General features: G+C 42.0%; 2 protein-coding genes across 2 annotated transcripts; one reads left to right on the top strand and one right to left on the bottom strand.

Annotated features, from left to right (window-relative positions):
• Window positions 1-5885: 5885 nt before the first annotated feature.
• CCDC83 (coiled-coil domain containing 83) lies at window positions 5886-22217 on the top strand. Its single transcript, XM_005143801.2, has 10 exons — window positions 5886-5971; window positions 7969-8053; window positions 10516-10684; window positions 11258-11425; window positions 14392-14483; window positions 15572-15640; window positions 16577-16698; window positions 17701-17774; window positions 19755-19939; window positions 22019-22217. Exons 1-10 carry the CDS (start codon window positions 5886-5888, stop codon window positions 22202-22204), a joined length of 1236 nt encoding a protein of 411 aa, XP_005143858.2. The 3' UTR covers window positions 22205-22217.
• Window positions 22218-28963: 6746 nt separating this feature from the next.
• PICALM (phosphatidylinositol binding clathrin assembly protein) lies at window positions 28964-103447 on the bottom strand. Its single transcript, XM_034073209.1, is given in 21 exon segments — window positions 28964-30425; window positions 38517-38621; window positions 40495-40554; window positions 42463-42486; window positions 44464-44563; window positions 45722-45752; window positions 45842-45973; window positions 46778-46885; window positions 56806-56906; window positions 59095-59231; window positions 59564-59611; window positions 59613-59688; window positions 60870-60955; window positions 61667-61708; window positions 62892-62998; window positions 64292-64403; window positions 64900-64993; window positions 67706-67808; window positions 69339-69414; window positions 71985-72127; window positions 103141-103447. Coding segments are annotated over 21 exon segments (1830 nt in total). The 5' UTR covers window positions 103271-103447; the 3' UTR covers window positions 28964-30410.
• Between the last annotated feature and the right edge of the window lie 18449 nt (window positions 103448-121896).

Below are 121896 nucleotides of genomic sequence, written 5' to 3'. Positions count from 1 at the left end.
CTGCAGCCTCACAACTGTGAAATACAGGGGAATTATTTCCCATTATGCATGTTCTTCTCATGGCACTTGCTTTATATTTTGATGCTAGTTTGGGGCAGCTGGAGGATTTCGGTCCCCACTATGCCTGCCCTCATCTCACATGCAGCCTGGTTTTAAATTACATCCCCTTTTGTCCCCATTCAATCCCTGAATCCTAAATCATAGAATCATAGAATAGTTAGGGTTGGAAAGGACCTTAAGATCATGCAGTTCCAACCCCCCTGCCCTGGGCAGGGACACCTTGCACTAAAACATATCACCCAAGGCTCTGTCCAACCTTGAACACTGCCCCAACTTGGGCAACTCATTCCAGTGCCTCTCTACCCTCACAGTAGAGAACTTCTTCCTTATATCTAACCTAAATCATCAGTACGGGCTTCCTGCTAACCATAAATTCTTTTGTTTCCCCTCATATTCAAACTTGGACATGGTGAAGCAAATTGCTGCTTTTTAGAGAAAAATTAGTAGACATGGTGTTGGTATAAAGGTTAGGTAAATTACGTGTCTTTCCAATTTCATGTAGTTCATATGTGGCCCTTCCTGATGACAAAATCATGACTGGATAACGTTTTTTGCAGTAAACTTCTGGCTTAACAAGCCTTTAATAAGGCTTCCACTCAGTTTACAAGGATCAAAGTGAAACAGAGACCTTGTGAAAGATTAAAACTTGGTTTCTCCCCACAATAATCTTCATTCAAGTGTCTCTCATCCACAGATCCTGTTTATTCATCCTAATGCAGCATGCTAAGCTGTATCTGTTCAAACCCACACCACTGTTCAGTGCAGAACAAGAAACACTGTTTGGTATATTAATTAGAAGTGAGAGCCTTTTTGGCATTCTTGGTCCATGGCATGGAACATATTTTTCTGTTATGTTAAATATCTTTTTTCTTCCCTCCCTCCCCCCCAAGCAGTCTCAAAGAAGAAGGAAGACAGGGGTAAACCAGCCTTTTTAACCAGACACACTGTTTTAGCTGGTATGCTTGGCCCCTGCCGGATGGAAATGGAACTGATGCTCTGTTTTGCTCAAACCCTTTAAATAAGAACTTCAGACCCAAGCATAGAGAAAACCAAGCTGTTGCTGCTAAGAAGCTCCAGACGACAAAAGTCTCCAGCACTGGGGCAAGTGACAGCTGTAAAACTGTGTACAGGATGTGTGCAGTGTCTGTTAGAATATGTGTTCTCTCCTATAATACTCAGTTCAGTGATTTGCTCTTGAGATGGATTCAGATGAAATCTGTGGGATTATGTATGTGAGGGCTGTCCCATGTCAGACCGAATGCCAGTTCATTGCTTGAGTGTTTGCAGCAAAGAAGAGACTGAAAATGCTGGAAAGATGTGCATGGTGAGGATTCAGACTGATTCATCACTTACTTCAAAGAGTCTGCAACCAGTTCACAGCCTGTCCCCATGGTTTCTCTGCACTAGTGTATTAAATCTGGAGAATCTAACTTGGATGCCACTGATTCAGCCTGGGGAAGAGAAGGCTCCAGGGAAGCCTTAGAACAGCCTTCAAATACATAAAGGGAGCTTACAAGTAAGCAGTGGAGAGCCTGTAGGGGTAGGACAAGGGAGATGTCTTTAAACTGACAGAGAGGAGATTGGGATGAGCTCTTAGGCAGAAGTTCTTCCCTGTGAGGGTGCTGAGGCCCTGGCAGTATTCAAGGCCAGGCTGGACAGGGCTTGGAGCAACCTGCTCTGGTGGAATGTGTCACTGCCCATGGCAGGGATTGGAACTGAATGAGTTTTAAGGTGCCTTCTAATCCAAACCATTCTATGATTCTATGATTCTATTGCAGTAGTGATATTTTCCTGCCTGGTGGCTTTGACCACATCACCTCTTGCTTTAGGTCCTTTATTTGTCTTCTAGGCCACAGGCTCTTTCCTTCCCCTGTTAACCCTTCTGCACTGTTAGGTTAAGTGATAAAAGGCTCTTTTCCATACACACAAAGGAAGGCTGAGGAACAACTGTGTGTGGAGAAGCCTGAGCATCACCCTGCCTGTCTGCTCCCAAGCCCATCATAGAAGCTCTCAGCCCCCTAAAGGTTCACCCTCACATACACAAACGACCACAGATGCACAAGGGCATGTCAGGAAGCCCAAATACCCTCTTTGAAGGCACCACCATTCCCAGGATTGTCCCAGGGGATCTTCAGCAGCTTACAGTTCCACAGGGGTGGGATGCAAGGGAAGAGGATTTTAAGATTACACAAGAACTGCGATGGGATGCGCAGGGGAGTAGCTAACAGTGAGGAAACAGGAGGGATACATCTGGGACATGTGGCCATACACACGCCCTTGGCACTGCTCTGTGTGCAGAAGGAGGCCCATGACACTCTGCCAGGGATGGAGCATTCACTACCTCCCTGGGCAACCCATTCCAGTGCCTCAGCACCCTCACAGTAAAGAATTTCTTCCTTATATCCAGTCTAAACCTCTGCTGTTTAAGTTTCAACCCATTACCCCTTGTCCTGTCACTACAGTCCCTAATGAACAGTCCCTCCCCAGCATCTCTGTAGGCCCCTTCAGATACTGGAAGGCTGCTATGAGGTCTCCACGCAGAGGTCCTTTCCAATCCTAACTGTTCTATGATTCTATGACCCGCACCACAGCACTGTCCCCTGGGCTGGCCGCGCTGTCCCCGCTGAGCCGCGCTCCTTACGCGGGCCTTTCCCCGCACCGCCCGCCAGAGGGCGCTGCTGCACCGCGGAACGCGCCTATGGGCGGGGCGAGGCTCCCCGTTGCCTTGGCGACCGGCGGCAGCTTGCGCCGCTGCGAGCGGAGTGCGGCGGGGCCTGACCGATTGCGGGCCGGGCACCGGTAGCGGCCGGGCCTCGGGGGCACCGGGGACAGGGACAGCGGGTGGGTGCCGTGGGGTACGGTGGGGCCCGGGGACCCGGGGCAGAGTGGCCTCGGAGGGACCGGGAGTAGGGACTGCGTGTCGTGCAGTGCAGACGGGGGGTGTGGTGACAACTTAGGCCTTGGGGTGCTGAGGGCCGTGAGGGAGATTTGGATGTGACTGGTGGTAGGGTGAGGGGAGACACTCCAGAGCTTGGCTGTGTAGGGGATTGTTTGGACGAGGGTGCTCAAAGCGGTAGGGGACAGCACAGGGCTGCGGCTTAGGTACGGGGTGACAGCGACAATGGGGTCTGGTGGCTGCAGGCAGGGAGGCTCTGGCCACTGTGAAGGGGTTGGCCACTGGTGATGAAGGGGGCAGTGGGGAATGCAAGGGTCGTGCAGAAAGGATTGCGTAGGAAGGGACTGAGAGCAGAGGGAACCATTGGCCTCCTTTGAAGACCAGGAAGGGGTTATGGTGTGGCTGCAGGGTGCTGAGGTAGTCACTGATGGGCACTGAGGTAATTACTGATGGGCACTGAGGGAGTGGAGGCCACTTGAGTGGCAGCTGCTTGAGATACAAGGGAGTAATGTGAGTGTATCTGGGATCTCCTTGCTGCTTCTAAGGATGTCCTGGCAGTGCAGTTATCAGTTGTGAAGGGCTGGTAGTGATAATGGGGATCTGTCATAACCTATTTGGGAGAAGAAATAGATATTGTGCTCTGCAAATGGTTTAAATCTTCAGACAATTCTCGGTCCTCCAAAAAACATTCCCTTCTCCCATATGTATTTTTGTTGTCTTGCAAAATCTGGCAAATCCGTTATTAGGGTATGGTTTTGTTGCCTTGTACAGCTTGGAGGCTTTCTTTTTGCTCCCTGTACAGGAAGAATCTAATAAATACATCACTGGAGCTCATCTGGGGCTGGAATGCCAAGAAAAACCCAAAACCTTTCCAAAGTACTGCTGCTCAGAATGATTCAGTTCGTGCCCAGCTTTGGGGAGGAGAATTGATTATCCATTTAGTGTAAGGGACAGAAACAATCATTATTAGTAACAACAATAATTCTTCAGAGATTGTTATACTGATCTTACATTTCTGAGGAAAATCAGTAAAGTAAATGCTCAAGGGAATCCATACCAGTCCAGTTAATTCTGTGCTGAAGAATGACAGATATTATACTTAAAGAATGCATCCTGCACTTGTGCATTTGGGCTAGGAATTTTAAGGGGATTTATGAAAGCCAAGAACCAAGCTTCCTTTACCAAACAGCCTGCACCAAACTTCTGAGGTTTTCTTCTTAATTTACTTGGCCCCCTTTTAACATCTCAATCTTACAACAGTTGTGTGTTTAGGATGTTTAAAAGTTCCATGAAAAATATCAAATTGGTATCTGCAAAGGTTGTGTATAGATATTAAGGACCTAATGTGGCTTCAGGCTCAAGTGGATGCTCAGGTACATTGCTCTTGGATTGGTAAATGTCAGGTTTACTAAGTCACTTGGTGATGGTATTGAAGTTCCACAGTAGAAACATTTTACTAATGTGTAGCAACTATCAAAACTTTGACCTGGGACATTTCAGAAGTTCAAGCTATTGCTGGTGGGAGTCAGAAGTTTCCTGATTTCTGCAAATGGAATTAGCTGTATCAGTGACATAAATAATCAGGGGGTACAAAGACAGTGATTAATAACTCTAGGCAATTATTCCTGAGTGTGAACTTCTCTTCAGCAGCAGAACAGGTAAAATCTGCACAAGCAGGTTTCCAGCAGAGTGGGAGTAAAATTCTTCTGGATAAACATCACGAGAAAGATATTCCAAGGTGTGAGGATATTAGCTCCAAAGTATGTTTACCCTTTCTTTCACTTCCCTTGCAGAGCTGCCTTACAGTGAGCATTCCTCTTACACACCTTTCTGTGCCACACAGGTTATTGCCCTCAGCACCCTCACTTGTTTCAGCAGCAGGCATCAACTGCTTATCTAGGGTAGGAAGTTATTTTGGATATAGAAAGCTGACCTTGCCTTGCTTCAGGCCAGCCTATGGGTTAGAGTGCATCTGTCAATAGTCACTTCAACTTCATTCCCTTGATTTTACATCGATTTGGCAAGCTTGTTATGTGGCTTTCCATGGATTTTTTCCTGTTTCCTTGGGCTCATTTTAATAGGAAAAGTATCCAGCCTGCTGTGTTTAGTCACAGTTATTACTCTAGTTACTATTCTATTAGTTATCAATTTTAGCTATTAGAGTGATAACTGTTAGAAATCAGAATTTGAAGGCAGAAAAGCAGTTTAATATGAAAACAGGTTACGTAAAATGTTTATATTCATTCAGTAATAAAAACTCCCATGTTACATGAACTAATCTGATTCTGGCATTTGATCATGTGACCACTAAAAGTGAGTAATCTTCATAAATGCCCTTTTCTTGTGACTTTTATTTTATATAATATATGCTACCAGTTCCATTACAGAACTGTTCATTGTCAGTTGAATCCTGAGGTTGGCAGTTGTGACAACATGCCCAGGGAATACTGCTGACATGCACAGCCCTTCAGAGAGAGGTTTTGTTCCAGCTCTGACAATGAAAACTGAGTTGCAGTGAAAGGCAAATATTCATAGTGCTAGGAGAACAGAAGGAGAGGGAAAGAGATGCATATTAACAAGGGGACTCGATAAAAGAAGCCTAATAAAGAAACAGAGACAAAGGACTGGAAAAGGAACAACTGCTTGTTTGATTTGCAAGAATGTAAAACCTTGTAACTAGTGACAGAGGCCACTGTTCTCCAACTCAGGACAATACTTCAGGATGTCATAAAACCAAGGGCCTGAGTGCTGTCCTGGGCAGGATTATTGCTGTCAAAAAGCCCCTCTCTTGTTTTGCTTATTTCAGAACAGGAACTTGTCACAGGTGACAAAGTCTGGTGAACATATGACATTTTAGAAATCATTAATTTCTCTTTATTTATCTTATCTCCCTTTTAGGTCTAACTTCTAACACAAGTGTACCAAAAGCATGGAAGAAAAGCAGAAAGAGGAGAAACCAGAAGAGCAACTTACAGACCTTGAATCAGCTGTCCCAGAATCCTTACTAGAATTTCAGTAAGGATTAAGATATTTATTTTTTTAAGATATTTAACTTCTCATTGATATAGAATATGTGGATGGATAAAGCAGATAACAAAGACAACTTTTCCAGTTCAGAGCCTGAGCTGATTGACTATATTTTTCTTTCTTTCTTCCTCTCTCTTCTCTTTCCCTCTTGCTCTCTGTCTTCACCTCTATAATCTGTAACTTCTCTGTAACAATTGAAGAAACAGCATAATCATAGCATCATAGAGTGGCTTGGTGTGGAGGGGACCTTAAAGCTCATCCAGCTCCGACTCCCTGCCATGGGCAGGGGCACCTTCCACTAGAGCAGGTTGCTCCAAGCGCTGTCCAACATTGCCTTGAACACTGCCAGGGATCATACAAGTGAATATCTGTCACATTCTGCTTTAGGAATTATCAAGTGTGTAGTATTTATTTAACTTCCATTCCTGCTTTTTCTTCTGTATATTGGAGCATGAGTTCTGTAGTGAGTTTGTTATTTTGCAATTCCAATACAGGTTACTGTTTCAGGATTGGTTAGGAACAACAGTCCCATGAATTACTTTCCTTAGTAACATCCTATAGGTGACTGACAAAATTGTTGTGGTAGTGGGGTGTTGCTTCTGGATGCTTCAATCATCTAGATGGAACCTACTACACAGAGTTGAGAAAAACAGTATCATCAATCTAACTGGTTTGTAGCTTTCACCTGGGAAATACCACAGAACCTAACCTAAAGAGGAAAAAGGTTATAGTTTTTCCTATACTATAGGAAAAGTTCCAATATGTAGCAGAGAAAATAGCAAATTCTACTAATATAATTTTTCTTACATTAACCAAGTGATGGATACAGACTGCCACTTCATGGAAAATATTAAAGTAGCAGAAATGAAGACCATAGCAGTATTCCAACTACAGAAATGGTTTAAAATGGCAGGTCATTTAGGAGGTAACACTGTGTGGCCAAGCTATCACCTCTGCCTAGTGAGTGATAGATTTTTGCTGTAGCCATATCCCCATATCTCTGCTCTATTCTCTCTAACTAATATCCTTGTACTTATTAGAAAACCCGAAGGATACTGTGGAACATATTGGCACCAGAGGACGCAAACCTAGTAATCTTCAATGACTGAGTGATTCAAACTTAGCCAGGAAAAAATGATCTTCCTTTAAAACAACTTAATACAATGGGGGGGGGGAAACAAAGCCCAAAACAAAACCTCAAGGAACAACAGCTGTTGAAACATTAAAAGACACTGTGAAAATTGTAATATTTGCTCTATTGTGTTATTTGGTGAATAAATTCTGGGATCAGAGGGAAAGATTATAGAGAATTTTGCAAATAGACACCATCTGCAACCCAGTGTTCCTCATTCTAGAAGACAGAACACAGAAAAAAAAGCTTATTTTACAGCTGTGGCAAAGAGGATGACAAGTTGTTTATGACCATTGTGAAAGCAGCAAGATAGTTCTCTGACAAAAATGTATACACATACTCAGAGGATACTACTCAGGCTGCAGTCCCTATTCCTTTAGTGCTTCTTAAAGGCTGACAAGTTATTAGTGTACAAATGCAGGTTATGAAGTTCAACAAGCCACATTTCCAGAAGAATTGAATCCTATTGAATTCTCTGGTTTGGGATTCTGCTGAGCTGTGTCTGACTGAGTTGCCTCTGTAGCACAGAAGCAAATACTTCTAGAGCACAGACCATCTTGTCCTGAAAGAGATCTGTAGGATAGGTCAGCTAAACTGCACCCAGAGAGAAGAAACCAGCTTAATCCTCTCTAGTGGTTACAAAGGAACAGAATAATCAGGGTTTCTGTTTCTCACGAAGGTCTAGATGTATATGGGAAATATTTTCTTTATGTGTAGTAAGCAGAGAGTGGTGTCTACCCAGATGAGTTGCAATATGATACATAAACATTTCAGTTGTATTTACATCTAATCTAGTTTAAATAACATTCCTCTCCTGTTTTTATAAGAATGTCTCCTTACTCTTTCTCTGCAGAATTGAGGCAAAAGAAGAAGCAATTGATAAAGTTTTGCTTGTTGTGAAACAACTGGAAGAAAAGAACAAAGAATATTATGAAAGAGTAAGTGGCTGTGCATCCTTCTCCCAATGCATTTTATATGTGATATTTTAACTCACAGATTTAATTTTATTCTTTTAAGCCTAATACTATAATGACTAAAATTATCCCTCGCAGTGAAATTCTTACAGTCAATGAAACTAGACTTAGGAAATGTTGAAAGTTAAAGTGTTATCTGAATTAAATGTGACATAAAGTGTAAATGTCCTAAATATACAAAAAAGGAGCTGCAGGAGTAGAGCATTGCAGAATAGGGCACAGCAGTAAGGTAAAGTGAGTTCAGTGAAGGTGTTCTCCAATCTCAATATAGATCAGATACAAGGAAGAAGTTCTTCCATGTGAGGGTGGTGAGGTGCTTGCACAGGGTGTCCAGAGAAGCTGTGGCTGCTGCATCCCTGGCAGTGTTCAAGGCCAGGTTGGAAGGGGCTTGGAGCAACCTGCTCTAGTGGAAGGTGTCCCTGCCTGTGGCAGGGGATTGGAACTGGATGAGCTTTAAGGTCCTTCCCAACCCAAACTGTTCTGTGATTCTATGATTCTATCAATTTATGTGAGGTCCTCAGTAACTACTTAAATATTTAATCTTACTCTGCAGCAAACACAGGTCAGCAACCCCCTTTCAGTAGGCAACTGTGCTGCAGTATCTTCAGATGTTCATTTTTAAACAATACTGCAGTATTTCAGCATACAAAGAATAAACAGTATTAGCTTCATTTCTGTCAGTAGTATCAGCAGATCTAACTAAGTATCGAGATTTGCTGACCTTTGATTCACTTGTAAGGTCATGGAATTGCACATGTTTCTATGAGAGCTTACTGATTCTTGCAAACTTAGTTACAGTGAAAACTGAGAAAAAGAGAATAAGTATCATGCAGTTGTAGAGGTGCAGTTTTTGGCACTGCTTGGTGAAGACTCACTTTACTGTGGATTAAGATTTGGTTTGGGTCCATTTCAGAACAAGGTTATTGGTGGCACCTGAGCGACATTTTTAAGAACTGTATACATGAACTGTATATAAGGAACAATAATATGACATCTGATGACTGAGACAGTGAACTTTGAAAGTGGATATATACAGTTACCTAATGAAATAAATTCAAATAGCTCAAAAATCCTTAAATTGGATTATGTGACTGAACACTGATGCCGGCTGCACCACTTCCTATAGCAGGAAAAATGTCTCTTTATCCTTCCCATACTGATAGTTGCCCTGTATCTATTCAGATATCCATCTGTTTAGCTTTCCTTGGTGTTACTTTCTGTCTTGAAGCATGGATGGTGTTTCATTTGTGGCCTTAACTATCAGTGGAAGTATCATTTGGCTCTTTTCTTTGCAGACATCTGAAGTCTCTTATGGTTCTTCCCCCAGTTTGCTGCTAGTTCATGGTCTCATAAGGACTCCTTCATATTTTAGGTTGTGTAGGGTACCTCAGGGCATACTTGAAGTACTATTTGCTTAATTTACCTATGTTTTGAAGTTCTTTGAGCTCCATTCTTTATTTCCTTAGTGTTACTGTGTGGTTTAGAGTTAATCTGTCTAGAAGTGGTGAATGCTTGAGACTTTGTACTGAACAGTCACTGTTACAGTTATGGTATACTTTCAGAGCAAACATATTTGAAATTACCACGTAACTTGAGTGTCACTTGAGAGGCCCATGCTAAGGGGTTATAATCACACCTATGGAATCAGTCAGTATAATTAATTTCAGCTCTTTACAAGACTCTACTAAGGGTATATGAAAGTGACCTGATTGATGACATTTCTACATGAAGTTGGTACATTCTCATCAAGAATGAATGTGAAGTAAATAACTCCTACAAATAAATACTGTTATTAAACTGACCCACAGGAGTCCTACAAGGGCACCAGAAAGAATCTGTGAGTACTGATGTTCTGTACCAAGTCCAGCAGTTGTCTCTCATTTCCTTGTAATAGTCTTGAAGTTACTGAGGAAAGTTCTGAGACTTGCACACTCTTGCTTCTGCTCCATCCTTTTTGAATGTAGGATCATAGAATACTTAGGATTGGAAAGGATCATCCAGTTGAGATCATCCAGTTCCAACCTCCCTGCCATGGACAGGGACAACTTGCACTAGACCATGTAATCCAAGACTCCATCCAACCTGGCCTTGAACACTGACAGGGACAGAGCATTTACCACTTCTCTGGGCAACCCATTCCAGTGCCTTACCACCCTCACAGTAAAGAACTTCTTTCTTATATCTAACCTAAACTTCCCCTGTTTAAGTTTGAACCCATCACCCCTTGTTCTATTGCTACATTCCCTTAATAAAGAATCTCTCCAGCATCCTTGTAGGACCAAGATGAAGAGATGTTTAGCTGAGTGGTTTTGCAGTGCATCCTGGCATTGGGTCAGATTTTACTTTTCTTCACTACTTACGCTTGTCACTTTGAAAACCAATTTGAAACTGGTTTTATACATGCTTTTTCTTCTGCTCTTTGATAGTGTGAGCTGCTGAAGAAGGAACTGCAGGCACGCGTCAGGCGCTTACTGGAGCAGGTAGAGGAAGAGCAGAAAGAACGAGATAAGAAGGAGGTTGTAACTAGGGATGATGTGGAGAAGTCACTGATAGCAACATGGCAGTATGTTCAGGACAAAGAACAACTTCTGGAAGGTGTGCTGTGAGTTGTGGAAGTTGCAGCTGACACCCTTGGGATTCAGTACTTCTTTTTGTATTTTAAATCAAGATTCAACTTCCTTGTTGAACCATAAAGCTTCTTGCCCCAAAATCAAGCTCTCTCAATGTGGTATGAGACTGTAGAGGGTTTATAAGTAAATCTGTTCCTTCCAAGTGATGTAGACCACTGTGCAAGTGCAGTGGCAAGTCATGAAAACCCAATGGCTCCAATGGAAGATTATGATGGCAGCAAAAATTATCAGTTTTGATCATTTAGAGTCCTGGCTACCATCCCTATCATTCTCTGAGGGACATGCATGTGCATTTGGTTACATTTCAGTGAGAACTGTTGGCTCTCCTTGGCAGAAGAAGATCAAGCTGTTTTCAGCAATGATGGTGGCCCTTGACACTGCATGAGGCCATCATGTATTGTGGGGTAGAAGAAGCATTCTTCTTTCTCCAGTCCCACAGGAAGTGCCTTTATTAAAGATTTTGATGAAGTAAGAATTATGAACTATCAGTTCAAGAAGTTGCTAATGAACCTGCCTTCTGTTATTCTGATTTTCATAGATCTGCACTCCCAAATTGAAGAAACCAACCAAAAAATCTCAGTAAAGCAGAGTGAGAAAGATGATTGCTTGGAGTACAAAAATGTAGGAAGTAAAATAGAAGCTGAGAAGATTACGAGTCTGGAAAAAGCCATTCAAGAAGTCAAAGATGTTTTTCACAGAGCTACAGGTCAGTTTACAGCTGTAAACATTTTTGGTCAGTTACCAGCTGCAAAGATTTGCTTTACAGCTGGTGTAAAGCAAATCTTGGAGGCTTTTTACATATTACTTGCCCAAGTTAATTAAATTATATATGTAATTTGAGGCCGTATTCTGATAATTTCTGTGAAGTTTTCCAAGACAGTGTACCTGAGTAAATGTATAATTGTATAAAATGGAAAGCATTTCCCTTCCCCTTTCCGTTCCCCTTTCCTTTTCCCTTTCATTTCCCTTGTCCTTTCCGTTTTCCTTTCCCATTTCCTTTCTCCTTTCCTTTCCCTTCCCTTCCTTTTTTCTTTTTTCCTTTCCCCTTTCTTTTCCTTTTTCTTTCTCATTTCCTTTCTTCTTTCTTTTCTCCTTTCTTCTTTACCCTTTCTCCTTCCCCCTTTCTCCTTTCCTTTTCTCCATTCCCTTCCCTTTCTATTTCTTCCCTCTTCTCTCTTTTTTTCTCTTTTTTATCTATTTCTCTCTTTCTTTCTTCCTCTCCCTCTTTCTCTGTGAAGGTCCCTTTATTAAAGAAGCAAAGTCACAGGAATTATGAACACTTCAAGAAACCAATCAGTTTGTTTCCTGACAACTTCCATGTCAAATACAGGCAGCCCATTTTTAAAAACTGTTCCTGTGGAGGACAGCAGGTTTCTAAATATAAGTTACATCTATTGAGGTCACCTACACATAGGACTCCCTCAGCAGTCATGCTTGAAAATGTTGACTCTGCTGCTGTTGCTTCTTATCATGCTCCAAGAACTTCACATGTGGAAAACTCTTTTGATGGAAAAGTTCTATGAGCTCATTCTTGGAAGTTTTTTCAGCTGAGCATGGTTGAAATGCAGAAGTAGAGGGAGCTGTCGTGCCAGTGGTCTGACCTTTGTATAGTCCCATGCATGAGGCCTGCAGAAGTGCCACTACAGACATGTACAGATACTGGGAACTGTTTCAATACTGACACAACAGTGGAATGAACTCGAGACCTTATGTATTCTGCTGTTGAGTGCTTCATAAAGGTTTCTTTACTACTGCACTATTTTAAAACCTTTTAAATATTTTTGCTGTTACATAACCCATGCTTCCAACATGACAAGGATGTCTTGGTTTTTCTCCTTTATGGCCCTCTCAGTATGCATAGCCACGGCCAAGCAGCTGGTAGTAACAGGCAGTGACACTGCTCTAAGGGTCTCTGTATATTCTGTGCCAACCATTACCAGCCATCAAGTACTGTGGATAAGAGCCAGATATCTTTTTGTCTTTTGAAACCTATTTCATCCCAGTTAAGACCTGCACTGAGCTTTCTACATCATCAGGTTGCTTGTCAGATATCCATGTCTGTATTCAGGAGAAGTTGATATTTTTCATTATGTGTTTTCCATGCTCTGAATCAATCTAAACCTTTGCTATACAGCTGCTTAGCTATGAAATGAAAAAGAGAATGGGCTTTTATGTAGCATGCCAGAATGAGCCAATAGGAACATTCTGTCTGACCTCTTGCATGTCACAGGGTTCAGTTTGTGGTCGAATGGTAGTGTATTTACAGAAAGACTGTTACAGAGGTATATATAGCAGTTGCCTAGTTAACATACTACAGAATGATGCTGCCAGTACTGGATGTTAGCAGTCTATTTTACTCTGCTTTCTAAAATCTAACATACAAAGTGGCTGGGGAGTAGTCTTCCAGCCTATCAAAAAGAAAACAAACCCAAACCCAAAGAGAAATAAATCTAACAAGCTGACATAGTGATGCAGCAGCAAACAGGGCTTGTTCACTCCCTGAATGTATAACAGGCTTATGGAATAAAATAAGCATAAGTGAAGACGTTTCTATCTCTGTAGGGCTTGATGTTGGCACAGTTCATGTGGTCTGGTGATGACAGTTTAAACAAAATAGCTGGAGGGGAGAATAAACAAAAGAGTGCCCTACACTTAAGTGAGGTGTGGGGAGAACAGTGTTGCTGGGAGAGTTAGGGCAAATAGCCTCCTCAGAAACAGTAAGCATATGTGAAGAGCTCCTCCTTTTCTGCATTCTGCCAGCACAGTTCAGGTTGTTTAGCTGTGTAAAAGAATGAATTAATAATAGTCTGTAAGTACTTCCATTTCATTCAAGTCTAGATAGGTTGATTAAGGCAGGGCAGCTTTTACTGTGTAAAATTAAGAACTAATGCACAACTAATGCACCTTTCATATTTGACAGCCTTTGACTCCACAGTGGGTCCATGACCATTTACAGCCAAGCCTGCAATAGGCTGTCTGCAACACAAGTGCAGAGCTAGGCTGAATTTCAAGCCTCTGAAACAAGTATGAAGTGTTTTCCTGGAAAGAACTACTACAAACTCATTCACTCCTTCAAAAGGAGAAAACCCAAGCAGCAGGGGGCTGCTTTGCATAGCACAACAACAACTGAAGGGAAGGATGCAATAATTAAATAGCAAGTGACTAGAGCTGGAAGCTAAACAAATTCAGCTTGGAGAAGATAAGGCTGCGTGGAGACCTCACTGCAGCCTTCCAGTATCTGAAGGGGGCTACAAGGGTGCTGGAGAGGGACTCTTCATCAGGGACTGTAGCAATAGGACAAGTGGTGATGGGTTCAAACTTAAAACAGGGGAAGTTCAGGTTAGATATAAGGCAGAACTTCTTTACTGTGAGGGTGATGAGGTGCTGGAATGGGTTGCCCGAAGAAGCTGTGGCAGCCTCATCCCTGGCAGTGTTCAAGACCAGGTTGGACAGAACCTTGGGCGACATGGTCTAGGATGAGGCATCCCTGCCCATGGCAGGGGGTTGGAACTGGATGATCTTAAGGTCCTTTGCAACCCAAACCATTCTATGATTCCATGTGATGTTAGCTGATAAATTCCAGTTTATCTATTAAATGTCAATTATCTAGTTCTTAGGAGAAATGGATGTAAAATAATGATTTCTGATTTCCTTCTTTTGTTTGTTTTGAAGAATATTACAGAAATTCTTTGAAAGCAATGAAAGAAGAAAATACCAGACTGGTTTTGAAGCACATGGAATTAGTTAAGGAACAGGCCCTTGAGGTATTCCTTCTGCCTTTTTACAAGTGCTAACTGTATCATAGTTAGGATTCATGTAATCTGCATTAATAATTATTTTCACTCGAATTAAGACTTGGAACTTTTCTAATAAATATACGTTTTCTTACCAGACATGACATTGGTTATTGTTATATACACATGTACTTTTGGTTTTACATCAGACTAACAATGAATAGATGTGAGGGCATTTTCTAAGCAAGGTAGAGGAAACTGGGGCACCATGCACTGACTTCACTTGTTCAAGAGCAGGTCACTTTTGCTGTGACTTCAAACAACAACACACTAAGAGATTGTCTGCATTGAAATATACATCAATTTGAAAAGTACTTTTAAACTTACTTACTTTAAACCATCTAAAATGCCAAAATAGTGCAGTCTGCAGTAAAATTTAGATTTATTGGTACATATATGTGTGTCTGTATATATATGTTGGGTCATGTCTGCCAGCTGATTTGCAAAGTATTTATGGTGAGGTCTTACACTCACAAAATGCAGAGTGTACTTCAATATAAATCATTGCTTGAGAACATTCGGTATTTAAATTCCCTGACTTCAGTGCTGGTATATTCGATCATGTGAGAATATAATCCAAAGGACTGTTCATGGTGATCTACAGGTGATTTCCTCCCCTCAGTTGCTCCTTTCCACTGACTGAGATCAGTAACTGCAGGCTTGGTTCACGAGCATGGACCTCTGCATGTTTTAAGTCACTTGTCATGGATCAGTTCTTATTAATTTGTGATCTTGCCTGGGTTTTTTAATAGCTAAAGCTTTGATTTCCTGAAAATGGGAACATAGAATTTGTTAGGTAAAAAGGGAATGTCCTGTTTTAATAAGGGAAATGAAAATCTTGTTAAATTACTCAACGCATAAACTGCACTAGTCAGGGTGATGGAGAAGAAACATGTGGCCCTGGGGACTAAATCCCCTTGTGATCCCTCAGGAGATACTACAGGCTGTTGTGTAGATGTTTCTTAGCTCTTTCCTGCTAAAGAGCAGAAGGCTCTGTATAGTCTGCAGCACTGTCAAAGTCCTGCTTACAGATGAGATCTCAAATTGTGTTTCCTCAGAATGCTGTGAGATACTTAGACAAAGACAGCTGCAGAGAAATTGAAGAGAATGACTGGCTAAAAGAAGAGGTAAGAGCATCACTTGTGTACAGTTGATCACGGTAGTTCAGTTTTGAAGCACCATAGCCTACAGTCATAACTGGTTCCAGTGATGAGCCTCTAAAGGCTTCCAAAGGAAAAGGAGAGCAATTTTCCTGTAATTACTCTGCAGTTCTGAGCAGCAAACAGTGTATGCAGTGAATAAAGGTAAAGATGAACATCTGTGTTCACCAATGAAAGAATCGTTTTCCTGCCCAAGCAGTTAAGTATTTGTATCTACAGAGATGGGAATACTCTGTAGTGTAAAGTCACAGCCATATAAGTGTTTGGAGAGTATACCTTAGAATTGCCTTAAAGTTCTGGTGGTGCTGTATTGAAACAACAAAGCTGGAAAGGGAATTTTTACAAGAGCCTGTAGGGACAGGACAAGGGGGAATGGCTTTAACCTGCCAGAGGGGAGGTTTTGATTAGACATCCAGATGTTCTTCCCTGTGAGTGTTGGTGAGGCACTGGTACAAGGTGCCCAGAGAAGCTGTGGCTGCCCCATCCCTGGCAGTGTTTATGGCCAGGTTGGACACAGGGGCTTGGAGCAACCTGCTCTAGTGGAAGGGGTCCTGCCTGTGGCAGGGGGTTGGAACTAGATGGTCTTTAAGGGTTTTCTCTCCAAGCAAGAAAGGAAAATGCAGAGCTTCTGTCTACTAGACCTATGTGGCTATATGAGAAGGTTTTGCTCTCAGGGTTGCAAAGCCCAAACGTGTGGCTCTGATTGACAGAGTTGTGCCGGTAAATGGCTCTAATAAAGGTGTAAAAGAACCAGAGAGGCCTTCCCTTGCCTGAAAATGTGTTGCTGTTTCTCAACCTGTTATAGCAAAGTATGTGCTATTAAGATAGTCACTGGGAAATCTTTCCACAACGGGTATAGCCTTTCTAAGATGATCCTGTTATTTTTGCTTTCATTGTCAAAAGGTTAAGCTGTACCAAAAGGAAGTGAGTGATTTGAAAGCCTCAATTCAACTTCTGGAAGAAGAAAATATCGCGCTAGTGGCAAAACTGGTTGATAGCAGACTTGAGTATCTAGGAGTACCCAGGTAAAATGAAGCCTTGACAGACTCAGAAGTGATTCATCTTTTTAAAAGATAATGCTCCTTTCAGCTTTTAAAGCTATTTGGGTTCTCCTACAGCAAAGCCAAGGTAGTTTTCTAGTTGAGGAGAAGCAGGATTTGACTGGGTATGCGTGGGACTTGTTTCTCTGAAGAATGCCAGTGCCATTGTAACCTCCTCAATACCAAAATTCAGGGAAGAAACTGGGTTCTTCAATAATCTCTTAAGACCTAACGACACTTTCTTTTAGTGGGGATACCACTGGGGCTTGGAAATAGTTTCTTTCTGTTGTAATTGTCTCGGATCAAGTGCTGAGTAATAGATCTTCCCTTTTCTGTTGGCAAAATGTTTAATGATATGAAGATTAATATACAAATAAATGGTGTTTCACAATCTCAAATGAAATAGATGACCTGGTACTGAGTAAGGAAGAGGCTTTGGGATGGGTCTATCTGTAGAGGTGTCCATAGTATTAGTTTATTTGTATTGAAATTATCTTGTTCCCTACAGAAAGATTAATTTAACCCCAGAATACCAACATGAATGGTATCAAAAGCACAGTGTAACAATGCGAATGATCCATCTCCATTTTCCAGTCTTAGCCCAGTGATTTCAGCCATATTGCAGACAAAGGTTCCAAGTCTTAAGAAGTGACCATTTTGCTCTCCTCTCCAAACTTTGGACTGCTTTTAAGTGAGAGCTGCCAGCTGTGGTTTGAATCTTGGACTGACTGGAGACTATAACATTTGTTTTCTTTTAGTCTCATGGACATAGTTGAACTGAAGCACTAAGGATAAGAAAGAGCAGCTTTTTAGCCACTAAGCTACCTGGCTGCCTCCAGTGCATTTTTAAACCATTGCGCTATTCTGCCTTTGTGGTTAAGCACCAAATGGCTCTGAGAAAGGCTGTTCTCCCCCTAAAACATAGCACAGGACAATTCAGAAAGTCAATTCAGGCCTTTAATGTGAGTTTATCTTTTAATTCTGTAGGCATCTTGCAGCTGGCTTGCCAGATGAGTTTCTTAAGGATGGAATGAAAGCAGTAGAGTATAGCAAGTATGCAGGTAAGGTACATGCAGCTTCTAAGAACTGATAAGTTACTGAACATTTATATACTTTTTATTTCTTTATTATCAAACTGATGTTTGACAACATGAACATTTCCCACTTAACTGCAGCCACCACAGCAATGATAGACTGTAGTTTGTGTTAAGAAGATAAACCCACAATCTACCTGTAATACAGGCTTAAAATTGGTGTTTAAATTGTAGAATCTAGACCTGTCCTGGAATGTGGGTACAGGACTGGCCATCTTTTATGAAGATAATCCCAGAATCCCAGGTGTCATGGTTTGAGCATGTTTTGAGGGTGTTTTTGTTCAAGGTTTTTTTCCAGCCAGGTGGAGGAGGGGAGTCCGGGAGGAAGGAGAGACAGGGCACCTGACTCAGGCTAGTCAATGAGGTATTCCATACCATAGCACGTGATGCCCAGGATGCATACTGGGAAAGAGAAGGCTGGAGGGGGGAGCTCTGGAGAAAAATGGAGGAGGGAGCACATGGTGCTCGGCCAGGCAGGGTGGAGTGGGTTATGGGTCGGTGGCTGGTGGGGTGTTGTATTCTCTTCACTTGCTGTTTGCTGTATCATTATTATTTGTAGTAGTAAATGGCAGTAGGGGTTTTGTGTTATGCCTTAGCAATTAAACCGTTCTTATCTCAATCCGTGGGGGCTACATTCTTTGGATTCTCCTTCCTAACTCTCCGGGAGTAGGGGGACTTGGTTTAAACCACGACACCAGGTTAGAAGGGATCTCAAAATCATCTAGTCCATCCTTTCTAGGCAAAACATGACCCAGACTAGATGTCCCAGCACCATGTCCAGCCAAACCTTAGAAGTGTTCAATATTGCAGAATCCACCCCTTCCCCAGGGGAGGTTATTCCAATGGCTGATCATTCTTACTGGGATAAATTTTCCCCTTTTGTCCAGTCAGAATCTCCCCAGGAGTAAGTTGTCCCCATCACCCCTAGTCTTTTCCATGTAACTCCTTGGAAAAAGGGAGCCTCTGTCTTTTTAGCCACCCTTTACATACTGGAACATGCTGAAAATGTCTCCTCTGAATCTTCTTTTCTCCAGGCTGAGCAGTCCCAGCTCTCTTAGCCTTTCCTCAGCTTCCCAGTCCTTGGAACATCTTTGTGGCCCTTCTCTGGACCCTCTCCAGTCTATTCTTTGCTGATCCATGTCACCATAACTTCATTGTCTCTTGCCCCTGAGAGGTTACTCTTGAACTCCTTTCATTTGCACTGTACATGCACTTTACATTCATTCTGACACTGAGATACACCTGGAGTTAAATGATAAATGAATCCCTAGCAACAGCAGATGAAGCTACACAGAGCTCAGCCTGAAGTGAACATCCTGGTAAGCAGGACTCAATTTGGGCTGAATCTCCACTTATTTTAGTAGGTGTGCCCTAAAGAAGGATGTACCATTAGGCAAGAAGGACCGTGTGAGTGTGCTTGTCTGTTTAGAGTGTTTTCTATGGATTCCTTAGTATCATATGTTTTATTTTACAACTCTGTGTGAGTAGAAGAAAGAGGGGGGAAGAAAGGATAAAAATCAAAGAAGTAAGCTGCAAAACCTGAAGCCATACACTTACAGACATATGAACAAGTCTATTGAAGTTCTGACCAGTTGCAGCCATAGGTGGACCTTTCTGGAACTATCAGGCACCAGCAAACATGTTGACTAAGGCTTTTGAATTGGATATATGTTTATTTTGAGCAGTTCAGTTCTATTACTTTTGCTAGACGTTTATAGTAGTTACTGGGAGAAGAAGGTTTTATTCCAATAACCTGGAGTCAAGTCCTTGTTCCAGGCAAACTCCACATTTGGCTTGGCTTGTCAATTAAGTCTTCCCAAGCTGTTCTTTGCATTGCACTGGCCAAGCCACATTAAGGACTGCAGGCAATGCTCTTACCAAGTACTAATTCTGGTCTTCATAAAGCTTAACAATTCCATACACATCATTCATCTTCTCTTTAAACAGCAGAGGAAGATGGGGATGAAAGCCTCAGAAGTGCCCCAGACTCCTGTCAGAAAACAAAATCCTTTCCAAAGATTCAGTCTACATCAGACACTGAGGAGCCCCAAGAGAGTGACGAGGAGATACCGGAACAACCACTTACTCCAGCCCCGGGCAGCCTCTTTTATGAAGATGAAAAAGATTTCCAGGTATGAATTCAAGTAACTGGGTCTCTCACTGACACATCTTTCAGTACAGAGCATGAGTTACTGCCAGCAGGGTTCTCTTCCCATTGGTGTTATGGCAGGAAAAACTCCCATCTCTTTTACCAAGTGTACAATTCAGGTGTGTAACCATAGGCACATGGTGCTATTTGAAGTGGTAAGAACACTCCTTTTCCTTCATATGCTGGGCCAGAAGAGCATGGGTTCTGTGTCATAGCAGCCAGTATCATATGGATGGCTTGGATACCTTAGGGCATTTCTGGTACCAGAGACACACTGTTTTGGTGCCTTAGGAATCAGCATACATGAGCATCAGGGTGAAACTCCCCCTAGAAAGAATTCTGGATGTCACCATTTGTGGATTGCACAAGACTCATTCACTTCATTCATGGTCCTTCATCCCTGGCAGTGTTAAAGACCAGGTTGGATGAAGCCTTGGGTGATATGGTCTAGTGTGAGGTGTCCCTGCCCATGGCAAGGGGGTTGGAACTAGATGATCTTAAGGTCCTTTCCAACCCTAACTATTCTATGATTCTGTGATTAAAGGGTCAACAAGGAATGTATTACTTCAACAGAAAACCAGGATGAAGGTGTTCCTGGGTGCAAAATACAGGGGTTAAGAAAATAAAAAGGTACAGATTATACATAAATAGGCAGAGAGATCTCCCAAGACAGAGAAATCTTCCTTCTAAAGAAGTGGTGGCACCTGCCTTGGGAGATCCTTGATCCCAGGCTGCAAAAAGATGCTTCCTGGGTGCCTTTGATTCTATACTCGAGTTGTGAATCAGAGTCCCAGACTGGTTTGTGTTGGAAGGGACATTATAGCTCATCCAGTTCCAACCCCCTGCCACAGGGAGGGACACTTTCCACTAGGCCAGGTTGCTCCAAGCCCCTTCCAACGGGGCCTTGAAGTGAAATGAAAACTTGAATACATTTCTAAATAAGCTAAGTACTCTCAGAAAATATAGTGCTCTACATCATAGATTTCTACTGCAGATTAAAGCAGATGCTACAGACATGGTGCAGACTGCAGGGTTTGCTGTGTGAAGATACTTCTCCGTGTTTCTCTACCCTTGAGTATTCAATTCAGACTTACTCAGTGATGATCTTAGGGGATTTTAAAGAAAAACAGAAAACCCCACAACTCTTTTCCTAGAAATTTGCCATTAGTTTGATTAATACCCTGCAACTTGTGTTCAGAGAAAGGACCCTGTTGCCCTGATCAGAGACTAACTTAAGGAGTGTCTCTGTCCTGAAAAGTCATACAGAGAAATGATGAACATTTAACCAAAACAGATCTCCTCATGTGTTTGTCTCCTTGCTGGTGTCACCCTGGGAGATGAACACTCACTTTACTTCTTTCTCCCTGCTGTTAGCACTGCAGAGCCCACCCCACATTAAGGTTGTAGGTGCTGCTGACAGTCATTCCCTGGAATTAAGGTATAATTGCAGACAGTGAAGGTGCATTAGCAAGTATTAACTCATTTGTTAAATAGAGGTGCTTCAACAGTTGCACTGTTCTTCCTTCCTTCTCCCTGGCTTTGGCCATATGGTGCTGCTCCTGCCCTTAGGTAACCCATAGTGCACATTGGCCTTTCCTCTAGCTGATTCACTCACTAACCCAGCATCAAAACTTGCCTTTTCTTCTCCTCCTGAATTACTTTTCTGTTGGGTTAGTCAACCAAAGTGAGTCAGAGGTTTGGAGAAAACCAGCGCCTACACAGATGTGGTGGAAGCACGTGGCTGGACTTGGAGCTCTCTCTTTTGGCAGCAGTGAGCTGTTGGATTAGTTTCATTCTTCTCACAGACCTGAACTTGAGATAGAATGCGCTTTGCAGAGAAAGGGATATAGGTGAAATCACATAGTGGAAGAGGAGGGCATTAGGGCTGCAGCCTTCTAAAATGAGCTGGCTGGTAAACCAAGCCTGTTAACACAAACTTTACCCAACATACCACCCCAGGGCAGCATCTTTACCATTGCTTTATAAAGGAAAATTACTGGGTTTTTTGAAGAAAGCTGCTTTTCCATGTAATTGCACAAGAATAATATTCTTTCTTTCTAAGGAACATTTAGAACTGGCTTCTCTGGAGACAAAGCTGATGTGTGTGATTGGAAAAGCTATGCCTATTCATAAACAACCAGAAGAAATGCCAAGCAGAAGGGGCACAGAAGACAGCATGGGTCATAAATCAGACAGGCGCATCACAGCTCGGATGATCAGGGCTTTATCTAAAGAAAAGGTTGGTTAAGAACAGACAAGCTCTGCTGTTAACCTGGGACTGTAACATTCTCAGTTCATTAAATATTGCTCTGTTCTTCAAGGAGCACGTGGCACTGGGCTTTGTGAGAACTCTTTTTGTGTGCCTGAATCATGATTTACAAGTTTAAATTTAATGCAAGGTATGTCTGCGTGCAGATGGGCATGGGGAGGGTGCTTTCCTTACCAAAGAGAGAGCTCTTGCGCATTTTATGGGCTTCTCAGTGATAGAATCACAGAACAGTTTGGGCTGGAAGAGACCTTAAAGCTCATCCAGTTCCAACTCTCTGCCACAGGCAAGGACACCTTCCACTAGAGCAGGTGGCTCCAAGCCCCATCCGATCTGGCCAGGAATGAAGCAGCCACAGCTTCTCTGGGCAGCCTGTGTCAGTGTCTCACCACAGTAACAAATTTCTTCCTAATGTCTAATAGGAAATGTTCCTAATTTTCTTAATATCTTCTTTGGAAATGTCTGATGAGTCCATGTAGCTGCACATACATCTAACAAAGGATTCAAGTTAATATTTAGTATAAGTGGTCCCGACTTGCAGTCTGTCAAATGTGGAATGCCTGCTGGATAAGACCCTGAATGGGTAAATGCAAGCTGCCTTAAAATGTCCAACTGTTGCAAGATACTTCATACCCTGCTAAAGGCAAATGTCGTGTATCCAAGTATAATTCAACTATTGTTAGCAATTAAATGTTTGAATGCCTTTTATCTGTCTCCATAACCCCCTATTTAAATACACTGAAATAACCAAAAAATAATTGAAAAAAAAAATAAATAAGCAGCATAAAAATCATCAAAGTCTTAAATATATTCCAAAATTGGCCAAATATGTTGTCTAAGGCTGTCTTTGGTTTGTGGCTGGTCTCTATGAAAACATAGTACTTGCAGCACTGTGTGTAGTTCTTTTGTCCTCAACATAAGAAGGACACGGAACTGTTGGAAAAAGTCCAGAGGAGGCCACGAGGATGATCAGGGGACTGGAGCACATCCTGTATGAAGATAGGCTGAGAAAGTTGGGGCTGTTCAGCCTGGAGAAGAGAAGGCTGCATGGAGAACTCATAGCAGCCTTTCAGTGTCTGAAGGGGGCTCCAAGGATGCTGGGGAGGGACTCTTCATTAAGGACTGTAGTGATAGGATAAGGGGTGATGGATTAAAACTTAAACAAGGGAAGTTAAGGTTTAGATATAAGAAGTTCTTTAACGTGAGGGTGATGAGGCACTGGAACAGGCTGCCCAGAGAAATGGTGAATGCTCCATCCCTGGCAGTGTTCAAGGCCAGGCTGGACAGAGCCTTGGGTGCCATGGTCTAGTGTGAGGTGTCCCTGCCCATGGCAGGGGGGTTGGAACTGGATGATCTTAAGGTCCTTTCCAACTCTAATAATTCTGTGATTCTATGATCTCAGTGCATTGATTTGGTGGGGTTTTTCCACTCTCACCGCACATCCTGGACACCCTGCAGGCAGACACAATGCAGTGTGTCCTGTATCCCACAGGCACAGGCAGCCTTCTGACCTGTGCATTTCCCACTTACAAACTTGTGAAAGCATTGAGTAACCTGATTTAAACCCTTGATGGATCAATCAGCTGTCAGGAATCAAGTGTCTGAAGAACTCCATTTTAAACAACCTGCATCTACCCTCGTCTCAGTGTATCCTGTAGTTCAGCACAAACCTTTCTGCCTTCTGAAGCAAGCTCATACCCAGCAGGCATCTCCATGAGACACTGACTCCAGCTCCTCAGACACCAGGCTCACGACCAAACAGGTAAAGGAAGGAGCCTTAACCTCAGACTGAAACTCTTGTTCATTGCCATGTAGTAAACAGTTAAATGAGTTTGGACATGCCCTTGCTGTAACCCAGCTGCGTTACTGCCAAGCCTGAAGTGATCTTAGGGCTCCAGTGGCCAGAGAATGGGGATCCCTGTGTGCAAGGGGGTCATGTTTTAAGCACAACAGACACCCCCCATCAGCCACACTGGCTTTCTTGAAGTGCAAGCCCCAGGAAACGGCTTCCTTGAAAGAGAGATTAGTTCCGCTCAGTGCTTAGTTCAGATTTGGGTTAGCTGCAGAATTAGAATATGGCTTATGCTGAACAGCTTTTCAGTCAAAGAAAGGCCTGTCCTGCTCCCCCCGCTCACCAAAAGGCAGTAGTGAGATTTAGATTAGATATAAGGAAGTTCTTCCCTGTGAGGGGGGTGAGGCACTGGACCATTCCATGATCCCCTGCAGCTCCTACCTGCATGACCAGACCATAAAGTGATGGGATCTAATTGCTTGAACCTGCAGGGAAGTCGCTCAGGGGGTTCAAGCCAGTGCTGTGCTGGGGTAATCAGGAACCTGGCTCACTTGAGGGGGTGCAGCCTTGTAGGATACATCACCCCACCATGCTTTGTAGGCATTTGATGGTTGATGTTTATCAGTTCCAGCGCATGGACTTCAGTTCTGTTACAATGGCTTTTACTACCACACATATACAACTTGGGTGATGCTCATATTTCCTTAACTTTAAATTAAAGGTATTTCATAACATGGGATTTAAGGGTGACTCCTATAGGTTTTGTTCTAACTGCAGTAGTGAGCCCTGACTCCCATTGTTTGAGCAGGAGGTGGAAGCATGGGCTGTACTGCCACAGTGTACTGCCATCAGCCTCTGCATTACATGTTGCTCATTGCTGAGAGCTTTTGCCAGTAACAAATTCATCAAATCCAGATGTCTTAGTGGCTGAAGACCCAGCTTTCCCCATATGAATGATTTACACTGGCCTTCATGCTGATCCTGTAGGAATCAAGGGGATTTGGGACACTTCACTAAGCATGTTTTGCTACAGGCTGCTCCTTCCGGCTCATGCGACTGCCTGTGGCTTATACCCAAATCAGTGTGCCTCACATCTCTTTTTAACTCCCTCTCACCCACCCAGGCCTCTATGGGAAAAGGCTGAACAGCAGCTGGAAGAGGTGAAGGTACAAGTTTATGTTGTCCTGCCCGCAGACATTACAGGCATAAGCAAAGAGATGGGCCCTGCATACACTAGAAACTGCAAATCATAGAATCTCAGGCTGGTTTGGGTTGGAAAGGACCTTAAAGCTCATCCAGTTCCAACCCCTGCCACAGGCAGGGACACCTTCCACTGGAGCAGCTTCCTCCAAGCCTGGCCTTGAACACTGCCAGGGATGGGGCAGCCACAGCTTCTTTGGGCACCCTGTGCCAGCGCCTCAGCACCCTCACAGGGAAGATCTTCTGCCTAAGAGCTCATCTCAGTCTCCCCTCTGTCAGATTAAAACCATTCCCCCTTGTCCTGTCCCTACAGGCCAGAAGCCCCTCTCCAGGTTTCTTGTTGGCCCCTTTAGGCACTAGGAGCTGCTTTAAGTTCTCTTGAGGAGCCTTCTCCAGGCTGAACAACGCTGCTTACTTGACTTTTGGTCTGGTTGTTGAGAAGTTTGCAGCCTCCACCACAGCCAGGTTATACAACGAGGCAAACGTTCCACAGGTTCAGACCTGCATGTTTTGGGAAATAAGGGTAGGAGACTTGTTCTGCAGCATTTGTTCTTGTTTGGCTGCTTTCTGAGAGAGAACTTACTAAACACTCTGCTCCTGTGGGCTGAAAGGAGTTTGCCAGAATAAGGTCAAAGCAGAAGGTAATGGACTGTAAAGTTACACTGCAGTGACAAGCAAGGAACAGGGAATCTGATGGTGTTAGTGCCTCAAACCGCTGATGTTTTGTAACTGGATGTTCCTCTGAAAAAGACTTGCCCTTGGAGTTTAAGTGGACTGTGAAAGCACGGATGTCTCTGTAATACAACACTTCAGAGCTCATGTTTGGTAGACTACTCCGAATGTGTTGTTTTAGGACGTGACATGGTAACAAGATGCCAGCAACTGTTCCCTTATGATCCATTTCAAGGCCAGGTTGGACTGGGCTTGGAGCGACCTGCTCTAGTGGATGGTGTCCCTGCCCGTGACAGGGGTTGGAACTGGATGAGCTTTAAGGTCCCTTCCAACCCAAACCATTCTATGATTCTTTATGGTCCACCACCCATCTCCAATGAGCCATGGAAAACTGGGACTTGACATGGTGCTGGATCTTTTCCTCTCTTTTAGTAATTAAAGTGCAGCAAGAGGCTATAAAAGCCAATAAACAAATGTAAACCAATATCAACTAATGCTTTTCTAGAAAAACAGGACTTGAGCACTTGCTGTAGCTGGTAGGAGAAAGTTGAGCAGTTACCTCCAAGATCCACACTGTTGAAAACAAACCCAAGATCCAGCTCTCCTCCCACACTGCAGCTGCCGGATACCCAGAGCCACGTGCTTGCATCCAACAGCTTTTCAGCATCGTTATCAGCTCTCACACAGGGTTTGTAAGGGAGCCAGCTGGTTGTTCCAAGGCTTTTGATCTTCATCTCAGGAAGTGTCCTGAGCAGATAAGCAAGAATAGAAACAAGAAGTGTGTTTTACTCAACTCATCGACTGATTTGGACTCAATGATCTTAAAGGTCTTTTCCAACCTAGTTGACTCTAGGATTTCTTGAGCAAGACATCTCCCAAGACATCCCACAGGTGAGATGGATGTGGTATTTACTCAGCCTTCAGATACCACAGGGTGCCAAGCGGGTGTCATTAATGTCACACCTTCAGGGATACCTGCTCTATGTTCTCCCTCATTCTGATCTGGCCAGGTCAGAGCCTCTTCCTGTTCCTCACAGATATCTCTTGGTGGGCAAATTCAGTGAGAGATATCAAGACTTTCTCCCCTCTCTGCCTCAGCACAAGTGAGCTGCAAAGGTCAAGACAAAAGGTTGCCAACAGGCCAAGGAGAAAGCTCTTGTGTGGTTTACACATGCTGCCATTGATGCTTTGTCTTTGTCTTCTTTGTTTGGCACATTACTTCACTACCCCTCACATTATCTTGTTAATCTTCTGCCTCCATCAGCATTTGCTCTCACTGAAGGGCTCTTCAGCAGTCATGAGAGGCTGAACCCACCAGCTGACAGCACATAAAGTGAGGTAAAGATAGCTTTAAATGCTTCCTGAGGTACAGTTCTGTTTGTGACTTTGGACCAAAGAACAGAAGCAGCAAAGGAATTGAGATTTGCTTTCAGACGAAGATTCTACACTTGGGCCTTTGGAAAACCCAGGAAGTTACCTGGCTGCTCAGGTTCTTCTGACCTCTCAGGAGGTAAATCCAGTTGTTTTATTTATACAGTTCTCTGATTAGCTATTGTGATATGCTAGTTTCCATCCCAAAGCTCTAAGAGGAACCATGTTCCTCTAACAAAGCACTCCACCCTCCACTGCATGCAAAAAGCAGCTTTCACAGCCAGAGTTTGCTCTTCTACATTAAGTAGTGCTTAAACTCAGTTTTGAGGAGAACCAGGTTTCCATAACCCCCCCCAATTCAAGATGGCCACTAACCCAATAGAAACCAGTCTAGGAGCTATGCTTTTGAAACAGAGCTACAGCTGAGTGTTGATCCAGCACTACTGGAAGCAAACATGCTTTCAAGAGGAACAAAGTAAATGGGATTGGGAATTTTCCTCAGGAAAATGCTAAAGCAGTTTGTCTCTGAAGAGTAAACCAAGAGTAAGGTTTATCAGCAAAGCTTCACCTGCATAGCAACTGTGTATGGAACAAAGAGCAACTGTGTGCAAGCAGTGATGGGCAATGGGTGGAGATCCCTGCAGAAGTAGTGTGGGTTGTTGAGGGCTTTGATACCTACACGATTTGTGACCTTGGGGCCACAGCCCCTCAGAAGCAGGGCCAAGGGCTCAAAACCACCCAAAACTAAACAAGCAGGTCTGTCCTCAGCCAGTCACCTCAAGGCAAAGGTTGAAAGTGCTGCATGGAGAGCATCACAGCCCAAAAGGTGACAAAGTTGGCATCTGTTTTTATCATGACCTGTCACATCAGGCTGTGGAGGAGCAGGAGGAAGGTCTAAGCTTTATCTTTCACACAAGGTCTGGACTGTGCTCCCTGACAGGAAGGACACAGAGACACCTTTCTCCACCTGACTCCCAGATCAGACCATTCCCATTTTTGGCATTCGGAGTGGAAGCCAAACCTGAAAGGACTCTGTGCTCTGCTGGGACAGTCCCACAACAACAGCCTCAGCTGTGGGAAGGGAAAGAGTCCAGTGACCTGTGTATGAAACCCCCCAGTCTGGGTATGTGCATCATGGGATGTTCAAAGAATTCAACACTACTGACATTGTCTAGGGTGAAGTGTCCCTGCCCATGGCAGGTGGTTGGAACCAGATGATCTTTAGGTCCTTTCCAACCCTATCCTGTCCTTTGGAACCCTTTCTAACCATTCTATGATTCTATGTCCTTATGTACATGCCTCAGGACAAGCCTCAGGCAGCTGAGGAGAGGAACGTCCCAATTCTGTCACATCTCCCTGTGACAATAACTAGTGTCTCATTGCCAGTGATGGCCCTGGCAAACCATCTGAAGCTTCTCCAGGATCCTCACCTTCTGCTGGAAGACAGGGGAAGATACCTACATAATTATTTAGGGCATATTTATGCTTCTTGCTCCATTATAAACAGCACAAGTTTATTGCCATGAATACTCTGGAGAAACTAGGTGATGATACAGCAGATGTAGTAAAGAACCAGGCTCTTAAGGAGACCACTCACTACAGTGGAGCTAGGGCTGTTTGCTACCGCAGTGCCGGGAGGGTGTTGTATGGATCAGCTCATCCGCAGGCTCGCAGCGCTGCCCTTCCTGTAACACAATATGCACGTGTCAAATACATTTGGTATTTTATTAAGTAAACAAAGCAGTTATCAGTGCACATTTTTAAGCAGCAAATGAAGAAAAGAAGCACCTCAGACGTTCATACCGTAACAAAAGGTGTGTGGAAGCTGCATTTTATTGGAAAATCCACCCAGTTTTGCTAACATACAGTTTTAATATCTTAAACAAAAATAGAATCTGCAGAGACAATGCAGCAAGTATGCTCGACTCATGTACAGAATTGCTTTCACCTCCTGGACCGTCCTTCTGAAGGCCCCAAGCTCCACCCCAAGGTTCTGGTGTATTTACAGAGAGCACCGATCAACAGTGCGGCTTTAAGTCTTCGTTAACTAAACACCCATTAGACACACGTAAGGAAGCTGCTTCCCCCTTGGTGTTTGTAGCTTTTAAAAGGTACGTGATCAGAAACATGGCACTCGCCAAATGAAAAGGCTTCTCCCCCTCCCCAAACACACACCATCTTATTACAGAAAAGAAGGGAAGTCATAAAGTGAAAGCAATTCCTCACATTCATTTTGGAAAGGCCTTATAATGTCAACTGTAAAAATAATGACATGCCAAGCACAAAGCAATAAAGTTCCTTCCCGATGCACTAATGCTGAATTAAAAATGTAGTGCTTCTCCTAGTCAGGTAACTGTTCCCTTGCAAAGATCCGAGGCACGGAATTGACTATCAGGATTAACGTGGTTTTACAGCTCTTCCCTAATTCCCACTTACACTGAGAATTCATTAGATTCAGACCTTGACAGTATTTAGTGCTCTGTGTGAAAAGCGTTCTGAATCAGATTCATTCTTTGTGGAGATAAATCAGACATACTGTATACATCCATACTCATTTCCAGAAGGAGGTTGGGGGGAGGTTTGATACAATATTAATGTTAAATTGATAATCATAAATAAATACAAACAATAATACATAAGGAGTGTCTACTGCAAACTGAATATAGACTTGTTTAAAAAAGTTAATTTCCATTACTGCTGTGCCTACGTGTGTGAGGACTGAAGAAAAGGGAACTTCAGAATTAAGAGTTAGGATTTGAGCCTCCCCTGCCCCAAGTCTTGTTACAGTAAAGGACACATCCCCATTCCAGACAGCATTCCAAACACCAATCCCAGTTTCTCAGAACTGAGGCTTCTCTTTGTGTGTTACCCATTACGGATGCTATTAGAAGCTGGGAGTACTGAGGTGTCAGTCACCAGGACATAAACCAGCTCTGAAGGCTGAACTGATGGCAATTCTTGGCTCTGTATCATGTAGTGATGTTTTCTTGTGGAGTCATCCCAGGTTCCTTCATCGCTCTTCATCATTTCACTGCATCACGGAATGGAGGAGGAGAGTTGGAGAGACTGAAGTTCACTGTTGTTTCCTGGACGTGGGGTTTACTGGTGAGCACATCTGTTTGGAAACGTTCCTTTCTCTTCTGTCTAACACAGTTACATAAACTGGATCTGGAAAGACGAAAAACCCTCCCGTTAACATCCAACAGAAGACGACTTCACTAGAAACCTGTGTGTTCTTCAAGCATTGACATTCTTGGCCAAGCAAGAATGTCCAAGCTACCCTGGGAGCTGAGTTGTGGACAGAAACAGACATTTTACAAGATCAGGGCCAGAAGACAACCAAAAGCCATCAGGATGTTTTTCCAGCTACACCACCCTGCAGAATATCCCTTTGGATTGGGTCCCTTGTCCAACAATAGAAGTCCTCACTGATCCACCCAGTACTGTCACCAGTGGCAGCGTAACACAGATCAGCATCGTGATGAAGAGAACCCAAGGTCATTTCTCATGCTCAACCAGAGCAAGTGCACAAAGAAAAGCAGATGCTGCCTGCAAGGAAGCCTACTCTTCCTTTACACTACATAGCCTTGAATCTTTCCATGGTTTCACTCACTTTAGTACTTAACTCCCCCCTACCCCTGAGTGATAACAAAGAACAGAAGAACTCCAGTGCACATCTGTACAAAATATAACCCTTGCACACCCAACACCAGCACCTTCTGCATTAAGACAACTCTCTGGTCAAGCAGCCTGAGGTAGGGCACATGTAAGTGGTATCTGCTGCTGACCACGAAGCCTAAATATGAGGGTCAATGCTAGGGAGTGCCAGTTCCTGCTCCCTAACTGCAGCAAGGGCCTTCTGTCAGCTGGCTCAGAAGTGAACACTCAAGCTTTATTTCCAATGGACTGAAGCAAAATGACTTCATGGGGCCTTTAAATCACTGCAGGTGAGTGCACTGAGCTTCCAAGTGACTTCCACAGCGCTTCCAACTCAACATGACTTCTTTTTCTTCAGAAACAGTTCTAATTGTGGTAATAAAACTTTTAAGCTTTGTTTCATATCACAAAAACCAGCATCTCCCCAGAATAATGGACAATACCTAAGTTGTTCTACAAGAAATCCTGGAGAGAGAGCTCTGCAAAGGGATCCTTTCCTGAGGCTCTGTGAGGACTCTGACTGGAAGGGCTGGATGCTGCAGACAGCTAGTAGGAAAGACGACAGAGAAAGGGAAAGAAAAAGAAAAAAGGTCTCAGAATGACAGAATATGAAAGCTGAACGTGTAATGAGAGGACAAGGGCAGGTTTAGAGGCAAACTTGGCAGAAATCAACTGTTAAAACAAGGTGTTTGGTCACATGGAAAACACAAAAAGCCTCTTCAGTGGTTGGTGTAATGCAGAAACAAGCTGGATGTGACCCTGGCGAGGCTGCTTTCCAGATGCCTTCTCCAAAGGAAACAGCTCTCAGCATCTTTTCCTCTCAAAACAGGATGTCTACAAAAAGAGGCTGGAGAGTTGATAATGGATAATTCATCATTTGGGGCCTAGAAGGAGAACATGGGACATGTGCTGGGGGTAGATAAACAAGAAGGCAAAAATGTGTCAGTTGCTGCTGTTTTAGGTGAGAACTGACAACTGAGACCAACAGTCCATCCACTACCCCAAATCACATCCTACAGCCCTGTATTTAAAACACCACACTACAGACATATCAAGCACATAATTTACTAGCAGTTAATACTGGCTTTCCAGCTCCAGGGACCAGCAATCTACAGGCTGTAACTGCAGAATATCTGCTGTTTGATGATTTATTTAGCAGTTTTCCTTCTCAGGGCTTTTCCAGTTATAAATAATGATTTATTTAACTCTTATTTGCCTCCCCCCCATAGAACTTGCATGGTTTTGTAGTTACAGCTAGAGTCAGCTGTTTCCATTTCAGGTTCCATCACTTTAATGGTTTACTCACAGACTGGTTTGGGTTGGAAGGGACCTTAAAGCTCATCCAGTTCCAACCCCTGCGATGGGCAGAGACACCTTCCACTGGAGCAGGTTGCTCCAAGCCCCTGTGTCCAACCTGGCCTTGAACACTGCCAGGGATGGGGCAACCACAGCCTCTTGGGGCAATCTGTGCACTTCTCTTTAGGCACTGGAGCTGCTCTCAGGTCTCCCCTTCAGGAGCCTTCTCTTGTCCAGGCTGCCCCAGCCCAGCTCTCTCAGCCTGGCTCCAGAGCAGAGCTGCTCCAGCACTTGCAGCATCTCGCAACCCTCTCAAGTCACTCTCACCAGCACTTACTTGGACTTCATACCCACTGCAAAACCCATCACACGAATATGTTCCTTCTTTGGAAGCACAAAACATCTGTCAGCCTCTGCATGACAGGGAACATGCTTATGGGAACTGCTTGCACAAGTGCCCAGTGTGTAAATACTGACATTGCCCATTTAAATCTTTCACATTAACACCTATCTCTACCAGGTGAGGAGTAGTTCCTTCATGATCAGTATTCCCTCTCTGGGTTGGAATCTTTCTCTCCCTCACAAAACCCGATCCCAATGGGCACTTGGATCCAGTCCCCATAAACAGCTTATGGAAGGAGTTATGAGACAGAACAGGAAGTGCTTGAGAAGCAGTTTCAGCACAAGTTCCCCTTTTAAACTCAGTTCTTCCCTCTGGAAAGCTGTAGCTCACATACCCTACCATGCTCCAGGATTTGAGCCGGACTACACGATGAAGCCCTATAGAGTCATGATGAGAGCAGGACAAGTTTGCTGCCACTCCATTTCATGACACATTCTTCCTCTTCACAGTCAAGTGGCTTGAAGTCACACATTAGAAGTCCTGTTGTATTGAGCTGGTGAATCTCCAACTGACACTGAGTCCAAAGGGATGCCCCAGTTTGAAAGCAGTGTGGAAGACTGGCAGATTTAGAGCTCTGTCACTGTGCATGTAGCCAGTAACAGGGGTGGAACTTCAGGAAGCCTCTTCATGTCAAATACTGGGAACACAACTGGAGAATGCTACTTCCAAGGTGCCACGGCCAAATTCAGACAGGGCACTATCTTACAGTAAATACGTATCTTAACAAGAATATTCTTATTATTAAAAAGGTCTAAAAATAACTGTGGAAAGTACAATTAGTTTCCTACACTACTTCTATCCAGAATCCAGGAAAGATGTATGTGAAAACCTGAACCTCCCTTAGCAGTTTCTAAGGAGAAGCATTTAAACCAGCAGCAGCAGCCTCAGTTTCTCTAGTGCCATCACAGCTGTGGGTTTAGCCTCCTCACACCTGGCACTTGTGTGATCTGAAGTGCCATGTCCTCTACTGCACCAGCCCCAAAGCTTGGTGTCCCCTCCAACAGCAGCTGGCACTTCTCACTGCTTCCAATTGAGTCAAAAGCTCCCTGGAGTCACAGCAGGACAGAACCACCCCATCCATAGGTGCTGGCTGTGCTGGTTCCTCATTAAAGGAGTCTGTCAGGCTGCTTTACGGTTAATGTGCCAAAAGGAGCACCTGGAAAGTCTCTGGCATGAGTCTGTCCTGTACCTCATTCCCTGTTCTTCCAGTTCCAGAAACCCCAACCAACCAAACAGCAGCCAAAGAACCCTCCAAAACCAAACCCTGACAAACCCAACTTACTTGCACATCCACCTCTTCCTCACATCACCAGGTGATCCCTCCTACTGCCCTTCCCGTACAACTCAATGATGGTAGCACCTTGGGGTTCCATTCACACAGATGCCAGCAAGAGGCCGAGTAATTTCTTTATTCTATTATAAATCTTCTACTTTTCTTTACCCAAATGCCTCCCCTCTCGGGGCTGGGTCCTTCTGGGGTAACCAGAGCAGAACATGTAACACTTAAAGCACTATGTGTCAGTACTGTAGCAGTCTGCCCTAGCCAGCGTGAACATGGTTGTGGTAGTGAGGACTGAAGCATGTGCATGCTGCTACTCAGGCCTTCCAACAGGTCATTGCTGTACATCAAGACAGCATTTGGATCTGGCTTGTCTGAAATACTCTGCACTGGCTGCACTGTACCACATCTGCCATCATTCCAGCTGCTCTTTAACCTTGGCTGGACCATTGGCTTAGCCTGTCCCTTACACACACAGGAACCCCCATCCCCTGCCAGCTAAAACTTATTCAAACCACTCCGACCACTCACTGCTGTGGGCAGCAACATGTAATATAATTGCAGAGAGGAATCTGTTGCTATTTTATCATGATGATAACTCATTTTCTTTAAGTGAGAAATAACCAACCCACACCAAGGTATGTGGTCTCAAAGAAAAAAGGCACACACCAGTCTCTATGAAGTATTTCCTGCACCCACATTTCCAAAGCAGTGCCTGCTCCACTCTCATTCTCAATTGCTTCTAACTATTTTGCCCTTAAAAATGCCAAACCCCCCTCATTTTTGATAGTAAGTTAGGACTGAAGTTGCAAGCACGTAAACAGAACACTAGAAAGAGAAGCAAAACATCTGGAGGAAGGAAAAGTATATTGAAGGCAAATCCCTAAGTGTATCAAGTTAGGAACGTCAGTTTGAGTTAGAAAGAACTTACACCTCAAGTAACTCATGAACTGATGCAACTTACCAGTTATAGAACTTGTAACTGTCATTATAACTGCACAGTGCTGGGCTGCCCATTCTACCAGCCTGTGTACACAACAGGTGGAGTTCCCAACACAAGACAAAGTGGCAATGTGATTTCTTAGCTTTTAAATGCCTTCTAGTTTATTTACTGCAGACAGCAACCAAGAGCTATCAGCAGACTAGAGGTAAGTGACAGAATCTGGTGCTTTAAGTGTGAATATGAAAAGCACTACAGGTTTTGACAGTCTTGACACCATGGACAAAACCTGGATTAGAATAATGGTGTTTAGAGGGATCCATGTGGGATGAAGGCGGTTTGAACTGTGTGCTTCCAGATAACCATTATCTGCTCTTTAAGCTTTGTTTACTTACCCCAGGAACACATATTTTTACTGCTTTATTTACCTCTTTAGTATCTCTGGCACAACAAGAGCATGAACTAAACCTAAACCTGTATTGTCCCTGTACAGGGCACGGGTGATTAGGCACCTCCAATCCTGTGTTTAGTTTTGGGCCCCTCACTACAAGAGAGACAGGGATGGGGCAGCCACAGCTTCTCTGGGCACCCTGTGCCAGCGCCTCAGCACCCTCACAGGGAAGAGCTTTTGCCTAAGAGCTCATCTCAGTCTCCCCTCTGTCAGGTTAAAGCCATTCCCCTTGGCGTGTCCCTACAGGCCCTTGTCCCAAGCCCCTCTCCAGGTTTCCTGGAGCCCCTTTAGGCACTGGAGCTGCTCTAAGGTCTCCCCTTCAGGAGCTTTCTCTTCTCCAGTACTACTAAATAATACTTAATTGACATCAGTAAAGGTCACCTCTGCCACATCTGGGCAAGCAGCTCTCAGAAGCAGTCTCTGTTTCACCAAGGTTGCTTTAAGGGACATCAGACATCTGAAGGCTCAGTGCCTGTGAGCAGCACAGACCCTGTGTCTCAGGGAGAGCCCTGCTCGGTCACGCAGCACACGCTGATTAAACGGGTGTGTTTGTATCAAATCCATTCTCACCAGAGCCAAGCTGTGAGATAAGCACCACAAACAGCTCTGCACACCCCACTTGTGAATAATTCCTCCTTCCCCTGTTATGACAGCGGCTGGGGTTCAACCTAGACCAAGCACTGCAACCTCCAGTTGCAGAAAGGCCTTGCCTGGCTCCTCAGAGCCATTGGCCTGTGTCTGACTCAGGCAGGTTATTATTTAGTTTTTGGTTTGAAAGGATCATGTCAAATATGATTTTTTGGGGGGAACTGTAGGAAAACCTGTTTTCCTTGAGGATTAACTCGCTCTTTATTTATGAAAAGCCATAAACACTTTCTCCCACCTTGAAATAACATAAAACCCACATGAAAGATACCAAATCACTTAAGTGGCAGTGAATGTGCAAAGCATCTCTCAGAAGCCCAAGAGAAAGTTAACAGACATTGCATTTCCAGCTGAAGAACTCCAACAGCTTCCCTTTCAGATAAAGCCTTTATAATACAAGTACATTAAGAAAACGATCTATCCACAAGGCTCTACTTTAAGGAAGACAATGGCCACACTGCCCACTGCAGCACACAGCACAGCCTCTCCTCTTAAAGCATCAGATTTGGGTAGGGGAAAACATTTGAGGCTCTTTTCCCTTCCAACTTACTGCTGAATCCTCTCCCCTCCAAACTCCAGAACCAAAGCCCATACACGCTGCAATGCACACCTACATTATACAGACACAGCTTTAAACAGTCGCCTTTAAAGACTGAGCTCTTGATAGGGAGATCAAAACACAGACCCAATATATTGCATTGCTGTGTATTAAAGTCATTGTGCTCAGTGTGAACTTTGACAGTTTCACTGGTAAGTAAAACCCACCCTGTTCACACTGGAGGTTCCACCTGCCAGCTACACTCTGCCCCTAGCTACAGCTCACACACACAAAGCCTGAATGCTCCCAGTACTTTCTGAATACACTGTGAAGGTGTTTGAGGTTGACCATCCCTTCCTTCCCCCTTTTTAATTGCTTTTCCTACTTCAAAAAGCTATTTTGAGATGGCAACTGGGTTAAAAAGATGTGAGTTCAGACAGAAACCTCACAGTGACAGAAGCCTTGTAAATAAAGAAAGGAACACATTTAACTTCAGTATTCATAAAGTCAGTTCTTCTCAATGGTCACAGGAACCCTTCAGCACACTCCTTCATTCCAGCACATTAGGAAATGAGTCTCTACACAACACAAGCAGCAGCAAAACAGGCAATTTAAGGAACATTCCACTTAGAATCATAGAATAGTTAGGGTTGGAAAGGACCTTAAGATCATCCAGTTCCAACCCCCCTGCCATGGGCAGGGACACCTCACACTAAACCATATCACCCAAGGCTCTGTCCAACCTGGCCTTGAACACTGCCAGGGATGAAGCACTCACAGCTTCCCTGGGCAACCCATTCTAGTGCCTCACCACCCTAACAGTAAAGAACTACCTCCTTATATCCAATTTAAACTTCCCCTGTTTCAGTTTTAACCCGTTACCCCTTGTCCTATCACTACAGCCCCTAATGAAGAGTTCCTCCCCAGCATCCCTAAAGCCTCCCTTCAGATACTGGAAGGCTGCTATGAGGTCTCCATTTAAACATAACACTTTACAGGGAAAGGCCAAAACGGTGGCTATAGCTACTGAGTATTTTTCCCTGTGCTGTAAACATTATCTCTGCAAGATGATGGAGGAACACAAAGACCTCCAGAGGACACAATGGTTAAAACAAGACGAATGTGCCACCAGCCTCCCACTGAGGGTGGTCAGCACCAACAACCAGGAGTTTGATTGGAGTTTCATGATCTTTTAAAGCTTACCTATAACGTTCATAGACCTAAAATGCTACATATATCCTGTTTGTCACCTGAGAAATGCTCTAACATAAGTATGAAGCTTATACTTAAAAGTTTACAGCTACTGCCGGACTTGGTTACTTCATAATCTAATACTTTTAGATGTAACAGGGTGAAAACCAGCAGTTGGTTTGGGTTGGAAAGGACCTTAAGATCATCCAGTTCCAACCCCCTGCCATGGGCAGGGATGCCTCACACCAGACCACATCACCCAAGGCTCTGTCCAACCTGGCCTTGAACACTGCCAGGGATGGAGCACTTACCACTTCTCTGGGCACCCTGTGCCAGTGCCTCATCACCCTCACAGTAAAGAACTTCTTCCTTATATCCAATCTGGACTTCCCCTGTTTCAGTTTTAACCCATCACCCCTTGTCCTGTCGTTACAGTCCCTTATGAAGAGTCCCTCCCCAGTATCCTTGTAGCACACATCCAATAGCACCCTATTTATACTAAAGTACAGCGCTGCAATATCACAGTCTCACACACTTAGAGATAAAGCATAACAGAACGTGACTTTGGGGAAGAAACCTGTAGCAAACAGCACAGACATTAACTGTGCTCTTACTAAGGAGCTGAGGATAACCTCGGTCACATTCCCCAAAAACCAGTGCCTTAAGCCCTTATCCTCTGCTTCTCTAAGGCCACACTTGATGCTACCAACCTGGAGTTAAGAACCTAGGAAGCAATCCTCACATCCTGGGCTTGTGCAATACATTTACCCAACAGAAGAAAATACCAACAGGCTTTTACAGGAGCTGACCCAGCTGTGGTTTGTTTCAGTATGGCACCAATGACTTTGGATATACACACCTGTGCTCCTGGGACAGGGCCGAATGGGTTTGGTGGTCTCATGACTGGCTGACTGTATATTAAAGTTGGCTGTGTCATTACTGGTATGCCTCCCATCTGCAGTGGCTGCAAGAGATCCAGACAGCATCAAATCACACACAGCATCAACACACCACAGGTATTATATTCTGTGATTTAAGGAGAGAAAGGAAAATGGCACATGGGTGAAAAGCCTTGGTCAGATTTAATAGATGCAATCAGGAAGATATTTCTACAACATTCTGCAAATAAAGGTTAGGAGTAAGCAACATTAGAGCCCTTTCAAGGAACACTCTCAATAGCAACTGAGCCAATTTAATCTCTTGCTGCAGACATCTGAAAATCTAAAATACTTGGTTAAGCACAAGCATTAGTGCTGGCCCTCTTGCTCCCAAACTGAGGTTGGAGCCTCTGAAAGCACAAGAACAGATTCACAAATACCCATGCAGAGCTGAGCTTAAGAAGAACTGGGAGCTGAGAACACAAAGTCATTAGGCAGTCCTAGTCTAAAGTGTTACTGATGCTCTGGCTGAGCCAAAGGAAGAGTTTAACCTATATTAATGGTCTTGGAAGTCAGGTTTTATTTAATGTAAATGCCCATCTCTGGCACTGCTTTTGGCAATGTCCTCAGGCTTGGGTTGATAACCCCTATTGGAGCAACCTCCACTCGAGCAGCTTTTCCTTGACTAATCCCAGTACTCCTACCTTTAAACCCCACAATGAAAGCTGCCTTACAAACCATGCAAGACTATTTCATGTTCAAAGCCCCTCTCCATCTTGTAGCCCCTTTAGGTACTGGAAGGCTTCCCCAGCTGCTGAATCAAACTAAGAAAACTCTTCCAGCACCATCAGTGCAAAGCTGTGTAGATCACCTCTGAATCAATGCCAATGGTTGCTTAACCATGATGACTTTGCACAACACACTATAGGAGTCCACAGATGGACAGCAGGGAACATGTTCCTCTTTCACACTTTGCTTACTGAGTGCATAGAAGTTATCAATTACTCATTTGATGATGTGATGACACATTCGACTTATCTTTGTATGATGCTAACCTGTGAGCCATGTTAACAGAGTAACTGTTCTAAGGAAGTTCTCTCCCCTTTAATTCACCCAGCAAAGCTGTGCTACATCAAACCAGATTAGTAAGGAAGGGTTCAGACCAATCATTTCAGGAGCTGGAGATAAGAACAAGAACTGGAACAAAGTTCCAATTCAAAGTTGCTTTTCAGAGCAACAAGCAGCGAGGTCAGGTCTATGTCAACAGCCTTCCAGTGCTGATGTGCCACCAAGATTCAATCTCAAGCAACACCACAACATAGAATCATAAGATAGTTAGAGTTGGAAAGGACCTTAAGATCATTCAGTTCCAACCCTCCTGCCATGGGCAGGGACACCTCACACTAAACCGTATCACCCAAGGCTTCATCCAACCTGGCCTTGAACACCACCAGGGAAGGAGCATTCACAACCTCCCTGGGCAACCCATTCCAGTGCCTCACCACCCTAACAGTAAAGATCTTCTTGTCACAAACTTGCAGTCTTACAGCAGTGATCATTACCAACACCTTTTACTGAGGTTGGGAGCAAGTATTTGGGGAAGGTTTCACTGCACTGGTGAAACATTCCCTGTTGTGAATGTAGCTGGTTGTACCCACATGCCACACTTACTTCCACGATACACTGATTTCTACTCTACACTTATTTGTAGGGCTAATAAAACCAATGAATGTTAAGGAGTTTATGAAAAACTAAGTGAGGTAAGAAAGGGCAGACTCCAATTTGAGACAAAACCCACTGAAGCAGTTCAGAAAAACAGGACTGCACAATTTGGTGCAGAATAAACTGACAGGAGCAGGAATTCAGTCATCAGAGAAGCAGTTCAGAAAAACAACTGCTACCAAACTATAAGGAATCAAATCTAAAGCATCCCACTTGTGTTGCAGGAATTCCACTCACCATTCCATAGCCCATCATTCCCGTTGGTGTTGTGGCAGGATACGCCATTACAGGTGGTGCCTGGTGTGAAAAACAGTGGTGAACTGAGAGGAGAAGAGAGCAGCTGCACACTGGTCAAACATTGCGTTCTAAGGGTCAACTGCAGCACTTGGCTTGTTATCAATATAGCAAAGAAGAAATAGGATTTACAGTCTCGTGTTAAGAGTGTATCCAAATTATTCCATCAGAAATTTAGTACCTAAAGTTTCTATTGGCAAATCTATGGTTATGTATTTGCTTTTAGCTTGGCAGGATTCTGGCTAACCTAAACTGCAACCTACCATACCCATAGCATCCTATTTGAAGAACACAGTAGGAGACACAGAGAAGTTTATTCAGGAAGCAGAAGCATTTTTTTTAATCCCATAAAGTATATCCTTATATCTCAATATCAGAAATAATGGCACGCAAGGAGCCTTAAGAGTGAATTTTACAGATGGGAAGACCAAATTTACCATTGCTTCTGCTGGCATTCAGGGAATTCTCTCAAGCCAGGATGTACACACTATGGGGATTCTCCTATCCTGCTTCAATAGGAATTCAACATGAATATTCAGCTTCTATCCCCTCTCACCCCAAGTACAGTGAATTTGAAGAGGTCTCATGTCTCTTAGTACTTCACAGATATGTTTGTATTAACCTTAAGATAAGCCAACTTTTATGAAGTTACAGCAAGTTGCTGTCAACAGGCAAAACCTGGGGTGAGGCTACATTGCAAGCAGCTTGGCAACACATACATAGAAAACCAGCTGATAACTCAAAGGAAAATATATGAAAGACAGCTCTTCATATTCTTTGTTCTACATTTGCTATCCTCTTTCTAAATTAGTATTAACTCTTACAAGGACAGATAAAGGTTTGGTTTTCTTTCAGGCTATATAAATATGCAGGTAAGTTGCTGTCTATCCACTCTGCCTCCTCTTAGTCTCTCCTTTAAGCGTCCAATTTCCACATTGTTGCTGTGGGGATTACTGTTTGTGACAAGGCAAAGATAATACACATTTCTTGGTACACAGATTACTGCTACAGAGAAGAGGTAAGTGACAAAGCATTACTAGTACTGGGTTAATTAAAGCACATCAATTGTAACATCAGGAACAGGACATCAGCAAAGCTGCTGCTGAATTCAGTTCTAAGGCGTCAGCTGCCTTTTCATATATCTTAGCCAGTCACTGGCATTTCAATTGCCATTGGAACAGATTTCCCCAAGCAAGAATTATCCAGCCCATGTACTATCCATCTCTTTCATAAGGCTGGTCAAACTACCCTGCAAATACTTCTGTTTTGCTACACAAACACGCATTGAGTGCTCACATCTACCATCCTCTAGTTAGTTACCCTGCAATAAGGACAGAGCACAGGGAAAGCCCAATATCACTACTGACGGAAAGAAAAGGAGAGACTGCATTCCTCAGACAGCAAGCACAGGTTACTGCTTGCCTTTGTAAGCTGTCAGCATGGATTTTCTCATTCCACCTCAGCATTAATGACATATTGGTCTCTCCCCACTTAAAACATGAAAACCAATCAAGATCTACCCATCCAGGTGGATAAAGTGCCAAGTATAACAGAAGCCCATGAGGTTTCATGCAGTTATTCAAACACAAACATTTTGATCTTCATTCAGAATCCACCAAGTGCATTAAAGGCAGCACAGACACACACCCCAGCTCTCTGGCAGCAAATGGGACAGTCTGAAGCAAGGAAAAAAATCATCTCAGTGTTTCCCATGCCATCATTCGAGTCAAGAGGCCGCAGGCCACCTATGGAGTTGGTGTATGCTAGGGAAAGCTCCGATTCTTTGGCACACCAAAGATCTTAAAATGAGAGATGTGTCAATAGCAGGAAGGTTATGAGGTTCTGCAAGAGCAGTGGTTAATATCAGCATGCCAGTCGATTGCAAAAAAGGCTGTGGGTTGTTTCACTTACGTATTGTGGAAAGTGCATGCCATTCTGTATTCCCCAGGGAAGAACAATTACATAATGCAATAACACTGGATTAGAAGCAAATACTTACACAACGGAATAAACACAGATAGCATTTTAGTTCACAAATACATTGTCTACCCCGACACGTTCTTGTAATTCAAGTCATTCGCTGAGACAACAGACACCTGTGATACTGTCACTGCTGTTAGGATTGTAGCTGGTTTGCACAGTCCATTTATTTGGTATATGCCTTTTTCCCAAGCCTTATGTTCAAAAGCATATCTATTTAGCAAGCAGCAGCAACTCCACAATAAATAGACCAGCAGAGGAAAAACAAACTTCAACACCCCCCCCTTAGATTTTTAGGTTAATAGAACAGTTTCACAGGCAGAGAAGTGTCTCAACAGTATCTCTACTAACAAAAGCTGTTCGAGGTAATGACTTATCACAAGAAGATGTATATACAAAGACATGAGTTATTAAACAGATTCAAGCACACAAGTAAACCACCAGTCATTAGAGCAGGTAAGGAGCTGCAGTTCCTTCAGTATCTACATGCCCTCTGGTGAGGTCCACAAGATTTACTCATTGACTCATGGAATGGTTTGGATTGGAAGGAAGCTTTAAAGCTCATCCAGTCCCAATCCCCTGCCACGGGCAGGGACCCCTTCCACTAGAGCAGGGAGCTCCAAGCCCCTGTGTCCAACCTGGCCTTGAACACTGCCAGGGATGGGGCAGCCACAGCTTCTCTGGGCACCCTGTGCCAGCGCCTCAGCACCCTCACAGTAAAGAACTTCTTCCCAATATCTAATCTAAACCTCCCTACGTAACACAAACACAGTATGATTCTATCAGATGGGACACCCAGTAGGGAAGAGGTGGTGGATCTCTGGAGATACGTGCTCTGTTTCCAAACCCACGGTGTTGTTTTATTATGCTGCACATTCAACCTCCCCCAGTCACAGTCAGATGCAATAAACCGTCAGGGGCATTTTGTTACTTGTTCTGTCCATGTTCAGTTCTCCAGGTCACTGGTGAGAGGATAAGCAGGATTCACATGCAAAACTGTTCTGTTTGCACTATGAAATGTACTCATGTAAACTCCTGACATGTCACTAGAGCCCTCGCTCTACAAGCTACCCCAAAATCCTCACCAGTACTACCTGCTACAATAGACACCATGAAGCTGATCACCAAAACTGACATGTCTTAAGAACAATTGCAGACATCAGGGCAGGGAAGCAGTAGTTATGCACATTAAGAAAGCTATAGCCCACATCACTGCACAGACAACTTTACATGGGGATTAAACTTAGTCTGTTATGACCCCCAGAGCAGGCTAAGGTGTAATGGAGACATACTTGACATATTGGTGCACCTGAAGAATGTACTTTTCATACCTCTATTTTTCTAGACTATAATTCATAGGTTTATGTCCTTGAATCACAGAGTGGTTTGGGTTGGAAGGGACCTTAAAGCTCATCCAGTTCCAACCCCTGCCATGGGCAGGGACACCTTTCACTGGAGCAGCTGCTCCAAGCCCCTGTGTCCAACCTGGCCTTGAACACTGCCAGGGACGGGGCAACCACAGCTTCTCTGGGCACCCTGTGCCAGCGCCTCAGCACCCTCACAGGGAGGAATTTCTGCCTAAGATCTAATATAAAACTTCCCTTTGGCAGGTTAAAGCCATTCTCCTCCTTGTCCTGTCCTTACAAGCCCTTGCCAGTGAAACACAAAGGCCATCTCATCTTGCCATGAGAGAGGCTGGTCAAACACTACTGAAGTTTAAGCTAAGCCTTAGTATGTCACATCACACGATATCTACTAAACCAGCACAGCTAACAAATACAAGTAGCACAAATGTCTCAAACTAACCACTTCTTCAATTTTCTACTACCCTTTCCTGCAGCTATAGATCACTTTAAAACTCCTCCATTACACATCAGCCCCACATACTTAAGTTGAAAGGAGCTCACTACTTTCAAACAAGCATTTGCTTACCAGTGTTGGAGCGTTCCACGCAGTTGTGGGTGCAATCTTGGGTTGCCAGTTGGAACCTCCTGTTAGTTTCTTCTCACCTGGCTGAGTCCAGTTTACATCACTTCAAATAAATTTTGTAAAGGTTTGTTAGGAAACAGTGCATTTTCTTATAAAACTCCCTCAGGTAAACACCAATTCCTCATAGAAACCTGGCTTCTTTTGTTAGAGAAGCAGCTCATTTAGCAAAGGAGTTTATAAAAGGTCTCTGGACAGCTTCTTTTACCTACAAAAGTTATGTTCAACACAAGCCTCTTCAGCTTTACCTTATCTCAGTCAAGTTCCCCAGTATATGGAAGCCAGTCTAGCTGACTTTCCTTGAATCAAGGTAGTTTAGTTAGGAGCAAGTGCATAGATCTGTGAATTTCAACATTGGCACAGATGATCCTGCTAAGCCTGACATTTGCCAATCATATTCTCACCTTTGCTGCTATAGATGTGTACTGCTCTAGAACACACCCTGCTTCAAAATCCACTTGTCTAAAGCTCAACCGCAAGCTGGAGGTTGTAATTGCACAATCTTTAACACAGCTCTGCACACACTCAGACCACACAAGCATTTAAGGCTTGCAAAGATTACCTGAAACTACAAACGTTATGATGAACTTATTTCATATATATATATATATATATATATATATATATATATATATATATAATCACAGAATCATAGAATAGTTAGGGTTGGAAAGGACCTTAAGATTATCCAGTTCCAACCCCCCTTCCATGGGCAGGGACACCTCACACTAAACCATGGCACCCAGGGCTCTGTCCAACCTGGCCTTGAACATTGCCAGGGATGGAGCATTCACAACCTCCCTGGGCAACCCATTCCAGTGCCTCACCACCCTTACAGTAAAGAATTTCTTCCTTATATCCAATCTAAACTTCCCCTTGTTTAAGTTTTAAGACGTTACCCCTTGTCCTATCACTCCAGTCCCTAATGAAGAGCCCTCCCCAGCATCCTATAGGCCCCTAAATACATAAAGCTTGAAAGGAATCAGAGACAGGAGGATGTCTTGCCTGCTGTAGTCACTATTATTACCTACAGTCTACAGTCGCCTTCCAATAGCTCTCAATAAGTCATTCTACTTTGTATGAGAAACCAAGTACAACCCCAAACATGTTCTGAAGGTTACCATTATGTTGTTATGCACACGTTTGAAACTTTGCTGTCATAAAAATTTACTATCAATAGAAATGCTCAACTTTGGATACTTACTTTTTAGTAGTTCCATTCCCGATGCCCAAATCTGCCACAAAGTAGAAAGAGATAATATTGAAGTTCTATTCGTTTAGAAGAATTAAGTAAGTATCTACATGTTAATGGTTCAGTACTTACTGCCTACAAGATTAGCTAAAGATGAATCCAGATCATCTGACACTAGTTTGTTAGGTGGTACTTTGGCAACTGGAAGACTCTGGTTTTGAGAGGCCACTGTTGGTTTTAGGAGACCACCTAGTTCATCAAAGCCTGGGAATGATGAACAGAGAATGAGTGATTTGAATCCCAGGCCTCCCATGAGTGTCATGACATCCAATTAGACAGCAAGTTCAACATAACAGCTAGAATACAACATTTAACCTAATGATGCTACACTACACAAGGATGAAACTTCTGCCCCTTGATAAAGAAGGTATTTACTACAGAAAAGACATTTCACTTCACTAGTTTAACCTACATGGCACCAATTTTATATAGTATTGCAATCTTATAAAAAGGCTTTGTATTTGCTTTTAGTGGATCACTGCTTTGCCCTAGAATAATCTGATTTCAAGAGTCCAGAAGCATTTACTTCCCAGATGCTCAAAAGAGCAAAAAAGGAACTATGACTACAATCCAAATTACCTCTGTACCTTGCTTAATTTACCATTTTCTGATATAATCTTAATATCAAAAGATTAACAAAGAAGGAAGTACCAAAAATGTGTTGCAGATACATAAAATTAAGGTGCAACTTTACCTCTTCAAACCACACTCTACAAACACAAACTCGATTTCAGTGGACAGCATGTAAAACGAAGGTTGTTCACTGTGTGAGGTTTTAATGAACAAGACACTGAAGGAAATCAATGTAAATATTTCAACAAGGTGCACAAAAGAATAGTATGTAAGGAAAAATTCCTTGATTAATAAGGAAAACCTTGATGAAGAATGCTGCTATTGTCCTTTTAAAGTCAGCTTTCTTCAACAGAAACACTGTCATACATAAGAGATTTATACCTCAAGAAGAAAGAAAGTCAGGACCTATGCCATCTATTTCAGTAAGTGTCTTACCACCAGAATCTACGACAACGTTAGAGGATTTGTTTCCAAACACAGACTCAAAGTCGACATTAAGGCCAGCTGATGGCTGTGGTTGAGCAACAGGAGATGGAGTGAACCCTGTGGCAAAAAGAAAGAAGTTGAATGTTTTTATACAGCATTGTCCATGAATCCACCATCCACCTTTAAATATACAGAGTATTTAAAGTCCAGATTACACCCTGACACTAAGAAGCATGTAAGAGAAAGAGCTGGAAGCACTTTAGTTGAAGTTTACTTGGAGTTACTCCTCCAATTAAAGGTTCTGTCTCAAAAACTGGACAAAACAGGCCATAAAAACGCCCCTCCATTCCCAAATTGCTAAATCTCTGGATTAACTATTCACATCTTCCTTATTCTTTCATCAAATACTTACAGTAGTTACTAAGGAAATTATCACCATGCTTCCCCAGGAAAAGAAGCTGGTTGAACACAGACTCTGATTCAAGATTACCTGCTTGAAGATTATTCCCTCCATATTGTACATTGATCGAGCAGTTCTCTTAGATACAACTGCAGTAAGACCCAAACCATCTCCAAGTGCCTGACTAGTAATGCCTTTGATTAGACATTCTTATTTAGGTGCTAAATAAGCACTATTTTCATGCTTATTTAGGCTTTTTGGACACATTTTGCTGGTGACCATGTTTTGCAGATACATTTCTAGCAATTATGGCAAGAGATGGATAGTTGAAGCCAAGTTTTGACTCCTGTTCCTGTCTGAAGTACTCGTCTTGTCTCCTTCTAGGTATCTGTAAAGCAGCGTTTTCCAAATACACTGCTCTTTTCAGCACTGTGAACTTTTACTGCAGTACAAAGCATTGCTTCTGATGTTCTGCAGTATTAAACTGATAGTTCAGTAATACGGAATCAAATGCTGATTTGCTTCCAAAATTGCGGGTTTTAGTGTTATCTCTGTGGTCATGCACGCAGGTGTGTATGTTCAGCATCCAGACATTCAGGCAACTGCAGAACTAATTATCACTTTATCTGAAAAGCACCAAAAGAAATGAAATGCCAGCTTGAAAACCAGCTCTTTGGTTTCTAACAGAAGTGTTGAGGATAAAGGGAAACAAAAGGATCACAAATAATTCAGCAGTAAAACATCGCAGTGAGCAGAAACAACTGATGAATACTTGGATTTCATTTAGCATGCTGTGACAGCACTTCATCTCAATCTTGCTGTTTTCCTCCAATAAGTCACATTTCACCTAAAACCTTAATAACTATAGGATGCTATCCTTGAACATAAACATCACAGTCATTTGGATTACCTCTTCCTTCCTATTTGTCTGAAAGGAACATACAACTTGTAACTTAAAAGCATCCATCCCTAAGAACTTCAACAGTGTCCTTTTTGTTAAAAGCAAATGAAAGAGCGTATAGCAAAACATGGGAAGCAGTAATGTGATAGGGTGTAAATAATCAACAAACCAAAATGAGTATCTTTAGGACAAGTATATACCGTCAAGTTGTAACAAGCCATTTCAGAGACTCTGAACTGCGGGTAGGAATTCCTTTGATGGGATGTCCTGCAACTCTTAAAACCGTGCCTGTACCAATAGAAAACTTGACTTACAATAGCTCCTATTTGTCTTTAGGGAAACAGCCTTAACTGAAACAAGCTGAATTTCCTGCTCTCACAATTTAGGAAGTTTCAAGCTTTACAAAGCTAACACAGAGAGAGACAAGCCAGAAGACAAAACAATACACAGGTCTCCTTTGAATCTGAACGAGATCAAATCCTACCCCGGGATCAACCACCAGCCCAGGGCATTTCCTCTGAAAATGCATGTTTTGAAAGGTGCAAAGGTCAGCATTTTAGTGGAGTTCCTTTGAGGGAACAGACCAAGACTTGACAGAAACTAATCCTGCTTTTTGGGTATGGAACAAAGGGAACGGAGTCATTCACAGTATTTAGCCTTTTGTTAAATGACTCCAGCTAATTTCTACCCAAAGACTCCAAAATGTGACTTTACAGTGCTTTTAAGAACTAACTCTTCCAGAAACCATTTACTGAAGGCACTCCTAAACCTTGCATAGCAATAATGCTGACACTCACCTATTCACCCTGGTTTACATAGATCATCATCTGCCATAGCCCACAGCCTGTCCAGCAGCTGTCAAGATGGCATTCCAGAACCAGCATCAGTACTGGGTCACTATACAGATGTTACACAGCTGCACAAATAATTAGGCTGTAATTTAATGCAGCAGATACCACTTTCTCATGTTGTGTTGGAAAGCTTTGTGTTAGCATAGTGCACTGTTTAAGAGTGATGTATCAACAAAAACGCCATAAGCAGCAAGAACATCCCAATCCCTTTGCCTTAAAAACAAAGGGATAAAGGAAGATACGAAGGTACTTTTAACATGCAAGTCATTTGTGTGGTATGTAGCAACATATAAGCTATAAGAAATCCTGAAATGGAGAGATACTCATTTCATGTTTAGACTAAATAAGCCTTAGTTTAGCATTAACTAAAAAACAGGTACCATTTGTGACAATGCACCTTGCACAAGCACACGAATGAAAGCTGGAGCCGCTATAATGCACTTCTGTAGCCAATAACATGCCTACTAGTTCTAGGCACACAACACATCCAAACTCCTGTGTTTGTGGAAAGGCTGTACCCCATTACCTACCTCCAAATAGACCAGCTACAGAAGAAGGCTCATTGCGGAAATGAGAAGCATTAGGGTAAGCTTGAGGACCACAAAAAGAGTCTGATAAGGCATATCACACAAGAGAGAAAGCCAGGAAAGGAGAAGAGGGAAGAGTTACAGAAAGAGAAGCAAGATACACTGTTCATCTGCTATTCAAAAAACTAATTTCAGGTCAGTCTATTACATCCACATAAACACTGATAACATAGAACCAATGGAATGAAATCAATACACATCACATGTACAGTGAGAAACAGATTTACATTTATCTATAACACAAAAGGGGAAAGCATGGTTTCAAAGTTACAGCTGTATTAGGATAAATACCTTTCTTTTAAAGCAAATGCCATCTTTTACATCCATGAAAGGAATGAGTGTAAAAGCTTCAAGGCATTTTTCTTATACCTGAAGTATAAGGACACAGCCCAATAGTAGATTCATATTTGGTTGCCACAAAGGGATTTAGTTGAGTAAACGGATTGTAATGATCTAAAGAACCAGAAAGAGTTATTTTAAATCCACATTCACTTTGTTGCAGCACCTTGTTTGTGCTATAGCTAAACCTGCAGCTATATATCACACGTGTGTCCATCAGGAGATCACACTTTGGTTCTAGGTGTATCTTCAGAGAATGAGACATCGGAAGGGAATGCAATGTACCAATGCCATCCATCTCCAGTGACTTCAGGGCTCCCATGTGTTGAACACTACAAAACCCAGCGAGTGCCACAAAATCCCTCCAGGCTGCCTATTCCCAACCTTTTGTATGACTGCAGAACAAATTATGGAGCGGAAACTGATCTAACTGAACAACAACCTTACTAAACCCAGCTGTATTTCAAATGATCATTCTATATTAGCCTCTTGAATGTAACTGACAGTTTATTACACAGTAGTACCACTTTATAGTTCTTATACTGCTGCCTCAGCCAACTAAACCTCCCTGGGAATTGTGTAGAGAAGCTCACAACAACAGTTCTTGTGCTTGATCTTGCTTGTTTTCTCTTTTCCCTAACCTAACACAAGCTAGGGAATGTGTTCACTACGGTGACAAAACATAGAAGGCATGAATGTCTCTAAAGAGAGCCTTTGGTTTATCTCTGCTAACAAGTACCAGAGATCATAGAACAGTTTGGGTTGGAAGGGATCCTCAAAGCTCATCCAATCCAACCCTGCTGCAACAAGCAGGGACATCTTCAGCTACATCAGGCTGCCCAGCCTAGCCTTGAATGCCTCTAGGTATGGTGCATCCACCTCCTCTCTGAGCAACCTGTGCCAGTGTTTTACCACCCTCATTGTAAAGAACATTTTCCTCACATCCAGCCTGAATCTCCTCTCTTCTAATTTAAAACCATCACCTCTTGTCCTATTGCAACAGGCCTTGCTAAAAAGTCTCTCCCCATCTATTTTATAGGCCCCTTTTAAGAACTGAAAGGCCACAGTAAGGTGCCTGCAGCAGCTTCTTTTCTCTAGGCTGCACAACCCTAACTCTCAGTCCCTCTTCACAGAAGACGTGCTCCAGCCCCCAGCTCATTTCTGTGGCCCTTCTCTCTGACATGTTCACACCTTTCCTGTACTAAGGACTCCAGAGCTGGATGCTTCAGGTACTTCAAGTGGGGTCTCATCAGAGCAGAGCAGAGCAGATAAAGATCTCTTTGTTATAAGAGTCTAGATTCTTCTGTGATCAAGTCTAGTGGGGTTCAACCAGCAAAAAGCCAGCCTGTGGTGCTGCACATTTACCTTTAGACGCAGCTTTGCTAAAGAACAGAACTGACATGTAAGTAATTTATTTTCAGTCTGTGAAAGCCTATTTAATTCTTCATATTGAAAAGGAATCAAATCACTATGCAGCTGTACCAGCAGAAATGTTAGGAGGATTTCTTATACAACAGCCACGTTGAACCACCTCCAAAGGAAGATTTCAACAGGTTTAAAGAGGTGAATCATTAGTTTATTGCCTTGTAGGTCCAGGGTTTGAGGAGACCATGCACCAGAATGTTCATGGCTTTATCGGTTTTGTTAATGTCAACATGACTGGGGGGGAAACATCCACTTCCAAAACCATCAGATTAAGCTCCTATGTTAAAAAGCCCAAAAGCAACATTTCAACCTAAGGAACAAAGTAGCAGCATTTTCTTTTCATTCTCAGGCATGTATTTTACCTCAAAACTCCTATGCATAGAACCACAGTCAAACAGCTGCTTTAACTAGAACCAAGCTCCTTTACATCAGGTAGAATCCCATTTAGGCAGCCAAGCAAGGATTTTAACCCCATTTTTGTGGCACAGTTACTAAATCATAGCACAAAATCAGCCCCAAATGACCAGCTTTCAGTTTCTGAAAGGCCCCACCAATATACTTTAGAAACTGAAATAATGTTAGTTTGTTTTAGGAAATAGGAAATTAGTTTAAAATGGTACTTTACCAACAAACATTTCATGTGTGGGTGTCCTACTGGTGAAAGTAGATACCTCAGAAGACACAGACAGATGAGCAGCATCATTAGTTTTTGTAAGGAAAGGATTTAGGTTTGGAATGGCATCATCAACACTATCAACAGTAGCAGAAAAAGGATCTGTTCAATTCCAGAGAGCAAGAGAAAGAAGAAAAGGGAGATGAATTTAGTTACATGCTGCTTCCTAGGTATAGAAGAATCAGAGTTATGAGGAGTCTAGGAAGTATAGCTGTTTCCTGACACCCCAACCCTTGGGATGACCTAGTTTCATTTTCAAGGTGTCCAGAATTATCTGTTCTGTGCTCAAGAAAAATACTACAGGTATTAGTTACACATTTCCTTTTTTGCTTTCTAATTCATATCACCTTGGTCTTGGACGTTGTGCTTCTTCCCGAGTGTGTTTTGTACTGGAAATTAGTATGTTATTCCTCTTGAAATACACTCACTTTTTGGTTCACTAAGTCATACTCTGACACTTACAATGAATTCTCTGGAGGAGAGACTGCTTCTCAGCTTAACAGAAACCCAGGTGCAAAGCAAGGATTCGATGCAATACCATGCTGAGGATAGCTTTAAAACCTGAACAAACAAAACCAACAGAGCTGCATTTTCTCTTCCTTTAAACTGTGTTTACAGACTTTGCTGTTGTTGTTACTGGGCACTGCAACATCTTCAAGAGCTATGAATATGCCAAGGTAGCATGCAGGACTGAAGCACTTTCCTTACTATCTGGGGCATCACCAAGCAGCAAGCTTGTTGTGGATATAAAAGGAGGCAAAATCCTGTGATCAGTGATGAGGAAAATGTTCCTTAATGAAAACCTGTTGGACCATAGTGGGGGATGAAGAAAACACAGATCTAAGCAAGCCACATCCCAAGGCATACACGAGTTACAAGTTTTCCTGAGGATGGATACAGATGCCAAGCTAAAATGTTCCTGTACTCCAGAATCCAACAGTTAAACAGGATACAAAGGCAGCTACAATACCCACTGATAGGAGCTGTGGTTTAGCTGTCTGGCATTAAAGCACACAAATCCCTGATGGAAAACCTGAGAACTCACTAGTGACATCAGCAAGATGATGGTTTGAGTTGGATGGGACCTTAAAGCTCATCCAGTTCCAACCCCCTGCCATGGGCAGGGTCACCTTCCACTAGAGCAGGGTGCTCTAAGGCCCCTCCAACCTGGCCTTGAACACTGCCAGGGATGGGGCAGCCACAGCTTCTCAGGTGCCTCACCATCCTCACAGGAGAGTTATTTTCTTTCCCTGAATCTGACCTCCCGATTCGTAGCTCTGAATCCCACTGAATCTGCTTGATAAAATTCAGCTTTAGGTATATGCAAGTGCTAAAGAAAATGAAATTTTCAGACCAGGACTGCATTATGCTTTGCAGGGTTAACACTCTCTTTGATTTTCTGCAAGCTCAAGATACCTTAGTAAGCCCTGACTTTTCTCCCAGATTGCTTGGCTCCATTGTAAGAATGAGCAAAGTACCTTAAAAGGCCTTCTTCTAAATCATTCAGTCTGCAAAAAAGACAGTGTGCAACACTGATAAGTGGAATAAGCATATATAATATCTGTAAGAGACAATACAAAGTTTTGTATTGCTGTCATATGTTTTAGATGGTAATGCTACCACTTAATGCACTCATGAGCATTCCAATCAACCAGTCACCTAAAACCGAGTCCTTGCTTCTGAAATCACTGGTTAAAACCAGTGTCTACTTTGAATGCTGTTCTCGAAGCTGTAGAATGAACAGATCTGACAATCAACCAGGCCAGATTATCCTTTCATCAGCTCCTGCTTGCTTTTTCTGTTGCTGCTTCACATTCTTCTGATTCTCCCAGTTCTCTTTGTAATTGGAAAGGATCCAAACAAGTAGTGTGGAAATAACAATACTAATCAGACCATGATAATGAACCAATACATTGGTTTTCCTTCTGAAGTTTAAGTACTAACTGATAGCTGGCAAATATAGCAGACACAGCTTGAATGGTCTCCAAACAACCCCAATAAACAGCTCAGATATAATAATATAAAAGAAGCCAAGAAGAACAAAAGGTTTAACTAGATTTGTTTGAAACTACTGTCCAGAGGAATTATTTCACACATGCACTCAACAGGAAAATTACTACTTCTGCTCACAAATCCAAGGTTATGTATGGAGTTCCATGTGTTTTGACTAGTAAGACAATGCAGTACAACTTCACATTATCAAGATCATCTCAGAAATGTCATCCGTTCTCAGACTCTTTGCTCATCTCCCCAATTGTGACTCTCATTCAGCATCTTCAATCTTGGCCAAGCCTTAAACTTGCCAATGCTATGAAAACGGTAACTGAAAATTCACTGGGTTTGGGTAATTTATATCCTTGTTTATTCATATTCCAAAAATCGCTGTCTCTCCTTACAGCAGCACCTCAATGTTTCTAAAGCCCAATTTCATCCTTGAATGCACATGGCAGCTGCTGGTGTCAATGGAATTGCTCTGCACCTTCAGGCTATGATCAGGCATTAATAATTCAGGTGAATTTAAAAGAGTAATTTGAATTTTGCAAACCTTGACCTTTAAGTTATCCCACCACAAGTATTTTACCTGAGAGAACAATGACAAAGGCTTTTTAGTGGCATCTCTTACAGTTTGAGAAAAGTAAAGTGAAAACATACAATTACAGAACACATTCTCTGGGACTTTTTACCCTTGTGAGCTTTAACAGCTTTAGAAGCACAAGGCAAAAGGCAAATACAATGTTTTTGGAACAGTTTACCCTTTTATAACACACCTTAGAGATGCTGCATAGTGTTTAACAGTAACTGATTTTAGTCCGTTGCCAGTGGTAGCTGGTGTGATGTTCTGTTCTCAAAGTCACTGTATACACCAAATACAAACATCATCATGTCAGAAAATTACCTAAGAGAGGGGTGCTGGGCATTGGGTAGAGCACAGGACTGGAAACAGTTCAGGTTCCATTCTTGGCTCTGCCACTGACTTACTGTGGGACTTCAGACAAGTCAGTTAACCACTCAGATTTCCTCATCTATAAAATGTGGAAAGCACTTCTCATCTACCTCACCTGTGTGAAGTGAGTGGTCATGTCCACAAGGCTGAAGAGATTTGGTTTTGGGTTGATGAAAACAACACAAAAATGGTGATTCCAGAAGTTTTAGCCTAAAATTTCAGCAGATTCTTCACAGTTAATGAGATCTTAGAATTATTTAGGTATGTGCCAATAGTAAGCAGATGGATCATTGACTCTTGCTGAAGACTTTTACCAGGAGTCACACAACACTGAACCAACACAGACCTTCAGACTCATGTTCATAAAGAAACACTACATTGTTATGTGACCTTTGAGAGGAAGATTCTCCTTTTATCTCTCAGCCATGAAACAAATAGAAGGTGAAACAGAAGATGTTTCCCAGAAAGCAAACAAGATGAGCCAAGACATTTTTCTCCATTTCTAAAATCAAAGCCTATTAAGCACTGAGATTTGTATGCATAACTCAATATGCTCCTCACTGCATCTCTCAAAAGATGCTCTGCTCAGCAAAACTAAAGGACAAGTAAACTACTTGATTTATTCTGAAGCTCCCACTTGTATTAGTGTTGCCTCCATCACTCAAAATTGTGTGTTATTTCCCTACAAACAAATGCAAGAAGATACACAAAACACAGAGTACACACACCAAAAAGTAAATAGGAAAGTAGAATACATACACTGCTTATTATGAAGCTATATTAGATAACTGGAAAGATGTTTAGGGAAAGCTATAGTTCAGAACAAGGAACAGTGAAGTTAAATTTCCAAACAGGATCATTCTGATGCCCACAAAACTTCTTGAAGCAACTCCTAATTTCTCACATCATAGAATAAAGCATTTTTGCAAGCATCAGATTCATAAAGAAACATAACCTAGAAAGAGGCCCAGAGTTCACAAGTTGACTATTTTATTAAGTGTTATTTATGTGGAAAAGTAAAAAGAAACATCTTCACAAGGGATTTTTAATCTTCCACCTGTATAACCAATGGTGCAAGCAGGCAATGTTACCTAGATCAGAAGTGTTCTGGAACACTGCAAAGCAGCAAAGAGAAAACCAGCTTTCAGTAAATGACTAAATGCACTAACACTCAAACTAATCTGAAGTAACATGACTCTCTAGAATGCTCTTGCTTACCTCCTGGGTTAAAAGACTTGCATGTATCAATATGATAATCTAATATCTCAGTCCATCCTAGCAACTGAGCACAACAATAATTTGGGTGTTGAGAGCAAAGAGTTCCATATAAATTTTGTCTCTTCTAGACATCCAAACACAGCTTTGTGCTAATTTGTCTTTGTAGGTGAAATACAGCACAGACTTTGTAAAGAGGGGCTTTGCTTTGTTTTCAATAACTAACTCCAGCTTTTCTTTCCTTCTATGCATAGCTGTCAACTGCTTCCTATCAGGCCTCCTCCGTATCATGCTTATTTTCACTGCAAATTTGACTGAACATTAGACAGAGTTTAAAATGTGTATTAGAAAATTCCACATTCAAGTTCTCGTGTGTGAAACATGGGGTATGTGGCAGACCTCACAGAACCGACTTCTCACAGCTAAGGTTCTGCACCTTGCTATATGACTCATGAATACAGAGCTGGTCAACAATTAAAGTAACTTTGCTACTAAGAGCTCTCATATTCATATTCTCTGTAATCACCAGATGCTGCATTAGTTTAATCCATGCCCAGATTTCACTTTTTCTGCTTCCTTCATCCACTTGTAGCTTGTCTTTGCAAGGTCTCTGTCTTTAAGAAACAGCTCACAGACTAGGGCAAACAGTTACAGGAACATGGCCATAGTAATTGGAACCTTAACCAGATTCAGAGCTCTTACCTCCCCAGGTAGTTCCTACTTGTGGAGCAGCAGATACAGGATGTACAGATGGTTGAAAAGTTGGCTGCAAATCAAGCAGATCATTTGGCAGCTTTGAAGTGCTACAAAGATAAATACAACTGTTTGAACTACTACAGTTTTCAATACAAGGCAAACGCTAGTGACTGTCAATGGTGAGGAAAGCTTTATCACAAAGCGGTTGTCACAAAATAAACTTTAAGCTAAGCCCAAAATCAGAAAGTCTGGTGGATTTCCTATTTTCACTTCTGTAGAAAACTGTTAATAAAGCCACTAAAGTTCTATGTTATGCAAATTGAATTTTGTCAAAGGAGTCTAAGACAGAAAGACAACCAATCTTCGCATCTTCCTCTCAGTCCAACAACAGGGCTAGAGCATGTTACATTCAGCAACCTTCAGCAACTTATAAGTAACCTCATGAAAGCCCTGCACTACGACTAAGGCAGACTGAGAATGAACTCTTAATGTGCTGCACTACCAAATGTTACACCTAAATTCCACAACCCCCATCTTTCCACTATCAACCAGTGTTGATAAACTGGCTTACATTTACTAAGGAACTTTGGGAAAGGCAGAATGAAAGAAACCTTGAAACACTTGATCACGCAGTCATGTGAGTGACAACTCTTTAGATGCACATTTTAGGCTATTCAAAACCAAACTGAGACCTAAAAACATCACATGGAAATGAAGAGTGAAGTCTTTATACAACTGCTGTAATGGCTTCAAAAGCCAAACAGGAACAGTAAAATTCATTCTCTTTCAGCAAGTTAATTTCATACTTTGGATTTGTCTTGGATAAAACAAAAATGTATAAAAATGAGGACTGGTGTTCAACCAGAACTTTTCATCACACAAAATGAACCAAAATGTGCACATAAAGCTGCTAGTGTGTACAGGAGATAAGTTACTGTGGCATCCAAGCATCACTGAAAATGAGATTGGCACGAGGGCTTAAAGGCTAGTAGTGACATCCTCAGCCTCTCTATATTCTCTTGTTGACCCAATCACTTGTATCATCCAGTTTTTACTATTTCATTTCCACAGTGATTCAAACTGCATTTTGCCACTACTGCTTCTAGTAAAAAGCAGCATGGTCTGGCACAGCCCTGTAACATCAGCAGCAGAACCAAGATCATTTTCAAGGTAAAGCTTGTTCAAGTTAATAATAGGGATTAACTGGACACACTGTGTCTAATAGCAAGCAATTGAACTCATGACCCAGCATATCCCCTGCGTGGCAGCTCCTGCTATAAAATCTGCTCTTTGCTCATAGCAGTCATACTGCCAGCAACTGAATTCAAACAGGAAGACAAACTAGCATTTGTTCTTTCAGAAGAAAACACTCTTGTCTTCACTATGTAGCATTTCTGGCTGTTTGAAGAAGCTTTATCAGATGTTTCCATGTTTCAGACCTCTTAAGAAGCAAGATCAGATATTCAAGTTACTAGTTCAAAGCATACACCCATTTCAAGGATTTCTGGCCTCTAAAAAGCAATTTGAAAGAATATCTTTTTCCAAGGAAGTCTTTCAGTTACTAACACTGACAGATTCTCTAGCTCCTTATATGTGATTCAGCTATCTTCTATGTACTGGTGTCAAGTAATTTCCTACAGTGGCTTTGTAATAGGGAAAGAAGGCTGTCACAGCGTTGACTACTTTAAAAGAACAACAGTTTTTCATGTGAGCTCTAACAGGGCAACTAAGCAACTATTCAGGTTTAAGATCACACTCAAACCAAAAATATGCCTTCAGAGAACTATTTCCTTCTATACTGATAAAAGCACTGTACCTTCTGCAAGTGCTTGATTTGACAGGTACTTTACACAATGAAGATCACACCCTTACTCACATCAACAGCTCCTGCTAGTAAAAGATGAGGATTAGCATACAGCGAGCCCTCTTGCACTATCTTTGCAAGTCCTTGCAGACAGAGATGTCCCAGATAGAACTTAAGACTGCAAAACCTGCTTCTCTTCTTTCAAACCCTGTTTCAGGCTTTCCTTAGCACGAACATACCTACCACGAACATTTGTTATTGCTCTATTTTCAAAGATCTAGAACTGCAACATGAAATTCAGTATCATCTTTTTCAATCTCCCAAACTGAACTTCCATTTGGCTTTTTCCAAATGAAGGTATAAGGTTCAACACTGTAAGATACCACATCACTAATGTATCTATACTCAACCAATGTACATTCTACAGCAGAAATACAGAGGGACCACTAACTGCAGTGCAACCCATGGTGAAGCAACACCATTAAGCCTACCTGTTGGAAGAGCTAGGGGTAGAAAAAACATCAATGGCTGGTGTAGTCATTACGCTTCCTGCTGCAGTCGACACAGGAGAAGCTGCAGTTGTTAAAAAGGTATGAGGTTTCTTTGCAAGTTCTTTTAGACGTTGCTCCTGTTGGGAAAGTGAGTTGGTATAAGAAATCCACAAACAGCATTTGTGTATCTGACTTTGGAGGTGAGTAAAGCTTTTTATTTACCCCATGCACTAGTGTCAGCTACTTATAATTGCAAGAGTCAGTGGTGCCACCAATCCTTCAGAAACAATTTCAGCAACACCCCCTGCCACAAACTGTAAGCATGTAAGATTGTACTTCCAACACTTGCCAACAGTACATATTCAGTATTAACAACTCTGTTTTTATCCTTTGCTCCTTTAAGAATCCCATCAAGCTATCAACAAGAACACAGGTAAAGCATTTTCAATTGAAAACTCTGTAAGCTTACCTTTAAAGCTTTTAAGCGAGCCTGTTCTTCCTCTAATGCAGCTTGTTTTTTCCCTTTCATCTACTTTTGTCAGGAACAGGTCCGTGTTTGCAAGGGAAGACACTGCATCGAAAAGGGTGATAGCCCTAAAGTAATTGGACAGGAGAAAAGCTGGCTGTTAATAGGTGACACATGACAGGAACACCTAGAGAACTCCTCGCTGGCATCCACCCAGTCTCCTCCTTAACTCCTTATGACATCAGTTATATCTTAGATGTACAATACGATGTGGTAAGTTTAAATAAGATACAGTATATGAACTGCAAAATGAAAATGCCTAGAAATCATGCTATCTGCTCTTTTACACTGGATTGGGGATTTTCCTCCTTAAATATTTCCCCTCCAAACTGCATCACAGAATCATGTTTGAGGCCTTTGCTCTTTTCCTGTTTGCCTAAAATGGCATTATTTATAGACACATGAGAATATCCGATAATGTGGGCTCTAATTCAAACTGTTGCTAATTCAAACAGGTTTAGTTAAGGGACTATCCATACACCTAGCATATCCCAGAGGAAAAGTTTGCAATCCATCATCATGTTTAAGAGTGTGCAAAAAGATCTGAAAGAACTCTTAAAACAAACTAAATCTTACAAAAGGAAGCAAAGATTCTGACAAGTAGCTGACAAAATGGGGCTAACCCCTAATATTGTCACTGCTATAAAGAGAACATATAAAGTATCACTGCCTTACTGTTTGAACATGCATTAATGAAATGCTTTTTAATTTTGCAGGACTTCCCCCCTATATTAAGCTTTTTAAAATGCAAACAATGAAGTTGCCTAGAGGGCTCCTTTAGATTGCACTTTATGCTTCAGCAAGCCCTCAAAATCAGTGAATACCTTTTACCATATGCACTGTGGCTTTAATCCCCAATTGCTTTAAAAATCCATTCTTAATGTAAGGACTTCTGGAAGCATTTTCTTGCTCTTAACAGAAAAGGGATTAAAGTTAAGATATTAAGAGTCTAAATGAGCCATTCCTTACAGAGTGTAATTATTAACATAAAATCAACATTTGCAGGCAGCAAACGGACAAGGAATTTAGTTTCTCCTCAAAACTTTAAGATTAGATGTTAAGAGTATAACTATTACATGATGGATTGCACAGCAAGTGATTGCAGTTCCTCAGATTCTAGTTCTGTTGACCTGGGAGAAGCTACTCAGCAAAAGATACAGCAATATCTTCAATATAGCCTAAACAAAACCTTAGTTTATAATGGATTTAACATTCAAATCAATGTTTAAAAGGGCAAGGGCATAAGCACCTGATTGCAGCTGTGCAATCTTTGATTTTCTTCCCTTCTAGAGAAGCTAAATGTTGTTCCAAAGCATCAAGAAGGCTACTCGGTGCCTGCAAAGAGAGACATTCAGGAACAGATTTGAAGACTCTAAGGTGAAGAAAATCAGTAGTTAAAAGACTTTGAGAGAATGCAACTGTAGGGTGACTGGTACAATGGCTCAGGGTACTTATACCACATCTTGGCATCCTGCACATATTTAATTACTTAAAATACCAGGTGATGTACTCTCCTCACTACATTACTCTGCCATAATGACTCACCAGTAGGTATTGAAATATGTCAAGAGATGTTAAAATCAACAGCTGGGAAGCAGCAAGCAGACAATCGGAAGCAGTCAGTATTTCAAGAGGCACTAAAGGAAATAGTACCTAAAGTAATTTCTGTGTACACACTCTGCAAGCCTTCACAATGATTTAAGTAAGCATTTAACCAAAAGCAAGCTTGCTGAAAACCACAGCTTCCTAACATCATGTAGAAGCTTCATTATGTTAACTCACAGATATTAATTATGTCTTCAAGCACAATAGATACAAGGTTGTCTTAAAACTCAGACTATGACAGAAATTATCTAGAATATTTAACAATAGATCACTGCATATAAAAGCCAGGCTCTGACAGGGTTTGGATTTAATCACAAACTTGGAAATAACTTGGTGACAGCACACATATAAAAAGCATAAGTATCAAACCATAATGCCAAGTTCTTCTGCTTATGCAACCCCAGACAGACATGTACTGGCAAGCACAATAGATTTATCTACCTGTGAGAGATCTGGTATGTCTCCTCTGTCAATTCCAACTTGCTGTAATAAAGCAAACGAGCAAAATGAATCGGTTTGCTTTTGTTAAAGGCAGAGATGCTTAAAAATCAAACAGCATTAACACGATGTAAAAGGCACAAAGCTGTCCATATACATTTTAAATCTGAGCTCTACAATAGTTGGTTATAACAAATCCTTCTCTTAAATGTATACATATTTGAAGTAGGCATGTTACAGATTATGTTACAGATTTTAACAGATACTGCCTTAAAATGAAACAGTAAGAATCAAGTGTTTCAGAGTTCTAAGGCTAGAGACATTTGCCTATCCCACCATTTTTATGGCTGTCTCTCAGACCTACTGATCCAGAGCATGTATTTGCTGAAACAAAGTACCTTCAAAGTTCTGTGAAGCAGCTGTTTTCTGAAATGCAGATCAAACTTAAGATATTCTGCCACGGGATATATTGTTACGATAGAAAGATTAATACACTGAACTGAAGATAGCATCTCTGATAGAGATACTGTGTCAAGACAGACCCTGAGCCAAGCTTTATGGCTTGATTAAGAGATAAATGAATAATTAAGCAAAGCAAAATAAGAACAGAAGCATATTTCAGCTAAGGAATTCTATACTATTACTATATCAATTCAGCAATGCTTCAGAAACGAGAACACAACAGAGTAACTACAGTGAAAAAGAAGCACAATACAATATTTTGCAAAGTAACTACTTTTCCCCCTGAAAACACACCTGTAGCTAAGACATCTTTAAAAGAACACTCCCATGTTCATTCACTTCCTTCAATTTCTTGTGAGTGGTTATTTCATCTAAAACCTATGGCAGAATTGCAGGTTTCCAACTAGAATATAGCTAGAATCATAGGAAGCAGCAAATTACCATGATGTGGCTCCCTTCAAAACAAAGCTATTCTTCAAAGAAAGCTCACAATCATTAGGTAGCTGAGGACATTTTACAATGCATATTTATATATCTCCATCAGATAAAACAGTAATTATTTTGCACTCAGGTTTTCAATACAGCCCTCAAATGAACTAATCACCAGGGTAGAGGCTGCTGAGGTGGCCCTTGATGGAACTGCAATTAGGCTGGAAGGAAAGAATATCTGCTTTATGAGAAAATGAGCACTTTTATAAGCTATTCCAAATACTAGGCATGATATTGGCTTATATATTGACTTAAATATTGGCTAACTGACATTTACCTCTGCAACTTTAAGGAACTCTGAGATCCGTGTCATTCTAGTGAGGAACTTCTTATATATGTCAAGGCCTTCTTTGCACTGGTTCTTTTTCATATCAAAGTATTTTTCTACAAAGAGTGAGAATACTTGCATTAAATAAGAAACCAAGAATTCTGCAAAGGATATGAGAAGTCAAAGCATATAAACCAAGACAAACTGAAAACAGCCTGCAGATGTGTTTGATTATGTTAACTGCAGAGGTCACTATGCCTAACTTGCACCAAGTGACAGAAGCTCCATCGAGCACAAGCTACTGCTCACATGCATGCAAACACCTTACCTTGCAGGTACTAGAGCTCACAAAAGCATAACCACCCTGAAGAGGACAATCAAATTTAAAAACAGGTCACCCAAAGCAATGTAAATTCATCATCTTGGCTGAAATAAGGCAATTTTACAATCTGGCAGTCAGACATCTACTCTGTTCCAGTGGCCATATATCAGGCAAGATTTGGATGTTTTCTGCCAGACTGATGCCTCATTATGATGTTGTCTACAACGAGGTGCAATTGATTACAAAACTGAAAGCACGAGGGTCCCACTAGGGTCCCACTCTCCTTGAATTAGCACCTTCAAGATCTGTTTCTGTATTAAGCTTCACTCCAAATGTGAATGAAAGCAACTGCATGCTAATTCTTACTGAGAGAAGAGAAGTAGACAAGGGCTTCAGACTGTCCTTTACTGAGTAATTCTGGGTTTTGCTTTCCATTTTGCAAGCACAGGATAATACCAGCAATCAGGCAGCTTGCTCCAATCACAGAATACAAGCAAACCAAGCAAACTAACAGATTACTTTCAAATTTAGGCTCCCCTGCATCTCCAGTGTGTGCAAGTGAAAGGGCCTGAACCCTGAATTTGCAATTCCCCTTAAACCAGAAGATATGCTCTAGAAACAGAAACCAACCAATCATTAAAACCAAGCAATATTCAAATTTCAACAGCAAAGCAATCACAGAAGGTGTGACTGCAAATTTGAAACTGACCATAGCTTATTCCACTTGAAAAGAAACAAAACCTGATCTTGTCTCTTAAAGGAAAAAAAGCTCATCGATACCATGATTCAGGTTTGCAAGCACTTCAATGAGACAACAATAAAGAAAGAAACAATAAAGCCACAATAAAGCAGTGCAAGTGAAGAAAATCATGACTTGGCTTCACTTTCACAAGTTTACCCATCCCTGTGCAATGGAAAATGCAATTGGACAGAAAAAGACTTGGAAATATTGGTGTTATTTCCAGTTCAAATTTATTTTGATGTTTCACAATAAGACTATTTCAACTTGTCAGAATTACAGCTCTTTGTAATTGTTTACTGAGCATCCTCCCCAGAGCTTAATGTTGCAGAAAACAGTTACATTTACCTAAGAGGTTAATAATCCCTTCGTTATATGCCGCAAACAGTCTAATGGCATCTTTGAAGAGGAGCATGAAGGCAGCATTAATTACACCGTTTGTAAGTTCATTGCTATTGACCTAGGAAGATCAGAGAACAAAGTTAATTTAACCAGATTGATCCCTTATTGGAAAACTTCTAGTTGAACTCCAATTCTCTATCCCAAGGCATGCTTTCCATTCATTTCACAGGCTATTAATGGAAAGTAGCAGCATAGCACATCAACACAGGATCAAATCAAATCATTTTGGCACACATTTTTGTTAACTAATGTTAACTAACTAGAAGACAGAGGGCAGAAATAACCAACTTTTAAATGAACAAACAAATCTTACATAGTAAGAATACACAACAAACACTAACTTAGCACAACACATTCTCTCCAGTGGGCAAATACTTGTTTTCTTCTGATTTCTTGGAAATATACCAATGAAGAAAACACTTAGTGCTCTTTAAGCTGTGCAGATAACATGGAAGCACGTTCAAAACCTTTAATCTTGACCTATTTTACAAGCCTGTGCAGGTTTGCACAAAGTCAGTAGTATACATTAGACATGCATATATTGCTAAACTTACATTGAAGTCGAGAAGTGCATCCATTTGATTTTGTATAATTGGTACAGTTTTTAGGAGTTTTTCTGTGCTCATCGTTCTCATCACCCCATCAGCCCTGTTGGACAAAACAAAAGAACATTCTTCACCTGAATTTTGAAGTCAATTGTTAGTGAGAAACAATGTAGAAAATAAAATAGGTCATCAGACAACATTTAAATCGTTGCCATTCTAAGCAGGCATTCTGGTGTTCAGGAATGCTGTCTAGCCAATACAATTGTAATAACTGCAGTGTACAGAAACAACAGCTTGTTTGGCCGAAATATGAATCCAAGATGAGTTTTTATTCAGAGAAAATTAAACTGATAGTGCTCAGAAATATATATCTAGAGAGAGCAGAGATATGATGCATCAGGTGAACATAAAACAATCCTCTGAAGGTTATTTCTGAGGCTCATTTTTACCTATCCTTTTTCCAATCATCTGATGGTTATTTTATGTCAGTTTGAATGGTTTTCTTTGCAACTAAAAGCAGTCAGGAAGACTAAACAAGAACAGAAAGTTTATAGACTACACAGCACTTCCTTTTAATGGCTGATTAGGAGTATTTGGTTATTTTATGAATTATTCAGATTTAATAGGCTAAGATTGGCTGCATATTTGAAACAACTTACCAAATGAATACCAAAAATACCCCAAGGAAAGCAACAACTGAGGAAGAGATTAAATCACCTCAGTGACAAGAAACAACTGTTTTCTGTAAGGCAAATCAGCCTGCCTTGCAGTTAGGTCATCAGCATGCACACAGCAAACCAAATGTTTCCTGCAAGTGCACGTCTTGCAGTGCATCTGCACAGAAAGGCTGTGGCTGCTCTCCAGGCTGGAAAGCAGCAAGGAGCACGCTGCTTCCAACCTTCTACTTGTGCTGGTTACTACATCCTAACAGCAAACAGCAACTGCAGTAAGTTTAATGTGGCAGGGCAAGGGTGTGGAGCGCTTGAGGAAAACTGAGGTGTGGAAAAGGCAGGCTGCTACCACCACAAGTGATTCTTGCTGGCTTGCAATATGCTGTGGGCTAAATAATTCACCTCATAAGGCCTGAAACACCTGATTGTAAAACAACTGTGTAACAATCAATAGTGTATCTGCAGCCACCTGACCACACACACATCACCTATGTGGAAAAGGCTAAGTGGTTTGTGGGGCTGGCATTCCAACCATCTCTAAAGGCAGAAAGAGAAGAAGGAGCACAAGCATTCCCCTTTTATTTTACCATCATACTTCAAAACTAAGGGGACTCTATACTATTAGCAAGGAGGCATAAGGGATTTGGACTCTTGTTCTGCAGCCAGTTCCAAATGCCTTTATAACACTAAAGCAAGTTATCATTGGACAGCCAACTACTGCACTTAGATAATTTAACAGTTTAAAGTTAAGATTTTTGTGGGTTAAGAATTCAGTTTTTAGCTTCCATATAAATTAACCTGTGTAAAGATGATAAAGAATGTCCAAATGTAAAACTAAAATTAGGGTTTTAAACTTTAAAAAGCACTGTACACAGAGATAATAGAAAAAGATGGAAAGACTTTTAACTATCACCAGCTCTCCAGCCTTCCGATGAAGATCTTCAGATTACTTCTATTATTCACTGTAACATGCAATTAATTCAACTAGTGGTGCTCTGCACTGTATTGTTTTATATGTAAAGAGGTACCTAGTCTTAAACAACTAATTCCTCTTCAAGGAGCTCACTTTCCAGGGAAAATTTTAATGCCTATACACAAAGTATGAATTGCACTACATTTACAAAGGTTGTGGACTTTATATGGATGTTTTGGGACAGGAGCAGAGAAACACAAGGAAGGACTGCAAGGTGTTTCACAGAACACTCATGTTGCAGTTTCAGCTGGGATATACAGACTTAATTTTCTTCCTAGTAGCTGGTGCAGTGCCAGATTTTGGATTTAGTCTAGGATTAATGCTGATAACATACCAGCATTTTAGTTGCTGCTCAGGAGCACTTACCCTGATAAAGGACTTTTCAGTCTCCTGCTCTGCCATTGAGGAGGGGCACAAGAAGGAGGGAGGGAGCAGAGACAGGACACATGATCCAAACTAGCCAAAGGGGTATTCCATACCACAGCACGTCATGCCCAGTATAGAAACTGGGGGGAGTCACCTGGAAGGGCTAGATTCACTGCTTGGGTCAGGCTTTGTATCGGTCAGTGGGTGGTGAGCAATTGCATAGCACATCACTTGTGTTTCTTGCATTTAATTCATCTTTTTTCTTTTAAAATTATTATTATATTTTACTTTATTTCAATTATTAAACTGTTCTTATCTCAACCTGCAGGTTTGACTTTTTCCTGATTCTATTCCCCATCCCATTAAGGGGCTGGAGAGAAAGTGAGTGAGCTGCTGCATAGCACTTAGTTGCAGGCTGGGGTTAAACCACAACATTTAAACATTCCAGAGCAGGAAACACAAGTAAATTGCATAGTTCCCTATACTGCATGCAAGACAAAGTAACTTTGTGATGCATTGTGAAAGATTTCTCTAAACTTCTACTTGGTTTGATGCATACCATTTTTCATTTCTTTATATTAAACTGTTAATGCCTAAAGAAGCCAAATCACAACAACTGAAGTAAGATATTTTTGCAATATACATAACTGAGCAATGGAGCCTTTTTGTGTCATGGGAGACATTCAACTGCAAGAAGCAGACGTTACTGCTCTACTACGCTGGAGCCAACTGTGGTATTTTCCACTCTGAGGTTTTGCCTTATGCCCTGTAATTCAATATAAGTAAAAGAAAACACAGCTCTTACCCTCTTTTTACTTTCGTGAAGTCAAAAGCCACTTGTCTATAGGAAACTGCCTTTTCATTCAGATACCTGCTATATCGTCTGATAAACGTTGACATGTTGTAACCTAAAAAACAAGTTCCAGAAGCTTATTACTTACCCAGTCAATTAAAGAACAAGAACCTTAGTCTAAAAGTGCAAGACAATAACTCAAAACAGCTTCATTAGCTATCCAAAAGCAGGAAACAATATAGTCTGTTATGAAAAATAGAATACATCATTGTATTTACCATGTAAATCAGACAATATGGAAGTATTTGGAAGTCCTGACCAACATATAAGTTTACACTTCCAAACAAATTACTTCCAAAAGCAAAACAAGGTATTTTTATGCAAGTTCTCTCATAGTATGATAGAAATTGCTATCAAATAAATTGGACAGAGACTTGGAGGACATGGTTTAGTGTGAGGTGTCCCTGTCCATGGCAAGGGGGTTGGAACTGGATGATCTTAAGGTCCTTTCCAACCCTAACTATTCTCTGAGTCTATGATTCTACATGCATTCATGAAAATGTTCACATTGGCTCTACAACTTTCATTTGGAACAGAATAAAGAAAAGGCATTGAAGGAAATATTAAAGATATGACAAAAATCCTTCAATGTTAAGGCAGTGGCAATAGGAAATGTTTTGATAACTGTCAGTCTAAGGATAAAGCCCAAGAAACAAAATCTGTTTGTATATTATACTGAGACCTTGGAAGTTAAGACTCACTAAAATGAAGCAATTTGTAGACCCTTGTTATTACTGAGAATGATTTGTCCCCAAGCCACCACCCTGTGTGCCTGTTTTGTGGCAAAAATGAGAAGTAGCTATAGGAAAAGTAATGCAGAAGGTAAGAAACCACCTCAGAAGACGAAGACAAAAGCAACATTCTTCTCTGTGAGGGTGCTGAGGCGCTGGCACAGGGTGCCCAGAGAAGCTGTGGCTGCCCCATCCCTGGCAGTGTTCAAGGCCAGGTTGGACACAAGGGCTTGGAGCAACCTGCTCTAATGGAAGGGGTCCCTGACTGTGGCAGAGGAGTTGGAACTGGATGGGCTTTTAGGTCCCTTCTAGTCCAAACCATTCTGTGATTCTACATATGACCAGAACTGCACTGAAATGCAGCTAAGAGTTTGGAAGGGTATTTCACCTGGAAAATCTGAACCAGAAAACTACTTATTTGCCCATAAAATTAGCCTCAAAGATGGATGGAATGGCCTGTGAACAAATTCCCAAGTTTATTTCTTCATTTAGACAGTTCATGTCTCACTGACGCTGTATCCAATGTACATATGATGAACTGTTGAAACTGAAGCTACAAATCAAAATATACCTCTTCAAATGGAGAAATCTCTTCAGAAATAAGAGGAACAGTTGGATCTGTTTAGCTAAAAGAGTCAGAAGCAATTATAGATAAACCCTTTTCTGAAAGATACAACCAATTCCTCCAGCAGACAGCTTCTGCTATGCCACAACAGCACTGAAGTTAAGAAATGCTGTTTGGGGTAAAACAGACAGAGAAATTACTTCTGATATGACAGCACCCATTAGAGGTACCAAGTTTCATTGACTGTCCTCCAGCACTCTACCAACTTGTAATGAAAAAGTCACCTTACCTTGCAATCCACTCTTGTCTAGGAAATTGCTCAGATTAAACAACGTGTTTCTGGACGCCAGATACTGGATAAAACGCTGGATGAAAGGAAAAATGGAATGCTTTTACTAGGTTACCCATGAGCTGAAACTGAGGTAACAGTATTAGGAACTCTTTTTAGCCAGCTTATGAAATTCAGCTTTTATACTGTAAGACTGATGTCAAATCTGGAAGCTATTACAAAAACTCAAGTGAACTTTCAAATGAAGCTACTTGTAATTTTCTATGTAAAAATCTATGACAAATCAAAGTGAAGCAGAAACTGCATGAAGGCCTCTGCTTCAGAGACTTTGTTTATTTGAAGCCAGCATATAGAACTGGAAACTTCTGACCAAATCCCCCCAAATCCATGCTCATTTTACAAGTTCATACTTGTTTCATTGACCTCAAGTTTATAACAGATGATTTCATTTTACCCTTCAGCTGAGGCTACTTGGTAATACTCAGCATGCATGTGTAATGGTACTTAGCTTAAATATGAAAAAAAGGTGATATAAATGTTAGTTTGCTTACAAATCAAATGTTAAATAAACATAAGAATCCATACAAAGCATTAACACAGTATCACAATTAGTACATCTTATTAGTTACACCTAATTCTGAATTAGGTTTCACAACGTGATTTTCATCTTGCAAAGACGTTTCAGATCACTGGCACCACATCTTAATTTAGTAGGAAAAATAGCTCTGTCATATGAACCATTGTATAGAGAGCTGTTATAAAAATAAACCAAACATTCACTTGCAATAACATTTTGACAGAGGAAAAAAATAGTTCTGATTAGTGTAACATATACCACTGACTTATTTTTGTTGGCATAAATACATAGGTTATGTTGGAAAAAGACTGGAGAAGTGTAAAGGCACTTCAGTGCTCTGCTGTAACAGAACGCAGCAAAAGCTGCAGAACCAAATGCTTTTCAGTTTTTTTGCAAAGGGATTTCCAGATTCTCTAAGAACTTGTGGATATTTTCATCATCTCAAGCATTGGAACAGGCTGCCCAGGGAAAGGGTTGAGTCACCATCCCTGGAGGTATTGGAAAGTCGTGCAGATGTGGAGTTTGGGAACATGGTTTAGTGCTAGACTTGGCAGTGCTGGGTTAACAGTTAGACCCAATCTTAAATCTTTTCCAACCTAAACGATTCTATAAGCACTCAATTTCCATGTTCGTTGATCAAGAACTATTTCTATGTATGAAAAGTTTCATCTTGAGTGCCAATCTAACCCTCACTACTTCTATAACACGTTTGGCAAGCAAAATTTGGCAGTTTTATCCTTAAAATACAAAGTATTTCAGACAATGGACTCATGAAATACCTTTAATTACTATGAAGTATACTGGCATCAGTTTAAAAATGTATATGACTCACAATGCGAGTATACCAAAAGCATACAGACTATTTTGGGAAGTGTCAATTATCCCAGCGACAATGCTTAAAGTCAACATGAGAAGTTTGCCCTCTTGTGGCTGACTTAGCTTCAAAGAATAGAGTTTCACCAAGGCATACTCTGCAGCTAAGCTGCAAGAGAAACCATTATATATAACCCATCACAAGCCAGCCAGTCAGCCAGAGGAAGCAGATACACAACCTGTAAAAGCACTGCAGCCCGAAATGAACAGTTTGGGTTCCTTCTACAAAACCCTATTATAATTTTGAAAAGCTATCCCTCTTAATTCCAATATTAATATCTTTACTGTGAGGGTGCTGAGGCACTGGAATGGGTTGCCCAGGGAAGCTCTGAATGCTCCATCCCTGGCAGTGTTCAAGGCCAGGCTGGAGAGAGCCTTGGGTGACATGGTTTAGTGTGAGGTGTCCCTGCCCATGGCAGGGGGCTGGAACTGGATGATCTTAAGGTCCTTTCCAACCCTAACTATTCTATGAGTCTATGATTCTTACCTTATACTGCCTGCTTGCAGTAAAAAAGAAGGTTTAGAAATACTTTTTAAGGAAGCCTTAAAGGTTAAAATTTTAGGAATTTTTTTTTTTAAAATACAGAAACTTCCAAGCTGCTGCATTTTCCATTTGAAAAAATAAGGCCCCAGAGGAATTCCAGTTGTGGAAGGAACCAGGCTCACTCCCTTTTGTGTAAACTGGGGTTTTATTTAATTGTTCTACAGTATTTGATGCTATTTTGGTGTTCAAACTCAAAGCTAGCTCAGAGGCACACATTCATCTTGACTGCAAAGGGCTAAGGGGTGATGATGGAAATCAGTTCAGAATCGAGTTATCAGGATAAAAATACCATCTGGATTTGCTGGAGCATGAACCTGAAAAAGCTTCCACATCTTCAGCTTCCAGAATCCCATTCCAAGTTAATTTCTGTTGGGTTTGGGGGTTCTTTTATTATTAGAATAACACCACAGGAAAAAAAAAAAAAAGGTACCTCCAGCATTCAGGACACTGATTGTAAAGTTATAAGCTATATTTAAAATAGAAACAAACTAAATAGCTAACATATAATAAGACCTGTGTTCATGCAGGGTTAAGACACAAAGAAGCAAAACTAAAGCTTTTCTTACAAAGACCATTAGTGGGAAGCATTTAGCTGACATTTATAGAAATGAAGTGCTATAACTGTTCCCAGACATATCATTTTTGGTCTTACCTCATTTCCATACACCATTAGATGATGGGTTGTGATGAGGGATTTGAAGACCACTACCCAGCTACTGTTGGTAGTTCTTTCAAACAAACTGTCTGCCAACTGGGGGATGTTCACGTTCATCTCATTTGTGCACTGGATTAAATCTGCAATACAGGATTTTTTTGTGATTATTATTATGAGTTCTGTGAAGGAACATCAGTGACATACAAAAATATCAGTACATTCATTCTATATAGTGGTATTTTCCATGAAAGCTGAGGGGCTTTCTAGCAAGATAAATAATTACTTGAAAATCACCATGGTACTGGGCTACCAGAAGCTTATAACACACACTCAAGTCTGCTCACTGCCAAGATTCCAGGTATTGAATTGCTTTAGCAGTTGCCTTAGAAGGCCCTGGAAGAGAAGTACCATAATGACTTAAACTATCTCTAACAACTCCCAGCTTTCAAACATCTAAAGCATTAAATAACAAAGTAATTCTTACATGCTGCCATTTCATTAAGTTTTACTAGAAGATTATGAGTAGAATTAACTGTAACCTCTGATTTCTGGCCTTTTAATGAACCTGTAAACCCTGCTAGCTATTGGTTCAATGTGAGTCATAGAAGGTTCAAATATTGCTTAGTCTTGATACAATGCTATCAACACCTTTAAAAGGGCAGAGGAAATGTTAAGTGAAAAAAGAAGCCTCCAGCTACAATGTCAGAAGCTTGGCAGATGAATTTAGTTATAAGTGGGTTATTAACTGAAAAGATTAGCTAAAACAAAGCTATCCAATTCTTGTCCAACCTGGAATTCCTGTAGACAAGATCCAGTGACTCTTCTAACAGCTGTTAAAAAGTTACCATGCTTGTCATTATTCTAGCTTTGCTACTGTCACAACTGTATAATCAGTTAGCCACACTTACAGTACAACTAATAATATAATATACTATTATAAGTATATAATAATGCAGTAACTTATTGCCAAATGCTGATGAAGGAAGCTATGACTTAAGATCACGATGCTGCAGTGACAAATACAACACAAACAACTACTTTAACATCTGGATGTGATGTAACACAGCTTGCCAGCATTTAATACAAAGCTTAACTTAAAGGAACATAGTGCAGATGGCATTTTACTACTGTTACCACCCCAAAAATAAAACAGTAATTTTCACTCAAACTGCCAAAGGTCACAGCTCAGTCAAGATCAAGACTTGACTAATCCCTGTGCCTGTCTACGGCACAGGGCTTATTCAAGTTACTAAGACTAAGTAGAAACATCCATTTAATCTTTAACCTTTGAAGACAGTTTTATATCTGAATGAACAACCACTCATCACAGAGGACTTGTGAAAGACAGGATTCTCCTTCAGCTGGAGAAGCAGAGAAGTGTGGCTACCACAAACCAGGAACTAGCATGGTCAGGACTGAAAGAGCTGCTACTTACAAGTTAAAGTATTAAAGGAAGCAAAGCAGGAAATGATTTCTACATTCAAAATGTAATGAGATGGTGAGATTAGACGTTCCTTTATCTACAAATAAAACTGTGATGACTACAGGCATTCATGACCTCATTTTTAAGTCAGGGTTATCTATTATTGGATGATGATTTGGGGCTGTTAAGACAATGCAAGGATATTACTCAGCAAGAGATCTGCTCTGAACTGGATCATTAAAACCAAGCCCTGCAGCATCCTGATCTTCAGGTCCTCCCACCTAAGTAACAACACAAGCAGTTTTGTGCAAGGCTATCCAGCAGGAACACATATTCAGTACAAAGGTATATGCATCATGGGATGCCAAGTCATACATGTGGGCATAAGAGGTGCAAGTGCATATTAGAAAGTGAGAACTTCTATTAAATACAACATTTGCCAACAAGTCAACAGTGACAGAGGTGCCCCTTAAAAATCCACTATCTAAAATTAGTTAAAAATCTCCATTCTGGATGGTATCTCGTGCTGGAATAAATGTCTTCTGAAACGCCACTGGACTTGCAAATGATGTTTTGGTATCTGTTGCAGTGCGTGAAAGAAAACAGGCTCTGTAACCCAGCAGAAAATCATCCCTCACAGGAGTGACGAGTGTTTATGTGGAAAGCATATGAATGACCTTGGGGGGCAGGGGGAGAGAGGGCAGGCACATTAGGATGGAGAACTAATAGCCAGCTGGGAAAGAACATAGGCAAGAACTGAAGTACATAAGCAAGTCTGGCCCTGACTGGGGCCCTGTACTAACTGTGATACACAGTTAGTACAAACTAAGTTTAGCAAAGCATGAAGTTTCTTTCTCTACAGAAACACCGGTTGAGTATCACAGATATGTCTAACAGCCCAAGATGCCTACATCATGTACACTTCAGAAATGTTACATCTGCCTAAAGGTTCTTTGGGTGTATTTGCATGAGTGATGTTAATTAGGTAAAGAAATATTTGCACAGTTAAACCCAAATTACATCAGCAATTTTTGTGCTAACCATAGCACAAACCCAGCAGACAGCACCCTGCAGCCCACACTGCCTGTTCAGGAATACTGTCATATTCAGCGTTCCTGCTTATTTATCCTATTCCCACAGACACCCTTCATTAAGGGAAAGGAATGAATATATCATTATTTTCACATCCTACACTTTACACAACTCGTCTTACACCCACCTATGAAAATAGTAGCTACATGTTTTGAAACCCAAGTGCCCAAAGCAACAAAACTCAAGACTGCTAGTTACCGGCTATGGTGTGGTATATATAACACAGGCAGGTATATAACCAAAGGGCATGGCACTAAGGGGAATAGCTTTAACCTTAGAAAAGAACAGAAAAGCATAACCTTTGGTGAATTAAGCGTGATAACTGTTTCATCTTTGATCTTCTTTTCATAGGAGAGAAGGAGGAATTAAATTAGAATTGAACACTAACCCCCATCAATACTACAGAAAGGAAGGTCACTTTCCTGGGAAGAAGAAACTTATCTCAAAGCTGGTAAAACTTCCACAGCATAAGATACAGTGCATGCAGATACTAAATAATAAACGTTGATCTTTGTTTCAAAGTTCACTGCTGAGAATTTTAAGTTAAGCTTGCAGCTGTCTGGGAAGGTTGTATAAGGGAAGCTCAGACAGCAAGGAATGCAGAGTCATATCCATGGAGGCAGAGACAGACCAGAGAATAGCCATAAACATAGAACACACGAGGCGCAAGCAGCTGAAGGAGGAGGGTTTATTCCATCTGCAGAGCAGAAGACTAAAGGCAGAGAGAGGGCAGACACTGTCAGGGATGGGGCAGCCACAACTTCTCTGGGCACCCTGTGCCAGTGCCTCAGCACCCTCACAGGGAAGAGCTTCTGCCCAAGAGCTCATCTCAACCTCCCCTCTTTCACCTTAAATCCATTCCCCCATGTCTTGTCCCTACGTGCCTTTGTCAAAAGTCAGTTCGGTGAAACACGAAGACTGTCATCTTGCTGTGAGAGTGGCTGGTGAAGCACTACTGAAGTTTATGCTAAACCTGCATATGTCACATCACAAGTTACTTACTAGAACAGCACAGCTAAGAAAAACAAATAGAAGCAGTACAGACACCTCAAACTGACCACTTCAATTTTCTACTACCCTTTTACTGCAGCTATTTTAAAATGAGCACTTGCTTACTCACTCAATCCATATTCATGTTTGCTAAAACAGCTAAAAACATAAGACTGTTCTGCTACAAGACTCAGCAGTTGAGCTTGTCCAGGACCAACTGCTGCAAAATAAGGGGGTTTTAAATACTCACGTGGAAATAACTTGGGAATAGAAGTTATTCTAGACTACACAATGCCTTCCTAAATTGGGAAGCTATGGTAGAAGGAGGGACCTACAGAACAGCATCTCCAAGTAGCAGTTGCAATGAAGGAGCTCATTACCCCAGTGCTGATGAAAAAAACTAAGCTAAACCATGGCAATAGACAGCTCTTCCAGACTAGCAAAGTTTGGTCTAACACAGGACCAAACCCAAAGTATCTTCAGAATAAGAACACTTTGATCTTCCCTCATATGTGGATGTTGCAGTTTTCATGAAGTTGACTGGAAAATGACTAAGAAAAAAGTACTGCAATCCTGGGAAGCCGCTCACATATGATATTCAGACTAAGTACATCCAGAAACTAAGTCACTAGTCCTGCCAAACACTCAGGCAGTTTGCATTGTAAGAATGAGCCCAATTAACTCCTTTTTTAAAGGTATTACAGAGCTCAAAAAGAAGAGCAGAGCACTTCACTACTACTCCTATTCAAAGGAGCCAGTTTTCACGCTGCAGCCAGCCTTTGTCTGGATGGCATATTTGCTTTTGATCCCTGCTAGAGATATTACTGTTGTAAAAACTCAGTGTCTCCCAAAACAGCTTCTCCCAGGAGTCAAGCCTGTGGCTGAAAGCCCACCCACAGCCACAGAAATTGGTGTCACAGATGCAGAATTGCAACTTAGTGCAAGAGTCAGTGTGGAAATGGTCAACTGAACTCTCCAAAAGGGGCAAAATTCACCTTAGTGTGTATTTGAACTTCACAAACTCACACACGCTAGAAGTATAAGGCACGATTAAAGACAGGCATGTACACCTTCACCACATGAAACAAATGTTTGCTTTCTCCCATGCCTATGTAAAATCAACATACAAAAGACACTATGGATGATTAATCAAACAAAACACATGGTCACAGCCTGAGCTTATTGTATCAGAATATACACAAGCTTAGCTCCAGGTCCAAGAGGAGTCTCCAGTTTAATTCTGTGATCTTCCACAAACACACATGTACACAGCTATGCCCAACAAGTCCTATATATGAATAGTTCTTTGATTATGAAGACTAACAAAGTACAACCCTACTAGATCACTTCTCTGTATCATTACCTTTGGACACTGTTAAGTATCCCTACCACAAGGTACTGAACAAAGATTAAAGGTCATTCTGAAAAGACAATACACTTTTCAGGTAGCACATAAAGCTTTAATTCAGATAAACTCAATGCTCAGACAAAGAAAACACTGTGATAAAATAAATACATATATAATCACACATAAAACTCACAAGTAATTGTTAACATCCTGCTGCTCCAGAACAGTCAGAATAAATCTACTCTAAAACACATAAAGTCAGAAGTTCAGTTTACCAGAAGTGCAGTTATCAACGTTTTCAGGAAGCTCTCACTTGCCTTAATACTTCCCTTTTTTCTTAAGAGGGTGAACGCCAGAAACCATTATTAGCATTTAAATACTTATCAGTGGATCCAAACTACAAGCCAAGCATGCATCAGGTCAAGTTTACCTAACCAGTTAATTCATAACTGAAGCCAAACCACACAGCAAAGCAGTTTCTTTTTTAAATATAAAAGGAAAATTAAAACATTTCTTGAAATAAGTGAGTACTTAGGAACTGATGGTATAGAGAAGTTAATAGAACACAATCACCTATTTAGCACATGTAGTACCTTTCAAGCTGAAGAGGTAACATGCTAGTGACTGGCATTCTACCTGCACAAGGGAACACTTGTGGCTAATGACTGTTGGTGGAATATAAAACAGTGTCTACACTTAAAATAATCCTACTCAAGAGGGTGCATTTGCTTATGATCAATTCCCCTTTCACCTAAGGCCGTAAGAAATGACTGCAGTAAAGTACTTGAGCTAAAGATTTAAAAACCTATTGATAGCTTATTTTTTTCCTTAGGGGAACAGTTTCTCCACAAGATGCAGCATTCAAACCTGAAACACTTCTGCTTTATTACACTTTTGAAAACCATGTACACTGGGGAAAATTTCAGAGCCTTCACTGAACCCAGCAGCTGAAAGAAAAAGATACAGGTGTCTGCTGTGCTAAGATTCAGGTGCAGTTCCCTTCTCTAGCTGTCTACATTTCAGTTCATACAATGGTTTGGAAGGGACCTCAAAGCTCATCCAGTTCCAACCCCCTGCCACGGGCAGGGACCCCTTCCACTACAGCAGGTTGCTCCAAGCCCCTGTGTCCAACCTGGCCTTGAGCACTGCCAGGGATGGGGCAGCCACAGCTCCTCTGGGCACCCTGTGCCAGCGCCTCAGCACCCTCACAGGGAAGAGCTTCCCAGTATCTAATCTAAATCTACCCTGTCAATTATAACTTCCAAGTTACACCAATTGCCACTACATTAGGGTTTAATTTTATTTAGTACTTTTTGCTTTACACAAACATTTTTATCACTGAAACAGCACAACAAATGTCAAGCGCTCCCTCAGTTGGTCACTGATCTTAACTGAAATGCAAGTACTGACTACAAACATGTTAAGTATTTAAACAGGTAAGGCATTAACAAGGGGTACATGAGAATGTCAGCAGAGATAGGACCCTTTACCACGTAATGACACAGTGTAGGAACAGAGAATGTTGTCAACTTCCTTTAGGAATAAGGTGACAAATTTCAAAGCTCAGAAGTCAGCAAGTGTGCATCAAATTGTTTATTAATGTGAAATTATGGGATTTATGCCAAGAAGAAGTCTGCCAGTCAGGTGAAGTTCCCAACGACTGGAAAAAGGGAAATATAACCCCCATTTTCAAGAAGGGGAAAATGGATGACCCGGGGTCAGACCAGTCAGTCTCACCTCTGTGCCTGGCAAAATCTGGGAGCAGATTCTCCTGGAAGGCAGGCTAGGGCACATGAAAAACAACAAGGTGCTTGGTGACAGCCAGCATGGCTTCACTAGGGGGAAATCCTGCCTGACCAATTTGGTGGCCTCCTATGATGGGGCTAAGGAACTGATGGACAGGGGTAGAGCAGTTGATGTCATCTACCTGGACCTATGCAAAGCGTTCGACACTGTCCCACATGACATCCTTGTCTCTAAATTGGAGTGTCATCAATTTGATAGGTGGACCACTCGGTGGATAAAGAACTGGCTGGATGGCAGCACGCAAAGAGTTGTGGTCAATGGTTCAATGTCCAGCTGGAAACCAGTAACGAGTGGTGTCCCTCAGGGATTGGTGTTGGGACCGGTCTTGGTTAACATCTTTGTTGGTGACATGGACAATGAAGTTGAGTATGCCCTCAGTAAGTTTGCCGATGACAACAAGCTGTGTGGTTCGGTTGATATGCTAGAGGGAAGCAATGCCATCCATAGGGACCTTGACATGCTTGTGAGGTGGGCTGATGCCAATCTCAGGAAATGTAACCATGCCATGTGCAAGGTCCTACACCTGGGTTGGAGCAATCCCAGGCACAGCTACAGGTTGGGAAAAAAGGAAATTCATGGTAGTCCTGTGGAGAAGGACTTGGGGGTGTTGGTCGATGAGAAAATGAACATGAGCCAGCTTCAGTGTGCACTTACAGCCCAGAAAGCAACCGTATTCTGGGCTGCATCAAAAGAAGCGTGACCAGCAGGTCGAAGGAGGTGATCCTGCCACTCTGCTGTTGTGAGACCTCACCTGGAGCATTGTGCGTAGTTCTGGTGCATAAAAACATAAAAAGGACATGGAACTGTTGGAACAAGTCCAGAGGAGGCCACGAGGATGATCAGGGGACTGGAGCACCTCCTGTATGAAGACAGGCTGAGAAAGTTGGGGCTGTTCAGCCTGGAGAAGAGAAGTTGCGTGGAGACCTCAGAGCAGCCTTCCAGTATTTGAAGGGGGCCTACAGGGATGCTGGGGAGGGACTATTCATTAGGGACTGTAGTGATAGGACAAGGGGTAATGGGTTGAAACTTAAGCAGAGGAAGTTTAGATTGGATATAAGGAAGAAATTCTTTACTGTGAGGTTGGTGAGGCACTGGAATGGGTTGCCCAGGGAAGTTGTGAATGCTCCATCCCTGGCAGTGTTCAAGGCCAGGTTGGATGAAACCTTGGGTGCCATGGTTTAGTGTGAGGTGTCCCTGCCCATGGCAGGGGGTTGGAACTGGATATCTTAAGGTCCTTTCCAACCCTAACTATTCTGTGATTCTAAAAAATGCCTTCCTTTGATTTTGTTAGGAATCCAGCTACAGCAAGCATTAGTGGCGGTGTGAAGTTTTATTTACTATTTCTAACAGTTGTTACAGGTTTAGGATTAACATTCCCCCCGGCCTCCTCCCTAGAAGAGCTAATGATCTATATGCCCATATTGATGTTAAACAGTCCTGTTATAGGTTCTGGCAGGGCACATCTTTGCTTTCCAGAAGGACATGGAAAGTGTTATGCAATAGGGGAAAAAAGGTGTTATTGAGGGAAAAACAGTCACTGCAGTTACATTCATGTAATATTTGTCAGCAAATCTCAAATGAAGTAGAAACTGAATTCAGACACATAGGAGTAGCAGTAGTTTTCCATGATCAGTTTTCAGTCTGTCATTTATCGAACTAAAAGGTCCTTTAAAACAAGTGGTTTGTATGAAATGTGACATAGAAGATCAGAACTACCCAACCTCTGTATATCAGATAAGATTTCCTAGTTGTATCCTTCTGTTCAGATCTCCAGATCATCTGCCTTCCTTGAACAGAAGGCAAGTCAAAATAGCTCCTTGTTCCCAAATGTCCAAGGGAAACACATCAAGGGGAAGAGGTTTTTCAACTGGCTGCTGCTGACAAGTATTTTGGCTCATGGAGGTTATTTTTTCCATCCACCTTGACAAGCTGATTATGGAAGTTTATTCTAATTTTACCCAGTTACAAAAACAAAAACAAAACCCACACATATGCTAAAAAACCCAACCCAGACCTGAAATGAGTTCACAAATACATACTAGTTTAACTTGAAAGATGTATGAACTCTTGCAAACCCCATTGGAAACATTTATAGAACCTTAACATGCACTGTTCTTCAATACTTAAACACTACAGGATTTAACTGTGCCACAAAAGGTTTTTTGACACCTAAAACCCCCAAGAAATCAGGAATACTGAAATAAGAACAAAACACAGAGGTTGTCTGTAAAGTGTGTTATTAGAATCTGCTTCGATAGATTACCATTTCTGAACCCTGATACATTCAAATCTGATTCTCCACATTCCAACTGCCATTTTAAACCCAGACAGCTTCAAGTAAGCATATGGCAAATTTCAACTTTCCCACCTCTTCCATAGGTGATGTCCTTATTTAAATGTGGGAAATAGGATTAGGAAGTTCCTGAATGTAAATAAGTAATTTTCATTAGAGAACCAAGCAATCTGTTTAAAAGCAATACTCAAAGTAGCTCTGAACATTAACTCAAGCAGGTTTTATTTGATTGATTTAAATTTGATTTCTTCCTCAAAGAGATACATTTGGTACACTAAAAGTGAAACCTGTGCCAAAACAAAGAAACCCCAAATGGCATACTGAAGTGATAGAGCTAGAAACTGAGTGATGCTACATTTCAGTCTGAGGCACTAAGTGACATTTAATGTCCCAGTAGAATATTCTATAAGCAGCATGTATTTGAGAACTGAGTCAATACCTACATGTTGTCATAATTACCAGAAAATACCTGTATTTGCAGGTTAAATTGTACTTGTCCTAAATTTCATAGAATGATGGAACAGTTCAGGTTAGAAAGGACCTTAAGATCATCCATGCCATGGGCAGGGATACCTCACACAGGTTGCCCAAGGCTCTGTCCAGTCTGTTCTTGAACATTGCCAGTGATGAAACATTTACCAATTCCTTGGGCAACCTGTTCCAGTACCTCATCACCCTCACAGTAAAACACTTCTTCCTTATATCTAACCTGAACTTCCCCTGTTTCAGTTTATCCCCATCACCCCATGTCCTATCGCTACAGTCCCTGATGATGAGTCTCTCTCTAGCATCCTTGTAGGCCTCCTTCAGATAGTGGAGGCCTGATCTGAGGTCTCCACACATCTTCTCTTCTGAATAAGCCCATTTGTACCAGATTGCTTTACTAGGAGTTTTCTACAGCCGCCTTAGAGGTGGCTTCACCCAAGACCCCTCAAGACAGCGTGGACGAGGAAATCTGGACCACGCATTGCTCATAATTGCCAGTAAAAATCCCAGTTGACAATTCTTCCTGTGCATATAATGGCATCTCAGTTACTACATACACTGACTCAGGAAACAATTCATGGAAGAGTTAAAGAAATCTGAGAAGACCCACACTGTTCAGGGCTTTCCATGCTTAAAAAGAAATGTGATTTATATTATATAAGCAGAAATAAAAAACACAGGAGGCAGGTTTAATATAATGTTGAATAACTTGTTCTACAGCCAACATTTTACATTTTCATTTCATCAAGTTGAATCTTGTCTTTTTCTTCCAATTCAAATACATGTTCTCTTCCTACTTAAAACTACAACCTGTAGTGGCAATTCTTCGAAACTAAGAATTTAAAGAAACCTCTCTATCAGCAACCCTGTGAACTCAGCATTCCTGCCTCAGGTATCTCTGGCTAGATTTACTCCGACAGCAACACCCTGACTAACCTTTACTTCTTATGACAGGCTAAGAAAGTTGGGGCTGTTCAGTCTGGAGAAGAGAAGGCTGCGTGGAGACCTCATAGCAGCCTTCCAGTATCTGAAGGGGGCTACAAGGATGTTGTTAAGGGACTCTTCATCAGGGACTGCAGTGACAGAACAAGGGGTGATGGAGTTGAACTTGATCAGGGGAAGTTCAGCTTAGATATAAGGAAGAAGTTCTTTACAGTGAAGGTGGTGAGACACTGGAATGGGTTGCCCAAGGAAGCTGTGAATGCTCCATCCCTGGCAGTGTCCAAGGCCAGGTTGGACAGACCCTTGGGTGAGATGGTTTAGTGTGAGGCATCAATGCCTATGGCAGGGGGTTAGACCTAGATGATCTTAAGGCCCTTTCCAACCCAAATCATATTGTGATTCTACGTCTGAGACTTATAAAAACTAATAGACATATTTTCTGTGAAAAACAGTAAAAATGGGTTTAGCTGGACCACTGCTTCAATGAACACTTTCTGATTAACAGCAGGAGTGTCTACCGAAGCTCATCAGCAAATGAAGCATCATTAAATCAAACAGCAAGAGAAGTTAAAAATAAGGGAAGCACAACTCAAGCCAATAGATAGGTAACACTGATAAACAATATATTTTGTATTATTGGTTTTATTTTTCATCTTAATTCCTACACACCAGTAGGTGCCAAATGACCACTTCGATCCAATATTCAAAATGATTATTCCAAGTTCTCCACAGTTAGAAATCCTGCTGAAATGACAAGTCTGGCTAAGCTACCTGCACAGAATCCATTCCTCAAGACAGAGTGGAACATCATTTCCCAAATCATTTCCTACCTTTATACTAGCACTTTAAAGGCTACCATTAAAATAGTGCTAAATTTTGTCTCAACAGCTCCAGCCACATATTGGAAATTCAATACTCAACTACATTTGTCTCATTAACCCAGAAACAGCTACAGGCACATTTACACAAGCCTAAGTGTACCATATAAACATGCCAGAGCAATTTAGAAACTGAGTATACCATCACCACCATATCCTTCCTCATCAGATAAATTTCTCCTTGGGAAAAATGACCATTTTAAGCCACTCTGTTCATCCTGGAAGCATCATCATGTTACACTTTAGAGTTCCTGGTATTCTGTTAAGCACAATTTAAGCAAATAACTTGAACTGGAGATAATCACAGCAGAGTAAATAAATTACACAAACTTAGAATCATAAAGTTATAAAATAATCCACGTTGGGCAGAGAATCTGATGTCACCTACTCTAATCCCATATCAGAAATGGGTCCATCTTAGAGCAACCAGTGCTAAACTCCACTCGGCTACTGCAGTCACATAGGTTGAAGCCTGGATCCCTCTCAGGAATGAGTTCTCAAAGACATTCAGTTGTGGAATCTGTATCAGTGACAACATGTTTTGTTCAGCTTTATGACTCTTCCTCTCCCTTTTAATACAAGGAAAAGGTTATCAAGCTCACAATCAACCGAACTTGGAGCTACTGGAGCTGGCTTTTGTGGCTACTGCTACAAGCTTACTCATTCCTTCATTTGCCACTTCATTTGCTACAACATTGCTACTCTTCAAACAACAGTTTAATAAACCTAGATCTTAAGTTTAACACACCTAGATCTTAAGTTTAACACATCATGTAAGTTAGTTTTCTTAGACCCACCACAAATTTACAAGAACAGGCTGGGCTGGTTACACAGTCTAGGAGAGCCATCAATGGGGAAGCAAGACAGAGCCTTAAATTACACTTTCCTTCTGACACTAACTCCAGTGGTGGTGAGTAGGAGGCCAGGGGATGACACACAAGGGACACAACCCCACATAGTTTTTCCATTACCCTACAAGACAAAAGAAATGGCTCACAGAAGACCAAAACTGGCAAAAGCCACTACAGAAGAGGAGATGATGACATGCAAGAGCAAGAAGAGCAAGAGGAAAAAGGGAAGTGGACAAGTCCTCTCACATTCAGCACCAACGAGCTATTATATTACTGAACCATCCAACTATGATCATCTGCTGCTCTCCAAAGATGCTTACTTTGGACTTCAGTGGTTACCCCACATCTCCACAATTCCAAGCTTCCTTCAATGTATATCCCAAAAGCCTGATGTCCTGCTGCAGATTAAAACAAAGGAACTTCCTCTTGTCCTTCTCAGTGGAGACAGAATATCCTCCCTCTGCATAAAAGCCTTCAATACAATGGAAAACCACTATTGTCTACTTGATAAATATTTTTTTCCCAGAGTTTCCCAACTTTCCAGTCTTCTTAATTCAGCAGATCTGCTCTGGATTCTCTACAGTTTCACTATTTTAAATGTAGTGTCCTAGGCTGGATACTGAAGCTCCCCAGCACCAAATATAATAAAGGTAACTGTCTTAGAATACATTCTTCCATTGGCATACAAAAGGATTACCATCTTTCCTGTAGCCTCACATTGGTGGTTTATAATGACAATTAAATGAGCCAAAGCCTCTTCTAATGCTCCTGCACTTTCAGATAATCCTTTTCTACTCGACTTTGACACCTTCTTTACCCATTTAGAACTTTGCCCTTGCAAGCATTCATGAAGTACTACTCCAATTTATCAGCATAAATTTGCCTTCTACTGTTGATCTCAAGAGCAGCTGCAAACATATCCAGCACAAAGCTATTCTCTGTTAACACATAGTGTATTCCAACACAACACAAAAGCACCAGTAGAACCAGATCCTGACATACTCTCCACTTCAAGTATCCTGCAATTTGATGACAGTGATGCAAACAGCCTATGTTGAAGCAGTTCTCTCATGAACTACTTAGAGAATCATGCAGGAAACACTCCCAAAACCATGTTTGTTACCTGCATTCATCAAAATCAGACAGCCAAAAGAAACAGCAGATTATTTAAGCTAGAATCACAAGTTTCATTTCAGGTGTTTACCAGGTCCTGCCAGCTTGAATTCAACTAATGTAAGTAAATATTCCTTAGCATAGTGCTCTCTTTCCTCCCGTAGCATTCCTTTCCTCTTGTAAAAAACAACAGTACTAAACATCTGGTCACAGTTATCTTGTGAAGCTTAGAGAAAGGCTTTTTAACATTGAAGCCATTTCAGCATCACCTTTTAGACAAGCATGTTTTTAACTTAATGATATGAAGTTAAAGGTTATTGATCTCTGGAATGGACGTGGCATGCTGGCAAAACATTCTTTAGATGAAGAACCATCCATGATTCCCCATCTCCCTGCAGAACTGGTATGACACAGTGAACTATGTCTAAATCAGGGATTTTTACTGGTATTGAATGTTTTTCATAAAGCTTCCTTATTATGCCACCTTAAAGAGTTATAAGCTCTTTTCAGTACAAAACCACACATTTTTCTTACAAATTCAACACATGGAAATGGATTTTAAGCACACATATAGTGATGTTGTTTACATATGGTAAAGTCATGCTCAGTGAATTCAAGCTAAAAAGTCCAAAGAAAAGGAGTCCACAGTTATACCGGGCACAAAATGTGAGCAGCAATTCTAGACTAATGCTCTAAAGGTACCTCTAAGATCAGCCTACACCAAAGAATCCATGGCTTGCTAGAACAGTCTTGGCTGAGGATGTGAAAGCCTGACTTTGAATCCTTCCATACTTCAAAGTGGTCACACTGCTCTAATATGAATCTCTAACACCATAGTAGATTGAAAGACCTCTCAAAAATTCCATCTTTGACATGCAAAACTTATTTAACTTAGACATGTGTACCAAACTTAACACATTTACATTAAGGGGAAACCTATCAGCATGAATGAGCCAGATAAAGCTTTTTCTGCCAAATGCTGTTGTCAAGCCTTCCTTCCTGCATATGATGTATACATGGTGATTTTCAAGAAGGTTGTGAACTTCTAATTGCCTCTATTTCACATAACAGATGAATGTTTGGGATTACTTATAAAGGCATGTTCTTCATCCCCCTTTAAAGTAATACTCCTTATGACACCTTTTCAGATATCCAAGTATTTATCCTCTGCTAAAGCATCATCCTTGCAAAGTTCCAAGTTTTATCAATACTGCATTACTCTTCAGACCAGATCTTGAGTTCTTCTCCTGAACAAGACAAATCAACTACTGCTTCAGCACCCTAAGGCTGAGAAATACACAAGACATGCTGAAACCACGGAACACTTTGCTCTACATTGAATACCTACAGTAACTTTTAAAGCATTTTATCACGAAATCTAGGCCAAAATAAGTATTAGCTCCCACACATACACTAGCACATTATTCCCACTGAGAAGTCTCTGTAAACTTAGAGCCTTGATCCTATCTTTGCAAACATGCTTAATAATGAGCCTGTGAGTCATATTCTAAAGGTGATTCTTGACTGCAAAGACAAGAAAATGCCTGTATTGGCAATTCTTGCATAAGCAGTACACTCAAGCTGAGTATTTAACTCATTGGCCTGTTTAAAGCAGGGAGAAACAAGTACTCTTTTTCACTGATCAGATGCTAGTTTTAATTTTTCATGGGTGAAATTAGAAATAGTTATTTGTTCAACATTAAGTCAGCATTTTCAGAGCACAAAACTGCAAACACTTGAGGATGCATCCACTTCTTTAAGTGATGAGTAGCTAGAAAGGAGGTACATACTTCAAGGGGTCTGCATAAGCAACCCAGTTTGAGAATACCTTAGGGCAGGCAGCCAAGCAGGCTTTGATTTTGAGTGATAGCCATCTGAATAATTATATTTCAGTTCAATATATTAGAGTATAATACCAAATCAATACATTAAATATTATGATAAATATTTAAGTATGCAGTATAATATTTATGGTGTGGATAGTCCTACACAGCGGATGGCTGGAAGCACAATGAATTGCATTAGATGGAACACTTCTGTTCTGAAGAAGTCTAAGTACTTCGAACATTGCACAACTTTAAGATTACTTTCATCTCCTACTGCAAACATGAAGCTATTTTAAGCTAACAGTCTGCACACATGTGAGTTTATCCTATGTTTTTACCTGAAGGTGCATAGAGAAGGCACATAACATGATCTATAGATTGCCAAGATACATCACTATGTGATGCCAAAGATATCAATCCTCAGGTCTCTTCACCACCACACACACATTGAATACGTTATCATGCTGTTATCTTTCTCTCTGACAAGAATAGTGCCCAAGCCATCTGCCTTTGCATACTGTAAGTTTTTGGTTATAGTATGCACTTACAGACCTCTCCTTCTGCTTCAAAGGAGCATAGTCTGTAAATACCCCACAGTGATTACACCTTTGTACGATAAAAAGTTGTGCTAATGGATATGTGTTAGAAGCAAGACTTGTAAAGCACATGTACAAGCTGCTGTTGAAGTGCTGATAGTACGCAGCCAATCCCTGCAGATTGCTCTGGAATACCTCCTAAACTCAAAAGTACCAACAAATGCCCGTACCTGGCAGCTTGCTAGCAGTGGTACAGTAGTTGCATTGTAGCCTAGTGGCACAGAGAAACCATTTTGTCAACAGCAGACACTGCAGAACAAGAAATCCCCAATGAGCACAGCTCTACAGTTATTCTGCAGCAAGACAACTTCTAGTTTTTACAAGGTGGGCCTTTACTTTAAGCAGGGTTCACTTCAGTATCGAACTCTCCCTCAACCTTACAAAGAACTCCTGACCTCAGCTTGTAGAAGTCCCATAGTTGGTGATAGCCCTATTTGTGATGAAGCTAAAGGTCTGGTTTTCAAAGCTTCTAGACCCAGAACTCACCTGGCCCATATGGGATTCAGACCTAACCTGTTGAAAAGTATACCCAAAGTATTTATGCTACCTTCCAACATCTGTGACTTCCTTAATGCTGCATTAAGGAAAGTTTAATAGAGAAAACACACCTGACTTCAAGCACAGCACATTCTGTCAACAAACACCTCCAGCACTATTTCTAAACCTAAATATATGTATCATGTAAGTACACAAAGTATTCACTCGGGCATAATCTATGTGTCTCTTAAATGTTCAGCTTCCACATCACTTTCTTCTAAAAGATGCATCAGAAAGCAATTTTGTAGTAGTAAAGCACCATCACTCCACAGCAAAGTGAAACTGAAACTACCACCGAGTGTTAACGCCAGCCTGACCTCATGCCACACCTCCCTCAGCAGATTTTCAAGCCCAAAATTCTCTTGATCTTCATAATTTTAGAACTAACCACATACAATCCACATTTTTCCCCTCTTCAAATGGCAGAGCTGCATCTATAATTAGACAGTTTCACACACAAAACCAAAGCTAAGAAACAACCAAAGCCATCTGATACAAAGTTTTCCTACTTCAATACTTGCCTCATTTCACTCTCAAAAGTCTTACTCACCCTAGCAGAGTTGTTTGGAATATGTTATTTTGTCCCATTTTAAAATAAGACTTTGGAAATTAGATTTCCTTCTAAACAGGATCTAATTCAAAGCAAGAACAGAACATGAATGCTGAGCTAAAGGAGATACGCCTCTGTACTTACTGCCTCCATCAGTGCTGCAACTGCAGATGAAGACACAGCACTCATGATACCCACCTCCATCCAATATGACCTTTTCTACATTAAAGGCCAAAACACATCGTCTACAATGGAGCTTCCCAGGCTGTGGAATGCCTGCAGCACTTCAGTAAAGGGCTATCCAGTGAATAGCTGGTTAAATAAAAAAGACCCAGACACATCATTTTGTGGAAATAAGCCTTCTTTTGACAAGAGTTCTTGCTGGGTGGTTGTACAGAAGAAGCTGTACTTGTCAATAGGTTCTAATGGTGCAACAGCATCTATTAAAGATCCTTTTGCCCCTGCAGTATATTGGTTAAAAACTGAACTCCACTTTTAACTGCTTTTCATATAAAGTAGCAAAATTGGGAGTTTAACCTGATAAAGGGAAAAATCTGGGAAACTTCTTCACCAAAGAGTTTTAAGTCATATCCTGAAATAGTATGATTATTAAATTATGCTCTTCCAACATCATAACTATGCAGAAATGACTAAATAATTTGAATTCATTTTAATATAGGGAGTATCAAAAGTCCAGTCATAAACTTATTGCAAGTGATGCATTTTCTGGCACATAAAGAGAAGTAGGTCCAAATATATGGGGTTTTAAATATTATTTATTAAAAGAGAGTGCTATAGACTTCCTTCTAAATAGCAGGATGCTCACCTGTCAGAAGAAAACTCACACATTAGGTGTCAACTTAGATTCTTACTATGAATAAACTTTACACACATCATGCTACAATTCAGCTGTGTAATATTTCCTATTCTGTGTGGAAAACCTTTGTATCTTACATTTCTGTTGATCTCTAAGGAAATACTTAGAACAGTGACCTGTCAGATGATTGTTTCCTGATTCAGCTGACTAACTGGAGATTAACAGGTCTCAGTGAAAACTGCAGCTCTCATTTAAGGGCTTATACGTGACAAAAGATGTAGCTCAACAAAAGTGAGGAAAATAAAGCAAAGTCAAGAGAAACACACTGCTAATAAGCAACAAAATTATTTCATTGAGTGAGTTACGCTGGGGAATACTTTTCCCCTTCCTGTAGTGTCTATAAAAGCTGGGCAACCTCAAACCAACCACACTCAAAGATTTTACCATTAAAGTTCCCTCCACTGACAATACAGAGGCAACAAAAGCACTTGCCCAAAGCTTGCTGCAAAGCTTTCCTTCCCAAATCTCAGTTAACAGACCAAAGCAAAAAGTAACTTAAATCATCTGCTTTTATATCATATGTTTTCTTAACAAAAAAAGTTCCTGATCTGAATGTGCAAAGCAGCAAACCCTCAAACTTCAAATATTTATCATTCAATGAAAATCAAACACCAACCTACAAAGTAACTGGCACAAAATCACACAACAGCACAGGTTTACACAGTTGGGGACTTAGGCTCATACCTCGGAGATCAAAAAGGCCAAATTTTGGACTCCCTGATGATACACAAAACAGCCTGAATACACAGAATGTGTTTAAGGTTTATCTTTCTCTGTGCTGAAACAGTGAAAGAAAAATAGTGGGCTTTGTAACAAAGCATGAAGTATAAAGTCTGAAATGAATTCTAGACATCAAATTGTGTTGATTTCTGTCTTTTCCTTGCTCTTTCCCCTAAGCCTCACAGGTGATTTCCTTATGTGAAAGGCCATCTGCATGGCAGCCATCTTTATATGACTTCTGTCTACGCTTGTGGGACTAATCTTCATTTGTCCCAGCAGGAACAGAAGAAAGCATAACCACAATCCATGAGGCTGTTCCTTCCATACTAGCATACCTGGTGAAGTGCAAAATTCCAGTAATTCTGGTTAAAAAAAACAACAAACAACAAACAACAACTATCACTACGTTCTAAATTAACATTTCTGTAAGCAACTAAAATTCAAGTACACTTGGGTAGGACCAATCCCAGGCACAGCTACAGGTTGGGCAGAGAAGAGATTCAGAGCAGCACAAGGAGAAGGACTTGGGGGTGTTGGTCAATGAGAAAATGAACATGAGCCGGCTCCAGTGTGCGCTCACAGCCCAGAAAGCAACCATATCCTGGTCTGCATCAAAAGGAGCATGACTAGCAGGTCAAAGGAGGTGATCCTGCCCCTCTACTCTGCTCTCGTGAGACCTCACCTGGAGCATTGTGTGCAGTTCTGGTGTCCTCAACACAAAAAGGACATGGAACTGTTGGAACAAGTCAAGAGGAGGCCACGAGGATGATCAGGGGCCTGGAGCAGCTCCTGTATGAAGACAGGCTGAGAAAGTTGGGGCTGTTCAGCCTGGAGAAGGCTGCGTTGAGACCTCATAGCAGCCTTCCAGTATCTGAAGGGGGCCTACAGGGATGCTGGGGAGGGACTCTTCATTAGGGACTGTAGTGATAGGACAAGGGGTAATGGGTCCAAACTTCAACAGGGGAAGTTTAGATTGGAAGAAATTCTTTACTGTGAGGGTGGTGAGGTACTGGAATGGGTTGCCCAGGGAGGTTGTGAATGCTCCATCCCTGGCAGTGTTCAAGGCCAGGTTGGATGAAACCTTGGGTAACCTGGTTTAGTGTGAGGTGTCCCTGCCCATGGCAGGGGGGTTGGAACTAGATGATCTTACGGTCCTTTCCAACCCGAACTATCCTATGATTCTAAGTTACCTGGTTTTACAGTGCTTCCTGTAGCCATTTTAATGCAAACTCCAACAATTCCATACAATCTGTTTCACACTGTGCACTTAAAGTAGCTGAACTCGTTTAAGGAGATTTGTCACTGACAGCTACTTCCATACTTTTCCTTTTGACCAATTCAGGATCAGATTTTGACACTAATTGGTAGCAAATGGGATAAAACAGAGCCCCAGACTTAAAGAAAGAACCAAACAACTAAAAAGAAATCACCTCTTTCCCCGTCAAAACACAGGTATCTCCCTGGAACTGTTTCAACTGACACTCAAGTTCTCTTAGTGTGCAGCTCGCCCATGATGGGAGACAGTCAAGTAAAGGAACAGCTAAAATCCTCCATACTATTAATAGGAATGTTGGAAATGCCTCATTTAGCTTTTACTTCCTTCTTCAATTTAGACTAACATCTCCCATGGGATATGTGGAGCTCCCAGAACAAACTGATCCTGGCTCATCCCAAGTACAGCTTCATCGCACATTTGACTAGTACCCTTATACAAAGGCACAACACCTGAAGGATCAGACCCATCTTTTACAGCCCATGGCAAAGCTGCTCAGAGTGAAAGTCTTACAATACAAATGTGATTGATGCAGGCTAGGGTGGAGCAGAAATGGTCTTCATTGAACATGGGAGTGAAAACAAAGCTGCAGTTTTTCCAGCACTACACATTAAACATTACTGATTTTCAAAAGATCAAGCACATGAACTTCCAAAGGGGAAATAACCCTGTTACAACAAACCTGAGCTTCATAAATCCAGATCAGCTTCTTTCTCTCATCCCTTAGTTTTAGAGATCATTCCCTAGCACTTTATGTGCTTATCAAGTTTCACAAAGTTTCAGAGCAAACATGGAGCTTCAAACCCTTAAGTTTGAAACTGGACTGATAAGGGAAGCTGTACACAGAGAACTCCTCTGTATCCCACAGCTTTCAGACAGGAATTTCTGTATTTACCATGCACAAAGCCATGTCCCTATCACAAACAGCCTCTAAGATAAACTCAAGCCAAGAGCAGAAGTAAATAACATCTGTCTTTTGGTCCTCAGTAAAAGGAAAGATGATTTCAGCCAGATTCTATCTTTAAAGTGAAATTGTTTCATAAAGAAAAGCTGTTAAAGCAAAACAGTTATTCCATTTACTTCAAAGTAACATTTATTCACTGGTGAAAACCTCAGCAGAGCTAAAAAGAAGATGGAGCTATAGTAAAACTAGGCGTTGTAACATCTTGTGTCAGCCCTGCTATATATACACCAAGAGACCACATTCCTGTCTACAAAGGCTCCTCACTGACAGTTTAAAATAAGGACAGAAGTATCTCCTCCAATTCACTATTTACAGATAATTAAATCTGAAGAAAGTCTCCTCATAAAACAACTGTGTGTAAACAAAAAGCAAACCCCAATAAAACAGAACATCAGCTCCTGGAAACATAAGAGCTTCAAGTTCATAACAACGCAATTCCAAATAGCAGAGGTCAAACCAACTATGCTGTTCCCTGGTATTTGACAACCAACACAGAAGTTTCTCTGTATTTCCATCTCCTCACACACCAAATTCAGCACTGAAACAAACTTCACATATTCCAGATTTTTAATGCAAAGTAATGGGCTGGGAAATTTACTTAATTTATGATTTAGCTTTAATTACACTTGAGAGGCTTAATGATACTACTGTTGTGGCAAAGCATTCCATCTGAACACATCTGGAGGAAAGTCTGAACTAGCTCCCTATTAACCATCAAGACCTTAAATATAACAGTCAGCACCCAGACCATCCCAACACAGTGTGCTGGTCCCTGTGTTTCAAACACTTTACAGCTAGGAGTTGTGTATCTGGAGCTTTTCTCTATGACAGCTAATAGAATGCAGCAACTTATTGTTGCTGCATTTCATATGCTTATTATATATATCTACAGCCCAGAAATGCAAAAGTATTCAGATGTGGTTTCCATTGGCTTTTATTTCATTCCTATGATCAAAATAGACTTCACATTCCTTTCTTGTACTCAAATTCAATTCTGCAATGCTGTACTTTGACACGACAAACACAAGCACCGCAGGGAGAAATAACTCCTACTGAATTTGACAGGTTATTAATATATTACAAATAATTTTATTAAAGGGATAACAAATCCAAAGTCAGTAACCTGAATAAACCCCAGCTAATGAGAACATAGCATTATTAGCATAGAATCACAGAATGGTATGGGTTGGAAAGGACTTTAAGATCATTTAGTTCAGCCCCCTGCCATGGGCAGGGACACCCTGCACTAGGCCTTATCACCTAAGGCTCTGTCCAACCTGGCCTTGAACACTGACAGGGATGGAGCATTTACCACTTCCTTCGGCAACCTATTCCTGTGCCTCACCACCCTCCCAGTAAAGAACTTCTTCCTTACACCTATCCTGAATTTCCAGTGCTTAAACCCATTACCCCTTGTCCTATCACTACAATCCCTGACAAACAGTCCCTCTTCAGCACCCTTGTAAGCACCCTTCAGATACTGGAAGCTGCTTTGAGGTGTCCATACAGCTTCTCCAGGCTGAACAGCCCCAACTTTCTCAGCTTATCTTCATACAGGAGGTGCTCCAGTCCCCTGATCATCCTCGTGGCCTCCTCCTCTGGACTTTCTCGAACAGTTCCATGTCCTTTTTATGTTGAGGGCACCAGAACTGCACACAATACTCGAAGTGGGGTCTCATGAGAGCAGAGTAGAGGGGCAGGATCACCTCCTTTGACCTGCTGGTCATGCTCCTTTTGATAAAGATACATATCTGAGTAAGCCAGGCTCAATGAAGCTAGCTTTACATCAATACAGAAATGAAGGACTGCTTCATGTACTACAGCTGTATGGAGCTGACACACATAATCAAGTAAATATTCCTAAATAGACTGATTTTTAAATTAAAGTTATTTTTAATCTCTTCCTAACAGTGTATTTGTTGAATGAACACTAACAGCTCCTGGCACATACAGAAAGGGACAGACAATTAAATACAATCATATTACACCACCCTTCTCAGGATGGGGACTTAACCATCAAAGAGTTTAAACACTCTTTAACATTTCACATAAAAAAATAAAGTCAAATCAAGAATAGAGTTCCATAGTCTGCAATAGGCTGCATGATGACTGCAACTATTATGGCAATACTGGGCAGGGAGGGAGGGAAAGGGAATAAATCAAATTCAAGTGTGACCCAATTTCCAATTCAGTATCGACCCATGTGTCAGCACCAGCAGAGATATCAGCCACAAAGAATCACAGAACCATAGAATAGTTAGGGTTGGAAAGGACCTTAAGATCATTCAGTTTCAACCCCCCTGCCATGGGCAGGGACACCTCACACTAAACCATGGCACCCAAGGCTCTGTTCAACCTGGCCTTGAACACCGCCAGGGATGGAGCATTCACAACCTTGGGAAACCCATTCCAGTGCCTCACCACCCTCCCAGTAAAGAACTTCTTCCTTATATCCAATCTAAACTTCCCCTGTTTAAGTTCTAGCCCATTACCCCTTGTCCTATCACTACAGTGCATAATGAAGAGTCCCTCTCCAGCATCCTTACAGGCCCCAATAAATAAATAAACCACATGCACCTGCAAACAAACATAAGTGAAATGCTGATGTGATTTCTGAACATACAGGGAGAAAACAGGAAGAGAGTGACACAACATAACAAATCTAAATCCAAAGCACAAAGCACATGTTTGCCCAGCAAGAGTCAGGTAAAAAAAAATCTCAATAGAGCATTACAGCTCCTTATCCACCCCACAAGAATCCAAACAGCAGCAGCAGTAAAGCAAGTCACAAGCAGCCCTTAAGAACTCCAGGGAGCGTGAAGACACTTGGTGATCTTAAAGGTCTTTTCCAACCTAGTTGATTCTACGATTCAAAGACACCAGTTTTTACCTTGTGACAGCCAGGACCCTCAACCTTCTGATCTGGGAGATAAAGCAACAACACAGAACCAGAACTGCTCTGAGTTGATTTACTGACAGATTAAGGCATAGAAAAAAATCTGTATTTAAACAGAGTTGAATACATAAAACATGTTTACTTCTGTTTGTAACCTGAGTTTAGTTTAAAACTTTGTATCTTACCAACTCTGGGTCTGGAGATCCAGTTTGCTACCACAACTTTAGAAGCCTTTGCCATGAAGCTGAACACCAGTGGGTTGAGTTTGATTTGTTGGGGTGTTTTTGAGCAAAACTAACTGAGGAATAATATTAATTTCATTACCACCTTTTCCAACTGAATTAAAAAGTCTCAGTTTTTAGAAGTTATTAATATGAAAAGCTTTTATACATTAAATACCTTACTAGGAAACAATGTTATTAAGGATTTATACCTGCTGCTTTAAATTGTATTAAATTCACTACTAAAAATTGACAAATGTTACAACCAATAGAGATACTTTGTTGATGTCCTAACACACAGTTGGCAACTGGAATAGCTGAGCTGCATGCTACTGCAAGTACCATATTTAGAGTAAATATGTGAAATACCAGAGCAGTTGCAACCCGTGCCAACTTACCACTTCCTACATAAGCAAAAGAATCACTGCTGCAGAAGGGCACCACTGCTAGAACATATGGATGCTGGGAGTGAAGGGCTGCTTGCTTGGGAGGAACCAGTAAAGAACATTAAGCAAAGATTTCCAAAGTCTCTTTTTAGGAGAAAAGGAAAAAGGGGTTGATGTGGAGAGCTCTTCTACAGTGAATTAGCATAGGGCTGAAAGAAGTTATGTAGGAGAGCTCAAAATGAGATGGAATACAAAAGGTGGGGTTTGTAACTTTAGAGACTGTGTATATGTCACACAGGAATTAAACTAAAACCACAGAATTTCCCTTTATGCCACTGTTCAGGAAATTTTCTTATACCTCAGGCTAGGAACTGACAGTGCCAAGTTAAATTTGGTATAGATCTTGTTAGCTTACACCCTCTGTTTTGAGGTAAAACTTATAAAATCCCAATTTCCTCATGTTTAATATTACAAATGATCCAGATAAGCATTACTTTAATAAAGCTCCTTTAGGAAAACAGCACAGAAGACGTTTAGTCACAAATGGAAAATCCAGTGTATTTGCTAAGCCCTCACGAAAAGCTTAACTTCCTGAAGTTACTTTCACACAGCTAAATAGAGCTTAGATCCTCGATTTCTCAAATCTCAATGCCAGATTTGTCACATATTACTCCTAACTTGGACTTGCCATTAGAAGACTTGGGAGTATCACAAGGTAGCACTGAATTTACTAACAGTATTTTGAGGTTCAGAAACTACCAGCTAACTGCTGTGGTTCTGATGTAAAGCTAAAGGTGAAATACAAAGTATTGCTACTTCCTCTGAGTTTACAAAGATACATACTTAATAAAGTCATACCCTGCCTGTTTAATCAGATTTTAAAATGGAGAAAACTGCTAGAAGAGCAAGAAAAATACCAAAAGCCCACAAGTTTATATCAACATCAGCTTCTTTCCACTTGGTTGCAGCTTTTGGCTGGTTGTTTCTTGTTTACTTCTAATGCTGTGCTGATGTAATCAGTCCTAAAATCTCCCTCCTACCTAAGCCAAGATAACATTCAGCTCCAACTCACACTTACTTCCAGCATTAAGACTTCAACCAGAAGGAACTCTAACTGGTGAAACTGATGGACAAAACCCCAGCTCTTTGACACAAAGCAAAGTTTTCATCACTTGCCAAGACACTCGGAAGTAAGAGTGCATACTTGAGGTTATTGCTTTAAAGTTGTATTCTGAACTATTTGGAAATGTTTAATAACTGGCGCACTACATGACTTGAAGATTTCATATAGATATTTACAATACTCAACTGATTTCTTCTAATGTGCTCGAGGAACAGCTTCCGCACAGCTTACAGAAAGCAAGAGTGTCTATGCCTGACCAGTAGTAGACCAGTGGACTGTATTTAAATTAGTATATTTAAGATGCTTGAGACTTGGTGAGTGAAAAGATTTTAAAGATATTGTAAAAAATAAAGTTTAGGAAGGCTGTAAAAAAATAAAAAATAAAGCTTTCAAATTAAGCTGGTGTCCTCAACATAAAAAGGACATGGAACTCTTGGAACAAGTCCAGAGGAGGGTCACAAGGATGATCAGGGGACTGGAGCACCTCCTGTATGAAGACAGGCTAAGAAAGTTGGGGCTGTTCAGCCTGGAGAAGAGAAGGCTGCGTGGAGACCTCATAGCAGCCTTCCAGTATCTGAAGGGATGCTGGTGATGGACTCTTCATTGGGGACTGTAGTGACAGGACAAGGGGTAACAGGTTGAAACTTAAACAGCAGAGGTTTAGATTGGATATAAGGAAGGAGTTCTTTACTGTGAGGGTGGTGAGGCAGTGGAATGGGTTGCCCAGGGAGGTTGTGAATGCTTCATCCCTGGCAGTGTTCAAGGCTAGGCTGAACAGAGCCTTGGGTGGCATAGTTTAGTGTGAGGTGTCCCTGCCCATGGCAGGGGGGTTGGAACTGGATGATCTTAAGGTCCTTTCCAACCCTAACTATTCTATGATTCTATAAATGCAAAAGGTGTCTCTGCTTCAGAAAACATGATGTATTTTGCAGGGAGAGCAAGATGTCAGTCATGTTAAAAGTAAACTTTCCCAGGACTCTACCATCAGTCCTTTACTGATCACATACTTTATACAAGGCAACATACGGAAAGCAAAAAAAGAGAAGCTTTAAATTCCATGTTGGGTAAGTCATCACTTTTGTATTATTATGCAAACTAGTGTTACTTCGTGCGCCAAGTCACTAGGAACAGCTTAAAACTTTCACATCTACAGATCAGAAACTGATTTTAGGATTAGGAACTAAAGACTGAAATAGAGCATGAGGTCACAGGCTGAACTGCAAAGGAATTGCCTCCTCCAAGCATTGCTTTTAGAACATAGAGATGACAGCATCATTTAAAAGAACTAAAACTCACGAATACAGCTCCAGCCCAAGGTTACATGACACCTGACTAACCACAGATGAGAGGAAACAGTGACAGTACGAAGATTCATAGTGAGCTGATTGCAGGTGTCCTACAACTCCTCTTTAGTTCCTGCCTCTTACTTCATCTGAAGTAGAATATTGCTTCAGGCTAAGTAAAATAAAACAACAGCTGCAGAACTAAATGGCTATTCTTGCTGCAAATGAGCAGCTGTGGTAGGATATTGGCCCTCTGGCAGTCTAGAGGAGAGTGATAGTTCTTGTCCTCTCCTAAAAGGCACAAGCATTTGTAAGGAATTCTAGTAAAAAGTTAGGAAAAGTTGGCTAAGGAAGAAATGACAAAGGAGTCATGGAAGAACTCAGCCAAAAAACCCGAATACTTCAAAAGAAAGTTGTAATAATGCAATTATCTATATTTGAAATAATTACACAGAATAGTTGGAGGCAACAAGACTGCCTCCAGGTATTTAAGTCTACTAGAAAATTGGAAGCAAAGCCACGAGAAACTTCAGGTAATCCTGCCAAACCCAGAAGGATTTGGTGAGGTACTACAATACCATAAAAGGAACGTGGATAATCTATTCCTACTGGATAACATGGTAGTATCCACAGACGCCAGCAGTTAACTCACCACATCACTGAAGTAACCCACTTACCCTTCAGCATGTAAAGGCAAGCGAGCACTTAAAATACTGTTTTTCCCAGCTTTACTACAAATCTCTTGTGAGAAACAGGGAAAAGGAGTGATCTTTGTCCTTCAGTTCTGCAAGATAACTTCTGCTTACCCCCATCTGGAAAACAGCAGCTGGCCCCAGCACTGAAGCAAGGCTTCAGCTGGACTTTTATCTGCACTAGCAGTAGCCTCTAGACAAAACCAAATCAGCTACACAAGCTCCCATAAGCACAGTTTACTTTCATTTACACAGCTTCTTGCAAACATCTCCCAGTGCAGGGGAAGGTTTTGGTTTATCATCTTCCCCAAGAACATAGATTTTTCTTCACAATAAGGATTCAAGGAAGTTAAGCTCTGGCATAACTATAGAGATTTCCTGTTAAGAATGGATAATTACAGCATTGCAACTTCCTTCAAAGCCATCCATCCACATTCTCCTTTAAAGAGCACTACTCCATTAGCTACAAGCAGATGGGGTTACTATGTCGTACGCATTCAAGAACCCAACCCTAAGGATGTTTCACATCAAAGCTGTTCTAACTACACAAGATGTGCTTGTACACAAACATCTTTATGCTACTGAGATATCGCTGCTACAGTGGTTTAACTGAATTGACACCATAGTGAAACCCTTTACTAGGCATTAACTATGTATATTCTGGGTTTCTTAATATTAATTATCCACCACACACACATATGCAAGGACTTCCCCTCCCCTCCTTTAAAATCATCCAAAGAAGGGAGTGAAATCCAGCAACAAGGTTTCCAGTACCATTTACATTCAAACAACCTAAAGCACTTGTTCTTAGCATCATTAAACAGTGCTGAACACAGCAACAAAAAGCTAAACAGGAAAGAAAGGGTTGTATAAATCTCAGCGCACAAGTTCAACCCACAAACCAGTTTTGAGCTCTCACTGCTCAGAGAGGTGTGAAAACTAGGACAAAGTCCTAGTGAAATTGGGTTTTCTGTAAAAGAACTATGCTTTGAGGGTTTCAAGACTATTAAACCTGTCTGATGGCTGTAAAAGCAGCAATCCATCATTACAAAAGCAGCACCTACATTACAAAACAGAATCCTTATCCCAGCTATAAGACTGGACTTTCTAAACAGGAGAAAATTAAAAACAACATATCCTGAATGCAAGGATATGACTGTAAGATGATTGTTGCTACCTAACATAAGGCATGTCCATTTGTAATTTAGAATTATTTCTGCCTCAAACCAACCAAGCAACTAAGCTTTGTAACAGGAAAGAAAAAATATCATTACTCTAAAGAATATTCTATCATAATGGGCTAAGAATGCCTTTTTACACTCTGATTATTAAGGTAATGTTCACTGAGGGAAATACAGAGGCAATATAGAAGCTTAGAATGAAAAGCACTTAAGTTTTTGAACCCCATAGGCAGGCAAGGGCAAGAAGTATAGGGATAATCATGTGCACAGGTACACATGTTGAATTTACCCCTATTTGTAGGGGTTAACACGAGACTGAGCTACTTCAGTGTGTTCATGATGGCTCAAGCTTAGTAAAGAAAGAATCCCAGAAACAAGATCAGAAAGATACTGAGATCTGTGCAAGCCACACAAATACCACATTAGCAAGAATGCATGTCAGGGTCACAGCAAGTGCTACAAAACTCACTTCATTCCAGGACAGCATGAGGAAACTCAGCTTATCAACCCATCTAGGACACAACCTTTAACAAGGTAAGTTTTAACTGTCATTATCACAACAAACACCAATTAGAAAAGTATTTAAGCAGCATGCCACCTATGAAGACTGGTATATTGAGTGTCATTCACAGGGAGATGTCAGTTCACAGCACTTCCCTAGTAGTTACATTGTTTGCTGTAAAAGGAAGATATGTACAAATAACCCAGAGGTGGGGCTGGACTCACAGCAGAAAGCATTCATTTTTAAACATACAACCATAAACGGTATGAACAAAGAAAATCTTCAAAATACAAAACCATGTGTCATTTCCTGATGCCAGGAACAGAAAGTCCTAACAAACATATTAGGGGCAGCACACAAAACTTAGCTACCCATGATCTACTTTAACCACTAAAAAAAAGAAGCAACTAGTAGTAAAACTACTTAAAAAACCCAACAAACAAGTTTGCATTGCTGTGATTAAAGAAAATCTGAGAAAGACACAGGAACTGGGATTTTTGACAGTTTGCAGTAGACAAGGGAAATACAGAAATGGTTTTCTCATCCAGCAGCTACCAGACAGCTTTCTAAGGAAGCTCAAGCACCCTTCTACAGCAGCATCCTGGGTCAACTAGGATGTCCCCCAACAAGACCACCAAACTGTTATACACACACCAGCCTGAAAAGCACTTGCCAGTTTGATGCTCTTTTTCATAAAGCTTACACCATGAAATAATTCAGCTGCTAAACGGCTTATTACCAAAACTGGAGTTTTAGCCTTATTCCAGGCTAAACCTGACAAAGTTTTGTTTCCAGAAAGCCTCCCTTCTGTTGTGTGAAATCCAGTAACACCATGACTTCATACAGAAGCCACATGACAAGGTGTCTTCTCTACCCGAGACTAGGTTACTTAAAGCTTCAGCCTTCTGACCCTGCGAGCTGACCAAAAGCCACTCAGTTACTACTCAGGCTTCAGGCAAGGGATGAAACAGAAGAGGGAATACCAGAAAGAAATTGAGGTGACTGTTGTGGGGCTACCCTATAAAATTGATCACATCCCTCTCAGGTACTCACAGAACATGAACTTCTTAGAGGTTTAAGTCAGACATGCTTTGGTGAAAAGAATAACTACATACAATTAATACAAGAATAACTACATACAATTAATACAAGAATAACTACATACAATTAATACAAGAATAACTACATACAATTAATCCTAGTGCTATCATCTGGTCTTCCCATTTGGATATAGAGGAAGCCAGAAGCCACATATTCAACACACATGAAGACCCACCATCCTTCTCACAGACGTGGGTGGGAGGAAAGGAGAAAGATTATAGATTATATACAGAATGCATAGCCATATAGCTCCCTCCAGTATCTTTCCTTACATACTGGGGGGAGTGGTGAGGACAGGAGATGACAAGGAGGGGAAAGAAGGGGGTTTAAAATGCCTAGAATAAACAGATATAAGATAATCAGGTATTCCAGCCAAGAGCTTCCTCAGTCCTGTGACCCTACAGCATAATGGGAAACACAGTAATAGGAACTTCAATGCAGTTGGATGGAATGGAGTTGATAGAAAACATTTTAAACCTTTCCACCTTGGTTCCATCTTTAATAGAAGCTGGAAAACGGCCAGTCCCTGTATGGGATGTTAAGCTCAGGTAGTGAAAGTCTAAAGAAGCCCTCTTAAGGCCCATCTTCCTAAGTGAAGGGAACAGACTAGAAAGGTAAGACTAAACACACCACCCTTCCCAACAGAGATTAGCCCCTCAAACACTCATTTCACATATTCTTCTGTGGGAAAGAATCATAAGAATGATACAGAAGCAACATTCTTATTTTCTAGTAGACTATGTGGTAAAGAATTAAGATAACTGATCAGCTATTTCTTCTTGAAACTCCCTCTATAGAATGGGGAGTGCTATCCTCGCAAAACACAAATGAGCTCTATTATTAAGGAAATTACAGCCCATTCCTCTGCTTGGTTCTCCCTCTCCAAAGAAGGGGTACGAAGCAAGTCCTTCCCTTCAGGAGCTCACATTGTCCAGGGCCCTGTGCATAGAGAAGAGCCAGTAAGGCCCCTTCTGGAGAGCACAGACACTGAACAGCCTCTCCCAACATCTCCATCGCCACGTCCCCGACCCTACCCCCGCCATAGGAATGCCCTACGCCGAAACACACGGAGCTCCTCCGCCTGACGAGGCTTTACCGGTGGGAAAGGAAGCATCCCCAGAGCCGGTACTCAGCTCCACAGGACCCCGGGACAGGCCGGGCACGGGTGAAGCCGTCCGGCCGCCATCCCTCCCCGGTACTCACAGTCTAGGTGCTTCTTCTTGGGCCCCATAACCTCGTGGGTTGTGGCCTTGCAAACGGTTTTCGACACCGCCGAGCCGGTCACGCTGTGCTGCGCCGCCGTGATGCGGTCGGTGAGGCTTTGGCCGGACATGGCGGGTTGTTGGCGGCGCTGGAACCGACCGCGGCTCCGCTGCCTCCTCAGGGGCCGGGACGGGGGGGAAGGACTAGCCGGGAGGGACGGAGCTACACACGGACTCCTCTCCCCGCCGCGCCGCAGGCGGCCCCCGCTCCGCCCTCAGGGACGGACCTGTCACCCGAGCGCGGACCCCTCCTCCTCCTCCTCTTCCTCCTCCCACCCCCCTCCCCCGGCCGCCGTCCCCTCCCCCGGCCGGGGACCGGGCACACACACACACACTGGGAGCCGCAGGAAAATGGCGGCCGCGGCGGCGCTCCTCCTCGGATCTTTCCGGGCCGCCCGCATCACGTGACCCCGCCCTGCTGCCACGCCCACGCGGAACGCCCCGCCCCTCCCCGGAGGCCGGGGTGGGGAGGGGTGGGGGTGAGGGGGTGTCACGTGGTGCCGCGCGCGCCCCCCTCCTCTCCCCGCTGCGTGCTTAATGGCGGGGCAGCCCCCTCAGAGCCGGCGCTTCATGGAGGGCGATGAAGAGGAGGAGGAAGGGCACAGCTCGCCCAAACCAGGTGATGCCTGAGGGAAGGTGGCATCCCTTCCACCCGGGGCAGGCGGCAGCGAGCGGGTGGCAGTGTTTGCGGGCCCCTGTTCGGGTTCAGCTCGGCGGCTGAAGCTGCTGTCATGGAGGTGTTTGAGCCCTGAGGGAAGTTTTCGTGTTTCTCAGTGTGGAAAGTTTTGTGGGAACTCCTTCGGTGTCACCTTAAACTGATGCAAAGGGGAAATACGCTCGCAGGCAATGAGTTTGGGTGCTGCGATTGTGCTTCTCCCCAGTTCCCTCTATCTGAAAGGCTGCACAAGATTCCCACAATGTACCTCATGGCAAGCACGAACAATTGGTGGGTTTCGGGCCTTTCATCATCAGCCTCCCACTTTTTTGCTCTGCAGCTGATGCTTCCCAAGGCTCGTGGACTGAGTTGACGGCTCTGTCTTTGGCTTGTTAAGATTACATAAAGTCATAGAACCAGAGACTGGTTTGGGTTGGAAGGGACCTTAAAGCTCATCCAGCTCCAACCCCTGCCACAGTCAGGGACACCTTCCATTAGAGCAGCTTGCTCCAAGCCCCTGTGTCCAACCTGGCCTTGAGCACTGCCAGGGATGGGGCAGCCACAGCTTCTCTGGGCACCCTGTGCCAGCGCCTCAGCACCCTCACAGGGAAGAACTTCTTCCTTATCTCTAACCTGAACTCCCCCTGTATCAGGCTGTACCCATCACCCCTTGTCCTATCACTCCAGTCCCTGGTGAAGAGACCCTCTCCAACATTCTTGTAGCTCACTTCAGATAGTGGAAGGCTGCCCTGAGGTCTCCACACAGCTTCCCCAGGCTGAACAGCCCCAACTTTCTCAGCTTGTCTTTGTATTCTATACAAAGTTACTTAATGTTTCTGTTCATAAAACTTAACTGTTCCATTACATTCCGGTATCTTTATGACCCAGACACAATGAGGAACAGGTACCAGAGTCGTTACCTCTTGCTGTCTGTTGCCAAAGCACTGACACAGCCTCCCAGCTATCTGCAACTTTCATTACTTGTTACAACAGGGCTCTTCTCCTTCCCGGACACACAGCAGAGAATAATACAGCAAAACCACAGGATTCCAGCAGACAAATGTTCTTCCTCTCCCAGAAGTGCTTCCTGAGGAGCTGTCTTGTAGCTGTCCCTCATCCATGAAGCCACTGAAATATTTATTAGCAACTTAAACAGCAGCAGTATACAAAGGGCCTCAGCTCTGTCTGCTTGGCAGGATGCATAAGTAGGATTATCTGTTTATAATGCATAAGGAAAATTGGTGTCAGAGGAAGGACATCTGGAGAAAGCCGAACCCAAATAATGCCAGTGCTGTGCCTGTGGAAGGAGGGCTTGCACATGGAGAACTTGCTTCCTCCCTCATGCCAGGCTCTTTGAAGACACTGCTGTGTTTGTATTTCTTGGCTCCTTCTGAGCTGCTTCTGGAGTCCCAAGTATCCATGCTGGGGAAATAAATCACTGAAGTATACAGCAGCAGACTCTGAGATAAGGCAGCTTTAGCATAAAGCTTTGCACCATGAAAACATGCTATAGCCTCTTGACACAGCAACACATATCGCTGTGAACACGCCAACTTTTTGTCTTGTGTCCAAATTGTACTGTAAATCAGAGATATAAATAATTTTGACACTGCTAGTGTTTTTAATGCTAACTTCAGCTACAACCCAGATTTCAACACCCCACTTCAAGCTGCTGTTTGGAGAAGTTCCATAGAATTGGCCTAAGTAATTCAGGCTCCATCAGTTCTTCTCTGATTATGCTCATTGCTTTCTCCACTGAGCACTCAAAATATCCAAACAGAGGAAGCTTACGACTCTAGGAGTTACTGAGACCAGATTTGGACATAATGTCTCATTCCTAACGGGACAAAAAGTGACCTCGGTCTTAGAGGTCCAAAGCCAAAAATAAATGTAGCCTTTTTAAAGCTCTTCCTGTGCGCAGAAACCTCCCAGTTTTACCCCACAGTTACAAATTCTGCTTGCTGATTCTGTTCATAAGCAGAAATGGGAGAGAGAAGTGATGGGAAAACACATCTTTGTAATTGTTTGTTGCTTTTTAACTGCTTGGGAGCCACTTGATACCAGTGCAGCGAGGAGCTTGAAGCACTGTGATAGATAATATCTGAGCACCTCCCATAGATTTGGAAATTGAAATCAAAGTATTATTGCTTTTCCTTTCCAACCTGAAGAAAACAAGTTTGATTAGTTTATAAGTCATTTGGTTTTTGTTTGTGTGCCTGGGTGTACTTAGGAAGGAAAGGATAATAAAGAAACTAATGCAAGGATAGGAGTCCTATATTTAGGCAAGTGGCAAACCTAAGCAACGTTCTTTTCTCTTGTGAAAAGTTCTTCCAGAGTCGGAATAGAGCTCCTGCAAAACTGCTGTGTCCTGCATTCACAAGCTCCCCAAAATGTCCATGTTTCACTGACATCTAGCTAATCCTGGAAGGATAGACAAGCTGTCAGGGCTGTTTCTCCCCATGTGTATTGTGCACTGCTGCACGCTTTGCCTCACCATGACCTCTGTCATTCATTATGTATCTCACTTCCTCACAACAGTGTCATTTCTAGGCCACACTGTAACGCCTGCAGTGGGTGCTTTGGTGCCCACATGGAACCTGTGCCCTTCCTGCACGCCTCATACCACTGCATGCAATGAGGGAAGCTGTGGGTTGGGGCATGCTATTGGTCATGTGTAGCTTCAGGTTTAAAACAGGTGTTTTGGCTGAATTTCAGGTCCATTATAAATCAGCCCTTCTGGGCCACAAAACTGGTGAGGCAGAAAAGTGAGCACATGTGAATGCAGTGCAGCAGGTTCATTTCCCAGGATTTGAGGATATACCTGGGAGCAGCAACAACAAATCCCATTAACCATCATTGGAAAGTGGAGGGGGCTGATGAAGAAGTGTCGCAGAGAGGCAATAAAGTTGAAATAGGGTTAAGCCAATGGAACAGAGATGGAAGTGCTGAAGGGACTGCTAAAATGGACAGGGGTGGGGCAAGGAGGTGATGGGAAGAAAACCCAGAGGCAAAGAAGCCCTCTGGGTAAGGTTAGGAAACACAGTGTACAAATCATTTGGAAGCAGGTTACAATCCAGATGTTTCCCATGACCCATTTTAAAGGTCGCCACAGTTTCATGTGCTGTTAAGGGCCATAATGTTTTACCCAGCTTTTAAGGTAAGGTGAATTTGATGTCAGCTCCAGGAATTCGGCATCCAAGTTAGAGACATAAGATATAGAATAGACTGTAATAAGGAGAAAACACTATCTCTTTGGCTTCCCAAATCAAAGACTGGTTTGGGTTGGAAGGGACCTTAAAGCTCATCCAGTTCCAACCCCTTATCCACAGTTAGACCTGGGTAGACCAGATTGCTCCAAGCTATACTCCAGCTTGACTATAAGAAAAATTCAGTATAATTTGTGCCACCATAGCAAATTCATCAAGTAATTTTATGCCCAATAAAGAATTTGTTCTTGTAACACCACTAAGAAGATAAATAGAAAGGAACTCAAACATGCTAAAGGTACTGTCAAAGTAACACTACTTAGTGTCATAGTGAAATAAGGTGGCCAGGCATGTGGCTCTTGTTGCTCATTCCAACATGTCTGGCAGCCAGCAGAGGTATGAGAAGGGACAGATTACATGGGCAGGACATGGCATGACCATGGAGGACTGCTGGAATATCACAAAATAGCTACAACACACACTGGAGCTGGGGTACATTTTTGATTGATGCCCGTCTCCACTACTCCAGATGTGCTTGTTTACACCTCCAACATTCCTCTTGCCGACACATAACATGATTTTACTTTTGCTTCTCTTGTCTCCATATGAAATCATGTTTCTGATCCCTCAGATTTCCAGTACTCAGCTCCTTTCTTTCTTAATGTTCACTATTCCATGTGCAATTCGTTCCTGCTTCAAATACATCACCCTCTTCCATCTGAACACCCACCTTGAACCTCTTCAGAATGTTCTTGCTGAAATCACCTGTTACTCTGCATTCCTCTTGCAGCACCTCCTTTTCTTCTAGCTCCTCACTGCCCTCACATCTAGGACAAATCTCATCCTTGCAGACAAAGGCAGCTTCCTCAGTGCCATGTTGAATCAGACATCTCTTTTTTAATTCTCTTCTACCTTTCTGGAAATTGTGAGAGCTTTGATGTTTCTTTTGTTCCTCTCAAATATCTTCTTGTGCATCTCTAAGACCAATATCCAACATTCTTCCTCATATGTAGTATTCTGAGCTCTGCAGCTTATGTCAGCCTCTCACACAGCTGCAGTTAACTTAGTGGTCGATGTACCTTGATGTTCAATTCCCCGAAATGGAACTGACTTTGTCAAGGAAGAAACCAGCTTCCTGAGAGCTCATATAATTATGACATGAGAAAAGCCAGAAAAGAAGGGAGTAAAGTGAGTCAGTACCATTTCACAGGAAGGGAGCAATCACAACTAATTGTACTGCATTCACTTAGGAGTAGGCTATCTGGGTGGGAGCTCCCAGGCCACATGAGGAGATCTAAGTAGAGGTGAAAAGCAATTATGATGCTTCTGAATTCTGCTGTTTGTTATAACACCTTTCTTTCCTTTCCCTGACATGAAACGTGCACGTTGCAAAATTGGTTGTGTCATTAATGCCATAAGCAAATGCCTTCAAGCCCAGGATTGCTGCTTACTGACAACAAATGTGTGTAACAAATGTCTTTTTCGGTGTGAGACAGAAAGGAAACAAACTCCCCTGCATTTTGTTCACACTTTCCAGTGGATGTGTCAAACACTAACACTTCTGAAGACTGAGAAGTATGCTGTCCCCTGTGCTGGCCGTGCATTGCCCATCAGCATTCCTAATGCACTCCCACTGCTCCTTCCTAAGGGCTTTTATGTGCATACCCCTTCTCAGCAGCGGGCACTCTCACAGTAACTTGCTCAGATGCTTCAAGGGATAAACCCAAACCTTGCAATACAGCCTTACCAGCATGATGAGTGTACCAGTCTACTGCCCCCAAATTTCATCAAACCATAGAATCACAAAGTGGTTTGGGTTGGAAGAGACCTTAAAGCTCATCAAGTTCCAACCCCCTGCCACAGGCAGGGACCCCTTCCACTAGAGCAGGTTGCTCCAAGCCCCTGTGTCCAATGTGGCCTTGAGCACTGCCAGGGATGGGGCAGCCACAGCTTCTCTGGGCACCCTGTGCCAGCGCCTCAGCACCCTCACAGGGAAGAACTTCACCTAAGAGCTCATCTCAGTCTCCCCTCTGGCAGGTTAAAGCCATTCCTCCTGTCCCATCCCTACATGCTCTTGTAAGAAGTCCCTCTCTAAGATCACTTGTAGGCCCCTCTTAAGGCACTCGGAGGCTTAAGGGCAGACCATCTTTCAGCAGAACATCTTTCACACAGGAAAAACAAGTTGCCTGGTCTCAGCTAGTGACACTGTCTACATCCCTTCCCCCTAGTTTCATCTCTAAAACCTAAGGCCTTGCTGCCAAGTGCTTCATCCTTCCAGCCTGGCAGTGTTCATGAGACTTGGCAGGAGACAGCATTTGATAAGAATCCTTCTCTGGGCACTTCTGAGGCTGCGCTGTCATTCATTTCACTCCCCTGCCAGCTCACAAGCAGCAAGCCAGCAGGGCGATGCAGGAGAAACTGCATTCCTTTTGCACTCCTGTAACTGGGAAGCAGCTCCTATCATTTTGTTCAGTCACCTTTGAGCCAAAAGCAAGCATAAAACACTTCAGCCCCAAAGGAATATTTTTAAGGAAAGCTATAAACAAACAAAAATGCAGGATAGGAATGGGACAGCCACTTCAGCCTGTTGCCAAGCTGTAATTGGTACTTATGCTCACACTCTTGCACACACATACGTGCAGCAGAGCTTAATCGATTCCCTCATTAATGTTGAGGCTCATGTGCTCATGCCCTGTGTCTGGGAAAGCTTTACACCCACATGAATTTTGATGTGGAACTGAAACAAAAATGTTGATGCTGGCAATGCCAACTGTAGAGAGTAAATGGCTGGGTCCAGCCCTGCCAATACTGACTTGAATGGGGCTTCTCACCCGAAAGGAAACCTATGTGTGAAAAGTATTCTCATGACTGGGTCTGTGCAGCAAAAGTAAATCCCGGTTCCCTTCCTCATATGAATAAATCCATTTATGCCAACAAGTTGGTTTCTAGCCCTGTGTAGGTAGGTCCCACTCCCTGGTCTTTATGTGAGATCTGAATCTTGCTGGCTGCAGTGAGTCAGGCTGTCAGGGCTTGGCTCTGTGCTTCAGGGGTCAGTGACTGCATTTACATGTGGGCAGACTTCATGCTGATAAAATCAAACTGCTGCACTGAAAATGACATTAACTAAATGGCTCCCGACATTCTGATGGTGTATAAGCTATTCTGAATCTTTAAATCAATAGAGGATTTGTCCTAATTCATTCCAGTACACACAAGTCCATAAACGAAAATGCTTTCCATTCAGTGAAGCAGAGGGAATGCATAAAGAAGAAATTAACTGGATATTTAAAATAGCTTTGTTTTTCAGGATCTGAAAAGCAAAGAACTGCAAGTAATATTGGAGCAACTGTTCTCACCCTGTTTCCCAGTCTTATTTATTAGACCTCAAAAAGCAATCCTCTCTGAGTAGCAGCAATACAGGCTTGTCTTGATAATGTGCTTCAGCCACCACTCCGGTCTAGCAGTAATCGGATTATATCTTCTGCTTGTTTCATCCACTGAGGCCAGCGACAGATGCAGGCCAGATATGAACAGCAGGGACACAGACGTATGTCAGGCACTCACCTTTGTGCCAGCTTATCGGCCTTGGGGAGGATCCACAGTAGAGGGCTGAATGCAGGAGAATACATACTCAGTTCTGCCTCAGATCCTGCCCTCTTTCTGACACCCCACAGCTTGCAGATCATAGAATCATAGTATCAGCTAGGTTGGAAAAGACCTTTAAGACCATCAAGTGGAACCATTCCCCAGCACTGCCAAGTCCACCACTAAACCATGTCACTAAGGGCCTCATGTACATGGTATTTGAACACTTTCAGGGATGGTGAAGGGGTTGAGGTGCCAGAAAGAGAATGAACTGATACACTGGGAACAAGTGAATTGGCAGCACTAGAGCAGCGGAGTGGGAGAGGGGCTACAGTAACACTAAAATTCCCTTAGTAGCCTGCTGGTAGATCCACAGTTTAAAGCTACAAGTGAATCTGGCAACAGACTGCTGTGACTTCAGAGAGAAGACACCTACTGTGTTGGAAATGCTGTGATGTGGACCCTTCCGCTGGCAACTGGCTGCAGGCCAACAGATTCATTCCCCATGGATCACTAAATCAGTGGAATTTTTACTGGTTGATTTTATCTGAATGCAGGAGCAATGAGTAGTAGAGGATCTGTATTTCATTTCTAATATGTCCACCTACCTAGTTCTTGTCTTTGGATCACTTCTGTGTGCTTTCACCAGCCAATTATGCTGTCCCTTCCCTTTTCATACAGTATCCCTTTTCATAGGAAAGCCAGACATGTTGGCAATGTTTGCTAGCGGAGGAATAAAGAAGGAATACTGATCCAAAAGAAAGCATTATAGCCTCTCAAATTGCACTGGGATATTCTCAAGTCAAACACGAACCCTGCATGTGTTGGTATTCACTTTTAACACTCCCCAATGTTCATTGCTAAAGGCATTCTCCATTGCAACAGCAGCTGAAACCTAGGAAGAACTACAAAAGCAAGACGCCGATGAACCTTCTATGCACCTGTGGGTTTTAGCTCTCACAACCTAGAAAACAGTGAAAGAGCAAAACTGAATATCAGATGCATTGAATTGATTCGGATTAGGTAACCTAGTTGGAGGAAATAGGAGAAGATAAGTAGTTTGTGCAACATCTCATTGACCTGAAAGATCAGATGTCTAAAAAGAACATTTAACTAAGAACAGCTGTAAAGCAAACAGTAGTGTAGGCAGGTAAAACCACAGATCAAATACTTTTCAGGTCCGTATTTCATCACACTCAGCATGCTTTCAGATGCCAAATTCCTATTGAATCTATGGCAAAATGCCCACTGACTTCAAAGAGAATAGGTTTTGTCCCTGTAAGCTAAGAGTAAGGCCAGCAATACCAATGCAGTATAGGAGTAAATGGAGCAGGTGAAGAGGAGGGAGGTGGTACTGCAAATTCAGTGCCTGCTTGATGTAAATGCTCTTAATTTCAAACTAACAAACTCCTTTTACTCTTGGGACATGGCTTGTAGCAACCTGCTCTAGTGGAAGGTATCTCTGCCCACAGCAGGGGGTTGGAACTAGGTGAACTTTAAGGTCCATTCCGACCCAAACCATTCTGATTCTATCAGTCTTTTTTCTTTAGGTCCACAATATTTTAAAGCCTTTGCCTGTAGAGCTTGATGTTAATAAACATTATTTAGTGATTTTTTATTTTTTTTTAATGGTTAAACAAAGTGTTTAGAAACATTAGAAACATTATTTTCAAAACAGAACTTTTTGGTATCACAGCAAGTTCTGTTTAGTAAAGGTCTTTAAAACCTGATATTGCTCTTTTATTCCTTATGCCTACTGTTTACTGAATATCATGGGATATATTTATTCAAATCTATATTCTTCAGCCTTATCACAGAATCATAGAATAGTTAGGGTTGGAAAGGACCTTAAGATCATCCAGTTCCAAGCCCCCTGCCATGGGCAGGAACACCTCACACTAGACCATGTTGCCCAAGGCTCTGTCCAACCTGGCCTTGAACATTGACAGGGATGGAGCATTTACCACTTCTTTGGTTCCAGCACCTCACCACCCTCACAGGGAAGAACTTCTTCCTTATATCTAACCTGAGCCTCCCCTGTTTCAGTTGAAACCCATTACCCCTTGTTCTATCACTACAGTCCCCAATGAATAGTCCCTCACCAGCATCCCTGTAGGCCCCCTTCAGATACTGGAAGGCTGCTATGAGGTCTCCACGCAGCCTTCTCTTCCCCAGGCTGAACAGCCCCAACTTTCTCAGCCTGTCTTCATACAGGAGGTGCTCCAGTCCCCTGATCATCCTCGTGGCCTCCTCTGGACTTGCTCCAACAGTTCCATGTCCTTTTTATGCTGAGGACACCAGAACCACACACAATGATCCAGGTGAGGTCTCACAAGAGTGGAGTAGAGGAGCAGGATCACCTCCTTTGACCTGCAGTCCTGAAAGTTGATTTAATAACTCTTTGTAATTGTTTGCCATCTCTCAGCATTATGGCATGTATCTGAGCATGGGCCTGTGCACGGATGTGAAAATGAATAACAAGAAAACAAGCTACTGAACTTTTTGCTCAAGTAACCAAGTCAAATTGCCAGCAGTGTATCTGTAGTATTTTCAAAGCAGATAAAAATAGGCTTGCTGTATTCTTTAATTAGTACAGCTGAAAGTTAGCCAGATCGACTTCGGACACAGCCAGAGCCGTACAGTTTGTCCCCATTTTGTGGGGAATGAAAAAATGTGGTGCTTGGCACATGAGCTAACTGTGCTAACTGAACATAGTCAACTAAATCATATATGGTGGTTTAGCAGAGATCAATCCACAGGGTTGGACAGAAGAGCACAGGTTTAAAGCTGTGGACTACCGAAAGAAAGAAAATCCAGAGAAAGTGATTATCAGTAACATGAAGATCTTGAGGAAAACTACTTGTACATTGAAATGAATAATCTTCTTTTGACAGGCCCTGGCATTCTTCCTGACACAGAGTAACATTATCTCTTAGGAATAGTTTTATAGAGTCATAGAATCATAGAATAGTTAGTGTTGGAAAGGACCTTAAGATCAGCCAGTTCCAACCCCCCTGCAATGGGCAGGGACACCTCACACTAAACCATGCTGCCCAAGGCTTCATCCAACCTGGCCTTGAACACTGTCAGGGATGGAGCAATCACAGCTTCCCTGGGCAACCCATTACAGTGCCTCAGCACCCTCACAGTAAAGAATTTCTTCCTTATACCCAATCTAAACCTCTGCTGTTTAAGTTTCAACCCGTTACCCCTTGTCCTATCACTACAGTCCCTAATGAATAGTTCCTCACCAGCATCCCTGTAGGCCCCCTTCAAATACTGGAAGGCTGCTTTGGAGATCCAGTCTTCCATTGCAAATGGAACTGTAAAGTGTTTCAACTTGAGTGAGCATGTTCAAACGTTAAGATACTAAAAGCCATCATTTTTTAATCTCTATGTGCCCCGTTGCACAAGATGGGTTTCAATGAGGTTAGAGGTGTAATATTAACATGGGGTAAGTTGTTTATGAAACAGTAACATCCACCAAGTAAACATCTTATTAGTGCTTACAACATCTAGCCTAGCTTAGTCATGATGGAACTGCAGTGTCTTATGAAGCAGATACTTTCTTGTGTAAATCTAAGGTCAGAATTCTGTCATTCCCAAGCTCACACCCTTAAGCGAAGATCTCAGCAGTCATGAGAAATGTATGAAAAGTCCATAAGGAAGCCTCTGAAGAAATCAGAGGTGGGCTTCAAACCAGTCCTGTTACAAACATGTAAAACTGATTCTTCCTGAGACAGTGAGGACTGAATCCAGAGGAATTCCTTGAGGAGGAGCATCTCTACCCTCTCTGCAATGCTTTACTGCTTTAAATTGAGATTTGAATTCCTGCCAGGAAGGTTGTGAGGGATATTCAATAAAGGAGCGCATGTGGCAGCTGCTCTCACCATTGACTTCTGTGTAAACAACCCAGTTTGGGAGCAACACTGGCCCTTGTACCAGATGGCTGTGTGTAGTTGGGTACCAAATTTACATTTACTGGCCTTTTCTGTCTTTAGAAATGCTGTTTTCTTGCTCAGAACTTAATTATAAGGATTGCCTCATTCCCAGATGTGACATTTCCCAGCTTTGGAAGAAAGTAACCCAAACAACTTCACCAGATTGCACCACAGAACATACCTCTTGGTGTTTCTCTAATCCAGATCATTTTGTTTCCTAGAAAGGACAGATCATCGTTGCTCAGAGTGTTTGCCTCTTGAAAAACTGCCCTTCAGAAACCACAGGAGAACGTGAGCACTCTTAGGCAATAGTTTCCAAATTTGGGTTTCTGACCCTTCATGACGTTTGTAGAAGCCCTGAGTGAGGTTGTGATTGTAGCCAAAATTCAATCATTTTGATAGTTCTGAGGCTCTGAGCCAGGCTGGAGGGGAACTTGCAATCAGAAGAGCAGTTACTCAAAAGCAAAGTGGACCACATCTTTCTTTTGTATCAGCTTTCATCTTTTGAAACTGTGATGATTGTACACATTAGATTGTCTGTAAGATATATCTGATGGTGGGTGAAGGTTATTATAGTCCATCCAGTTTGTAGCCCACTCCCTTTTTACATGGAGTCACGTAGAAAAGATGAAGGGTAATGGGTACAAGTTACTCCTGGGGAGGTTCTGACTGGACACAAGAGCAAAATTCCCCCAATGAGAACAATCAGCCATTGGAATAATCTCCCAGGGAAGTGGTGGATTCCCCAGTGTTGGACACTTTTAAGGTTCAGCTGGACAGGGTGCTGGGACATCAAGTCTAGGTTCTGCTTTACCAAGAAGGGTTGGACCAGATGATCCTGGGGTCCCTTCTAACCTGGGATTCTGTGATTCTGTGATTCATTTTAAAGACAATAAACACCAGGACAGGAGGCAGAAAGACAAGAAAGGCCCCTAAGACTAGAGGGTGAGGCAGAAATCTTACCTTTCCCCAAGTCACTGATTCACTTTGCAGCACACTCCAAAGAGCTGTGGCCTCTTTAGGTAAGACACATTTGTTGGGCTTCCTCCCTTAAAGATCCTTTGATCTCTTTTCTGCCCCAACCTGTCTTCCATCAGTGTGAGGAGGTGGGATGGCTCAGTCACCCCACAGACTCCCTGTCACTTCTGGTACCTACTCGCAATGAAAGCAGGATGCATCCAGGTTCTTTGGCAAACAAAGGGATGTGCAGGACCATTTGTCCCATCAGAGGCTTGCTAAATACCTCATGGGTAGATGGAGCATAACTGAAAACAAAGACCTAATTCCAGTGCTCTTGCAGAAACCTCTGGCCAGCACTGTCTCTTTTTGAGCAGACTGGAGGAATGCAAACATGTGTTTGGCCAGTGAAGGAGCTGTTATATAAATGTGAATTATGAAGAGCATTTCCCATGAGCACAGGGCTTTTGACACAACTTTGATCCCATGCAAGGCACAAGGAGTCATATGCTCTGCATGAGAACTGCACTGGTGCTGCTCTGAGCCCTAAGAAGCTACAAAGGCGTTTGCTGTAGCACAGGAACAGAAGCAGCTTTGATGGCTGGAATTGAAGTTTGCACAGCACCATAGTGAAGCAACCCTCTGTTTAATTAAAGAGTTCCATTGGTCAGAACATGTGAGTATCTCACTTTATCCCTGGGTGGCCCATCCATGACAAAATACAGGGAGAAAAAAACCTAATGAGCTTCCAAACCTCTCTCTTGTTCCCCATAATCTAGCTGAAACCAGTCATAAAATCCATGTCTCTCATCTGCTCAGCCAGCTATTATCTTCTCCCTGGGTTTAAATGCCTTCCTTCAGTCTCCCCTCACCTCCTGCATCTTCCCAGATGTCTTTATTTTTCTTTGCAAGGCCAATACAATTCAGGCTACACCTCCAGAGCATACTACAGCATCACTGAGCAGGTAGGGTAGTAATGAGATGGATTGCTGAGCTAGAATACCTACAGTGTGTACTGCAACCCTGCTAGCTCTTTCACTGTATGGAGTAAATGTGCCCTTAGGTCTTCTCTGTTTCCTTCCTGACATTTCTTCCAGCTTGTCCTTGCTCCTATGCCCTTCTCTTTCTTCCTTCCTCCCTTACCTTCCTCCCAAAACTGTTTGTCCTTCTCTTCTTATGCCCCTTCTCTTGATCTGTTCTGCGTTTCTCTGGACATACTTCTTAAAGTAGGATGTGTTGAAGGCTGCTTTTCCCTTCATGGGTAGCAAACAAAATAGCTGATAAAAAGGAACTAAATAAAAGCCATATATATGATGTGGCATGGGCTATGGGATCATTCCATTTTTGCTGCTGTGAATGTGAGGTTCTTCTCTTTGCTTTCAGTGTTTTGAGCTGTCGGGATCTGACTTTCATGCTTTTTTTCCTAAACAGCCAGGAAGGAATCAAGTTAAACTGACCTTTCCACCAAATGGATGGTGAGCCTGACACGGGTAACATGACTCCAGACTCCCACAAAGAATCACAAGAACTGGGGACAACCTTAGGCTTTCTTTGCTGTGAATAGAGCAATTGTGTGAGGGGAATTCTTCACCATGTCCAAAGTGGCCTGTCTTCAGGCCATCGGGGTGAAGGCACCAGAGGGCTAGTTTAATAATGAGCCTGTTGGCGTTGCTGGTGGTTTAAGAATGATGCTCCTCCTCCCATTACAGCCACCCCTTCCTCATGTGCCGCCCTTGTACATGCAGCACTTATACTGCTGGGTGATGAATCCAACTTATCTGACCATAAAATATCATATGGCCCTTTCTGTGTGGTTGCTTTTTCAGTTGGATCAGAATTCCTTAATCCAGTTTGTGATGTGGCTCCAAAATGTGTCAGCACAGAGTGAAGGGGATGAGAGGTAGGAACATGCAAGCAAGAGTGGGAATTTGGGATATGAACATCATGCAAGTGGTCTTTGGCAGTCCAGTGGCTGAGTATTGAGCCAACTTTGGGACTGAAACCTTCTGTCTGCCTCACCTGCTGAACTCTTACTGCATGTGGTGCTCTATAAATAATAGCTTTTGAAACTATAGCAAGGCTATTTTACAGGAGAAATAGAGTTTCACAGTTACTGGATTTCCACTGTGATTTATCTTCCAGCCCTCCTCCCTTCCCAGTCCCCTGTGGCTGATCATCTCATTTATGCATTTAACAAATGTGAAACAGAAAACTCCACTGCTTTCCTCCCCATTCTGAAGGAAAATGGTGAGAATTCAGCCTTTCAACATGACTAAGCAAGGCAATGGGGATTGTGCTCAGGAAGAAAGACAGAGATCTACATTTTAGGCTTTAGAGCATTTTAAATAGCAAGAAAGAGTTGAAGCATTTAATAAACACAATTATTAAGTGACCTTTTCGTTGATGGAGTGCTTAAATATCACTTTCTGTATAGGAGTTCTGTGCTGGCATTAGAGGGAGTTTGTAGTCACAAGGCACATGCATGCTTCGACTTAGTTAAGATATTAATGTTGAAAATAGCATTTTTCTTCCAAGCAATAAAATGTGAGTTACAGCTTTGAAGATGACAGAATTCAAAGCATATTTATTTGCAGTAAAACCCTGCCTCTGAAGGAGGAACTAATGTGTTGTTGATAATATTGATCCTGAAGTAAACTCCTTGGTGCCAGAGGGCCAGCTTTTACAAGGAGATGATTCTGTGAGTGCCATGGTACCCACAGAGCAGGTGATAAATTACCCATCCTTCATCTATGGCTTCTAGCCATGTTACCTCTCCTTCTAGTGATGTAGTAACAAGCTCCTAAACAGTGTCAAAGCCTGAGCTGTATTGGGTATTGACTCACAAGCTGTTGTTACAGGTGAGCATGGTTTCTTCATGCTTTGACACGCAGGAAAGAAGGTTGACTCAGAGATCTATAAATCTCCTCGTTTAGACGTAACAGAGCGAAGGAGAGAAAATTATGACAACGTAGCATTTACATGGTCAAAGTACTACACTTGTAATGACAGCCTCAATACCCTTGTAAAGCTAAGGAGTAAACACTGTTATCTCCACACAGAAGCTTGCCAAAGGTGATATGCCCTGGAATTTAAGTGAGATTTCCAGTTCCTCTTTAGAAACTAATAAGCAGTTGCAAGCAAGGTGTAGCAGAGGTAAGGATAGATCCTGGGTCTTGCTGGCTTTCAAGCCCACATCACCGGACATCCATCACAATCTCCTGAACAAGAGGTAGCTAGAAGCTATATGAAAAACTGGGTTTTGTTGTGTTGTTGCTGCAAAGCGGACCAGCTGCCTGGAATTTGGCTCCTGCAAATTGTCCTTCATTTGGCATGTCCCTGAAAAGAGGTAATTCCTGTTTCCACTTCTAAGGATAACCCACAAGTTAAAACAAGTAGGTTTTTTCCTTGAGTGCCAACCAGCTATTATTATACAATTCCTTATCAGATCAAAGCAAACATGACCTTAGCCCTTGGACAGTGCATCACAGCACCATACCTTTCACAGGGAAAGGAAAGAGGAGGAGAGCACATAACCCTGCTTTACTCTCCCGATGTGACTGCAGGTATCTTCAAGCATAACAATGTGATTGTTCCATAACTATGCAACAATCAGTCTCTGGCTTTCAGACTGATTGAGTGTCTCTCCTCCTCAGTCTGTTTCTTGGTGCTGTAAATACTGCTGTTCATGTAGCAGGAAAGCAACTGAGCCACAGCCTTGCTGGCTCATGACTGAAATATGTGAGGACAGATAGAAGCCGTTCCTCAAGTCACTTGATCAGCAAATCAGTACAAAACTACACAGCCTTTATACCTTAGCAATAGTCCTGGCTGCACAGAGGTGAGTTTTGATGTGAAGGATCATGTTGTTAAAGGTGACCTTCCTTCAACCTGCCCTTTCTGTGCATTACAGACCAGAGCCCAAACTTGCCACCTGTAGGAAGAACAGAGGATACTTTGTCAAGCTGTTAGCTCTGCTGTTGACATTTCTAATGCTTCACGCTTTACATTAAAGCCCAGCTTCTGGAATTGTGTGGTTATGGGAGGAATTCAGTTTGTGTTTTATTTCTGTGTTATTTCCTAAGAAAGGACTTATGAATTCAGGGCTCAGAAGTTAGGAGAAAGGAGGATCCCTCTCCACAATTGCTACCTATAGAAAATGGTGGGATTTTTAAGCAAATTTCATGGTAATGAAACCTGAGTCATAGTATTTTAAGATCTGGGGAGCTGATAGTGCTTCTTTTAATGCCCTTTGCTTAGTCCCACAGACTCACTCCCATCTAGTTGTAGACCAAGCTCCCAGTTTGTGCTGTGTAATAGCAGTACAACAGGTTTCCTGATAGCTGCTTACACCTCAGGAGTTGTGTTGTGTAGGTATTACTTGCACCTCCACAACTAGTTATTTTCCTTCTGAGCAAAGGAAGAGCTTCAGGCCAACGTGGTGGTGGCTTTTCCCCACTTTCCTCAACGTGATGTTTTTATCAGCATTAAGATGATGAAAATATGTATCTGTATACAATAAATTTAAGTAATATATTATGTATAAGTAATAAATTTATTATGTATAATAAATATAAACTCATATACAGAGCTGCTGTCCTTAAAAGGGCTCTTTCTGTAAGGCTTCAGCTCAGCATCACTTGGGCTCTGAAAGTGATCCCTTTTCCACATGTTCCTCACACTTTTCATTATAACATTTTGAGCACTCACAGAACTCAATAACTTATCCCTCACAACACCCCCCAGAGGTGTGCAAATGTGGTTTATTATCCTTCTTTTACTGATGGAGAAAGCAAGAGATGGAGATTAAAGGCAATAGCCTCTCCTTTGTTTCCATTCCTGGAAAAGAGCCCAGTCTATCAAATTCTGGCTGAAGGTGAGGGAGGAAAATCAGGATATGGGGGCAAACTCCAACCATTCCTTGGAGCCTGTTAAAGCAGTTCTGCCACAGCCTTTGGAGGTCAGGTCTCTGTGATTACAAGAAGAGACAAGAGGGATCTTTGTGATGGCATAAATTACCCATCACTGAGTTGAAGGTTGCAGGTTGTCACTGCAGAGACAGGAGGCAGCCAGTCAGTGACACAGAGCTGATGAGGAGCATGTATTTACAGGGACAGTGAGGTGGCCATAAGAAGTGACAGGGCTTCTTGCAGAGTTCACTGCATTGAAGTTGACCTTGAGAGGAGGAGCTGCTGGTGGAGGAATGTGGAACCAACACCATGAACAGAGGGGAAGGACAACCCATTAGGAAAGAGAAAATTACACAGATTAAATCAAGCAGGATTTGGACTGCATGTGCAAAGACTGTCGCTCACAGTGAACACCGTATGTGACCTAAGGACAGGGGGGGAATCACGGCCTCTCAATAAGAAGACTATATCCTGGTTGGTGAATTTCGCAGGGATAGATAGGTATCTTCCTCTCACCTTTAGGACAGGGCATCCTTGGTGGGAGCTGGATAGGATTCCCTGAGGGAGTTATGAATTCTCAGTTAGATGAAGCAAATCCTATACTTAAAAATCACCAAAATGAGTCTCCAGCACAGCTGGTACCTGTCAAAATATCCGTGTTCTTGCACTTCAGTATGTGCCACAAACTGGTTTTCCTCCATCCAGCTGCCTGTCTCAGTAATGACTCCAGCTCCTGGAAAGGGAAGGAGATGCCTCTATCTGTCATCTGTAAGACTTGGTTCACCTACCACTGTCATTCCAGAGGGGCAGAGAGAACTACATGTTTCCTCTGAGCTCTCTAATTCTGTAATTCTGTTTGGGGCTTAGAAAACAAGGTAATAGATGTCCTCTAAATGTCATGGGTAAGACAGATAAGTGTTCCCTCCTTAATCTACCATTTTCTTTTAAAGTCTGCCCATCTGTTTATTGTCTCAGCTTGTTTCTTGTATTCATTGTGGACTTCAGAGCTAGGACCTGCTGCTGCACACAGCATGGACAGCCCTGTGGCCAGGATCTCTGACTTCTCAGCACTACCAAAACTGCTGTTAATAGTGCCAAGCTCTGCTGAAAAAGATACAAAGAGTCAAGTCATCATTCCTGTAACTCTGTGCCTTCCCTTCCTGTAACCATGGGAATCATTAGCCAAGGTGTTCTCTCCTGAGAGTGAGCTTCCTTCAGCTTCTCATGTTTTCTGGTTCACTGATCTTGGTTAGCCTGGTGTCCAGTCTCCCACCTCATATCTGATTGAATCCCTCTCATCACTCTGGACATAAAATGGAAAACTCCCACTCAACCAGTGAAGCTCTTTACTGTGAGGGTGCTGAGGTGCTCCATCCCTGGCAGTGTTCAAGGCCAGGTTGGACAGGGCTCGGAGCAAGCTGCTCCAGTGGAAGGTGTCCCTGCCTG

Source organism: Melopsittacus undulatus, chromosome 2 (assembly GCF_012275295.1).
Source record: "Melopsittacus undulatus isolate bMelUnd1 chromosome 2, bMelUnd1.mat.Z, whole genome shotgun sequence".
NCBI classification, from domain to species: domain Eukaryota; kingdom Metazoa; phylum Chordata; class Aves; order Psittaciformes; family Psittaculidae; genus Melopsittacus; species Melopsittacus undulatus.
The sequence above is the reverse complement of the archived record's forward strand: the minus strand, read 5'-3'. Positions and strand labels throughout refer to the sequence as shown.

Coding starts and splice junctions, on each gene's coding strand:
- CCDC83 (XM_005143801.2), top strand. CDS start 5,886: ATGGAAGAAAAGCAGAAAGAGGAGAAACCAGAAGAGCAACTTACAGAC. Junction 14,484..15,571: donor TTAAGGAACAGGCCCTTGAG/GTATTCCTTCTG, acceptor GTGTTTCCTCAG/AATGCTGTGAGATACTTAGA. Junction 16,699..17,700: donor GAGTATCTAGGAGTACCCAG/GTAAAATGAAGC, acceptor TTAATTCTGTAG/GCATCTTGCAGCTGGCTTGC.